Source organism: Cydia splendana, chromosome 14, assembly GCF_910591565.1.
Source record: "Cydia splendana chromosome 14, ilCydSple1.2, whole genome shotgun sequence".
NCBI classification, from domain to species: Eukaryota; Metazoa; Arthropoda; class Insecta; order Lepidoptera; family Tortricidae; genus Cydia; species Cydia splendana.
In genome coordinates this window covers 17,551,986-17,666,357 of record NC_085973.1, presented here as the reverse complement: position 1 = coordinate 17,666,357, position 114,372 = coordinate 17,551,986, and the positions used below count along the sequence as shown (strand labels likewise).

Below are 114,372 nucleotides of genomic sequence, written 5' to 3'. Positions count from 1 at the left end.
GCTCATTCCATTTTCACCACGCGATCAATCAAAGAAAAATCAAGCTGTCACTGTCACTTTAGCTTCAGATGAAAGGGACAGGCTTTGCGCCTGTGAACTTTGTGGCAACAACATAGGAAACAGGTGCCTTGAGTATTTTCCGTGTATATACGTCACTGGTTTGAGCGTGTGCGTGAAAGAGACGGTTGCAGTGGATGAGCGGGGGAGAAAGGGATGGGAGTTAAAGCCTTGACATAGATTAAGCGCGTGCAGAGTGTGCAGGTGAGGTAAGAATGTTTTTCTGTTGTGAAGGTGTTTTTGAAAAAACTAATATAAATTAAAAATTAAAAAACACGACTGCAGTTTAAAAGCTACTAAAAAGCTAAAAATATTGTTTAGTTATGTTAGTCACTCAACTTAATAAATGTAAATTAGAATATAACTGTTCAGTCAGGGTCATAAATAGCAAATGATTAAGATTTAGATTTAGATTTATTTATTTCATAATATGAAATTACAATATAAATTATTTTACACGTATAGATTTATACGAATTTATATTATGCAAAAGTAATGCAAAAGTTAAGTTAATTATTTTATAATGCAAAAGTTTATGCTCATTTAGGGTCGTGACTGTACTTACCTGTATATTTTATTTCAATTGATATGTCATCAAATTTTAACATAATAATCTTCATAGGCACTTAGCATACTTTTCGCTTCGTGCATTTCGCTCGTATTTATCCGTACAAGTATTGGCGCGAGCGAGACGCACGATAACTAAATAACATGATTCAAATATTATTCTGATGTAGTAGGTTCGAATTGGCCTGTGAGTTATATACTCGTAAATACGAATGATTTTCTAAAACAATAAAATTGCTAAAGAAACTGATAACTAGGTATAGTACAGCACATAACTTAAATTATTTTAAATGATATTTATATTTGAATTAAATTGTTTGTGATGACTAATAACTTTTCATTGCGAATTGATCTACAATAGCACAATTTCAAGGTAGTCACTAGGAATTATTAAAGCTTAACTTTTCACTGAAACACGGGTAAGTGTCGCGTCTGCGATTTTCCCGCCTGCCTACTCTTTGCCGTTATCATCGGAGCGGCCCAGTCTGCCTCGCTCGCCCGCCCGACGCGCGCGGACCTGCTAACGCAACGCACACCTAACGCTATACTAACGCAAACATAACGCGAGTGCCTGCGGTTTAGTGACTTGGATTGTATCGTTACTAGGTAAGGACCTGCTATGTTGATGTACATTAAAAATAATGTTTCGTTTTAGATGCCCTATAAGTGTGTGGTTCTGTAGGCTCTAATAAGTAGATGTACGCTTGCCTATGGGAACTTTTCAGGGCTGAATTTTAGAACCGTAATACGTAGGAATTGAAATTTTCACAAAACAATATACTTAATAATTAGATGCCCTACTGAAGTTAAGGTTTCGTAAGCTCTAATGAGTAGACCTACGCTTGTCGATCTTAACTTTTCAGGGCTGAATTTTAGAACCGTAATACGTAGGATTTGAAATTTTCACAAAACAATATACTTAATAATTAGATGCCCTACTGAAGTTAAGGTTCCGTAAGCTCTAATGAGCAGACCTACGCTTGTCGATCTTAACTTTTCAGGGCTGAATTTTAGAACCGTAATACGTAGGATTTGAAATTTTCACAAAACAATATACTTAATAATTTAGATGCCCTACTGAAGTTAAGGTTTCGTAAGCTCTAATAAGTAGACCTACGCTTGTCGATCGTAACTTTTCAGGGCTGAATTTTTGAACCGTAATACGTAGGATTTGAAATTTTCACAAAACAATATACTTAATAATTTAGATGCCCTACTGAAGTTAAGGTTTCGTAAGCTCTAATGAGTAGACCTACGCTTGTCGATCTTAACTTTTCAGGGCTGAATTTTAGAACCGTAATACGTAGGATTTGAAATTTTCACAAAACAATATACTTAATAATTAGATGCCCTACTGAAGTTAAGGTTTCGTAAGCTCTAATGAGTAGACCTACGCTTGTCGATCGTAACTTTTCAGGGCTGAATTTTAGAACCGTAAAATACGTAGGATTTGAAATTTTCACAAAACAATATACTTAATAATTAGATGCCCTACTGAAGTTAAGGTTTCGTAAGCTCTAATGAGTAGACCTACGCTTGTCGATCGTAACTTTTCAGGGCTGAATTTTAGAACCGTAAAATACGTAGGATTTGAAATTTTCACAAAACAATATAATAATTAGATGCCCTACTGAAGTTAAGGTTCCGTAAGCTCTAATGAGCAGACCTACGCTTGTCGATCTTAACTTTTCAGGGCTGAATTTTAGAACCGTAATACGTAGGATTTGAAATTTTCACAAAACAACATACTTAATAATTTAGATGCCCTACTGAAGTTAAGGTTCCATAAGTTCTAATGAGTAGACCTATGCTTGTCTATAGGAACTTTTCAGGGCTGAAATTTTGAACCGTAATGCGTACGATTTGGAATTTTCACAAAACACAATCATATTGTAATAAATTGGAATTTTGTAACAAGCAATTTAATTAAACATTGTACAAGGTAATTGGTCCGTGCAGATTTGAATGAGAAACTTTGAGCTTTACAAGAATTTTTGTCACGTTTTGAACTTTTGTTCAATAATAATTATGTAAGCAGTCCATTTCGTATACAGTGTGGAAAGATAAGTCGGGCCCTGGAGGGAAACTACCTTAAATTCTTAAGCTTGCTCATTTTACTTAAAGGAGACATTCCTTCCTTTATTTTTAAAAAGAAACAAAATTGCATTCAAAGATTTTTCCTTTTTTCTTCAATTTGGCTTGTCTAAAAAAATCTTGAGTACTAAATATTGGATTTCATGGATATTTTGTACGACAGACGAGTGTAAGACCTAATGTTTCTTGGAGAAATGTTATCATTAACATTAACTGTATCGACTAGAAGAATAAAATTGCGAGTGTTTATTTTTTGGAATTTTTAGTCGGTTCGAGTCCCGGGCGAGGCAAGCGAGTTTTAGAAAATCTTTGAATGCAGTTTTGTTTCTTTTTAAAAATAAAGGAATGTCTCCTTTAAGTGAAATAAGCCAGGTTAAGGATTTAAGGTAGTTTCCCTCCAGGGCCCGACTTATATTTCCAATACTGTATAGGTAAATAAATATAAATTTATCCGGGAGATAGGTACCTACGTGAAAATATAAATTCCTGTTCAAAATGCCTTCTCATGGATCTCTATTGTTTCCCATAAAGTTTTAAGTCATAATGTATCGTTTGTCCGCATTTTCGTTAGTCATAATTTGGTTTTTCTCAGAAACGCGTGTGTTTTCAGGATTGCCATAAACAAACCTAACCTAACCTATCTATAGGATAACCTTACGAAAATCCTGAAATGTTAACGGTTTCAGAATAATCAGAATTATGACTAATGATAATCTGACTACCATAACATTATGAATTTCAATAATTATGTCAAACAAAGGGGGATCTTCCCTCATATAAAGGTGTTCGCGGATTGAATATCCAATTTCAAGAAATATTAATATCTGAAGAAATATTAAGAGGATAAGGGGAGGTAACATTAAAATATTTTAGGTGAATATATCCGTCTCGCTAACAGAAGCGGCTCCTAAAACTAGTACGATAAGGACAACGCCACAGGTTAGGCCAAAAATCCTACGTAAAAAATATCAAATAACGAGGCTCTAAAACTTAACCAAATGTAACGAAATTTTGAGATCTAAATGGTAATAAAATAATCTGTGTCGGACTGTTTTGCGTTTTAGGATAATTGTTGTCAGTTTTGAATACCATGCTTCTCTTTGTGGCCTAGTAAATTAGGCCGTTTTTGCGAATATTTATATAAGTTCTCTAGCGCCTTAAAAAAACAAGAATACCAAAAAAATAAAACAGTTCGACACAGATATTAATAATAATCTGTGTTGAAAAAATCATTGTTGTAGCTTCAAAAACCACGGAGGAAACAGTCGAGTACGTTTGTATGGAGTAATGACCACTCATGTTGCCTCTTAACAGAGATTCTACATTGGGAAACATTAATTGATACTGTACGAGCCGACATGGCTCGATTCGGAAAATGAATTGGATTTCTACTAGACTTCAACAGGTTACGATACGGATAATTAAAAGATATTCGTAAGATAGATATGTCAAATTTGACGTTTCCGCGATTCTGGAGCTCCTCTTGAACGATTTCGACATGTTATGACTTAGATATCCAAGTCACATCTAGTCGATATCTAATGTAGATCTAGTTGATCTCTAAATCGTCTCAAGATCTTGTGATTATCTCGAAATCCGAATAGGCCTGTGTAATTAGGTTGAAAATCCCTTTCAGAATCAAACCATTCATACATTCAGTATAATCAGCTTCAAAAGTAGCCTACGAAACTGCACGTCAAAAGTAATGTAGAAGCTAGAAACAGCTTTACATAAAGAGATATGGCCAGACATCGGATTTTAGGGGACAAGTAGGGGTTCCTATATCGATAAACTCAGTTATCGATGCTTTTTCATCGAAGGTTGGCTAGGCCCTCTGTAGGTACAAAACGCCTGTAGAATTTAAATTGAATCTCGAATTTTGGAGCAAAGTAGGCACGGGTGTCTATTATTGTTTCCCAAAAAGTCTTAAGTCATAATGTATACCGCATTTTCGTTAGTCATAATTTGTTTTTCTCAGAAACGCGTAACTTTTCAGGATTGCCATAAAACAAACCAAACCTAACCTAACCTAGCTCTCTATAGGATTAACCTTACGAAAATCGTGAAAAATTAACGGTTTTGAGAATTATGACTAATGATAATATGACAAACAATACATTATGACTTAAAACTTTATGTCAAATAAAGGGTCCCTAACAGGGGTACATATTTTTACGGTACTTCTGTTGTATTATGAAAAAGCTAGTGGTAGAAAACATTCGTTAAATACTCCAAATCCGACTTCCAGCCATATTCGAACTTTCCTCCTCCTTGTGTCGTATTCCTCATTGCTGAGGGTCGTGGCCTCCACGAATTATTTTGTGGACTAACTCCTTCCACTTGTTGCGATCTTCAGCAGTGTGCAGTGCATCGTGGATTTTAGATTTAGTGGCTTCGCGGATCTGATCTGTCCATCGCATTGGGCTTCTTCCACGTGGTCGCCTTCCTTGGACTTTCCCTTTTGGAACTTTAAGATACGTCAAATAATAGATATGGAAACGATATAGATTGGATATGTCAGTGTCAAACAAGTGTCAAAAGTGACGTTTTTGTTTGTAGAAACCTCACTTTTGACACTTGCTTGACACTGACATATCCGATCCATATCGTTTCCATATCTATTATTTGACGTATCTTAAAGTTCGAATATGGCTGTTTGTCCTTCAAGATGTCCGAGTTAGGAAATTCAGAAGGTTTCAGTCCCAATCCGCAAAAGGCCGCAAATGGCAACAATGTGACATCTCACCCGCGGGATGACCTACGTTTGCTCCCAAATTAAAGAAAAGTGTCAGTCAACAAACGCTTTTGTGTTGACTTGACTTTTTGCCTCTTTGACTTGACTTTTTGACTTGAAAAAAAAAATCAGCGCGTTTGTTCTTGTGGTATTTTCTTTTTCACCTTGAGTTACACACTTATGGATAGGTTACCTACATATTTAAAGCTTGACCAGTAACCAGCCTGAACATTGTCATGAGGGCGCTGTTATTCTCGTAAACATATAGGGCGACGGCCACAGGTCAGTATAGTATGGAAAAAATTGTTCCAGTAAAATACCGCAGCATGGCTGGTGATTTGGCTTGGCTTGGCTTTACTTAATTAATTACTTCCGTATAAGTAATGGTTTCTTACAAAATAAGATGTCACGTGCGCATTGTAGAGCCTTGAAATATCTGAAGGCATCTGTTTTAAAGAAACCTAGTAAAAATAAAAATATCTATCATTGAAACAATACCCAATATAAGATTGCGGTCGCATTCATAGTCACAAAATATGTGCCTTCACCACCTTCACCAAGGAGGAGTTTTGGCTGAAAAGTGTCGCGGCGGTTCCGCGGCCGGCTCCCTGACACTGCGGGGTTGCGAACTGCATCGCAGCCATAATTGTGTGTTTTTAGTTTTAAGATATATTTTATAATAATATGTATGCTAGTTTTAAGGTATTTATTTATCTATGGGCCAAATAAATATTTTTTCATTTAACTGAAGCTTAAAGGTGCTAAAGATCTGAAAATTTTAAGGTTAACCTATTGTCGTAATGGTACCTTCTGCAGTCAAAACATTTAATTTCCGACTCATTTCGCACCTTGTCACAGTATTAATGAATATGAAAGTCGCTAGAGACCTATTGTCATTGTCACTGTGACAAGGTACAAAATGGGTCGGAAATTAAATTATTTGACTGTACAATGGTTACAAAGTCAAAGTCAAAAATACTTTATTCATGTAGGCCTAGTAACAAGCACTTATGAACGTTTTAGATAATAATAATTATATGATCTTAAGCTAATTATCAGAGCAATTTATTGAAGTTAATATTATTCCATAGTAATATTGGATTATTATACAGATCAAATTTAATACTATTAAGAATTTCACAAAAAGATCGTCAAACATAAAAAATTGTATAAAATATACTAGTCTAGAATGTTTCTAGAATAAAATCTAAATGTCAATAAAACATAACAAAGAAGTACATACATTGAATTATCCATTTCGAGTCACAATTAATCCCACGTTGTTTTATCACTCATGTAGTCTTGTGTGGTATACTAAGCTTTAGAAATAAGTTTACGATTTACGTAATTCTTAAATTTATTAATTGATAATTCAGTAATATGGTTTGGAAGTTTATTATAAAATCTTACACAATTACCCATGAATGATTTTTTAATTTTATGGAGCCGTGTGAAGGGCACTGCGAGCTTATCTTTATTTCTAGTATTAATATTATGAATGTCTCAGTTTTTCCTAAAATTAACAATATTTTTATGTACATACAGAATATTCTCATAAATATATTGACAGTGCACTGTCATTATGTCAATTTCCTTGAATTTATCTCTAAGTGAGTCTCTATGGTTCAATTTATATATTGCTCGAATAGCCCGCTTCTGCAGAACAAAAATGGTATTTATCTCTGAAGCACCACCCCACAGTAAAATACCATATGACATAATGCTATGGAAGTAACTAAAATATACTAATCGAGCTGTTTTCACATCAGTTAACTGACGGATTTTGCTCACTGCAAAAGCTGCAGAACTCAGTCTATTCGAAAGAGTAGCAATTACAACGTCTTAAAGCAATCAGTTTCAAATAAAACAAGGTTTGCTAAACTGGAATATTTTCTACCTTCAATTTTCTGGGTAAAAAGTCCCGTCTCATTACTTTAGCGCCTAGGGACTGGCTCCGGGCATTGTATTCTCAAATTTTAGAACACCAATATAAGTGAGACCTCCGGACCCTTTCTATCCACACGTAATGAGAGACCATACTATACTGGAACACCTATGGTAAACGCGAAAGATTTGCCAATTTAAGCGTAACCTATTAGATCCATAACATTTGTTCGTAATGAAAGATCATACTATGCTGGTTCAGGGTAAACGCGTAATCCTAAAAGAGTCTGGAAAGCTGCGATAAAAACCTAAATCACATGACTGGGTCCTAATGGCTTCTATTGTTTAGCTAAATGTATTGTTTTATCTTATCTTTTCTTGTTTTAATGGTTTATAATTTATAAGGGAAGCATTTTTAGACATTAATTACTCACACTTTTTGTGAAAGTTTGATAAGCCCATTTTCCATCAAACTTTCTTGAGCTACCTACCCTTATACTCTTAGTATACAGGTAGGTACTGTTCAGATGCCATGCATTTGCCAGAATGACCTCAAACTAGGGGGTGCTCCCGGTACTGGTTTTCTATACCGGGAATTCCCGGTTCTCACCATAAAAACTCGGTACCGGGAGCATTCACTACCTCCAACCGCGGAAAATGGCGAGAAAACGTACGGCAAGCAACATCTGTGCCTGATGTCAGCAGTTGACCACGACATTCTGCAAAGAGTATAACGACTAAGAAGAAGAAGAAGAGAGACTGTTCAGATTGAGACAACACCAGCATTTCTGATGCACTGCACTAATGCGGCGCGACATTGCTGCTGCAAATGTCAAAGACCCGGGCTGCAACATCGATCTTGACATTTGCTGCAGCAATTCAATTTGTTGATTCCATTAAGATAACATTGATCTCATTATCAATGCAATGCAATTTTGACGACCGGTCTCGCTTAGTGGGTAGTGACCGTGCCTATGAAGTCGATGGTCCCGGGTTCGGATCCCGGTAAGGGCATTTATCTGTGCGATTAGTTGATGACACAGATATTTGTTCTTGAGCCATGGTTGTTTTCTATGTATTTAAGTACATATTATATATTATATATATCGTTGTCTAAGTACCCACAACACAAGCCTTCATGAGCTTACCGTGGGGCTTAGTCAATTCGTGTAAAAATGTCCTATAAAAAAAATACAACCGCCTAATAGAAAAAGTGTAGTGTAGGCTACCTACAACTTTAAATAAAATGGTCCCAAAGTTAAACCTTTAGGTACCTATATAATCCTACATTCGTCCACATTACGGCACAAAAACTAAAAGCTTGACGGAGGGGAAGTGTTTAACGGGGTGAATAAAAGATGACCGTACTTCGAAACTAGGTCCGCGGAGGTCAACGCTATCCTCTAGTCTATTAGGTCGCTATAAGGTATGCCTACCCGGGTAAGACCGGACTATTTTTTGGCGAGTTGGAAGGACGTCACAAAGATAACTATATTTTTAGTATAACTCAAAAACTGTGCCACACATATAATAGGGTAGGTATGCACATTAACGCAGATGGTTGTTCGTTTTCTTCTTCTTTTCATCCTGTTACCCTCTGCTGGGGTGTAGGGCTCGAATCGTATTCTTCCACTGACTCCGGTCCTGGGCAGCTTGGGTAACCTCCTCCCACTCCATCCCCAATACACCCAGCTCGTGCTCCACAGAATGGCGCCAAGTAGATTTAGGGCGACCAGCATGTTTCCGTTTGCCGGGCATCTTCCAGGTCAGGGCCACTTTAGTTAGGTGGGTATCAGGTTGATAATTAAGTAATGCCGAAAACTCGATCCCTCGAAAAATTGCGATGGGTCACGCGTGTAATTTAGATCCAATTTTGCTGGACTCGTATCGATCTAATGCGAGGATCCCCGACAATATACTTGCAGTAAAAGCCCATCGGTGATATGTCGAATGAAAAGCACGAAAAGGAATATTTTCGTGAGTGACTCATTAAGTGTACTAGTGGCTGTGTATCTCTTAGATCACGCAAACCCCCACGATGTTTTCGTCTTTTTGGAAAAAAACTAAATCGGCAAAAATATTTATGATTATCAAACCAGCAGGCCTTACCCACATGACAAAACAAAATATCCGCCACTTTCAAAAAGTTTACCATTTTATCACGCTGTCACGTAGACAAGAATACGACCATCATATCCGTACTGCATTATGGTTTTATCCAGGACGTGATCAAATGAGTGTTTTTAACATCTTCTTCTTCGTGGTCGTGACCTCATGTCTGAGGGACGTGACTCCTATGGGTTATTCTTCCTACCACTGCTCTCCAGGCCTCTCGATCTTCGGCCATCTGCATCGTTGCCTGGAGCGAAGTCTGGGTAATATTCTGGACCACATCTGACCATCTCCTTCGTCCGTCGACACTCCCGGTAATAATGCGCCTTTCTAGCGTGTCCGTTTGTAACATCACGCGATTGAAATTTTGAAGATAGAAAGAGACATACACTGTCTTTATTCCATACCCTGTCATGAACCTAGACCAATTCGATCATCATATCCGTACTGCTGACACGAGAATCTGTTTAGCGGTGTCGAGGAAAACATCCGGACAGACACGTGAAAGCATTTTTCGACAAGCTAAAACGAAAACCTTCGGTTTGCCCGGTCAAAACCGAAAATAATAATAATCTTTTTTTTATTTTGGTTGACAATGGTTGATTCAAGTTTTGTCCGTAGGGATATATACCTATCTACTTACAAAAATAAATATAGGTACCTAATGGTGACATTCCATTTCTAACCGCAGCTGCACTACCGGTACTGAACGCATCGCTGTCATTGTCAAATTCCATAGTAAAATTGACAGTATTGCAGCTGCAGATAGAAAAGGAATGTCACCATAAGTAGTAACTACCTAAGTAGTTGCTTCAACTAGTCAGTGTTGCTCAAACTCTATTTTACACATACTCAGTGAATGTCGTACTCTGCCCCAGTTTGCCACTTTAAAAGCGCTGCCTATTTTATGTAAACATTCCCAGTCGGTTCAGCTTTTACCCCCATTTTACTATTGTCAGGTACAGACGCTTTGTCAGACCGTTTTGCAGGTATTTGCAGGTACTGTGTTTGATTTTCGTCACATGCAAATCCTTATAAGCGTTTGTGTTGTCGAAAGAAATTTCACACAATAGAGCGTATTATTGGGGTAACGGGGTGTTTTGGAAATGTTGGTGATACATAAGTGTAGTAAATGCATAATCTAACAAAGCAATACAGTTTTCTTTTTAAGGTTTTACGTTTTATAAGTATTTCGTCTTTTAACTTATTTTATCCTGTGTTTTTTCTATGGCGGTAACAAAAAGGAAAGTTTGAAAAATGTATGGAAATTTTAGGACACTTTTTTCTCCTATAAGGACGAAAAGGGCTCGCTATCCTGACTACAAATAACACAAAAGTGGCAAAAAGGTCACAATGTATAAAAATGGCAAAAAATAAAAGAAACGCTTATTTACATTAAATATTCCAGGAAAAATGCTTTTTCCTTGTATGACAACTACCTTGACAAAATGTGTAAACCCCGAGAATATAATGCCAATTTTATAGTCATCTTATGAAATATTTCCAGACCAAATATCACTTTCTCAGCATTTTCTTTTCAGAACTATTAGAAAAATGGCATTGCGTAAAAGACATTTTCGTGGAATGCTCCATAATCTTATTTTATATTAAAACCATATTGCCCTAATCTAATAAGGATAGTAGCAATATTACTCCGTATAATTTAGATGCAATGCACCGTACATTAATTCAATAACGCCAAGGCGCTCTTCGCATTGGATACGGCTATCCGTACCCCATGGTGACACCATGGCAACTCCACAGTAATTGGCCACTCTATAGTAATTGGTCACTCTTAACAATAAGACATATATTATTGCCTTGTTTCTTCCTGATTTGTTAAGAGTGGCCAATTACTATGGAGGGGCCAATAACTACATGGCCCCTCCATGGCTTCCGCCATCCCGGTACGCAAGCGGGACGTAGATTATATACGTGCATAGCGCTATCTCGTTCACACACTGTGGCCAATTCGAACGTATACTTTGACATATAAAGGATATCTAAGTTATGTACTTAATTTAGTTATCATTCGCGCTCGTATTTTCCTCGTACTTGTCCGCGAGTGAGACGCACGGGCGATTGAGAACAAAATTACACCAGTTAGATATCATTTTGATGTCAAATGTACGTTAGAATTGGCCTCTAACGGAGTACGGAACCGCATAAGTGCGGTAACCGAGTAACGTTAAACGCGAGGTACGAGTATTTGCATAAAATAACACCAGGTGAAGATAAATTTGGCGCTGTAGCAAATTTTGCGTTACAATTTAGCTTACAGAATTTGATGCTTGAATTTATTAATAACTTAATGAGATATTTATGAGTTCAGATTCTGTTCAAGGATAAATTTCAATATATAATACGACAGAATACTTACAATGTTTAATTGTTTAGGTCAGCATTTTCCAAAGCGGCCCTGACGACAATCCGACCGATCGGGCGATCTGAGCGTTAGATATCAATAATATTTGTAACCTGTAGGTAATCTTGTTTGTGGAGGGTCTGTGTTGGGGCACGTTATCCACGATACGCCAAAAGGCATCGGCCTCCAAAGCAAAGGGCTAAATTATTTTTTCCGAAAGGCTCTGAGCACTGTGTATCGCAGCCAAGAAAGCAGGTAGCTCCACGCTAGAAATTGTGCTGATGCCCAAGCTAACCTTTTAGAAGATTTGAATTTGTAGGATTATACCCATGAGCAACATAGAAAAACACCTAACTCATAATTTTTAACCTTCCAGAACGTAGTTTTATGCAGAAAACGACCAACTTAATTTTTTTATCAATGCAGAAAGCGACCAAAGACTGAGTTAGGATGTAAGTCACTTAGGATGTAAATAAAAAATTGGTCGCTTTCTACAGAGCTACCGTAAAACGGGGTGAGTAGGTTTCGCGGGGAGAGTTGGGTTATGAATGGGAGAGAAGGGTTGAGAGGGGGGTGAGAAGGGATTTTAAGGCTACTGCTACAAAAATAATGTATTACAATTTAAAATGGAGCTATAGTAAAACGCATAATAAAAAAAAATCCATCCAACAATCTTCCAAAATCACCTTTGTATGAAAACCCCTCTCACCCCAAATACGAGGAACTACGGGGTGAGGTGGGTTTTCCTCTTTATCGTCAAAGTTATGAAATGGAACTACCCAAAATAAAATAAAAACTAAAATACAAACGTCCGGAACACTTATTATATACACCATTCAGTTTTCATATGTAACAATAAAATGTTATCGAGGTTTGGAATTTAGGGATGTTGCGGATATTCGCATCCGCATCCGCATCCGTGGAACATCCGCATGAATTTCAACATCCGCATCTGCATCCGCATCCGCATGAAATCGATGCGGAGCATCCGCATAATGCGGATGTCGACCAGGAACGTATTAGCGGCGGCGCCGGCGGCTTAAGTGCTAAGTAATTTCGTCATTATATATAACGAAATCGTCTAGATCCCGAAAAGTCGGCCAAGTTACTGTTTATTAAATAAAACGCACCTATATTCTTGCTCAAATACTAAACGTTTCGTTTTTTTTTTAATAAAAATTGCTAAAAATGTAATATTTGACGTTGTTTAAGTACCAAATCTTGACATCCGCATCCGCGGATGTGAGACTTTATATATCCGCATCCGCATCCGCGGATGTCAAAAAATCTGCATCTGCAACATCCCTAGTTTGAATTTCAGTTTTGACCCTACTCACCCCATTTTACGGTACGGTCTGTAGTCAGACAGGTGAATATCTTGCTTAAAAGATGTATTTTTTTCTTAAAGATTTGGGATGATAATACTCACATAGTTAATAAACATGAGTGTCAAATGGAGGTCGTCTACAGGCCTTGACCGCATTGCTACAACGTACGACGATATACTTGAGAAGTTTTGGGATCACTTTGAAACTAATAGGTACTAGAATGAGTGATGTTTTACCTATTAAAGTATTCACTTAGAATACAGTACGGTCGCCATCAGATATATTGGAGCGGCAAAGGTGCTGAAAATATCTGAACACGCACTGAAACGTATTGATCTATAATAGAGGATTTGTTAAGATATTTGTGAACACCTTGGCCGCTCCGATGTATCTGATAGTGACTGCAATACCAACTCTCCAGGAGTAAAAGTACAATAATTGTAGTTTTTGGTACTCATGTTTTTATTATAACCAGACATTGGTAAATTTTATAGCATTCTCGGTGCAGCGGAGTGGTGTTAACGGAATTGGTAGAAACAAATTCAACCCTAATGATTAATGAGCGTTAATTACGTTAATATTAACCTTAATTTACCATTTCAGTTGGAATTATAAGAGTTAGTTGGAGTTAGTTAATTTACCAATTCCGTTAACACCACTCCGCTGCACCAAAAATGCTATAAAATTTACGATGTCTGATTATAACTGAATAAGGTAAAATAAAACACTACCAATAGTAAATTATGTATTTACAGGCGTTTCTGCATATACAGTCACCACACGGGATTATTATGCCATTTAGGGTTCTTGCTAAATTGGAAGTTCTATAGCGTAAGTATTGAACAACCAATTTAGCTAGGACCCTAAATGGCGCGGGCGATGGCGCAACAACCGCGGAGCGTGATGTGATGAATTGATGATACATCATTAATACACAAAACATAGAACTTCTCTTTTTAGGGTTCCGTACCCTAGGGTAAAACGGGACCCTATTACTAAGACTTCGCTGTCCGTCCGTCTGTCCGTCTGTCACCAGGCTGTATCTCACGAACCGTGATAGCTAGACAGTTGAAATTTTCACAGATGATGTATTTCTGTTGCCGCTATAACAACAAATACTAAAAACAGAATAAAATAAAGATTTAAGTGGGGCTCCCATACAACAAACGTGATTTTTGACCGAAGTTAAGCAACGTCGGGCGGGGTCAGTACTTGGATGGGTGACCGTTTATTTTTTGTCGTTTTTTGCATTATGGTACGGAACCCTTCGTGCGCGAGTCCGACTCGCACTTGCCCGGTTTTTTTGAAAACTATAAAAATATGAATTTCGTCCTTTAGTTTATGTAGTCAAACACGCTTAAGCGCTTAAGCTTTATTTAACGTTGGTCATGTAATAAAACCCTATAACTCATAAAAAAGCTAAAATTATTAATGAGAAAACAAAGGCGCAAGTTCCCTACTTCACCTAAATTCTAATAATAACGGGCTCCGGAAGATTTTCATATTAAACGAGGTTAATTGCGTTAATGTGTTTTCTGTTGATGCTGGTCTTACATTTGATGGAAAGCAATAATAACAGTCATTTCAGCTTGTAAAAAGAAATAAGCAATGTATGAAATATCGACCATTCATTTTAAAATAATGGGCCAGTCAAGTTATATTTTTCAGGAAGTAATTCCCTGCAGATTAGTATAATCCGAGTTTTCTCTATTCCAGGAGTGGTGGATTTTTGTTTGGCTCTTTGTCAGTTTGCTTGTATTGTAAAATTTGCTCTTATCATGATAAAAATTGACATCTGAGGATCCGAAAAGTACCTTAATATGAATTAGTAGTCAAAGATTGTGAAAAATGGCCGCCAATTTGAATATCTTTTTTTTTGTATACCTAATCGTGTTTAAATCCGGATATATTTTTTTTCACCAGTGTCTGATCCACAACGACCTTGCTGGTGGTGACATTTTAATGGATGGTGGGTTGGGAATGGTTTTGCCAATACAAAGTAAAATGTAACTCCCAAGGCTCCCAAAATTTATCCACACCTCCTGGGGTGGAGCAAACTTGGATTATACACATTTAGGACCAAATGAAGGTATTACAATTATTTCCAGCTTGCTGGAAATTAATTCCTCAAAACGCTTTTTTTGGATCTAATTTGACTGATCTATATGGCTTATTTTATTGCAGCATAGTTTATAAACACGTTTTTAATGATAATTAAAACATCTTTATGTCAAAGTTAATACCCGGAAAGCACCTCTTTCATCTCCGTGAAAGATTAAATGAATTGAAAAAGCCGCGTTGAAAACAAGCACATCAGCGGGCAATGGAATGCATAATTTTCTCTAACACACAACTTGGAAAACGTGTACAGGTAACTTAGCTATAACACCTCTACATGTACGAGTACAATCCAATTTCCTGCATCAACTGAATATGTTTGGAGTAGATTCTAACATTCTCCGAGGAAACTTGCATTCCGTTCCATTTAATTTGCCGACGAGGTATGCCTTAAGATGTAGCTTAGGATTAGCCTAGTATAGCCACACCTGTAGCTTGGTAATTTGTTAATGGCAATTCATAACAGTTAGCTCTTTGATCTTTGGTTTTAATCAACCAATTGTAATGTGACACTTAATTAATAGAACACAAAAAGAGGCCCGAAACATCAGTTGATAATTTGCAGGAAAAATATAGTGAAGAAGCTTGCCTGTTTCAAGTAGGTGTGGGAAACCCATTTGGTTTATTAACTAAGTATCATAAATACGTAGTTGATTTCGATGCTTTTTCTAGTTGTGAAGTAGAAGTTCAAATCTTCAAATCTGTGCCAAATAACAGGAAATATGAAGTTCACGACTTAAGCGACGAATAGACTCGACGATGAGTACCTACCTGGTTCGAATAATGGCTAAATCCCTCTCGTGGAAAGGTTTTTGCCTAGCAAAGGGACGGATTTACATTTACACAGGTTGATATGTTTTGTGCCCTTTCATCTTCGTTTTCATGGTAGAAAGATAATCTTTATATCTTTTCGCAGCATTTACGTGTTTCCCGAAATTTGAGACGAAGAATTTTATGAATGTATTGGAGATTGAATGTAAAATAAACTTTTCCTACCTTTGTCATCATCATAATTTAAGAGCACGGCTCTTGTCGGTGGAGTATATGCGCCAGTTTTCGCGGTCCTCGGTCAGGTTCTTTAGGTCCCTGTAAGACACGACATTTGCTTTTGCTTTTAGTTGTTGTGTATAGCTTGCTGGTGGTTTTCCTCTTCCTCTCCTAGCTTTGATCCTGCCTTCCAATAATAGTTTTAAAGAAAGTGTCGTATTTTATCAAGTGACCTATAATTTTGCCTCGTCTATTCTCTATGGTCTTCGGTAGGTTTCTCTTCTTTCCAACAATTTGCAGCACTTCCTCGTTCGTTTTTTTCTCCGTCCAACTTATTTTCTCCATTCTTCTCCACAACCATATATCAAAAGCCTCTAATCGTTTCCTATCTTTCTGCCGCATTGTCCACGTCTCACAATCATACAAAGCGATGCTCCAGATGTATATCTTAATAATTAGGCGTTTTCTTCCTACCTTTGTACACCCGTTAAATATGTCCCTCCTGCAGGACAATTCTCTTGAAATCAACAATTAAGGTATTCTATCAATTTTTGAAAATACTTATCATGCAACTTTGAAGAGAATCACCAAAAAAAAGGTACAAAACAATTGCGCGTTGTCATTCAAGGTCCCACCAGCGGTGTTAATGTCTGCAAATGCAATGAGTATTTCGACTCGATCAACTATTTTTTTTGTTATTCTGTTCCATCAGCCAGGTGACTATAGTAGCATAAATTCTTAGAAGAGCTACTGTACCATGTTCTACAAACGTGCTTAGTAGATGTCCCATTATGGAAAGGCCTTATAACTACCAAAAGTCAAGTTTGGTTCATTTAAATACGAAATAACTTGTATTTTAAGAGTGACCCAGGAGACCGTAACCATGGCAACTTATATTGTTGTAGATAATGTTATCCCACCAAAAACATTTCATGTAAAGTGTTGCCAAGACTAGGCGCATAAAGCTTTTACACTAAAAAGTTATCAGATCCCGTAGTAGGTACCAAGACTTTTACTCTGTAAGTCCTAACTTTATAAGCTCTAAATGTATAAAGCCAACATCTTGGTCAAACAGTACGGCTTGGCCGTTTCGTTGCTGCCATATTTATGAACACTTTCAGAATTTGTAAGACCTGTGTTACTACTTTGTGCAAAAAGTCCACCCAGGGAGTGTTTATGTGACTGCAACGAAACGGCCAAGCCGTACTGTTTGACCAAGATGTTGGCTTTATACATTTAGAGCTTATAAAGTTAGGACTTACAGAGTAAAAGTCTTGGTACCTACTACGGGATCTGATAACTTTTTAGTGTAAAAGCTTTATGCGCCTAGTCTTGGCAACACTTTACATGAAATGTTTTTGGTGGGATTTCATTCATTTTTGTAAGAGGTGATATACCAGTTAGAAATGACATATTCGTTTATAGAACCTACGGACAGGGTCATATAAACGGGAATAATTTTAAAAGATTTTAACATTCAGGTTTTTATAAAAGTTACGTATTGCTAGCGCCCTCTATGTAGGGCCTATATAAATTATACAGTTGAGTACTACTACACATCGCGAAACATGTCGGCCGAGTGACTTAAAACAAGTGAGTCTAAACCGTAAAATTATTCAATGTTAGTAAATGTCTCACAACAGTTTAAATTCGACTTTATTACCAACTAAATTAAACTTCAATACAAATCCCACATTTTAATAAAATAATACATCTCCACATAATACGAGTAGGTACTTGACGTTGGTTTGGTACCTGTCTAAAGTGCTCGAGAAACCTTTCCTCAACTTGCACTGGCACGGTCCCGTGCATGGCCCTTTCAGGCTGACCAGGGGCGATTGGCCTATTCTCACTGAAAAGCCGGTGGATGTCGTCAATTTGGGAAGTGTTTCCGATAAAGCCTTAAGCCTTGAGCTGCAGTTCCACGTAACCCATTTTAAAGAAAATCTAATACCAGTTTTGCAAATTTTTTGGTTTGTTTTGACAACCCGACGTGTTGATGACTTTTGAAATTGTCATGTCACAGTTTACAAAAAACTCTTTAATTACTGTATTAGAACCTCCATACATGAACGCAATGATAAGGACGACAATAATTTTGTGATAGTTGTCTCAGTTTTTTAGCTCGTCCCCGTACCACGGCATGCCTCGTACCTTGCTCGTACCGCGTGCTTTAGCGATATGAGAAACGATAATAGGGAATATTACGCAAAACTCTGCGTCACTAACTGAATCACATGGCCTACCATGAAACACGGCAGTTGAAAATTCGGTTTGTCAGTCAGTCTTGCTTATTCGATTGATAGAGAGGCATATATAACGAAATTTCACGGTAGGCCACCTGTAAACAAACCGCCTTGATGCATCAATGTCATAGTGAAAACTTGTAAAAAACTGTTTAAGGCCTAGTATGTATAAGTTACTTTATGGTTTAGTAGGTGCACTAGTGCTGCACTCTGGCGGCAGAACATTGCAGCAATACTCCCTATTGTATGTATTACAAATTGTATGTTACTAGAAATTTAAAAAAATGATTCACGATGATTTTTGTGTTCTCGTGTTTTTTGATTCAGTTTATGGAAAATTTACAAAATGACGGAGTCATTGTATTTAGATCAGCGCCTAAAGAAGTAGCGGTTTCGATATCATTAGACATTTTCAGGGTTCCGTACCCAAAGAGTAAAAACGGGACCCCTCTAACTAAGACTCCGCTGTCCGTCTGTCCGTCTGTCCGTCTGTCCGTCTGTCTGTCCGTCCGTCCGTCCGTCTGTCCATCCGTCCGTCCGTCTGTCTGTCACCAGGCTGTATTTCATGAACCGTGATAACAGTTGAAATTTTCAATTTTTTCACAGATGATGTATTTCTGTTGCCGCTATAACAACAAATAGGTACTAAAACAGAATATAATAAATATTTAAGTGGGGCTCCCATACAACAAACGTATTTTTTTATTTTTTTTTGCGTAATGGTACGGAACCCTTCGAGCGCGGCGAGTCCGACTTGCACTTGGCCGGTTATTTTTAAAATTAAAATTTGTACTATTCTGTATCGACCAAGCGAGTGCGAAGTGCGAGCTAAGCGTAACCGTTTCAGTTCGGCAAAAATATTTTCTTGTCTCCGGCTGTTCTCCTGTACAAGGTATTATTTTCGAGCGATCATCATCTTGGTGACACTTTTTGATATTTAACAAATTTAACACATACCAGTGAAAAAACAAGGATCAAAGTTAAATGGCGTTCTAAAAGTTTTAAACATCTGTCGAAAGATGGCAGTAAATTCACTATGACAATCCGCCTCTATTTCAAATTCGCTTTGTAGAGGAAGTAAGGTTTTGAAAAGTTTACGACAAGAAACAGTGCCAATATAGAGGGCGCTACTTGGCTGGTTTACGTGAAGCTGGTTCAAATCTGAACTTCGAAAACTTTTTGGTTTTTTTTATTGTGTTTTCTTTATTAGCACTCCGATCACTGCTCCCACACAAAATTTCACGATTCTAGTACTTCAGGAACCAATGTTTTCAGGTTTACGGCAAATTTTAGGTACCCCCATTTCAAGGGGTTGCAGGGCGAAAGTTACAGATTTCTCATCACCATATGTGTTAGCATACAGACCTATCATTACATGCCAAATTTCAGCCTTCTAGGTCTTCAGGAAGTAGTCTGTATTTTCTATGACACGAATTTCATAGGGTTCGGACGGTGAAAATTAAAGAATCTATAAAATTTTAAGTATAATAGGTAGCCTAATAAAACTTGGTGTTTTTGATAAGTTTACTAACGCCATGGTATACTAAAAATTTCAGCCCTCTAGCACCATCCAATCCGAAACTACGAGGGTTCGAAAATACGACGAAACGTGCCGAGAAAAGATATGCACTGCCTTTTGCCCTTTGTCTCGTCTTGGCGGGGGCACGGCCGTGCCCCCAGATAATGTTACATGCGTTAGTGGTTGTTGTATCCGTATCATGCACTTGATTACCCTAATGCGCCGTCTTGCGTTAATGTGTTTGCGGTGATTGCAGGGGCATGCGGTCAGAATAGCTTCCGTTACTCGGTTAATCTAGCTTGTAATATATTTTAAACATAGAATGCACTAATGGTTTGAGTCAGACCAAGATAAGTCTGCAACGATTTTGATAGCACACGCAGTGCAAGTGTTATTTTAAAAGACAAACTTCTATTAAAATTACGACGTATAAATAACACTTACATTGGGTGTGCTATCAAAATCGTTGCAGACTTATTTTAGTCTGACTCTACGTACGTAGTGGCTGGCAGTCATACAATATAATATATCACAATATTTCCGTCCGTCCCGAATTCGGGTCACCCCCGTTCCGGACAATACACTTCACCCAAATCTAAAGATACATAAGTCATAGCTGTCATAAATGGATGTGGCAAATCCTGGGATAAAATCTGTATAAACAGGAGCTCGGTTCGACTTGTTCAATGTGACCAAAAGGCAATTTGTTTTAAAAAAAAGTAAGTAGTATCATCTATTAACGACTATGATACGCTAAAATGCACATAAGGCGATATCATGACCTTATGATGAATTCTTCCTTTATAAGTTTTATTGATACAATCATCTTTTTGACAAGCGCAATCTAGGCAATATTCACCAGTCACCCCGCTATAGCTCCTTACCTTATTCAATAAGGTGTTGGTACTGGTGCTCGACGCGGTCCCAGTACATATCATCTTGAAACTTAAGTCATTGTCAATATAGGTGACAGCAAGGTGTCATCTATTGGGCATTAGCATGTCGAGCACTAGTACCACCACCTTAATCAATGTATTTTTGATAATAAGGAAAGATCCATGCAGTTAAGTAGTGGATACACAGTATCAAATCAAATCAGACATTTCAAACTCACATTTAAACAAAACAAAAACAAAACATGTCGTAAGAAAATTAGACAAAATGACAAAAACATAGATAAAAAATTACACAAAATGGAGCATACTTAATTTACCGACTTTAACATTTTTTTCCGAGATTTCTTGAGGACATTTCTGTGGTCCTAGTGAATAAGGATACAAGTCTAGGGCAGCGCAGGTGTAAAAGGGTGTAAGTTCCACGTAACACATAAGGGCATAAAGGGCCCTTTTACACCTAAGCTGCGCGAGACTCGTACCTTTTTTCACTAGGTCTACAGATTTTTACCCGAGAGCAAAATAAAACGACTCACAACGAAACAATTTCGAATAGCGTCCAACCAACGTATCTATGAGGATTACATTGTCTTGCATTATTTACGACGTATTCACTCTCGGAAGAGCAAAGTCCTACATGAATACAGAATTCTTAGGCGCCCAACCTTTTGGACGATGTTGATATGAGCAATTGAGCATACCACGTACGAAAGGATTTTATTAAATCTATCCGTGGAGATATGTCAGACGTTTTGCCGTGGAACGTCTGGGTGACTTATGTGTTTAGTTTAGAAAAAATCGGTATTTCATGTCATGACATAAAAATACATACGGGTTAATAAAAACTTAAGTTATGTTTGTGTAAATATGAAACTTTCCTGTGGACATCATAAAATAGCCGGACTTTAGGGCCAAATTTTATTGGTTTATGTTAATACCTTCCAGTTCTAAAATGATGTATGGTAGAAAAGTGTACCGTAAAACCACTCGGCTATAGTCCAGTACTACAATTAGGTACTATGATGGCCAGTAAAGCAATTTCAATATTGAGTCCAACTTTATTTAAAATTATCATTAAAATAATACTGTTTGTGCACCAGAATCATCAATGCACAATTATGCTAATTTGGCATAAACTCGCTTGTGATAGGATAATTTTCATAACCCATCTCGTACTAAAACCACATTAATGGCCAGTAATTTAAAAGTCTGTGGAACATAAATTCTGGCTGAGCGCTCCATTTTGAATTTTCACACAAACAGCGAGGAGGGTGGCATTCTGGTGTTAAAGCACAGAATAAATAATATTTAGTACTAGGTACAGAAGACTCACTCTCTAACAAAACACGTCTGTTACGATAAGGACAGATATGGCCGCTAGGTGGCGACAGCGCCACGCGCGGCTTATGGCCAGCCACCAAAATTGGTGTGGAACCGATGTACTTGTAGCTACCAGTTGCAAAGCGACGAAATCGCGGAGTGAGCCACGCCTGGTTAAAGTTTAAGAGTTTTGACACTGATAGGTATGATATCATACTATCGCTCGGGCTGACATTGGTGCGCGCGAAATGCCCTTCAACACAATATCTTCAGCGTCTCGCTCGTAATAATTTTACTATAATATGTGATATTCAAATGACAACTGCAGCAGCATTACTGTTGCGACATAACTGCTGCCGCGTCGACGCGCTGACATCTTTGTTACGCGATAGGGTAACATTACATTTCTGACCGCAGCTGCACTACCTACACCTTAAAACTGCGAGTCATGTCAATATATTATCATAACAAGACCAAAACTTTAACAACTTGTAAATTCTGAACACCGCTTCAGTTTGGCGTGAAGTTTCTTGCAGTGGCAGCACAACTGAGATATATACGTCGAAGTTTAATTGTGGTTCGAGGATATGGTTTGGAACGAACATTTAAATTGGGTAAGTTAAGTTTGTGCATGAATCTTAGCCGAATGACGAAGAAGGAACGACAGTGATTTATGTTTATTTGTATTGTTCTATTCGGGAATTTCGCCTTGGTGTTACGCGGGACCAGTTTTATGGTAATGAAAAAACTTGGTAGCTAACATCTGTTTTTTGCTGTGCATTTAAGAAGCTTATAGTATTTTCGTAGGTACTGTTTTTTGCAACTTAATATTTTGTTTTGTATCTACATTTTTAAACAACTAAAGGTGATCATGCAAGTCACATAAAAGAATGCTTCTTATATATTTTAGTTTCTTCTCTGAACATTTTGGTTGAGGTTTACGTTAGTACTTAATGCTCTCTGGCGCCCTTGGGACAAATGATGACAGTTAATATTGGAGAGCTCTTAACTTAAGTCATATTATTGTTATAAAAGTAAGGCTCACAATGTTTTGACTTTCCCCACTAGCTAACTAAATTACTTATAATTAGTTTGTTAAATATGAAAATTTTATTCATGTACAGTCAGCTGCAGACAAATTTCTATGAAGGGGGATCAGTAATCTCTGCAGCTGACTGTACATTCGCTAACTACAGCATAATTAAACTACTTCAATTTATTTGCTAAACATATTTTTGTTCAATCTCCAATAAAATAAAGGTACAAATCTAAAAATACTCGGTAAAGGGGATGGACATAACTTCGCGCAAAATCAATACATACCAGACAGTTTACTGAACTCTTTAATACTTTGGAATTTAATTTGCTGAAAAGGTTTTCCGAGTAGCTATAAATAAACTTCATTAAAACATAGCCACAACCGAATACAGAACCTCCTCCTAGTATGAAATTCTATGAAGTCGGTTAAAAATGGGATTTCACCGATTTCTATTCCATGTGTTATGCATCCACTCCTGAACCGGGTATAACTATAATATCGGCTTATTATTTTATATTCTCTATTTATAAATGTTAATATTCTGTGAATTAATTAAATTTTAACTTTGGGTAACCAATTTTGTTGAAATAATTAATTAAAAGGACAGTGTAGGGGCATTCCACGAGAATGACGACCGGTCTGGCCTAGTGGGTAGTGACCCTGCCTACGAAGCCGATGGTCCCGGGTTCGAATCCCGGTAAGGGCATTTATTTGTATGATGATACAGATATTTGTTCCTGAGTCATGGTTGTTTTCTATGTATTTAAGTATTTATATATTATATATATCGTTGTCTGAGTACCCACAACACAAGCCTTCTTGAGCTTACCGTGGGGCTTCAGTCGATTTGTGTAAAAAATGTCCTATAATATTTATTTATTTATTTATTCCACGAGAATGTCGCTTACGTAACGCTTTCGCCTTGTATGGCAGCTAACTTAATCAAATCCGTAAAGCTCTAGAGTATCCTGGAAATTTCTTAGCCAAGTCATGAAATATTACTAGACCCAATATCGCTTACGTGGCATTTTCAGAAGTATTAGAAGAATGGCGTTACGTAAGCGACATTCTCGTGGAATGCCCCTGTAGGCAAATCAAATAAAGTGACAGTGAACTTTAGTGACCACAACTACTACATTTGGAACACTCGATAAAAACCCTAGAGTTGGATCAATCTAACTCTACATGGCATTTGCAACGGCAAATTATGGCAATGTCATCATTATGACGTACATAATGACACTCCCACACTTTGTTTTACTCGTGTTGATGCAAAATTGGCTTAGACGAACCATATATCAACGTTTTGATTTTCCTTTTATCATACAAATAGATCTTTTATCATGGTAATTAGGGACGTATTTCTCTCACACATTCAAGATAATTCAATTCCAACAATGCTATCTATAAATAGAGTTATAATAAGCCGATATTATGCCCGCTTCAGAAGTGGATGTATAACACATGGAATGGAAATCGGTGGCCTAGTTCGAACAAAGCGGGTATATGCCGATAATCTTCTTGTTTACGCTATCCAGTTGTGGGACTTGTAGAACTAAGTAAAATGAATTCCCTAGGCCTATTTTCATCATTAGTGCTAATAAGGTATCATTATAGTCACAGAGATCTTATAAAAGCCTAAATTTTGTCCGCGATTTCGTCGCGTGGTATGATAATGATGATTTATAAAAACCATCCTGTGTGTCGGGCATCAAACTATCTCAATACCAAATCTCATCCGAATCAATACTTAATTATTTATTACATCAAGCAAATATCCAATATAACCTCTAACTTTTCGTATTTACGAATCATACGAAAATAAACATAAATTCACGTTTCATTTATGCCGACGAATTCGATAAGTAATCAAAACAAACCAACAAACTAAGTAAAGAGAAATATACCTAATAAATTATTCCCAAGCACTTTCATCAAAACAACTTAGATGAAGATTTATCCAAATAGGAGACTTTTCTTATATGTATAGGTACAAACTTGTACAAACCTAAACTTTAAGGCACGGACTCCGATTATTGAACTCTCAACGCCCAATATAGCCGACGATAGCAGTTGGAGAAGGTAACTGGTCTACTGGCGCCTCGCTCGAAACCGCAGTCGCCCCAGCCTACTAGATGCCCATGTGCGAAGCCCTCGACGAATATCTTCAACCGCCTCGCGATAAAGAATAAACTACACGATTTAAAAAACTGACTTTTATTACGCGGTACAAATATAAAAATACTCCTACAACGATTCGGCGGTACAGCTTCGGATCCCTCAGGTCTTCCTTGGTTTTCTTCCTTTGGTTTTCTTCCTTTTGGTTTTTCCTTTTCGGCTGCTCCTGGTGTACTGTACGATCCGAAGCGGTTCCGTCTTACTTTTATACGAAAAATCAAGAAAGAGAGTCACCTACGATAGGGAGATAAAATCATGTCTTAATTCGCGGAATTAATCGGCCTGTGATTGGTCGCTTACGTCATACGGTCATTTTCGGGTGAATTTTCATTATCCCGCTATCGTTCTGCGACTCATATTACATACATCCGATTAATTACTGACTTAAAACTATTACAAATAGTTAACTACGTTCATTAGTTATAAAAACAAACGATAACAAGTTCACTAGTCCTTACGACTTGGCTTACAATAGATAGGAAAGCGGCCGAAATGAATACAATGGATGGTTTATGGCCCTTTTGCCGACTCGCAGGCCTTTGTCTACCTGTGACTGCCTTATGATTCTTATCTAACTAGGTGACTAGGCTAACGACCTATAATATCTACAAATATTGTTATGATGTAACTTTAACAGGTTACGAATTAATTAATGAAACGTGTATGTTTCTAAGTGAAAATTACGCTGTATCGGAGCGCTGAGCTCGAATTTGGCCGACCAATGAGAAGCGGTCATTCTGTCCCTTTCATATTGAGACTTCCTTGTCTTGATCCGCCTTTCTTTGGTTAACCAATGACAGAGCCTACATTATTTTACTAAGTTTATAGTGATTACTTGGGAATTGGGAAATAGGTTTAACCATGTTTTTTCCTAACTTACTGGGTGACCTAAAACTTATTACGAACCTACGAGTTAAATAACGGATATTTTGAATACTTATGACTACTGACAATCTAATCGCGGTTTTCCCTACCTATCAAATAAATCTTTATTGAGAATACAGTCTTAATCGAATTTGATCTTAATCTAACTTATAATTATCCGCGTCTTGTCGTAGCGTCGCTAACATTTTGTCCCCGCAGTCGAAGACTCCTGGTGCATGGGTTGCGACGCGATGACCGCCAGCTTGCAGCTCGGCCTGCGTAGCGTCCCGTGCCTCGTTCTGACGTCTGCGGAGCGAACCCTCCCGTCGGGTCCATGATAGACGGTCTCGACGACTCCTTTAGGCCACACGCTGCGTGGTCCGTTGGGTTCAGAAATGATGACAACATCTCCCGGCTGGATCTGTCGCCCTCCGTCGTCGGATGATTTGCGTGGTGCCAGCAGTGGAAAGTACTCCTTGGTCCAGCGCCGCCAGAAGTGGTCTGCTAGCGCCTGGGCAGCCCTCCATTGTCGCTTGTCGTTTTCCTCGTAAGCGCCAATCATAGGTAAGTTAGCGTTATGAAGTAGAAGAAAGTGCGCAGGTGTGAGACTTTCTTCGCTCTCTGGGTCGACGTTCACGTGTGTTAACGGCCTTCTGTTAACGATATTCTCGATCTCTGCCAGTAGAGTCTCGAACACTTCGGTTTTCGGTGCTCTAGTGTTGAAGGTATAGAGCATCGCTGTCTTCACGGTGCGTACCATTCGCTCCCAAGCTCCGCCTGCAGATGGGTTGCCGGGGGGAATGAATTTCCAATCCATTCGTCGCTGCACGCCGTAGTGTTGCAATTGCGGAAGCCATTGCCTGTAGGCCTCGCGCAGCTCGTTCGATGCCGCCTTGAAGCAGGTTGCGTTATCGCTATACATAACGCTCGGCCATCCTCTTCGTGCGGCGAAGCGCCTTAGCGCCAGTAGAGCGCTATCCGTAGACAGGCTATGTACAGTTTCGAGGTGAATAGCCCGAGTTACTAGGCATGTGTACAGACACACCCAGCGTTTCTCTCGTCGTCGTCCTATGGTCACGTACATAGGCCCGAGGTAGTCTTGCGCGGTGTAGGTGAATGGCCTCTGGTAAGCCTGTAGCCGCTCGGGTGGTAGATCGCCAAGGGGCTGCGCTCGCGGTGAAGCTCGACGTAGCTTACACAGCGCGCAGTCTCGCGCTACAGCTTTCACAGTAGGTCGCAGTTGTAATATCCAGTAATGTTGTCGTAGCTGATTTACCACTGCCTCGTTATGAATGTGCGCCATTCGCCTGTGTGCGCGTTGGACCATTAGTCTGGTAAATGAGTCCTTGCCGTCCAATATTACGGGTCGTACCGATGTGTACAACACTGGAGCGTTTCCTAACCTCGTCTTCATTCGCAGCACGCCGTCGTCGCACAGCTCGGGTGCTAGATTGTATATTCGCGATTTCTTGTCCAAATCGCGTCCTGCGCTTAGAGTGCGCAGCTCGTCCGGGAAACTTCTTCGTTGGCTATTCTGTAGCCACATATGCTCGGCTCGCTTTATGTGGTTCACTTGCAGCTGCAGCGTCTTGTTCTTATTTTTCATCTTATCTATGAAAAGTAGAACGTAGGCCGTCGAATTCATTAGCCTATCGTAATTACTGAAGCGTCGTATGTCAGGTAGCACGCTCGACGGATCTGACTTTGACGTAGTAGTAGATAACGTAGTCTCTACTGTGACTCCGCTTTTCCTTTCAGGAAGGTCTTCAGTCGGTCTGCCTATTTCTTGACTCGGCCACTCCACTTCTGGTCGGTGAAGAAATGACGGTCCTTTGTACCATTCGTCGTGAGCGGTGATTTTCCTCGCCGGCTTCCCTCTCGTAGCGTGGTCTGCGGGGTTCACGTCGGTTGGCACGTACATCCACGCCCGCCGGTCCGATTTTTCAGCTATTTCAGCCAAACGGTGTGACACGAACGGCTTGTAGTTTCTTGCGTCGTCTTTGATCCATCCTAGCAATACTCGAGAGTCCGTCCAGTAGATAATTTTCTTGACGTTGTATCGTTGCTCCTTTTTAATCGTCTCGGCCAATCGAACTCCGATTACTGCGGCTGTAAGCTCTAGTCGTGGTACTGACAATACTTTCAGGGGGCAAACTCTGCTTTTGCCCGCTGCTAGGCTGACTCGTACATCTTCTTTGTTCTCGATACGCCAATACGCCACGGCGCAATAGGCTTCAGTTGACGCGTCGGTAAAAACGTGTAACGTGTATCTCGTAGCTCCGCCCGGTGACTCATACCTTCTAGGTATGCGTAGCGCCGCTACGTGTTTCAGTGCGTTCTGCCACTGAAAAAAGTCTTCAGCTTCTTTATCTGGTAGCGGTGCGTCCCACGTAGTGCCTTTTGTCCAAACTCGCTGAAATATCATTTTAGCGCTGATGACGTAGTGAGCGATAAGTCCCATGGGGTCGTATATGGACATTATCGCGCTGAGAAGTTCCCTTTTTGTCGGCGGCCGTTCTTGCGTCTTCACAGCCTCGGGAACTCGCAGCATTTTCGTGTTGTAGCCCAGAGTGTCCGTCCTAGGGTCCCACGTCATGCCTAGAACTGTGGGTTGACCTTCGCCCAGATGCGTCGGTCCTTGCGCTGCGTGTAGTTCGTGCTCGACGCTTGCCAGCATTCGCGTACTGTTGCTCGCGTAGCCTCGTAGATGAAAACTGCCCTCCGCGTGCGAGTCTCGCACTTGTTGTGATACTCGTAGCAGCTCATCCTCGGTCTCGTACGATGCCACGTAATCGTCCATATAATGATTATTGTGGATGTCGTAGACCGCGTCCGGATATTTGTCCTGGTTGTCGAGCGCGTTCCTATTACGCACCGAATGCGCGAGGAAAGGCGATGACACGTTGCCAAAACAAACTCTGTTTAGTTTGTACACCTGGGGCTCCATATCTCTTCTAGTGCCGCGCCACAGGAAGAGTTGGCTCTGTTGATCTTCTTCTCGCATTTGAATTTGCAGGAACATTTCTTGTATGTCCGCGACCACCGCGAAATTCCATTCGCGGAATCGTAGCAAAATTCCTAATAGGCTTCGTAGTAGGTCTGGCCCCGATAAAATATAGTCATTCAGACTATTTCCTTGACTTTTTGCCGCGCAGTCAAAAACGGCTCTTCCTTTGCCTTTATTTAAATTAAATACATTAAAGTGCGGCAAAAACCAGGTTCGGTCGGTCTGCGGCGGCTCCATGATACGTTCCGCGTATCCTTTCTGTAGTAACTTCTGAATTTGGGCTTCGTAGTCTTCAGCGAAGTCCTTGTTGCGCCGCATTTTCATCTCCAAGTTGTGTAGCCTCGACCGCGCCATTACGTAACTCGGTGGTAGCTTCACGTTGTCCGACGCCCACAGTTGACCGACCTCGTACCGGCCCCCTGCAGTCTTGCGTACCGTAGCGTTGAAAATGTCGATGGCTCGCTGATCGCTCGGACTGACGTTTTCTTTATTCGTTACTCCTAACGCTTCGATCGACCAATGCTTCTTAACTTGATCGATTAATTCGTCGTCCTCTGTGCGGCAATGAAGTACGGTTTGCTCGATCGTGCGAATGATGCGCGGCATTCGCCCAAAAAATACCCAACCCAAGGGTGTCTTCATTGCGCAAGGCTCGTCCTCTCCGCCCTGCCTGATCTCGATGGGAGTCTTCAGGTGGCAGAAATCGCCTCCAATCAGCATCTGCGGTACTCCTGTACCCACGTAGCATTCGTCGCCCAAATCTTCTAAGTGTTTGTGCTTCATCAATTCGGCCTTGTTGAGTGATTGCGATCGTATGCCAAGTCCTTCTACGGTCTTCATGACGATCTCGTGCACGGTGCCTCCTCGCAGCGGTCCCACTTGCGCCTTTACAGTTTGCGTGATAGATGTGTGCTTCAGGTTTCTTATCCCACGTAGACAGAGAGGTTCGTCTTCGCCTACTGCTCCGATTTCATCTGCGACGTCTTGATCTATCATGGAAAGCGTTGACCCGTCGTCGAGGAAAGCGAATATTTGAGCCGTACCCTTCGGCCCCGTGACTGTTACAGGCAGCACCTTCAGTAGCACGTTGAAGTTTGGGGTTGACGACACGTAGACGCGCGGATCGTTGTCCTCTCGTTCTGTAGGCCGCGACTCCGTTTCGGCCGCTGCCGCAAACGATGACGTCACTCTCGGAGAGGCGACCGCTCGATGCGTCGACTGAGCTACCGCTATTGTAGCCCCACTGCTGTTGTTCGCCTGTGTAGGCTCGGTGTGCAGCAAACGGTGATGCGTGTGCGGGCAGCCTGTCACGCCGCACCCTTTCGCGTTGCATTGCGACTTCAAATGTTTCGCGTCCATACATCTGAAGCATATACGATTGAGTCTTGCCCATTCCCATCTAGCGCCTATACTCTGTGCGGCCAGCTTGCGACAATCTGTAGTAATGTGATTGCCACCGCAGTACAAACACGTGCTCTTCGCTGTGATTTGTCGAGCCGCATACGTCGCCTTCTGCCCTCCGCTGCATCGATTTGCGGCCGGAGCTGGAGTGGGGATGGGATAGCGCGGCGCGGGCGCGTTCTCACGGATACACAGCCGTCCCCAAAATGACGAGCGACCGACCGCCCCACAAGGTGGGGCGCGACCCGAGACAGCCTCCGCAGCCGGAAGGCGGAAGAGGCCACTCGCACCCCTTAAAAAGGGTGCCGAAGGATTTCACAGCAGCGGGCGCGTTCAGTCTAGCGCCAGGCGCGCGCGCGTACGGTGCTGTCATCGGTCCCTGCGCGCGCTTCGCTGGTGCGCGCGCGTGACAGAATGACATCTCTAGCTCGCTCTCTTCCATCAGAAAATCAGCCAACTGCAGGATCTCGGGGTCATCAGTATCGCGATGTCTGTTGGCGTAGTCGCACCATCTGCTTCGTAGATGAGGCGATAATCGATCGGTTACTTCCCGTATCAGCATCGGGTTGTCGGCGTAGTGTCTTCTATCTATGTCCATGATAGTAGATACGACGTTCATAATCTTGATCGCAAACGTATTGAGGTCGTTCGCGCTCGGCCCCAACGGTGGCAGTCTTCGTAGGTCCTCGATTGCTTTATCCAAAAGCACCTCGCTTCGGCCAAACTGCTTCTTCAAAATACGTATAACCATGTCTGGACGAGTAGCTGTAGACAGGACATGTGACACGCACATCTTAGCGTCCCCGCGTAACGCCATACGCAGTCTTGCAACGTTCTCGTAGTCGGTGAACTTGTAGCGCTTCGATGTCTCGATGTAGGTATTGTAAAAGCTTCGCCATTCGCTCACATCTCCATAGAAGTGAGGTAGCTCGAAGATATCTTTAGGTGCCGGACGAGCCGCCATCTGCATCTTCTCGAACAAATGCAGCATAGACTCCGCAACTGTGCCTTCTTGCGTGTGTTGCGTACGCGCCGTGTGCGGCGTACGGGGCTCCTCCGGTGGCGATTCCGATCGCCGTTGACGTTCCACGCGGCTCGGTGAGCGGCGTCGCATATGTCGCTCGTCCCGCAGAGGCCGTCTAGGAGTCTCGTAGTCCGGTGGTGGCTCGTTGGCTAACCTCTTCTTAACTGGCTCGGTTATAGTCTTGTCATCCTGAGAGTCGTCCATCCACTTCAGGATTCGTTTCTGTTGTGGCTCGATGTCACCCGCATCTGAGACTGCGCCCGTGCTTCCTTCCGCTATAATCTGTGATTTCTGCGCCTCTAGCCTCTTCTTTATTAAGTCGGCTTCGATCCGCAACTCTTTTCGCTGAATTTCTGCTAGACGTTCGCTCGCCTCAAGCTCCACTTGAGATAGCCTTGCCTCGATGACCGTACTAGCGCATGAGTGCACGGACTGAGTAGGGGCAGGTGCATACGGAGTGCTCGACTCCATAGTGCCTCCCTGCTGCGTAGCTGCGACGTCCTTAAGTTTCGTTCTCGCCCGTCGCAGTGGTAACGGTGTGGGCCTCGCAAGTCGTCGTAACCGCTTGCGGAGCTCTCTGCTCCACAGCAGTGTATTTACTTGCGAGGGAGACCCCGGTGGCCTCGTGAAGTCGTCCGCCCTGAGGGAGTGCTGTGGTGCGGCCGCTACGCCAAACGGCTCGGCGCTAGCCGCGCGCGGACGCTCGCTGAGCGCGTCGGACGACGTTACAGGGGTGAGGAGGGGGCGCGCCGCCTCGGCGCCCTCTGACCTCTCGGCGTCCGCGCGGGCAGCCCTCTGAGCCGCTGCCGCGCCCTCCGCTAGGTAACGCCGCCTATCTTCGTCGCTCTGCATCGACGCAGCCTTTCGCGAACGCGTACCGACCATTTTATCGGTCATTTGTGACGTTTCTTCGCAGCAAGTGTAGACTTGAGCACGACGTCCCGGTGCGCTGACAGTAGATCCGGCTCGAAGGACCAGAAAATATTGAACTCTCAACGCCCAATATAGCCGACGATAGCAGTTGGAGAAGGTAACTGGTCTACTGGCGCCTCGCTCGAAACCGCAGTCGCCCCAGCCTACTAGATGCCCATGTGCGAAGCCCTCGACGAATATCTTCAACCGCCTCGCGATAAAGAATAAACTACACGATTTAAAAAACTGACTTTTATTACGCGGTACAAATATAAAAATACTCCTACAACGATTAGGCGGTACAGCTTCGGATCCCTCAGGTCTTCCTTGGTTTTCTTCCTTTGGTTTTCTTCCTTTTGGTTTTTCCTTTTCGGCTGCTCCTGGTGTACTGTACGATCCGAAGCGGTTCCGTCTTACTTTTATACGAAAAATCAAGAAAGAGAGTCACCTACGATAGGGAGATAAAATCATGTCTTAATTCGCGGAATTAATCGGCCTGTGATTGGTCGCTTACGTCATACGGTCATTTTCGGGTGAATTTTCATTATCCCGCTATCGTTCTGCGACTCATATTACATACATCCGATTAATTACTGACTTAAAACTATTACAAATAGTTAACTACGTTCATTAGTTATAAAAACAAACGATAACAAGTTCACTAGTCCTTACGACTTGGCTTACAATAGATAGGAAAGCGGCCGAAATGAATACAATGGATGGTTTATGGCCCTTTTGCCGACTCGCAGGCCTTTGTCTACCTGTGACTGCCTTATGATTCTTATCTAACTAGGTGACTAGGCTAACGACCTATAATATCTACAAATATTGTTATGATGTAACTTTAACAGGTTACGAATTAATTAATGAAACGTGTATGTTTCTAAGTGAAAATTACGCTGTATCGGAGCGCTGAGCTCGAATTTGGCCGACCAATGAGAAGCGGTCATTCTGTCCCTTTCATATTGAGACTTCCTTGTCTTGATCCGCCTTTCTTTGGTTAACCAATGACAGAGCCTACATTATTTTACTAAGTTTATAGTGATTACTTGGGAATTGGGAAATAGGTTTAACCATGTTTTTTCCTAACTTACTGGGTGACCTAAAACTTATTACGAACCTACGAGTTAAATAACGGATATTTTGAATACTTATGACTACTGACAATCTAATCGCGGTTTTCCCTACCTATCAAATAAATCTTTATTGAGAATACAGTCTTAATCGAATTTGATCTTAATCTAACTTATAATTATCCGCGTCTTGTCGTAGCGTCGCTAACACCGATAATCGAATCACTATTTATGTATATCGAAAATCGTCTTTCACTTTTATTTGATACATCTTTGAATATCTTTCTTTTTCATGAATTGAGTGAATATTTATGATATTTTGAGAGCCAGCAAAATAAAAATATTCCTCGGACCGATGACCTAAATAATAATTTAGGGCAAATATATTATTCAGTGGAGTGGTTTTATTCACTTTCCGCTTTCTTTCTTTGCACCTTTGGGTATCAATCATTTTTAATGATGATGATGACCTGAAACGATTAAAGATTATTTAATTTATAAGAAGAAAGACTTACACAGTTTGTGTAGGTACGTCTTAAAGCCATAACTTTCCGGTAGATGGCGTTGCGTTCCGTGCATTTTCTACAACGCGCTATCAAAGCGTTGAATGAATCGTAAAAAGTTCGTAAAACATAAGTCAATGCTTTGAATGTCAGACACCGAGCATTTATGTATACTGTCATTATGCAAAACATGCTTCCATAGCGTTCGTAGCATAATGACATATAATTTAAGCGACTAGGTCAATACATTACAGCAGAAGGCCATGTTTATGACTGTAGCCTAGTTTATATTATGTTTGTGTATCACTGTAATGCCTTGGTTTTAATGCCAAGTTTAATTCAAACGAGACGATTTTTGCAATTTTTTCGTGACTAAGTAACAGTTACAAAGTTTATAAAAATAATTACCGTAGGATTACTTATTTAGGATTTTTAACACTGTATATTTTACCTATCCGGTGATTCCGGCGTTATTCGTTTTCGTCTGTATTGTTTATTATTTATTCCATTCAATTTATAGGCCAAGCAATAAGAAGGTATAGAGGGAAATGCTAGGAACGCAATTTTTGACTCCGTAGCATTTGGACTAGTTAGAAGGTGAACATATCAAAAGTCCCCGGCCATAGCCCCGGTGCTGGGGGATAGAGAGGGTAAGAAGGTATCAGTTTTCGGTTTTTCACTTCACGGTTTTTCACAGTCACTGTCAAAAGTGACATTCCTTCAACCAAAAACGTCACATTTGACACTGACAGATCAGTATCATATCGGAAGCAGATCGAATAACTAAAACTTGAATGGCCTATCGATATCACTCGGCACTTCAGAAACCATTGGCGCACTGTTTTACGAGCTGTTAAATATATCGCCATTAATATAGTAATGGCCCTCGCGGCACTTATCTCAAGTATTATTATGACGGGTCTCGCTGTTGGGTAGTTTAGTACATTATTTGACGCAAATCCATTTAATGAATACCTGATTAATGGCGGAAACGCCATATGTTCATTAAAATCAGTATTTAAATTTGTTTATCTGCACTAATAAATAACATAAGAGAGGAATGGGAAGGCCGAGGATAAGCTACATAACACAAGTAAAAGAAAAGGTAGCTGTAATGTCGTATAAGGAAATCATAGAGGCGGCCCTGGATAGAGTCAAATGGAGAGAGCTACAGCGACAAGAGTCTAACTCTTAAATTTCCGGCGGCGGTACTAATAAAAAGAGGTTGGATTTACTTAATAACATAAAATATCACAATGTAAGTTTGAATCGGCCTCTTTATCTAAAACATATGTTACTCGTAGAACAGACTTACCAAAACGACTTTCATAAAGTTAATGTACTGAGATTATAACCTTAGCTGTGTTGTTGTCCTCCGTCGAAGAATATAATACCTACTCACTTCTCCGTACTAATAACAATGTCTGAAAACAGTTTTATCTACAAGTTTCAAAACCAGTACTTTGTACCGAAGTTTATTTACACGTTCCGGTTCAACGTCAAATATTTCATCATCATTGTCTTGTTTTCGTCCGGTTTATTTTCAGTGGTTACGGTTTATGTAATTTATTACTGTTTTAGTACAAACAATACGAAAGGGTTGTTTATACGTACTGGGACTTTAAGTAACCTTCTTCAGAAATGTAAGTATTTAGTGAGCATCAATAATAGCGTATGGAGCAACACGTTAGAAGGAATACTTTTCCAGATTATCCAATTCACGTTTAAAGGTTCAAACCTTCAAGAAAAGAGCGTACTCCCATCTTAAAGGCCGGCAACGCGCTTGCAACCCTTCTGGTGTTGCGGGTGTCCATGGGCGGCGGTAATCGCTTACCATCAGGTGATCCGTCTGCTCGTTTGCCTCCTATTTCATAAAAAAAAAAGGTTTTTTTTTGTCTATTTTAAAGTTGTGGGTCCTTGCTTCCAGTACGGGCCCACAAAGTTATTAATGTATTACAGTCTAATTGTTATATAGTTCGTATTTTTATAGCATAAGAAAACCTCCAAAAACATCTGCTGCTTCTTGTGTTTAAGTACGTGTGAAGGGTTTAGCGCTGACAATAATGTTTCGTGCAAGTCCGGAAGGTAGGCGGCTTGACACAGTTTCGCGTCTTCACCCGCCGCTTAAACTACACCCCTTAATGCTACCCTATGTTATCTAGAGCGAGATATAACAGTAAAGTTCGTAATGATAGTTTTCTTTCTATTTTCTTAATGAAAATAATTACCATTGTTTCTAGTAATTAACCACGTAGTTGATAGGGTATCCATTGAACTATATAGAACCGGCACAGGGAACCAGTATTTTGCGCCATGAGTTGTTTTGACAACAAGCCATGGAGCGTCAATTTCGGGACCTAAACGCGTAAGCGCTATAAATTTTATGACGCTTACGACGTTTTGATCGCGTGGTATAGGTTGCGTTTACGACAATTTTATTGATTTTTTCTATGGGGCAACCCAACCCTAAATACAAACACAAACAAAATCCCACACAAATAGTTTCCGTCAAAAAAAATGTTCTTCTACTTTTTCCTAATCAAGACATTTGATGCTGACTGTACGCTGGCTGCTTTGTAGAAAGATGACCCACTTTCGTTATGCGAGCACCGACATCTAAAGCCTGGTATGGCCATTGTTGTTTTTCATTACTCTGGATCGTGGTCAGCGTTCGAGGGTCCCTATTACTACATTGACCTTAATATCCGCTATACTCGTACGTTTTATTTATTCATGTGGAGGTTGAAGCAAAAGCATTATTAAAAAGAACAAGGTTGGATTGGCAGAGTTTAATAGTTATTTGTACAACAAGAGATCAAAGTTTGATATTTCTTCGAGTGCTTATTTTGAGTCCCGTGCAAGCGAAAGATTCTATAATAGATTCACGAGCGTAGCGAGTGAATCTAATTTAGAATCTTGAGCGTAGTAAGGGATTCAAAAGCGCACGAGATGTAAATAACTTTGATCTCGTGTAGTACACAAAATTTTTCACCCTAAGCAGTAAGAACATACCTAGAGGGACAGAGATAATAGAACCCAAGTATATCGAACTTGTATTAGACCCCGCATGTTGAAATGACATTTGACTATAAAGGTCACTTGAATTTCATTTTGTCTCACTCAGTGAGCAAAATCGCATTTTGCTCACTGAGTAAGACACACACAGTGAGCAAAATGCGATTTTGCTCACTGAGTGAGACAAAATGACTCAGTGAGCAAATTCGCATTTTGCTCACTGTTTTTAAGAAGCAAAGTACCCTTGTTCGAGCTGCTGAGGTGAAAACGAAATTGTTTATCACTAGGTACCAACTTCGATATGTTCCTGTTCCCAAAGTCTATGAAACGAAACAAATTAAAATTTTAAGATAGGTACCTACAACAGGTACGTATGTAAGTACATCATACATTTTTTTTCATCAAATTCCTTGTTATGTATTTCGCTCATAATTGAAATGATTTAAATAATGTGTTGAACTCAGAATTATTAATCTTAAAATAAAATATACATATTAATAGAAATTAGAAAATGTTACCTACAAATACAACCATTAATTTCAAACTATCAATGGCAATGGCATAAATAATTAGGTTTTTTTTTCAGCACAGCTATATCCAAGGCTAGGTGCTGCCTAATTAACTTACTTCATAATTAACTTACTGAATTAGGTACCTACTTGATGTTAATTAACTTTTTCTTAGTAGGTTCAAGTGGTTCAACTCGCTACTAAGAAAAAGTTAATTGAGAAAAAATGTGGATAGGAAAGTTTCTTCAATATCCAAATAAATAAATACAAATATACCTATATGTATTCTACATACAACAAGAGTTTACGTCCTATTAATAAGAAGATATTATGTTTTTCGGAAAATCTAATTAATGGGTCAATCAATCATGTTCAAAATAATTTATTAGGCTTTAATTTCATTTAAGTTGACTTTTTCTAACCTAACCTAGTTAATTATTTTATAAATTTCTTTTTTTAATTTATAAATTTCTAACCTAACCTATACCTTCTAGTTTTTGAGATATATAGCTGTGTCATACGGCCAGACAGACAGACATGACGAAACTGTAAGAGTTCAGTTTTTGCCATTTCGGCTACGGAACCCTAAAAATTGCATAACATTTGTTAAACAATCTGTTAAAGTGCCATGAAAATACGAGCTTGAAAATATCGACACACGACCATAATTCTTTATAAATTACCCCAGTTTGCCCCGTATGAAATATTTACGATGGTAAACACGAAACACTAACGTTCTTACAGCGTCTGTGTTTAGCTCTATTTAGTTTTAAGAGATCCGCTGATAAAGTAAACAGCCTGTATTTATAGAACGCACGCGATTCAGTCGCTAGGGCGGTATTCGGGCGTTTTCACTTAACTGTGTAGGTAGACTTGTACAGTCAAATAATTAAAATTTGAATACCCTTTCGTACCTTGGTGATGATGATATCCTGTTATCCCTCATCAGGGACATAGGACTCTCAGAAGGGATTTCCATTCTTCGCGGTCCAGCGCGGCCTCCTCCAGCTCCGCCCAGCCGAGGACAACTGATGCAGCATCTTTTTTTTCTTTCGTACCTTAACACAGTGATAATTAATATAAATTTAAAGTACTTATGTATTTGGTTAATACATTTGAAAGCTTCCACGCTTACACACACACATGTTACACATGTTCAACTTATAAAGTCAAACACACTTTCGAAAAAGGTCTCTTATTTGAGTCTCAAATAGGTAAAAACATATATCCCGCTTGTAAGGGCTTGTAAATTATATAGCTTATAAATTAGCTTTTAATTCTCTTAACTTTGCGATGTCTACAGAAAAGACGCGAACGAGTTAAACATGCAATTAAATGTGATCACCCATAGGTACTTACGTTGAAACATATGGTGAATCAATTCAAACAACAGTGTTTTATTTCCTAAAGAATACAGAAAATTAAAATGTTTTCCCGTCAGCGCGCTTGTACAAACAGCAATACTCCTAACTGTACAGGCATAAGGCATAAGGTCCACCGATGTACAGTTAATAGTGTGGACGATGGTACCTTTCAAAGATAACTCGAACACAGTCAAGCTTGATTTAATAACGAATTCCACAGACTCTTGGCGTTACTGACTGGAAAAGCGTCAGTATTCTATCTGTTTGTTTTTGAAGGCCTCCTAGCCTACTCGGTTGCAATAAAATGTAGTAGGTATTTCGTTTTTGTAATCTCAAATAGTTCATTAGATTATTTATATTGTTTTGTTTTTATTAAATGCATATTATGCATTATATACCTAATTTGTCCGGGTGTCGTCGTCGACGGATACGTCTGGGAGGACATCATCATCATAATAAATAAGTTAAGATAAGAGATAAGGTGCAGAGGGACAATTTCGACTGCGGGGTAATTTCAGCTAATCGAAATATCTTCCATGTTTTACATTACTAACTAGAGTGCCATATATGTCCAGATAGCGAAAAAGATGTGTGACTTGTGTGTGTTGTGGGTGACACTAGTTAATAATGTAAAACATGGAAGATATTTCGATTAGTTGAAATTACCACGCAGTCTTCAATTACTCTGCACCTTATTTTTATAAATATTGTAATGAGCATAATATAATGTCATTTTCTCAGCCAGCAGTCTAGGATATTCTTTCAGAAGCTCATAACACATGATACGAGTGCAATATATTTTCATTTTCTTTGTTATCGTCTTTTTGCATATTCTGTTTCCGCGAACGTCGTGAAATTCGCCATTTCGCCGAGTTTCGGATGCGTCGTATCAGGTGGCGTCTTATTACTTGTTAGCGAGTAATATATGTAGTGACATACCTATCTACCATACATGTCCTACAATATATACATGTACCTTACGCAGAAGTTAGGTGGCACAAAAATGATTTTATAATATGCCGCCCGTGCGTCTCGCCCGCGTAGTACATGTACGGACAAGTACGGATGTCATTCTGATGTCAGTGTACGTTCGAATCGGCATGTTAGTGTTATTTTATTGTTACACAAACCTACACAAATGCCTATACTCGTATAGGTACATAATTCCGTCGTCATGTTTGAGAGAGTACGGTTTGGATCGATACCTTCAACTTCTGAATAACGGTTTTTGACGTTAAACCATTCTGCTAAATTATACGAAAGTTTGCCGTTGTACAAACAGGGACAGTTTTAACTGTCCATAGGTAGACTTTATTACTGAAGGCATAAGGTCTACCGATGTAGAGTTATTGAGTGTGTGCGATGGTACGCCATGTCGACTTAACAAAGAGGACAAACGCGTTTAACAATTCATTAGTAAAGCGAAGTTAGCATATGTGGCTGATGCTTCAGTACGGCGTTTTGTTACCGTAAAATGTGCCTATTTTCCACTGCCTGTGCCTATTTTGCTCCAACACTGGTAAATTGTGCTCCAACAATTTATGGCACATTAAAATTTACGGTAGTACAGAATTTTACACGATAGTTCGTTTCATATTATGGAGTATTTTGAACCTCACAATTCATTGAATATCGCCACCATACATTCTAGAGACGCGGAAGCGTGTCCAGCCACGTTTAAAGAAAAAGGAACTGGCGACGCAGGAACCGTGTGTGAGTAATATTTATTATCTTACCTGACTACGGCAAATTAGCGTCTATGTATGTAGGTATGTAAGTCGGCATGTATGTGCCTTTAATGGATGTTTTTTTTATTCATATGAATCAGAAATCCATCCATTCTAGCATATCGTCGGCACCAGGAAAAAAGTAGCAGGGGTTCTACTAGATTTGAGCTCAGCTTTCGACAGTGTAAATCACGCCACACTATTAGGTAAGTTAGAACATTATGGAGTCAGAGGAAAAACATTAGCTATTTTTCAATCATACTTAATGAACAGGAAACAATTTGTAGAGATAACCTGGACACAAGATAATAAGGAAAAAAACCTACAGATCGAGTGTAGCCAGCATACATAAAGGAGTCCCACAGGGTTCAATACTGGGCCCAATTTTCTTCATCCTGTTCATTAATGACATGATTCCATTTTTGCACAACAATGTACCCGATAGTAAATTAGTGGTTTTTGCTGATGACACTAACGCTGTCATATCGGCAGACAACATTTCAGAGCTAAATGCTAAGGTAAATTATGCTCTTGAAACTTTTCAGTTCTGGTTAAAGATAAATAACCTCAAATTAAACTGCGAAAAAACCAATGCACTTCTCTTTAAATCGACAACAAGAGTTCGTGATTCTCTGCAGCTAAATCTTGAAGGTGAACCAGTTAAACAAGTCGTAACGGGAAGGGTTCTGGGCGTTAATGTCGATTGTTTGCTCAACTGGAAACCTGAGGTTTCGGCGATTGTTAATTCAATAAATTCATCGTGCTATGCTCTCAGAAGTCGTCGGAATGAACTGCGCTTAGCTGAATTGAAAATGGTATACTATGCACTGGTTGAATCCAAGTATCGTTACAGTATTAAATTTTGGGGCAACAGTTATAAGTATAATATCCAGGCTGCATTTGTTGTGCAAAAAAGAGCAATTCGTATTATTGCCAGAATTCCGCAACTAACATCTTGTAAACCCTACTTTATTCAATTCAAAATTCTAACCATTCCTTGTTTGTATACATTAGTAGTTCTGACAGATTTGGTTAAAAATATCAAGGATATTGAAACACAAGAACAGAAGGAGAGACGTCTTGCATCTAGGAGGAAAGATTTGCCACAACCTATTATGAGCAAGCTAACAGTGGTCAAACAATCTGCAAATTATCAAGCGATTACACTGTTCAATCAGTTACCCATTAGCATGAAGGCAATCTATAATAGTTTTCTGTTTAAAAAGAAGTTAAATGCTTTCTTGTTGGAAAAATGTTACTACTCTGTGGAGGAATATTTTAGTAAAAATTTAGATTAATGCAATTATTATGTCTACAAATATTTTAAGATTTTCAATTCATATATTTGACATGAATAATAAATATTAATTTTGGCTTTACATGTGAAATATTATTGCCTATATTGTTCTAATTATGTTTTTAATTTAAATTTTCCTTTTAATAACAGTTAATTTCAATATTTATTGTTCATGACATTAGAATTAGATTTTTTTTCATTATTTATTATTATTTTTTAAAGTGTATTTAATTTGGTGTTTTGTATGTCTTGTTATAAGTATCTTATAAGATTTGCTTGTGTATATAGATAAGAAAATGTATATGTATATAAATTAATTTCAAACACAATGAAAATTGTTTATGAATAAACTATGACTAATGACTACATACATTAATCACGGATGTAGGTATAGATTATCTGATGTTCCCCAGTTTCAGCAACCAAGTAAAGTGGGCAATCGATAAATAACCCATTTGTTGGTGTTATCCCGAAATAGAGGCGATATGGTTTACCTCAACTACTACGGAACACGATTCTGTTTTAGCAATTTGTATAGTCTTCTTTTATTTTGATACGACCTTGACCGTGATGACCAATCAGCGTTAGAGTTTTCACATTATCCGATCCGATGTTGGATGTCGGATAATCCTTAGAAAAAAAGCAGCTGCAAGAGAGTTTTGGTTTAAGGTTATCTTCTGAAATAAATGGTACAAACAATTAATAAATGGTCGTATTCGACATCCAATACCGCATCGGAAAATATGAAAACACTCTTAGCGGCTCGTGCTGATGAAGTGTAACCAGGAATCGTCTCATAAGACATTTCGCTCTCACTTATTGATGCGAGTGAGATGCCTAATAACACGACTCAAGGTGGTATTAAAATGAGAAAGGCCAATACTATTTTTTATGAGAAGTTTGGCATACATGTCTAGGCGCGAGCGAGATGCACGGGCGACTGATATCATTTAGCTATCTGATTGATGTCACAATGTAAGTTTGAATCTCGCACTGATGTATTGGTGCGATTGAGAGGAACTGCGATTGAGCTCACGCAGTCGTTAGCGTAAATGTCAAATGCCAACTCATGGTAGCCGTACATATCAAATTAATGATTCAGAATCAGCCTCAAGATAGAGCGGAACTCACTAATGGATCGGGTGTCCAGGATGTGAAATTTATTACATACTTGTACGTTCGGGAATTTGAAATGCTTCTAGAAATACTGTAGTTTGTGCCTTACCCACACATATAGAGTGTTAGAGTATATAAGGCTGCACATGTATCATTTGACGCGCATTATACCAATATCATATCAAGCAGTTGTTTGTATTTACGTCCCACCTCACATGGCGATCCTGCCAGGAATCGAACCTGGAATATTCTGATCCGCAGCCAGGGATTTGGAAATGATAGTGCAGCGTAGCCTTAAAAATTCTATTGCTATATTTATTATGTAACTTAAGTACCTATTCTTATTTTTTACACGACTGCCCAAACAAAAAGAGTGTATTGTTTTCAGCGTTCATGTTTGTATGTATGTGAGTTTCTTTATTCCACCATAACTTCTGAATGCCTTAACCGATTTGAACGTGTGAGGTATTGTTAGAATCCTCACGTCATTCCGAGTAACATAGGATATGTGACGTCATCATAAAAACAATATGGCGGGCTCTGCACTAGAAATTGCCCGAACTTAAGAAAAAAATGCCGTTTAAAGTTATCGAGTAGGGCATCAAAATAAAGGGTTTTGAAAGGCGATATCAAAAATATATAATTAATATATATTGAATGCATCCTCTGGTTAGACGAGATTTTGTAAAATGCAATCTAATCGGAAAGATGAACAAATTATCGAAACCTATTAAGTAGGGTATCAGCAGAAAGGGTTTTAAAAGCCGATTATACAAATATATATAAGTTATAAGTTTAATCGTACTGATGAAGAGAAAAAACGAAATGTTCTAAATCGCGCTATTGAAATTTTTCTTGGCAGCTATATAATGTCACTTGCTTTGACATGTCATGTTCGGTACTTACGATCTTTTCGGTTTGAATACTACTATAAGAACTTGCGACTAAATTTATTATTTATTGGGTTACTGACTATGGGACTTTAATATTTGAAATATATTTGGACGTCAAAGTACCCATTTATTTTCAAAGAAAATGGTTCTTTCAAAGAAAACTAAGAAAGCTCGTCAAACAGCAGATAAACTTAGTAATGAATCCCCGCGTTCCCGCGAACGGCGACTAAAAAATATGAGAGATAGAATGTCAGAATATTACTTTCATCTTTCTAATGAAGAAAGGCAGTCGCTTTCCAAAAGATCTGCCTTAAATAAGTCTTCTGCAATAAGGCGTGAAACAATACAAGAAAGAGAAGTAAGGCTCGCAAAGCATCGCTCACATATGACTCAAATACGCCAAGAGGAGTCCTTGTCTGCTCGTTCGGCGAGGCTGACTCAGATGCGTGAGCACGCGTCAATGATGCTTGATTCCGAGTCTCCTGCTGCACGTGAGATAAGACTCACTCAGATGCGCGAACATGCATCGCTAATTCGTGATCTCGAGTCTCCTACTGCACGTGATACTAGGTTGTCGCAAAGCCGTGAGTACTCGGCGTCAGCACGTACACAAGAGACACCATCCTCTCGTGAAGAAAGACTCTCAGACATGCGACGCTATTACCATGACTGCAGAAGGCAGCTCTTTTGTGACGATTCGAATTTTGAAAGACAAATTTTGCAAATCCCAGAGCACATATGCTACTGCTGTGAAAAGACATTTTATGAAAAGCAGACGCGCCGTATTTCTGCTGCTAGCACTACTATACCATTACCACATGATCACCCGGATATTCTTATGTGCTGCAACAGGTGCGCCAATAGTATATCAAAAAATAAAACACCACCAATGGCATTTTGGAACAACATGCGTGTGGCTCCTATCCCTCCTGAGCTAGAGTGCCTAAATGAAATGGAGGTGAGGCTTATTTCGCGTGTCCGCCCATTCTTAAAAGTAGTTTGATTAGGCGGTAGATTTGGCCAGCAAGGATTTAAGGGGCAGGCTACACTTTTCGCGCAGCAGGTGGAGGAGTTATCGGAGCAGCTTCCTATTTCATCCTCTGACGCGGGCCTTACCATCGTTGCCGAGTCTTTGGAAAATGTTAGTAGTTCCCGAAGATACCTTGTCGATACAAATAAAATAAAAAAAGCATTGGAATGGCTTATTTTGAATAATCATTTCTATGCTAACGTGCAGATATTTTTTACAATGGACGAGATAGGTATTAACCAACAAATAATGGAAGCTGTGTCCATTCCATCCACCCAAGTCACCCAGCCCAGCTCACAGCCTGTACCGAGAAATGAAACATACCACTTCAAAGCAATCAATTGTGATAAATCTATTTTGAGAGGGCACTTCCATCAGGGTAGTGACCGGTTTGGGATGGAGTCGCGAGGGCGGCAGTGTACTGCTAACGCGGCTACCGCCATCGCGTACTCGGCTGTGAAACCATTACGTGAGTGGACTCCCTCGGACGTAGATCGGGTGTTGTTGGCCGGCGATGGGTACTTTCTACAGTGCATGTCACGTTTACCAGATAGACCCAACTATCTGAATACAGAGGAGCTGTTACCCAATTTGACTATTGCTGGGTTAACCATAAATGTGCGCATTGAGCCGGATGTCGTAATTGGACTTATCAGACCTGCCGCTCCAGAAACTATGCCACCAGAAACGTTTACTAGTTTGGATGACGCCGTACAGCATTTCTTTAGGAGCTCGGAATCAGGAATTGTTACTTGTCAGACCGGTTATGCAGTAGCTATAATGAAACGGGGCGCAGAATACTATCTATTTGATTCACACTCACGCGGGCCTAAAGGTTTTGTAGCTGGCGATAGAGGAAGTGCAATTGTTATGCAGTTTGCATTAGAACAACCACTGTGTCGACATCTGTTGGTCGTATTGGATGTGCGCAGTGCAAGAAATTTGCAGTTTTCTATAACTGCAATACTTTCTCCTGAAAACACTGTAACTCCCACCGAAATATCTCTCGCGCCTGCGTCGGAGATTGCAGTTAATTGCGACCACAGTGAGAGTGTTCAGATAGATGTTGATATTCTGGAAAGTTTAAATGACGGAGAAATTATAACCACCAGCCTGATGCCCATTGATACAGACGTGCCGGAAATGACCACAGTCTTACCTGACGTTGACGTAGACCGCTGCGTTCCCGTACGAGAGTTGAGGCGCAAAATAGCTCCTCCTGTAAGTATTCTCCGGGAACAAAGAGCCGAAGAGTTAGCTTGGGTAAAACTATTTCCGGACGGTAAAAATGGATTTAGAGAACAGCGACAAGTACCTATAACGCCTCTAGACTATTTTCAGTCACGCGTTATGAGCCATGATAAGAGGTTTCAAGCGAATGAGTACCTGTTCTTCGCACTTTCAGTGGTTGAACTTTACAAAGCCCAGCAAAATGTCTCTGTATGCGGTAGATTGCGTCAAAATGGAGCAGAACCTGCTAACGTTGTTCAAAATGTTCACCTCGTAATGCGTAATATCCGTGGAACGCAATCTTACTGGCATAAGGCGTTTACAGACCTAATGGCCATGGTACGTAGGAGCTCCTCATTTTTACATAACTTTGTCGTGCAATGATCTGCACTGGCCAGACATATTGACGGCGCTTTTGGTGGCAGATGGACGTCCCGGCTTTCCAGTGTCAGAGCTTTCTTTCCCGGAGAAACTTCGTCTCGTTGAATCGTATCCGGTTACATTGTGCAGACAATTTATGCTTCGATTGAACACCTTTTTCACCCAAATGAAACGACGAGATGACCCCGTACTGGGTCGGCCCATTGTTGATTTTTGGTGGCGCATCGAGTTCCAGCTGCGTGGGAGTCCTCACGTGCACATGGTAGTGTGGTGTGCCGACATGCCGTCATTCGACACTGAGGAAGGGATTGCGCTTCTCGATCAAGTTGTATCTTGCGCCCTACCCGATAATAACACGGACCCAGAAATGCGCGAACTGGTACTGCGGGTGCAGACGCATAAACACACTCACACCTGCTACAAAAACGGGGCAAATTTCTGTCGGTTTGGGTTTTCGAGACCTACTGCACCTCGATCTCGAATATTAGACGAAGATGAGGCAATACGCAATGGCGGCCGTTTCTATGTACTTAAGAGAGAAGAAGGTGAAGAGGACATCAATAATTACAACCCACGTATGTTGCGCATGTGGAAGGGTAATATAGATATTCAACCTTGCGGCACCGCAACAGGAATAGCGTATTATATTACCAAGTACATATCGAAGTCCGAGCCAGCAGAAGTTTCGAAAAGTATTCGTGATGCCATGAAGAGAGTACAGGAGAAGGGCGGCAGTATGGCTAAGCAAGTGTTTGCTATGCAAAACGCTATATTGACACACAGGGAAGTTTCAGCATGTGAGGCAGCAGTGCGGTTATGTCACATAAAGATGCGTGATTCTTCACGAAAAGTCATTTTCGTAAATACCTGCGTCCCGGAAGAACGATATCGGATGTTGAGGGTGGATGACGGTGCCAATGAACCGTATCAACATATTTTCGACCGCTATATGTCTAGACCGCTTATATTGGAGCAACTAAGCTTAGGAGAGTTTGCAGTATGGTATGAGCCAGTAACGCGCAACAACTACACCGAGGACGACCAGGACGCTGACGCTTACGAGGATGCTGCTGAAGACAGCGCACCACAGCGAACAATCACACTGCTTGATAACCGGGGAAAGATGAGGAAGCGAATCCGGCCCGCTGTGTTGCGTACAAGGTACTATACACCAAATTCCGACCCTGAAGGCTATTACTACTCTCTTCTGGCGGCGCATGTCCCATTCCGTTCTGAAAGAGAACTAAACCACCACCACACAGAGAACCACTGTACCATGATGAGAGAGAGTTATAAGAACCACTGTACCATGTTTATTGCAAATAAATGAAATCTAAATCTAAATCTAAAAGAGGGACACATAACGGCCAAAGAGGCGTTTTTCGCAAAAAAGGAACTTCTACGACCTCTGCAAGAGGGTAGTAGTGCAGAAGACATGGCAAGATGGGAACAAGAAATTCAGCAAGCAATTTCACGCGTTGTTGCTGAAAATTTGGCGGCTGACGCAAACGCAGCTTCAGGTGATGCAAATGAGGGTGAAATTGTTGACTTGAATCAAATGCATGAAAATGAAGGGTTTGCATTAGAAGAGGTCGATGAGGCTGAGGTGCGTTCCATGCCTGACCTACAGTACGCAGCAGCTGTTAACTCCATGAACATACAACAACGAGAGTTGTTCAAGTTCAAAGTTTCCGATCAGCTGCTGCGTACAGAACACGACCGTGAGCCTTTACGGATCTTTATCACTGGTGGTGCAGGTACGGGGAAAACTTTCACACTCAAACTCATAGTAGAGCTGATTTATCGCCTCACCAACAACTCAATCAGCAAAACTGTGAAAGTTACAGCACCAACTGGGGTAGCTGCAAGACTAATTGGAGGCGCTACATTGCACTCCACATTTGCCCTTCCCATTGAAAGAGGCAGAAACGAAACGATGCGTCTTTTAACCGGTGAGCGCCTCCAACGGGAAAGGCAAAGATGGAGTGGAGTACAATGGCTCATCATTGATGAGATTTCTATGGTTCCGTACACTACACTACGTAATGTCCATCTCAGGTTACAGCAGCTGAAGATGAAATGAAATGAAATGAAATGAAATGAAATGAAATGAAATGAAATGAAATGAAATGAAAATGAAATGAAATGAAATGAAATGAAATTTATTATTAATAACAGAGTTACAAGTCAATACATTTTATCATACATTAATATCACAATATTAAATTATATTTATACATGATGAGTGATGATTTCTTCGGTGGTATGAACATCCTACTGTTTGGGGACCTTATGCAATTGCCTCCCGTGTCTAAATCAGCTGGCGGTGCGTACTGCTTCAACCAACCGCAGAATTTGGAATCCGAGGTGAATTTGTGGGCGATATTTAGTTTTTGCGAGCTACCTCAGAATATGAGGCAAGCCGATGACACATCTTTTGTGGACATCTTGAATAGTTTACGGGTCGGTCAACTTACAATGCAGCAACTGGAAGTGTTGGATCGTCGTCGAGTCCCACTTGTCGGTCAATTTGCAGATGGTGAATGCGTACGCATATTTCCCACGGCCCAACAGGTCAACGATTATAACAACATGATGACCAACAAGCTGGCTCAGTCATGCTTGATGTACGATATTGTTGCTGTAGACGTGTCTCTTGAGGCGAAGCGCTATGGAGAGACGCCGAAGGCGGAGTTTATATCTACCGACCCCAACAAAACCGGAGGATTTCCTAAAGCTCTAAAGATCGCCGTAGGCTCGAGAGTCATGCTGCGCAAGAATATAAATGTTGGCCACGGTTTAGTAAACGGAGCTATGGGAGTCATAAAGAAAATTGAATGGCCTGCACTGCGCCGTGACCAGCTCGAGCCCGGAGAGCTGCCTCAAGCTGTCTTCATAGAATTCGACGATAAAAGTAAATATATATTGTGGGTTTGGGGGTAAAAATTGAAGCAAGCACAACGGAGTTCGATGCATTGAGAGGCCAAGGTAAAGTAGAGCGGCGTATGCTGCCACTAATATTGTGCTGTGCTCGTAGATCTTGGCATCAAACTCTTTGCCAAGGGTCAGACGTACGTCGCACTAAGTCGCGTCAGGCACTTAGAAGGCCTGGCAATTAGCGTGTTAGATCCTAGGAAACTTATCAACGACCCACATGACAAAAAGTCTCTCGACGAGCTAAATCGCCTCAGGAATTTGCATAATTAGAGTCTGGCTACCCAAATTTTGTTCACAAACATTTCCTTGTTGTATCAACATTTGTATATGATTTAAAAAAAGTTTAAAGTCTGTTGTCAATTTATGTCATTTATTCAAATTGTTCGCGGTTTAAAAGATGTTTATTTTAAATAATATTAATAATGACTATACCGACTTACCGAGCGAGGTCCTCAAACTATTATATAAGCTCGTAAACAATTACGACAATGTGCGAAGTCTACGTGAAGCGTTGTATGTATAACAAAAAACTGCAATGTTTACAAATCGTAAAAAAATTAGTATCAAAACTATAATTTGTAGTACATAAAGTGTGACCAGCCCAAGATTTTTTCATTTCTCGCCAAAAATTTGTGTAATATTTCAGTATCTAGGCTCTAAATCCTAAATTTATTAAGGTACTTACCTAATTCACCTGTGTCACTAAAAGGTATTAAATAAATAAAATAATTAAAAAAATTAAAAAACACGACTGCTTCCTTAAAGTGAACTGAAAAGTAAAAAATAATTTTTAATAAACCCAACAAGACTTTGTGGGTTAATCATCTTAACTGTTCCTGCACACCCTCGTCTGCATTGTAAATATTTCAATTCAATCGCAGTCGGGGGACCTTGTCGTAGGTTGTTCTATTGCTTTAAAGGTCCCCCGACTGCGATTGAATTGAAATATTTACAATGCAGACGAGGGTGTGCAGGAACAGTTAAGATGATTAACCTACAAAGTCTTGTTGGGTTTATTAAAAATTATTTTTTACTTTTCAGTTCACTTTAAGGAAGCAGTCGTGTTTTTTAATTTTTTTAATTGTACAGAATAATGCCAGTTATTGGTAGCGTCCGGACCACGCCAATTCTTGGGATTAGTTGCCAAGCGGACCACAGGCACCCATGAGCAGTGGCAAAATGCCGGGACAACGCGAGGAAGACGATGATGATGATGAGTTGATTACTTCATCCTGAGAAATACAAGTTAAAATACAGCTAATTCAGCATTTTACAGACATTGTAAAATAAATATTCTTCTCTAATACCGAGTCACAAAATATTTGATTAAAACTGGAATAAATATTGAAATGTAAAAGCAGGGTAAGGTAAAAAAATATTAAAGCACCTTGTTACGAAAATAATTGAAAGCGGATACGATTTCCAAACAAACCTGTTTACCTTCGCAATAAAGATTAAAATGATAAAAAGCCGGTCATTTTCGTGCCCGTCACGTATCTGTTTGGAAAAAATATTGTAATTTTCCTGGTGGTATTGGATTACATTGTAGGAAACGAGAATTGGTGAATCGCGAATACGAGGTACATTCAATTTACAATTTTACGTCAAAATGAAAAATGATGTCATTTCTATAGCGTTATAATTCCAGAGAGGAAAATAGAAACTACGTTTGTATGAAGATACAGAAGTCCACTTTCCTCTTAATGCAGCTGCAGTTGCCATCCGAATGTCACCTTTACACTGCCGCAGTCACCATCCAAATATATATTTTTATATAAGTATTTTTTAATTGCATCTGTAGGATGAACTTGGACAGATGGGCCAAAGTAGCGAGCGAATGGACACCACAGATCACCCGAGGCAGAGGCAAGCCAAAAATGAGATGGCGAAATGACCTGAACTCATTTCGTGGCGACTGGCTCGAGCATGCACAAATCCGTGACGAGTGGCGGAAGATGGCCTTTGCCCAGCAGTGGGACTCAATACAGGCTATAAAAGACTGTATGTGAAAGAAAAGCTGCAAACTGTCGTGTGTGTTGACGGCATTATTGTGTTATTATTGTGTCATACATGCATTAATGTGCGAGCGCCGTGAGGTCCTGAGTGACGTGTATATTCTGTTAGGCCAATTTACATAACTTAGTTGAGATGCTAACACAGTTGGCCACGCTTAATCTAGGCATGACAATGTACAGTCACCTGCAATAATATGTTACGCAACGAAGGCCGCAAAAATATCTGACACGATCTTATTTTGCAGAGCCATAAGAGCGTGTCACATATTTTTGAGGCCTTCGAAGAGTAACATATTATTGCAGGTGACTGTACACTCGGATAATTTTCATTCCTAATTTGAGAATTTATATAATAACTTAGGTAAGTATCAACACTCGACTTGGCACTCGAAATTTTCATCAATCGACAAACACACGACGACAACATTCAAAGAACCGAGTTTTTGGCGATTTTGTGTAGGTTTGCATACGGTTAAAAATATAATGAAAAATATTAGTACCTTTTCACTACCTTTTAGCGCCACTTGCACCATCTCACTAGCCCGTGGTTAACCGGTTAAACCTGGACTTACCATGGTTACAAGTACAATTTGACATTGGGATAACGGATTAACCCCGGGTTAGTGGGATGGTGCAAGTGGCGCTTAGATATAAATAATAGGATGAAAATGGAATATGGATAACATAGATTGACAGTTGTTTAAAAATTGCTATCCCGTGATTTATGTATATCCCGTACAATGCAGTATGAGTGAGTGAATATTTTAAAAGAATAAAGAGACCCTTTCCAAGCGGATGTGGTAAAAAAGGCAATAACACTTTCCATCGCGGATGTTACGATAAAGTTAACAATGGATTAATCCATCAACGATGTTTTACATGGATATGCGTGTAAAAAAAACAATGCGTATACTCAACAATAAAATGGTGCTTTACTGACAAGTTTACTTTCATGTGGGGTTCTGTTAATTTTGTGTAAATTGTAATGGCATTATTCATAAACGCGTTACTGGCCTGAATTGGCTATGAGTCGTCTGTCATTTTGACTTATGTAGGTATTTGTGAGAAAGGGATAAAATATTATTTAATTTAACTAAATCAGAACCGGTATCATGGTCGCATTTTTATCACCTGTCATGCCTTGCGTGCACTTTCGCACTTACAGTCATATTTGTTAGAACTAGAACGTGACAGGCATGACATGACAAATGATAAAGAGCCGACCATCTTAGCCCTACAGACCCGTAAAGTTTTATGAAAAGGGAGTAAATTTACAAATCAACGCATCTCCCTCGCGGTGTCCCGGCATTTTTTCACGGCTCATGGAAGCGCGTCCAGTCCGCGGTCTTAAAGTGGTTATTTGATGTGACGTTATATGACATTATAGCTTTAAACTTATTATTATCAATTCAGAAATGTCTGCGAGCGAGACTACATTTTTTATTGCTAAGCACCTCCTTAAGGGTAACATTCCATTTCTGACCGCAGCTGCACTACTAGTACGAACGCGTCGGTGTTATTGTCAATTTCTATAGTAAAATGAATGGTAGTGTTGCTGTCGTTGGAAATGAACTGTCCCCTGACTTGATGGTAAGCATAAAGGAAGGATGGAAAGAATCACATGCTTCTGGTAAGCTTCCATAGCTCAGTTGGTAGTAGTAATTGGGCCGGTGTTCCAAAAGGTCGCAAATTAGAGTCTTGCCGAATGCGGTAAATTTTCCATTTATTTCTTTAAATAAAAACAAAATACCGCTGCCGGATCGAACATCAAAGCGGTATGTGAATCCGATGAGAAGACCGTCTAAATGTTTTGCATGCGACTGTATTTGTGTTAGCTAAACTTGGTTAGCACATGAACAGAGTGACGGTCAGTGGACGATGGCCTTTGTGCGCCGAATTAGCATATTTTAACGTTTGTCATGGATTTTGGCTCTCTAAAGGTGCTGAATACACTTGAACATTCACATGTTGAGAATTCTAGCGAATGTTACAAGCAAAGGTAAAAGCTGTTCGACAAATGTAAAAACGGCGATTGCTCGATGTTTTGTTACAAGTTAAAAGTTTGTAAGCATCTTTACTAAATTATAGGCTAAATAAATATTTCATAGGTTGTACTGTCAGCGTCATATAACTCATATAATAATAATAATATAGTGGACCGAACTATTTGAATACTTTGGATGCTACCTACTATACGACGATGATTGTACCGTAACAACCTGCAGTAGGTATATTAAGGATATAAAGGATACAAAATTGAATTAACACGAGGACTGGTCGTCATACTATATAACTACGGGAGCTCTTATGGGGCCCACAGATTATCAGCAGTGGGCCCACAGATTACCAGTTCGCCGAACGATATCAGCCTGTCAGTTATTCGCGATATACGATTAACTGACAAGCTGATATCGTCCGCCGAACTGGTAATCTGAGGGCCCACTGACCACTATTGTCTTACATGCTCCGTCTAGTAGTCGAGGGAGTCAGTGGTACATAGTCATCAACAGCAAATAACCCGTAATTAGCATGTTTGCAAACATTTTTACCCAATTGGCCACTTACATGGCTTACACACTTACGTCCATTGGTTCCGTCGGACACATTAATAATGGCTGTTGCCGACGACGTGGACCGACGTCCATCGTCGATCGATAGCCTATCGCCCTTACCATGAGCACAGAATAAATAATAGGTAGTACTACCGTACAGAAAGGAAACTTCCTACAAGACCGAAGTTTGACAGCGGTTCAGGGTCGTCTCATGCTGCCCCTTTCTAATATATGGCACTATCCATTTCGGCTATTTAGGGTTGTCAAAATTGAAGCCATTATCTTATCTGTTGTGGTCGTGCACGCAAAGGGACGTCAAGTTGTGTCAACCCTAATAATTACTCGGAGCAATGCTGAGCCGAGCTGAGCCGAGTTTGGCCGAAGTCAGGAGTTTCGCACCCCTGCCATGAGCTTGAGACGACTTACAAATCCACTTGGTTATTGGACACATCAATTGGAACGTAAACTGACATCAGTACGGATATGATATATGATGGTCGTTCTTGTCTACGTGACAGCTTGCTAAAACGGTATACGTCACTTTCATTCGCACTCTGTTAAAAAGTGAAGGATATTTTGTCACGTGGATAAATCCATCCATAATAGGCCTGCTGAATGACGTCTAAATTATGTCATTCACTTGTGCATTTCGCTTGCACCTTCTTTCGTTTCTTCTATTACATCTGAAACACCTACTGACATGCAATACATTTATTACACATTTATGATACATTTATTCATTTCCGCTACCTAAAGGTTGTCTGGAAAAGATCGCTTTTTATCAATAAGACCTGTTTTTTACTTCTAACTGAGTTGTTGTATTCTTTGTATTGTTTTCTATATTGAGGTATGAAATAAAGAGTATTACTTATCTAATAAAATAAAAATAAGCGAAATTGTAGTGAGTTCTAATGGTACTAACTAGCAACAGGAATCATCTATTACCTACGAGCGAATGATTACCGAATCGATGTCTGTACAATAACGATAAAAGAGTACCTAGTATCTTTCGACGTGTATGTATCTTTATAACACAAGTTATCGAACGAGCGAGCGAAGCGAACGAAGTTATTACATTCGACTTGAGACACGCGGCTGGCTAGGGGCACGTCCCGTCATTTCGATGTTTTTAAGCTGAACTATCCTATAAATTTTGTATGTATTTATATCCTTTGTCTTTCTGGTACCTTGATGTACATTTTGCTGCATTTGCCACCCTCTTTTCACTTTCTCCTCTCATCTACTCAAAGGTTAACTGGAAGAGATCCCTCAAAGGGATAAGTTCGCCTTTGTACTTCTTACTAATTGTATGTTATTTTTAATATGTCTTTTTGTACAATAAAGAGTTTACTGCTACTACTACTACTATCAGAGGATAGTTTTATACTCAAGAACTTAAGTAAATTTGTTCTAATTTAAATGCAATATTATATTTTAGTCATTAAATTATGAGCAGGCTCGATCAATGGGTTATTGAGCTAGAAGAGCTTAGAAGGCTAAAAAGCTATTTGTGAGGGGTCTTTGCTATTCTGGTCATCTCTTTGCAAGAAAATATGGTCGAGTTTGGTATTAAATGAAAGTGCTCGGCTTGCACTTTTATAATATTATTATCGTTTTTAAATTAACCATTTTGAAATAAATGGCAAAATAAAAAATAAAAATAATATAGGTATTTGACATTTGACAGGAAATATTTCGGCTTACCACAGATACAGTATCAGTTAAGGGCTCCACAGACCTTGTAATATATCCACGCGATTTTTGATCCATTGCCGCCTATAGTGGGATATAAAATAGTAGGAATAAAATAAAATGGAACTCTAAAATTTCCATACTATAGTCGGCCAAACAAGTTTGTCAGTAGAAAAAGGCGCGATATTCAAATTTTCTATGGGACGATAACCCTTCGCGCCTACATTTTTTAGCCGCTTTTTTCTACTGATGGAAATGGCTTGACAGACTATAAATTGTTGCCATGTGTAAGCATTTTACGTCAAAAATGTGACAGCTACGTAGAAAGTGGCGCCCTCATTTATTAACCGACTTCCAAATCTCAAAAGGAGGAGATTCGATTGTGATTTTTTTTTATCTTTGTTACTCCATATCTCCGTCATTACTGGACCGATTTTGAAAAATATTTTTTGATTGTATGTATATGCATACAGATTAGTCCCGTTTTTGTCAAACCCAGTTTTGATGAAGGGATCCATGAGGAATCGAGGGAACTCCTCAAATCTTAAAGGCATGCGTATAGAGATTTTTGTATTTTCATCAGAAAATTAAGCATTTTCATTAAAAACTGTCGCATTTGATGAAGTGGAACTGCTGATGATGATCAGAACGGAACTCTTCAACGACGCATAGTTCGCGTTTGGCGATTTGTCCTCTTCGTTGTTTGTTAAGCAAGTTAACTTTTTAAGCCACATTTTTGTCAAGCTCGAGTTTTGATGATGGGATCCACGAGGAATCGAGGGAACTCCTCAAATCTTAAAGGCATGCGTATAGAGATTTTTGTATTTTCATCAGAAAATCAAGCATTTTCATTCAAAAATTGTCGCATTTGATGAAGTGGAACTGCTGATGGCGATTAGAACGGAAGTCTTCAATGACTACACGTTTAGCGATTTCGAATTTCGATTTTGACGGAGCTGGCCCTGGAGCCAGACCTGACCCGGATCCGGGCTCTTATCTGGACCTGAACCCGGACCTGGACCCGGACTTGGACCTGGATTTGGACCTGGACCAAAACCTAGACCTGGACCTCGACCTGGACCTGGTTCTGGACCCGGAACTGGACCGGGACCCGGACTCGGACCTTGACCCGGAAAACCACTGATACCTAAGCTAAATAAACCACTATGATTACCTGGTTAGGTTAGAACTGCGAGCCTTATAGAAACGAAATGCTACTAGAAAAGTGGTTTTGGTTAGGTTCGAACTGCAATCCTCACAGAACCGAACTGCTATCAGAGAAGTGGGTTCGTGAGGCTAAAACTGCGACCCTTACAGTAACGAAATGCTACCTACTAGAAAAGTGGGTGGTTTTACCTCCTTTTCTACATAGTGCACCATCTATGTACAATAATCATTCACCGGCCCCCATAGAACTCGGTTTTTTTTTCTTGAAATTTATTTTCTACTATTTTCTGTCGAACTATACGAGTACGTAGGGGCAACAAAGTCTATCGCGCTATATAATTTTTGGCAAACCGCGAGTTCTCAGTTCGGGGCGAACTACTAGTTAAATTAAATTACACAATTACAATGCAATATTATGGTGCCATCGAGCTGATCTGATGATGGATAGTGGAGGTGGCCATAGGAGTTCTATGATAAAACAACGAAACCTCATTGTAGGTTTTGTGAGAATTGACTATCTACATTTGAGAGAAAAGTACTGACTGTAGTCAGCGATTAAACCTTGTATCAGTTATTGGGCAGTTATATATGGGCAGTTGTTGGCCAGACTATTACATTTATTACATATTATAATATCTTAACCTATGGGGTCTAAATTATATCTACAAATATCCCCTATGCCGCCTAACTAGGTACCTACTTGTTTCTGACAAAATAAAAAGATAATATCTATAAATGTCTAATAAAATATGATATTGCTTCAAATCAAGTCGATAAAGTCATAATTATCAAGTATATCAAAGGCATAGCTCACTCCACGATTTCGTCGCGTCGCTACAAGTACATGCGGCCCACACCAATTTCGGTGTCTAGCTAGCAGTAGTAGTAGTAGTTGCCGGGCACCGCTACGGAACGGACGGCACGGACGCCTGCTCGCGCTTGCGCCACCTGGCGGTCATATCTGTCGTCATATACGCGTTTTGTTAGAGAGTGAACCTTCTGTAGGCACCTAGTATTATTATTTATACTGTGGTAATATCAAGTATATCAAATGCTCCAGGGGTTTACAGTTACAAAACTTTGCAACCCAATATCTAAAAGGGCGCGTACTTTCCTTTGTCTTCGGTCTCAAAGATCTTTAGCTCGCAGGCTATATTGAACACTCGACTTCAATACTTGTAGACCTCAATAACACTTGATCCGAGCTCCAGAAAGGTTCAAGTGATGTAATTAATCGATTCGAAATACTGCTCTACGAATTTTGTGCAACTCATTTTAGTAGCTCTGTGCTTGACCTGTGGGCGCAGCACGGTTCCATTTTTATCGTCTATCACTATGCGCGTCCCTTTCGCACTTAATTAATCCTATTCTGAAATATCACTGTAAGGTCAATGCGGCTAATTCCGTCATAGGGGCTCTATGACGTCACGATGTAATGTTTCATATAAATTCCATATTAGCAAATCGTTTTGACAGTTCTAAAAAAGTAACTGATTTGACTAGTAGGAAAATACCCTATTGGCAAAATGCTCCAGTTCAAGCAATCCAGGCGGCTTAGCACGGTCGCATTTTTATCCCTTGTCACCATGCCTGTCACGTTCTAACAAGTGCCAAGTGCCAATAGGGTATTTTCCTACTAGTCAAATCAGTTACTTTTTTAGAACTGTCAAAACGATTTGCTAATATGGAATTTATATGAAACATTACATCGTGACGTCATAGAGCCCCTATGACGGAATTAGCCGCATTGACCTTACAGTGATATTTCAGAATAGGATTAAATTTACGTCTTGACCTATACCGGGATATTATTTTTCACCTCAGCAGCTCGAACAAGGGTACTTTGCCTCTTAAAAACAGTGAGCAAAATACGATTTTGCTCACTGAGTAATATTGAAGTGACATTCAAGTGACCTTTATAGTCAAATGTCATTTCAACATGCGGGGTCTAATACAAGTTCGATATACTTGGGTTCTATTATCTCTGTCCCTCTAGGTATGTTCTCACTGCTTAGGGTGAAAAATTTTGTGTACTACACCAGATCAAAGTTATTTACATCTCGTGCGCTTTTGAATCCCTTACTACGCTCAAGATTCTAAATTAGATTCACTCGCTACGCTCGTGAATCTATTATAGAATCTTTCACTTGCACGGGACTCAAAATAAGCACTCGAAGAAATATCAAACTTTGATCTCTTGTTGTACAAATAACTATTGTGATCCCCTCAAGGGTACTTTAATTAGGAAAATAGATAGTAATTTTTATTTTTACTTCATCATGGTATTATACTTTTAATAGTTTTTTTGTTATTTACGTACCTAATCATAGCTATTACAAACCTTCTGTTCACATACTTACCTTGCAGCGTCATTCGAACTACACAAATTGATCTCAATTCGTAAGTTTCTGAAACATGTTCTAATGTTCTTGTAGGTATAGGTACAGTCACCTGCAATAATATGTTACACAACGAAGGGCGCAAAAATATCTGACAAGATCTTATTTGTAGAGCTATAAGAGCATGTCACATATTTTTCCGGCCTTTGAGGTGTAACATATTATTGCAGGTGACTGGGTTGACACAAACTAAGCTGGGACATCAAGTTGCTCCAAATTGACCAAAGCGCGATGCAATCAGGGAACTAGTTAGGCGAAACCGCAAATCTCTGGTTACATACAGTTTGGGCAGGGACCATTTTGGGATATAGATTGGTAAAAGTCACCATACAAAGTTGAGTGTGTTGGCAAATCCACTTAGTTTATACAGGCGATGTGACGCCGCCAACCTTTAGATACCTACTCACGCTAGACCGGGCCGGGGCCGGGCCGTAGCGTTCGTTTTCTATGGAAAGCACCAGGTGATCACCGATTAGCCGTCATAGATAATGACATGTCGGACGCCTTCCTTAATGGTTTTTGTGGTGTTCAAAGTGCTATATAAATTACACTGGTTAAATTGTATTTTTCTTATTTACTCATAATGCATGTTAATTATAAGATGTAATAATGTTTTGAAAAGATGTGTCCCGCCGAGTTTGTTGCCGGTCCCATATTGGGATACCCTCCTCCAATTGAGGGGGGATTTAAATTTTCTCGAGGCAGAGGCGTAGGGTTGGAGCCGGTATAGCTTTATTTGACGTTCATAATAAGCGCACTGTAATATGCCTACTTGAATAAACTATTTTTTATCTTTATCTGGTTTGAGATCTTGTTAAGTAGCGTGTGGTGGTGTCTAAAATAATTAGGGGCGCACAAATTATTGCAGGGACAACTTTAGTTCAGCCTACCCCTATGTGGACATGATAAGTTGAGTCAAAAATAGTAATCGTATAAATCTCAAATTTGCTTTAATTACGATTTGTGAAAATTACGTAACAATGAAATTTAACTCAGCCAGGACGGGTAGGTAAGATTTTAAAAAACCCATTAAGTTTAAAGTGCTTATTTATTAACATTTTCTATAGAAAGGTGTTTTGATGAGTGATCGACAGTCTTAAACATTTAACTGTCTCCGGTTCGGGATAAGCTAGGGACCAACATGCTGATAAGATGCGACTTAGATTTAGTACCTACCGATTCAAATGGGACTGAAGCGAAGGATTATATTACTCAAGTCATGTTACGATTCTGACGTGCAGTGCTGAGATATAAGACTTTTCTATACAAGATGCACTTAACAAAAATATAGTGGGGATTCGTTTAAGGGTATATACGGTATCGTTGTTTTGATTAGGAACAAGTAGAAGAGAATATTTTTGACGCGAAAGAATTCTATATAATATCTCAGCAAACCTGTACCCTGTACCTATCTTGATTATATTCTGAGCTACCAAAGAAGTACTTAATGATGTCGCATACGTTATTTACGGATGGTTTTCATTTTCACAGATTGCTGCCTTCGGAATGCCAGATTAGATAACAGCGCGATAACGAAACCGTCGCCATGAATGAACGAAGACAACACAGATAGCAAAACGCTCTCGCACAAAACAAAATGATCGGAAACGTGGTCTTATTGTGAGTCCAGGAACAAAGAGGTGTTATAAATGCAGTGTTAACAGTGTTTACAGTGTTTTGGTTTTTCGGTGATGTGTCAGTGTTAGTGATGGGTTGCCAGTTGGGTAAATTGGCTGCCTCGGAGCGGAGGGGCGCGGGGGCAGCGGCGCCGGCCATCGCTGACGGGCCGCCGCCGGCGACCGACCCGCGGCTGCCGCTGACGGCGAAGCAGAAGTATTCCATGCTTGCCTCGTGGAAGGGCATATCGAGGGCTATGGAGAAGACCGGAATTTGCATGTTTATAAAGTAAGTGGGGTAGTAATGACCAAGCTAGTTGCATTTAAGGATCTAATGTTTTTTTTTTATCCTGGTCAACAAAGTGTTCAACTGAGGTTAGATAGAGTAAGAGAAACATTGGGGCTTAGAGAAGCATTTGCACAAAATCCTCATACCCGGTGCCTATCTCGTCGCATAATAATTGATTGTCCTAATGTAATGTTACGCACGAGACTCTTTTCGCATAGATAATTTTTCTCCAGCTGAAACAGAAAGTATTTTCGATAATATTTTGCATCAGGTTGTGTAGAATAGGGTAGGTTAGGTCAGTTTTATAATTTTTCAGAAAACTTCATAGTTTCAGCACAATAACAATTATGCATAACATTACATTAGGACAATACTGTCTCTCTTGTCCCGAGCAAAATCAACTATTACACCATATGACCTTATTGACAAAACTACACAATCAGCCGATTATATATATACATACATACATACACATACATCACTGGCTCAGTGACCCAAAGAGGATCTTGGCCTCTGACACAAGAGAGCGCCACTCTGCCCTATTCTGCGCCACTGGTATTCCGAGGGCGGACAGGTCTTTTTGGGCTTCGTCACTCCAGCGGTATCTGGGACGCCCCGACGGACGTTTTCCGCCCGGGTGCCCCACATACGCTCTTCTCACAGCACGATCCTCCCCCATCCTCTCCAGGTGACCGAGCCAGCGGAGTCGTGTGGCTTTGATCTCGCCAATTATATTGGGCATCGCAACAAGCTCCTCTAGCTCCCTATTTTTCCTTCGCCTCCAAGTCCCATCTTCCTCTCTGATAGGCCCCAGAATCTTCCGCCAGATTTTCCTCTCCGCCACTAAGAGCTTGCTCTCTTCTTTCTGAGTCAGCGTCCAAGCTTCACACCCATACATCAAAATTGGTCTAATTACAGTCTTGTAGACTCGAATCTTGATAGAATAATGTAATTGATATATAGAGAATGAAACTTGATTTCTGCATGGAACTACAATTTGTATTAAGTTAATTAATCATGGTTGGACGACAATTTAATAATCAATGTATAAATTTAATAATTATGTTATGCATGTTAATTAAGTACTTCATTATGGAAATAAAGAGGCTTTATTATTATTATTATTAGACTCGAATCTTGGTCGGTCTACTGATCAGCTTGGACACTAAGATACTATACGATTATATACGAGTACATATTTAATTACTCTAATAAATGACAATGGACATAGTTCAAGTTCCTACTTTTTTTCATATCAATAAGAAAAATGTAACAAAACTTTGAAATTGTAACTACATAACAACCCGATTTCGTCGGCCAGACCGAACTCATTTCACCTGTACGCTTTCTTATTACTACTTCATAAAAAAAACTTTCCTATCATATCAGTTTAATCAAAACGGTTATCAGAAACCAATAGAAGGCAAGTGGCAACACGTTCAATAAGTAGGTTACATAACAATCGTAGCAATCGGAACGTTAGAGGTTGATTCCATCTCCAACCAATCCCGCTAGAAGCCCTCCGGAAACTGAAGTGGAAAGGCTAGCCTTTCTATTCACAAAAGCTTTGTATTCGACTATGAATACAGCCGTGACCGAAAAAAATCGTTTTGCGACGTAAAAATTTATAACTAATGCTCCGGCGTAGAATGGTGGTTCTTTCGACAGACCATTTAATTTTATATAGAGTAGCTGTCACGTAACATTTTTGTAGACATTTTTTGAAGGAGGGCACATGAATGTATTTAGAAATGTAACATTTAAGTAATGAAATATGGTAAAAAACATACTTCTCCAATTATTTTTTAATTAAGCCCATGTTCGAATCCGGGCTCGGGCAGCGGAGGGCTTAATCTATGTGGAGGCCTTAATGAATAATAATCACTTTTTCTTTAATATGCTGAGGGCTTGATCACTTTTTGTTCATTACTTGTGCCATACTTCAGCTGACCCCGATATTTGGGAGTTATACAAATCGATATGTTACAAGTTCAGATGTAGTGCATAATTGGTTTCCATCGTATTTTCTCGTGCTAACTTTCAAAGCTATATCGGTCACCTTGGTTCTCTGGCGGATCACTTCGTTCCGAATTTTGTCCTTCAGAGAGACTCCGAGCATAGCTCTTTCCATAGCACGTTGAGCGACTTTAAGTTTATGGATTAGCCCCACAGGTGGGGCTGGCCACATATGTCGCAGAACCGATAATCGCTGGAGTAAGCGTGTTCTGGAGTGGAGACCGCGTCTGGGCAAACGTAGCGTGGGACGCCCTCTGACCAGATGGCGGGATGACTTGCACAGGAGGGCCGGCAGCGACTGGATGCATAAAAAGCGGCAGACCGGGCCACGTGGCGTACCTTGGGAGAGGCCTATGTCCAGCAGTGGACTGAAACGGGCTGATGATGATGATGATGATGGTATTTTCTCGGAAACGTTCGTATTTGTCATGATACTTCAGACAACCTCAGTACTTTTTGTACCAAGACTGACTGAAATAGCAAGACATGTTCGTACGTTTCCGTGAAAATACGATGGTAAATAATTATGCACCACATTTGCATTTATGACATGTATCTTAAAATAAGAAACCTGGATATTACAGAGCTATGCTCAAAGGCGCTCTTATACTGGTTTTATAGGGAAGTTCTAAACGCTTTGAACAGTTTGAACAGCCCAGCTCCATTCCCGTAAAGAGCTTACATTTTATAAAATTGTTTCAAACGACTGAGTATAGAAGGTTGCTGAGAAAACACAATAGTTGCAATGGCGATTCAGTTATCGATATAAAATATATAATGAAATAAAAACCGTTTGCTTTTAATATAATTTAGATTCGACATTTATATAAGTATAAAGTCAGCATCAAATAGTTAGTGACGGTCATAATAGCCAAATACCTATATCGGTACCTACATAATTTTACGACCAGCCTGGCCTAGTGGGTAGGGACCCTGCCTGTAAGGACATTTATTTTAGCTGGTTTGTTAGTGCACACCGTTGTATGGGGACCTTGCACTTTGAGACTATGCGCTGAAACTTGGCACAGTTGATTCTTAGCTGGTCTTGAGCAGATACAGACCGGGAGCCGTCGAGAGCCACCTCTCATTTAGTGGGGGGTGGGGGGGAAGTTCGACGCTGCCGCGCTTCACTTGGAGCAACATTCCTCTAAAACTATACCTATTAGGGCATGTGATATATCATTTTCCTATAAATTAAGGATGAGGAATCTGTTTTTAGAACAAAAACAATGCACTTTCTAACAAAAAAAAGAATAAAGTAGAAAAGACTAAAAAACGTATTTTTGATTTTTTTATAATTACCATTTTTTTTATAAAGTGTTGCAGGAATCTGAAAAAAAAAATATAGTCATAAAGCTACACTTATAACGTTTAAAAAAATATATAGTTTATTATAAAAATCTGTTGATAAATGGGAGATAAAAAATAATATTAAGCGTGGGTCAGAGTGATCTCATATGAAGGTGGGAAGGTTACTTATAATTTGTTCTACAATCGATAATTTTTTTTAGTTTTTCGTAAATAAATAACTCGTAAACGGTAGCCCATAGCAAAAAAATATATGTTACGTAAATAATCTATTTCAGATTTGTCATAAAATAAGTGCTACATTTTTTCGCTAGGATCAATATTAAAAAAAGATATTAAAGGAAGAAAATAAATACTAAGGTCCCCTTTTTTAGTCAAAAAATGTTTTTTACATGAATAATTTACATAAAATTTCCTACAAAAAAGGTAATTCAAATTTTTCGCTAGGATCATTTTGAAATTACTGAATACGTTTGTTTCTTTTTGAGTCTGTGCGGAAAGAGAAGAGTCGTAGAATGTATTGGGTCCCATACATTCCACGACTCTTCTCCGCACAGACTCTAGTAACAAAACTTTACAGCTAAGCAAAATATATCATTAGCTGGCAAGTGAGCTCCATAAAATAAAGTAGGTACAGAAAGGAAAACATTTTACGACCGTCCTATACAGGACAGGAGGAGGACAAATTTATCTTTGCCGTCCTTGAGGGCGCACGTACCTTCATAGTTCTCCTCGATTATACGCGAATTAGGTTAGTTCTATAGTTTGCCACCGGTAAAAGTAAAGTGGTAAGTAAACGTATGGAAGGCTAATATTTCAGGCATAAAATGGTGGTCGCTTTAAGATGGCGGTTTTACACCTAGATCTAAGAGGGTTTTTATTACACGGGACGGGACCCACAGTTTTAGGGTTAATAGTAGAGATGCCACGAATATTCGGCAACTATTCGGTATTCGGCCAATTCGGCCACTTTGCCGAATATTCGGTATTCGGCCGAATGTTGCCTACTATTCGGCCGAATACCGAATATCTGTTGCAACTACCTAAAAAGAAAAATTACACAAAAAATAACCAAAAACTAGGTATATTTAATATTTAAAATGTATTCTTGGAAAGTAGTTTAATACGAAGGCACGTGTTTGAGCATTTATTGATTACAATTTTTTTTTATCATGGGTCTGATTTGATTGACTCTAATTACATTCATTAGGTAATTCTGTTCAACATAAAAATATATCTTAGCAAACGTTGTGCGTTGATGGCGAACAGTTTTCATAAAAATTGTGACTCAAAATGTTCGCAAGTCATGCCGAATATTCGGTATTCGGCCGAGAGAGGGGCCGAATATTAGGTATTCGGTATTCGGCCAAATTCACTATTCGGGGCATCTCTAGTTAATAGTAGGGTGACAATACCTATTGCACTTTGTTGGTTAATTTATTTGTTTATGAAATAATACATCTATATAATTATGTTATTTATGTTATGATAACAGCAGTTTGCTGCCATGTGATACACAGTACATAAAATTGTAACCTATCTTTAAAACAAAAGTAGGTAAATAGTTTAAGTGTTCAAATATTATAAAATTGCTATTGCCGTCTGCGACTGGGTTCACAATCTTTTTTCCGGGGTAAGACAAGAAATTATGTTGTAGACAGGAAACTTAAGGCACTTTGTCACCCTATCATTAAAAATAATTGTTAAAATTCTTTTTTTAACGTCTTTGTTTTACTAGGAATATTTCTTTTCTTTACACTCAGGCCATTTTCGCAGCTCAGGCTAGTATACGGTAATTACGACTAGGCAAGTCGTAATTCCCAGCTAAGCCTACTACCCATATTTATCGTGAACACAAACCCCTACTTCGTTTATCTGTGCTTACACACGACGCACATATCATCCTTGAACTAAAGGGGCGTATGTCGCTATATAATTTTTGACACTTACGCCTTTCTGGTACTGAGGTTTAAGGATTAGCGTAACGCAAGGGACGGTGCTAGGGTATATAGTTGTTGCGTAATGAAACAGTGGTTACTAACAATGTTTTAAAGCACAATAAGGCAAAAGTTCTGTGGGATTTTCCGGCACTTATGCTGTTTTACAACACAAATACATATTGGCGCTATTTTTCCTTGTAAGTATATATGTTTTAGGTTCAGTTAATTGGTCCATTTGCTTACGTTTAGTACTACCTAATGAAAGCCTAATCTGAAGTAAATATGGGTTGTGGCATTCTGCTTCGCATGTGTCGTCATTATCGGGGTTTATGTCCTTTATTATAGAACAACCTTACTAAACAAACGTAAAATGGGGTGAGTAGGGTCAAAACTGAAATTCAAACCTCGATAACATTTTATTTTTACATAATATGAAAACTGAATGGTGTATATAATAAGTGTTCCGGACATTTGTATTTTAGTTTTCATTTTATTTTGGGTAGTTCCATTTCATAACTTTGACGATAAAGAGGAAAACCCACCTCACCCCGTAGTGCTTCGTATTTGGGGTGAGAGGGGTTTTTATACAAAGGTGATTTTGGAAGATTGTTGGATCGATTTTTTTTTATTATGCGTATTACTATAGCTCCATTTTAAATTGGAATACATTATTTTTGTAGCAATAGCCTTAAAATCCCTTCTCACCCCCCTCTCAAACTTTCTCTCCCCAATCATAACCCACCTCTCTCCGCGAAACCTACTCGCCCCGTTTTACGGTACGAGTATTAAAGCCGTAACTTAGGGTATAAACAAAGGAAGATTGCCATTAAATACCACTTGGATGATTGGCAGTCCTCAAATGTGCGTTTCTCCAGAAACTTCCTGCCTGTACTCCCATCAAAAAGGCCGGCAACGCACATACAACCGCTGTGCTGTTGCGGGTGTCCATGGGCGACGGTAATCGCTTACCGTCAGGCTATTAGTCTGCTTCTTTGTCTCCTAAATCTTAAAAAAATCAAAACGATCAATCAGTAGCGTCAATAAAAAATTCTGTGAATCGTCATCAATTTATCAAACGCCATAGCAAAAAGGCCATAGTCAATCCTTCGTGCCTGACAATCGTGATATCGTCAGGTGACAAGCAAAACTTACTAATTACCACCACAAGTTCGTAGCCATAGTGAACCATATTAGTACTAAAAGAAGGTCGATTATTGTTTAATTTTTTTTTGGTAATTGGCGACTTTTGCTTGACATCTGACGATATGTTGGTACTACAGTCTCATTACCAGTACCCCTAGTATGGCGTGATGTGTCGTACGCGTTTGCGTTAAATGACATTTTGTATCGGGATTTTGAGTTTCCAAAACGTCCCGCTTGGCGCGCTGCTCAAAATCCCATACAAAAATAGACATAACGCAAACGCGAACGCTCCTCACGCTATGGCATGAAATTTACATATAATAGGAGTGCAGAGGGCTTATTACAAAATTGTGTGACTAATTAATAGAGTTACGACCAAGAAGAATTAACGACACAAATTGGCTTCCAACTGCTAATAATTGTTCAGTCAATTGCCATTATAATTGCTCCGATTAACGCGTTGACGATCAATGGCGATATCAAATAAGCCTCTGATTGCTTGTAAAGATAAGCATGATCACACTGATAAAGTATTTTTAGAACGATGCTTAGGATCTACGTTTAGGTTTGACTGAAGATCGAGATATGAGAACTATTATATAGGCTATAACCGCGAAAATCGAAGTTCGCCAATTGCGGTCATCTTTCTCTGTTACTCTAATTACGCCTTCATTGGTGTAAAACAGAAAGGTCTCCGTAAGCGAATTTTGCTTTTTGCGGTAGACCCTCAGAGGTCACTTTATATGGAAATGCCCATTCACACGTTGCTTTAAGAATACGGGGGTAACTAATACATACGAAATGACAGATTCCTTGCCAAAATTATATTTACTAAAATATGCTACTGCACTACTACCTATTGCTACTACACTACCGCAAAAATCGTTGCTAATTTTATAAGTTTTAGGATTTTACAAAAAAGCATAATTTCAAAACTAAAACCAATGACATGTAACCCTTTAAACTCTCGCATTTTATACACATATTTAATTACAATAATTAGGTACACAAACGGGTTACCGCGATATACTTGCATTGTTTTTACCTTAAATTCCGCCGTATCAGCTGAGTTGCACCAGCTGCTAGCTGTGGTCACGGAAAGACTGACGTCCCAGCAAATGTCAACGGAGATATATTATAAATAAATAAATAAATAAAATAAATAAATAAATATTAGGGGACATCTTACACAGATCAAACCTAGCCCCAAACTAAGCAAAGCTTGTACTATGGGTACTAGGCGACGATATACATACTTGTATAGGTAAATACATACTTATATACATAGAAAACAACCATGACTCAGGAACAAATATTAGTGTTCATCACACAAATAAATGCCCTTACTGGGATTCGAACCCAGGACCATCGGCTTAGCAGACAGCACCACAACACCAACACCGAACAAATAAAACAACACCGAACTACCCGAAATTAGTTTATAAAAATGTTCGGGGTAGACAAGTAAATTGCAGCCATCTACCCGTCAAACATTTGCTGGGACGTCAGTCTTTCCGTGACCAGAACTGGTGCAACTTAGCTGAAACGACGGAATTTAAGGTAAAAACAATGAAAGTATATCGCGGTAGGTTTGTGTACTTAAATATGTGTATCCTTTTAGTAGTATATAATAGACCATAAACTTGATATATTTTATTTATCAACATATTTACGGGTGACATTTTTTACGCGATCGAACATCAACTTCGCTCGTACCCTGTATGTCGATAGATCCTCTCACATAATGAAAACAACGTCGCTTAAGTCATTTTAGAAGTAATGCTTGATTGACATTTGTTTTTTACGAGCCCCTTTGAGACCGGAAGCCCGTCAAGACCGGTCACATCACTTCCGGTAGGGTAGAGTTTATTTTTCATCATTTTGCTCGTAAATGGTGCACTTGTATTTATTACACGTAGGCGATGCGGTCCGTAAATCCTAAATTTCTACCTAGGGCTGTAATGTAGTTTTTATGACACTTGCTAGGCGATGCGGTCCATAAATCCTAAATTTCGACCTAGGTGTAATGTACGTCCGAAATAAGGCAGAAGGTTTTTTTTCGCTAGTTGTTTCATCCGCTAATATTGATGCTGGATGTTGTAGTAGGTATATACCTTGGTAGGTATGTGTATGTATAAGCGTATGTGTTGCTGTGACTACCTACGTGTGCAGTGTACACGTTTATCGCTTTATTGGAACTTGTCAACGCTCTTTCATTTACAAATGGAGCGTTCACGTGACACAGCTTATAACATCGCGGTCGCTTCATATTTACACATTTTTTACTTCGGGCCCCACTGATTACCAGTTCGCCGGACGATATCAGCCTGTCAGTTAAACGCAAAAATTGACACCTCCGAACAATTGACAGGCTGATATCGTCCGGCGAACTGGTAATCTGTGGGCCCCTTTAACGAGACCGAAAGTGAATAACATAGTGAATACACACTATGTGAATTTAATTCGATAGCGCAACGTGACGTACGCGTTCGCGTTAAGTGTCATTTTGTATGGTGATTTTGAGTTTCCAAAACAAAGCGAAAATTTCAAATGTGCACCATCTGTTAAAAATTATCTGTAATATACATGTCCAACGAAGCCTTTGTGTGCTTTGAGCCTCCGCCAGCCCTGTGCGGTGTGATTTCAATACCTAGGTGAACTAGAACTAGTCCAAAGCTGAGTCTAACCAGTTTAGCCTTACAGGGGTAATTCAGAGGGCTGCATGTAATAAAAAAACCGGCCAAGTGCGAGTCGGACTCACGCACAAAGGGTTCCGTACCATTTACGCAAAAAACGGCATAAAATCACTTTTATTTAGTGTCCGACCGAAACATGTTTTTTTGCCGAAACCGAAACCGAAACCGAATGTTCGGCTTTGGCTCTAGTTTCGGCCGAAACCGAAACCGAAACCGAACCTTTTGTAGACTTGTTAAAATCGTTGAAAAATTGTCATAAAACCGCTTTTACACACATATTATGGGGCTGTCAACACCCAATGCCCTTGAAATTGTTGTTACTTAAGCAGTTTTTTAAGAAAATTACTAGAGTTAGACCAAGATAATTCTGCAACGATTTTGATAACACACGCATTGCAAGTGTTATTTTAAACGCCAAAACTTCTATGAAATTATGACGTTTAAATAACATTTGCACTAGTTGCACTGCGTATGCTATCAAAATAATTGCAGAATTTTCTTGGTCTAACTCTATTCATTCACCAGTCAAGCCAACATGATTGCAGATACAGGTTGAAACAAAAACGCGAGCGCAGCGAGCGCAAATTTTTTGTTGACAATATCGCAAGGCCGGGTACCGATCTTCACCTGGGCCTAAACGTCCGAAGTGCCCCAGTGAGGCGAACTTTCATGCGAAGTCAAAGCCGTGCTTCAGGCTTCAGGATAAGTAGTTGAGCACAGACTCCAAGCAATGTCCATTGTATTAAAAAGCGAGCCCTGGTGCGACTTTCAATCCGAAGGTCGCAAGGTACAAACCCCGGCCACGTACTCTTGACGTACTCGTACCAATGAGTTTTTCGGAACTTTTATACTAAATATAATTTTGATATTTACCTACTATTTGCATTTCGGTGAAGGAAAAACATCGTGAGGAAGCCGGACTAGTCCCGATAAGGCCTAGTTTACTCTCTGGGTTCGAAGATCAGTCTGATGGCGGTCGCTTTCTTAAAAACTAGTGCCTACGACAATTCTTGGGATTAGTTGTCAATTGGACCCAAGGCTCCCATGAGCCGTGCCAAAAATTCCGGGACTACGCGAGGAAGATGATGAGTTTTCTTATTATTCCTTTGCCCAGGCCCAGTAACATGCGACAGTGCTAATCTCATTTACTCCGATACAATTAGACAGTGTGCGCGTTATAGGTATTAACAGCCTCTTAAGTCTGCGTCAACCGTCTAGTGGCGCCCTCATTAGTGGAATTGTGTTTTATAATAAACCAATTAATTTTTGTACCTATACATGAATCAGTATATGTAGGTACATCTTAATAAATATTGTTGTCCTACTTATTCCCCAACTTTTGGTCTTTGTCACATAGTTTAGTTTCATAGTACGAAGTACCATTTCGTAAGTTTCGGCCCGGCCGAAAGGTTCGGCCGTTTTTTGGCCGAAACCGAAACTACAGCCGAAACATGATTTTTTGGCCGAAACTGGCCGAAACCGAAACCGAAACCGAACCTTCGGTCGGACACTACTTTTATTGTATGGGAGCCCCGCTTAAATATTTATTACAGTGAAACCTGGTTAAGTGGGACCTGGATAAGTGAGAAACCTCTATAGCTGGGACTCATGGTGCGGTCCCGACACTTCAGCACTGAATTACCTCTGTTAGTGAGATAAAACGAACCTCTATAACTGGGATTAGTTGTTGTGATATTAGTTGTAGTCACATTTACCTCTATAATTGAGACAGAGAGTGTATTTTACCTCTTTTACTGAGACTATATTTATAAGATTACATTTTCTTATTTTTTTTTTAGAATTTTATACGAATTACCTCTGTATCTGAGAGAACGACAATCTATGACCTCTCTAACTTGGACTTTATTGATCTATTTCCGTATTCTTACTAACTCTTAGTCTATCCACAAATTCCGCATTTGCTTAATTGTGTCTAAACGACTTCAAGTTTCATTTAGTTACTTTATGTAGTTAAAACTATCGAAACGAAAGCTGAAATCTTGATAAGTAACAAGAATAAACAATTTTCATTTAATAAATTTCTAAGACGCAATGAAATCCGTATCAAATTTAATTGAAAAAATCTATCCTTTAGAAAATCATTCAAAATAAATTCAAAGAAATATTTATACAGACTTACAAAATAATTAGGGACAAGGATTACTTTACCTAAACATTTAAAGATAATTACAAAATACCTTATTAACCACCTCTATAACTGAGATATATCCTCTATTCTCACCTCTATTAATGGGACCCTCTATAAATGAGACAGAAATGTATTTGTACCTGGCTAACTGAGACCCTGGGTAAGTGGAATACCTCTTTAAGTGAGACAAATCTGCTCGTCCCTTGAAGTCTCACTTATCCAGGTTTCACTGTATATTCTGTTTTTAGTATTTGTTGTTATAGCGGGAACAGAAATAGGTCATCTGTGAAAATTTTAACTGCCTAGCTATCACGATTCATGAGACAGCCTTTAATAGCTGTCAATAGAGTTGAATATCATATCCGCTATATATGGCATTGTATGCGGTAAAGGGTTAAGCCGCCCATAAATCTAAACTTGCCAAGATAAATGCATTTTGATCTGATTTTATAAGCCTCTGGGCCTCTGCGGGTAAAAGTTCGTTTGGGTTATACAGGTTGACGTCTCTTCTTTGGTCATTACCTACCCAAGGCTATAAAGGGTTTTTAACCCTTATCCGCTTAAAGGGTTACTCCTTTTCTATTTACCTGCGTGAATTATGTAATTATTACTTAGATAAACACAAGATTACCCATAGGAGACACAACTTTGTTTCACATTACACACAAATAGAGTTAAGTAGTCAACTCATAAATTGCATGCTGCGAGTTTTTTGTACAATTTCCGTGAAAATCGGCAGATGATTATCGCTGAAAATTGTTGTTAAAATGCGTGGTGGGCAGGACGAATGTTAAGTAGTTCATAAATTGTTACGGATCTAGAAGTAACATTAAACTGATTAACCCGAAGACCCGTCTTACCCGCACTCACCCAACGAGAACTAGGCCAGTACGGTTACCATCAGTTTGTCACTGACATAAACGCCGTCGAGAACGTAATTTACTTTCTATACATCTCGCTCGCACTCGCATATTAGTGCAAACGGGATGTATAGAAAGTAAATTACGTTCTCGACGGCGTTTATATCAGTGACAAACTGATGGTAACCGTACTGTTGCCGTGTAGGAACTTTCGACAAGTCTGTTTAGTTTACCTATTGTTAGAAACACCGTTCTGAATAATAACAATGGCCTCTGACGCACGGGTAAGTTTATTTGGTGCCTAAATGTTAATTATTAGCCATTACCCGTTATGCTACAATGCCTTTATTTTGATAGCAGGTGTATTAAACCTATTAATACACCTGCTATCAAAATAAAGGCATTGTATCATAACGGGTAATGGCTAATAATTAACGGCTACAAATATAATGACCACCAAAAAATACTTTGGTACCCTAAATAAAAAAATCATGCTTACCAAAAAAAATTACTGAACACCAAAAAAATAAGACCTAAAAATACAAAAGTACCACCATTTTAATTACGACTGCACTTCAAATTGTATTCAAATACCAAATATATTGAATGATCACCAAAAATCATTAATGATCACCAAATCTTGAAGACCAAATTAATGCGATATTTTCACCTAAATAAACCACTATGATTACCAAAAAATTTATACATATTACCAAATAAAGTAAACTGATGCCATAATTACTAGCCCCTCCCGCTCAACCCCCCGTACCCCGCACCGCATACCTACCTTACCTAATCTACTTTTCTAGTAGCATTTCGTTATGCTACTAGAAAAGTAAGTCAAACTGCTATCAGTTAAGTGGGTTAGGTTAGCACTGCGACCCTTACAGAAACGAAATGGTACTTGAAAAGTAGGTCAGGTTAGGTTTGAACTGCGACCTTTACAGAAACGAAATGCTACTATAAAAGTGGGTTAGGTTAGGTTAGAACTACGATCCTCACAGAACCGAAATGCTACTAAAAATGTGGGCTAGGTTAAGTTTCAACTGCTACCCATACAGATACAAAATGCTACTAGTAAAGTGGGTTAGGTTAGGTTTGAACTGCGACCCATACAGAAACGAAATGCTACTAGAAAAGTGGGTTAGGTTGGCTATCCTATTATAGCAAATGACTCCAAAATAATCATTCTTCTAGAAACGAAATGCTACTAGAAAAGTGGGTTAGGTTAGGTTTGAACTGCGCCCCATACAGAACCAAACTGCTATCAGAAAAGTGGGTTAGGTTAGGTTTGAACTGCGACCCTTACAGAAACCAAATGCTACTAGAAAAATGGGTTAGGTTAGGTTTGAACTGCGACCCTTACAGAAAAGAAATGCTACTAGAAAAGTGGGTTAGGTTAGGTTTGAACTGCGACCCTTACAGAAAAGAAATGCTACTAGAAAAGTGGGATAGGTTAGGTTTGAAATGCGACCCTTACAGAAAAGAAATGCTACTAGAAAAGTGGGTTAGGTTAGGTTTGAACTGCGACCCCTGCAGAAAAGAAATGATTCGAGAAAAGTGGGTTAGGTTAGGTTTGAACTGCGACCCTTACAGAAAAAAAAACGCTACTAGAAAAGTGGGTTAGGTTAGGTTTGAACTGCGACCCTTACAGAAAAAAAATGCTATAAGAAAAGTGGGTTAGGTTAGGTTTGAACTGCGACCCATACAGAAACGAAAAGCTACTAGAAAAGTGGGTTAGGTTAGGTTTGAACTGCGAACCTTGCAGAAAAGAAATGCTACTAGAAAAGTGGGTTAGGTTGTTAGGTTTGAACTGCGACCCTTGCAGAAAAGAAATGCTACTAGAAAAGTGGGTTAGGTTAGGTTAGGTTTGAACTGCGACCCTTACAGAAACGAAATGCTACTAGAAAAGTGGGTTAGGTTAGGTTAGAACTGCGACTGTAACAGAAATAAAATGCTACTAGAAAAAGGTGACGAAGTGGATTAATTAATTTAATAGGATAACGATAATTATATTAAATATTTGCACATTTTTAATTAAAATTTGGTTACAATTGTGGTGGTCATTTACTATTTTTGGGTTTACAATGATTATTTTAGAGTCATTTGCTTTAATATGATATCAAGATTTAAAAATTTAGTTATAATTTTACATTAAAATGGAGTTCTAATTTTGGTGGTCATTTACTATTTTTGGGTTTACAATGATTATTTTGGTGTCATTTTCTTTAATAGGATAGCAAGATGTAAAAATTTGGTTATCATTTCACATTAAAATGGGGTTTGAAATTTGGTAATCATTTAGTATTTTTGGGTTAATAATGATTAGTTTGGTGTCATTTCCTTTAAAAGGATAGTAAAGTGTAATAAAATTGGTAATCATTTCACATTAAAATGGTGTTATAATTTTGGTGATATTCATTATTTTAGGGTGGTAAAATAGATTTTTTTGGTATTAAATTTTACTAAATCTGGTGATCAGTTAAATAGCAGCCATAATTAACAGGTAGGTAGGTAGGTCGGGATATAGGGAGTTAACGGCCGAACTTGTTTTAAAAGGGCGAGACAAGCAAAAGGCCGTATAGTAACATGAGTCTCGCAATTCGTATTTCGATAGAAGTATGTATTTACCTATTATTTGTATGTCTTTCCCATCACGGAACAATGGTGTTCCGGACCTTTGGGAGGCGTGCGCGGAGCCGAAGCCAACACGTAGAGGCCCTTTTGACACTTTAATGAAATGTAAGGGGTACACCGAGCGGAGGCTGCCCTTGCCCGTGTCATGGGACGCACGCAGAGGCAGCACCCGCCAGGGTGTAAGGACTATTGAGAGTTGATGGAATCTAAAATGAACTAGGTTATTGGGTGAAAGCGATGGACTAAGAACTGAGCTATGGGGTAAAAAACCGGACGCCTGCCTAATAAAACGGTATGCAATTTTATTTCCGGCAGACGGTGACTCGCCCTCACAAGATGGGCCCCCACAAAAAGCGACATCTAGGATGGCTCAAGGGCAACACCGGTGTGAGCGGCTCAGGGGTGTCGAGAGGTGTGCGCCGCTTTCTACCCAGTGGCTGTTAACAGCCACTGTGCCAACTCGCGTCTTATGCATATTTCACTTCCACCCCTGGAGCTTATAGCTCTAACGACTCCACTCTGGCCGGCCGGCTAAGGCAAGCCAGAGGCAGAGAATCCTGTCCCACCCACCCTCCTTGCGGGTAACGGAACTCTCCAGGAGCACTCGGGTACGTGAGGTCGCTAATCCCCAACAGCTCGCCACAAGCTGCCCTGCGTTGACTGATTGCACTGGTAAAACCAGCGGGCGATGGGGTCGTCACATCCCTACGCCTTATTACCTTACCTATTATTATTATTATTATTTATGAGATTTTATTTTTTAAATAATGCCTGGGAATGCCTAACATAAAAGGGAATAATTCATTTTAAATGGTAATGCATGGCGCGGTAAGAATCCATTGGAGATGCGTCTCATTAAAGCGCTCGCTAATTTATTTTATCACGAGGTCTATAAAAGATAATTTTTGTTTATTTGAGAAAAACTAGAGTTTTAGTCAAAGTAGTAGATACATGCCTGCACCAAATAAGGCCCATAGTTTTTTTATTTTTCTCATGGTTAACATGAACTTACAATTTTGTCTGTGGTACCTAATAGACACACAATTTTAATCCATTCAAACTTATAGAACTATGAAATTTTGAAAGTAGGCAGGCTTAAAAACCGGGGCATCCTTGGTGCAGGTACAGTGAGCTGCGAAAGTGCATGGATAAATTATGAATGAATTCATTGATAACGTTTCCAAGCACTTTTGCAGCTGATGATACCTTATGCTCACCAATCAGCGTAAGCAATCAAGGTTCTATCACAGAATAAATAATAGTACTAGGTACAGAAGCTTCACTCTCCAACAAAACGCGTCTATTACGACAGATATGACCGCAAGGTGGCGCAAGCACGAGCAGGCGTCCGTTCCATAGCGGTGAGCGGCAACTACTACTGCTAGACACCAAAACTGGTGTGGGCTGCATCTACTTGTAGCGACGCGACGAAATCGCAGAGTGAGCCACGCCTGGTTCTATTAAAATGAGATTTAAGTACCCGTACCCGTAACAAATAGGTTAGGTTAGGTGAATCTGAATCGGATTCCTAGTTACCTAAGTATTGATCTTCCTACTAGTGCGCTTAATCAAATTACAGTGCATGCTTAGTGTAGAACTTATCGGTATCTCTAGCATGCATATTGCAATTATCAGCCACATATAATTGTGTTTCACTTAAGTGGAATTGAAACGGGTCACGAGTGAGTTAAATTAATTTTATAACGTTTCGTAAGGTACATGAGGGTTATTACGGGAGTGTAATAACATAAGTGTATCAAGTAATGACATATATTTTATTACATGTTGTAGGTAGGTACCCAAAAAAATAAGGTTACATTAAACTTTGACGCCCCGTGAAATAATAAGTTAAGAAAGAGAGGGATAACTGATATAATTAATATTATTTTCCTTACATATTTAAGTTAAGATTCTAAAAGTTAGGCCAGTCAAAAAATGAAGTTTATGCAATGTTTTCAGTCAATTCTTTTTACGCTCCATTTGAGTTTTTTACAGAATTCAACCTAAATCGTATAACCTTGAAATTTTTATATTTCATTGTTGTTTATGTCCATGGGCGACGATGACCGCTTCCCACCAGGCGGTTCGTTTGCTCGTTTGCTATCACATTTAATAATATAATATATCCAAAGAGGTCAAAATGGGTTAGAATTTCTACGCAGAAGAAGAGGCCAATTCGAACTTACATTTTGATGTCAAAATGACGTCGTTTACAAACTGTATGAGCACGCGCGAATGATAACCAAATTACATCATATTGATATCAAATGCACATTTGAATTGGCCTCAAAATCGCAAGCCGCTAGTATAATATAAAATAGCACAATCTAAGATTTACGTAATCTAATGTCCCGGGAACGGGATGAAATAAGAATATTTCCCTGATAGAAAACCCTTGTGAGCTTTTAAATTGCGCGACCGGCGATACTAAACGAATATAGCTTTCCGAGTCTATCTGCTTATGGAAATTGATTTACAACGGTAAGGAAGATAATTTCATGATCATGTTAAAATTAAGTTAGTGTAGGTAGACGGATTGTTGAAGTATTACGTGAAATGAGTATCCCGAGTCTCTCTTTCTTCCTAGCTATCTATCCTACATGGTGGTGAGGTCAGCTTTCCTGCTTAACCTTCTCCACTTCGCCCTGTCCACGACATCGTCCTCGGATTGCATTCACTCATGTCCTTTAGCACTACATCCTTCCATCTTGTTCTGGGTCTTCCCCTAGATCTTCGACCGGGAATGGAAAGTTGTATGGCCAAATTTCCTACGTAGTCAGAAGGCCTTATTTTTTAAATGAGTATCCTGAGTATTCACTAAAATGTATGTACGTCTGATTTTTGCCACACACAAATATAGACTCAGGGCTAAGACTGATCGCAAATACCGCCCTCTCCAAACAGTTCTCCAAGCCGTGTTATTATAGGAAAGAGGGTAAGTTACCCTCAAGTGTCCCACCTGCCCGGCCGGGGTAAAAATAGGCACACGGACTTTATCGATCGCCGCTTAGGGCGCATGTATCGATCCTTGCCCTTATTTCACGCGCGGAGTGCAAGTGTGCCTTCATTATACCCATAATATATACAATGTGTAAATCCAATACGGGTAATAAATGAAACCAGATATAGAATTTATCCGGGAAGATAATTTGGAAGTTTTTTTTAAGTTACCTACACTTACTTATGAGTATTATGACCACGTAATGATTTTTTTTTATATTTACCGAGCACCAATGTACTGCAAACATTACGAGACATAACATGACATGACATTACGAGCTTTTTATGGTTACTGCCAACAAGCGTTAACAGTTACTTTAAAAAGCTCGTGTCTGGTAACTTCTGTCGTGCATTACCTACATTGCAAGCCGAATTATTTTGTATGGTTAATATTTTCATTGCATTTCTAAGCAAAATTTATCTCAATATACTTCTTCGGTTCTATGCTAACCACCGTTTTAAGTATTCGCCCGTATTGGATTTACACACTGTACTATTTTATTATATACTATACAGGATGATCCAAAAATTACGAATATTTACCCCATCGAACCGTAATGAAAGTCGAAAAGGTTCTAGAGTATTTAATAAACTGACTACATAAATTAAGTGTCCACTTTAATTGCTCTCGACTGTATTATTATATTTAATGCAATCACAATATTAACTTTGCTATTTCACTTCTCCACACAACAATTTGTTTTAATTAACTCACAATGCAGACTACCTATTCCATAAAACTTTTTTATGCCACTCGTAAACACAAGACACAAACACGTACAAAAAGACATTATGTTACTGTTATGTTTTAGCTACTTACGCCTTTTTGATGCACACAATACAACAGATGCGCATTTTAATCCACCCGTCTTTATAACGATCTATTATAAACTCTAGCTCTAGAGAATAGGGTTCAAAAAGGAATAGCAGGACGAAAGGCTTTTATTGGACGGGTGTAAGTGGCACTTGACGTTTGTGTAAAATAATCATGTGCTATTATGTATGCTGAGAAAAGTTCCCACCGACTGACCAGATTGACCAGTATGACGTGACCTCAAGGTCAGTAATAGCTACATGTGATGTGAGGTCTAATTTATAATGATTTTGTGAGGCAACGTTCGAAATGAGAAAGGGTTCGGAATGGTTTCAATAAAATGAAAATTTTATACTTTAGTTGGATTTTTAGTAATTTTCAGATTTAAGTAAGGGTTGAATTATTTAATATTTTCCCAAATTAGATTTACATACATATAGATGGTCAAGCAAATCTTGTCAGTAGAAAAAGGCGCGAAATTCAAATTTTCTATGAGACGATATCCCTTCGCGCCTACATTTTTCAAATTTGCCGCCTTTTTCTACTGACAAGATCTGCTTGACCAACTTTAATAGCCAAACTTTTACTATTTACTTGACTATGAACTCTGACAAGGTCAACGGATATTACCCAGCACTTCTATTGTCAATTAAATTACTACGGCGCGAGGGGCGTGGTGGTGCTTGTCTACACGGTGGCCAAAAACTAAGTGCATTCCCGTTGCCAGGGAGGTTTTGGGACTACACTGAGCAATTTTTACTATGGGACCAATGTATGAGACAGCCAAATTTTTTTTCGCGACGACGGGGTTGGTCCCATGGTAAAAGTTGCTCAGTATAATCCCAAAACCTCCCTAGTAACGAGAATTGAATGCACTTAGTATTTGGCCACCCTGTACATAATCATCATATTCATCATACAACTACTTAACAGTCATATTATGAATATTCATACAATATAAGAGTAATTCGCAAAAAACTGTCACCGACATAATACGCCTTAAAGAAAAATTCGCACACATTCTCAAGTTACAGAAGTCAATATCATGTGAAATATCATCGTTTCATATATCCATTACAATCTAACATAGAACTAATACAATATTGCCTTCTGTGTTGTTTGTTTGGTTATTATTAACCCAAAAACCATTAGACCCTCAGTAAATAACCTAAGGCGTATGATTGCATGCTCTATTAATTGAGTAGTGTACTTCAATCAATATTGGATATGTATATATATATTATTGCTTGGTTAACCCCTCGTATGCTGCTTGTCAAATATGATCATTGAAAAAACAGGCCAAGTGCGAGTCGGACTCGCGAACGAAGGGGTCATTACCATTACGCAAAAAACGGCAAAAAATCACGTTTGTTGTATGGGAGCCCCACTTAAATATTCATTTTATTCTGTTTTTAGTATTTGTCATTTCACATATACTTATTTACATCATCTGTGAAAATTTCAACTGTCACAGCCACAGACTGGTGACAGACAGGCAGACGAACAGACGAACAGACAGACAGACAGACAGACGGATAGACAGACAGACAGACAAACAGATAGACAGACGGATAGAGGAGTTTTCCTGTATTATATAACACGAGAGTGGAGGACCCTCGCGAATCGCCATTTCATACAAACTTAGTCTTCATTTTCCTCTGTGGATACTGACATTATGGAAAATAATATTATACCTTTTACCATAACTATGCCCATGCCCCTACGTTTGACTTTTTAAAATTTATTGATTATTGTAAAAATTAGGAGCGAAAAATATATTCCATAAAAAAATTTAAATGCTCCTAACTCTTATAATAAAAATCAAAAAAATCTGAATGACGCCAACCGTCACACTTCATCAAAATTTAATTAGTCAAGGAAACGAAGTAACGATGTAAAACTTCGTTGTCTTAACGCAGTTGTACATCCTTAATGAATGAAATATGAATAATGTATGGATTGGGACCCGTGTAAAGTGAGTTTACCCTGAATTTATCATAAACTTACCTAAATTGAGGATTAGATTATGGGGTTCACGGTTTTCTGGGTTCGATTAGAGCCTAGAGGGTTTTCGAAAAAAAGGTAGACTTACGAGGATGATTTGTAGTATTATTGAATGTTAATTGATTTTATTTATTTCTTTCTTTCGGTGTGTAATATTGTGACCCTTCCAGGCCTTCTAGAATAGTTAGTAGTGACCGTGCCTACGATGCAGGAGGTTTCAATTAAATACCTTTTAAGGGCATTTCTTTGTTTGTTGTGTTTATGAATATTATCTATGAATTTAACTAACAATGTACCTATTTATATATAAAAGTATGTATATCGTCGCCTAGTACCCACCTACATAGACTGATAAATACTTTACCTTTCTTTGGTTTTGCGCTCTCGGGTAAAAACGTCCATAACTACTTCAAAACTGCATATTTTGGAATTAAAATGATACCCATAAAAGAAATCCATTCATCAGGAGATTATAGCAACGAATGAAAGGAAAGAGCTGATTCACCCTTTTAACTCCAATGACTGCCTTAATGCCTTTCAAAAGGAAATGTACCTAATAATCATTCAATTTTACAGTACAGTAGTACAGTACATATCCTTATCACAGCTCGCTAGATACTTCACTTTAGACACTTGGCCTAGAAAAAAGCTATAACTTCCTATTTATCCCTGAGAGCTCCGTAAAAATAAAATGTCTCATTTTATTGTATAATAAAAGTGATCTTTGCCGAGCAGCGAATTCCTTTATTTGTATTTTTTTTGTCAATCCGCCCTAGCCCCTAAAAGTGTATTGAATTAGGCACCTTTGTTATTTTTATAGTGAAATATGTACCTAAAAATATATTTATTAAAAAGATTTCATACTATATGGTTCTCATATATAATATATTATACTACTCTTTGTATATGGTCCAATTCTTTGACTCCTAATTATAATTATGTCAGTAAAGGATGCAATCAGAAATGTCGCAAAAGGAAACCAATACTATGTAATAATGAAATACGATCGATACATTTCAAATTGATGATAATCAAAAAACTTTAACCCGACTATGGGTCTTTAAAAGTCTGTCAAAATCTGTGTGTGTGTCCTTATAGCGGGCGTCATAGAAATGAATCCATTGACACCTCACTTACCAAAATCGGCTCAGTAGTAGTTACGCTACAGTAAAACCCACATAATTATGTACATTACCTACTTGCACACTCAACTACACATACACAACAAAAATCACTGTGTAATCAACTCCATAACTTTTCAAATACCTTTAATACAACCAGACAGGTCCTTAACATCATACGCTGCTGAACTTCATTATCCATTCCCTTTTTAAAGCGTAATAAAATGAGATTTCTGGATGTGTACATTCTATAGCTTCATTCAGAGTAAAAGCCGTATTTTCCCGAAAATTACGAAGGAAACATTAAAGCAAGAACAGTCAGCAGCAGAAGTTGCTAAGCGGGCGAGGTGTTCAAAATTACCTTGACACGCTCTTATTTTGTTAACAATAAAGTCGCGTCAAGATCATTTTGAATACCTGGCCCGCTCAGCAACTTTGCTGCTGACTGCATAGCGGAGAATGCGAAATTCTCTTATCAATGGAGTGGGGTATTGGGAAAAATATAACATGTTTGCGAATATTTTATCGACGGTGAAGAGTGTGGCGCTGCGATAAAAAGGCGTGACGAAGGGTAAATGTGACGTTCGAATTCCGACCGCAGTTGCACTAAGGTGGTGGCTGGTGGTACTAGTGCTCGACATGCTAATGCCCAATAGATGACACCTTGCTGTCACCTCTATTGACAATGACTTAAGTTTCAAGATGACATGTACTGGGACCGCGTCGAGCACCAGTACTACCACCTTACTGCGGCAGAATTATAGCGCTGCAATGCTGCAGGAAACGTCAAATTTCATATAAATTGACATTTTCTCGATAAATTCACATTACGTCATTTCCTGCAGTAATGCAATCGACTGCCGAAAATGTCAAAAACGATGTCGCTATACATGAAAATGAAAAATGAAAAATCGTTTATTGGTCACAATCATTGTGTTACAAATTGAGAAAGGGTTGGGACCTCCTAGTAAGTATATCAATACTTGTGACAGGAGACCCCGCTCTTCCAGCAGCAAGTTAAGGGTATACAAACCAATACAATACTCGTTAATTATGTAGGTACAGAAAGTAATACTTTAAAATATAAAATTAGACTAAAGTTACTAAAGTAACAACAGTTGTTAAGTTAACAATTCAATGTAATGTAATAATCTGGAGTACTTATAGGGGAAATAGGGGAAATAATAATTTTAGTATAAAACATGAAAGTTTTGTTTTAACATTAGGAAAACAATAGGCTATGCTATGTTATGTGTTATGTTAAATTACCTATATTAATAATGTGTATGACATTGAGTGTGTGTGGGTGTGGGTATTTGGTGTTTGTTCGTGTTTACGCGCGCGCGCGTGTGTGTGTGTGTGTGTGTGCGTTTGTGTGCGAGACCGTATGTTAATGATAGGTATAAGTATGTTGATTATCTATCTAAATCTAATAAAATTATATGATGAATTAAATTTATATCTATTACCGAGTATTAGAATGTAATAATAACTCTGTTTGCTCATAGTTTAAATTATTTAACCAATCCCGGACTACTTTTTTACATTTATATGTCTGGAGTGGATAGATGGATAGTGTGGCATCAACTGAATTATACAAGTGGGCTGCTTGTGAAACATATTGCCGCTTCGCGAACACAGACTTTAGCTTGGGAATGGGGGCAGCTTTAGGTTTTCTCCTACGTGTGGTATTTGGTTCTGCATATTTGAGAGATTTGTGTAATCTTAATATAGTATTTAAAATATATAGTTTCCGCATTGAGAGAAGATTAGATATTTGGTACAGCTCAGTTGTAGGGAATCTGTAAGGTTTCGAGTTCATGAGTTTTAATAGGCACCTTTGGCCTCGTTCGACATCAATAAACTTGGTTTTGCTTGATCCTCCCCAGATGGTAATGCAGTATGTCATAATGGATTCGGCCAAAGCAGTATAAATTTGTTTTAATAAATCAAGAGACGCGATTTGTTTTAATTTCTTAAATAACCAGGTTAACTTTCTTATTCTGCCATTTACATATTCTATATGCCCATACCAGGAGAGACGCTGATCGAGAATAACGCCAAGGTATCTAATGGATTCAACCTTGTCAATGCTATTACACTGACAAAGCCGAGTGTTTGTTAGGTTACATCCGTGAATTTTTAGTGATAGGGTGTTAGGTGGTTGCGAGTTATTGTATTTAGTGAAGCACATGTATTTCGTTTTGGACTCGTTTAGTGTAAGTAGGTTGGATCTTAGCCAAGCAGATATTTTATGTAGTCCTTTTTCTGCCTTTGTATACACTTTGTCCCAAGTGACTTCACTAAAAACAACAACAGTATCATCTGCATATGAAATGATGCTACCTCCGTCAATTTCAAGATTTGTCAGGTCATTGATGTAAGCTAAAAATAAGGTGGGACCAAGGACACTTCCTTGAGGTACTCCAAAAGAAATAGACTTCTCATCACTACTATAAGGACCAATTCTAACTTTCTGGGTTCGACTATGAAGATAGCTATTCAATAGGTCGAGTGGTTTTCCCCTGATTCCCATAATCTCAAGTTTGTGAACGAGAGTGGGGAGAGAGACGGTGTCAAATACATATTATAACATTTTAAACTTTCGCATTTAAACACCACGACCAGTGAAACCTGTGTCAAAACGTTGGTAAATAAAGGCAACGAAATAAATTCGCGATAGACTCGATTGTAAATGTGATTTAACGATATCGCTGCCCGGATTTGCGGCAGTAGAGGTGACAGTCCATTTCCAACGACAGCAGCACTACCATTCATTTTACTATGGAAATTAACAATAACACCGACGCGTTCGTGCTAGTAGTGCAGCTGCGGTCAGAAATGGAATGTCACCCTAATGCAGTCGGCAATGATGTCGCGCTGCAATACTGCCGCAGTAGAACCCGAACATCACATTTAGGGTAACGGTAAAAGGTTTACTTTTCAAGGGCCCTGGAGTTTCGAACTGTACAAATTGATCTCAATTGGAGAATATTAGATCAATGTACGGGATTCTCAATATATCTGAGTCTGGAGTTCCGTTTCCGTAATTAAATTACATTATAGGGCGTTTTCCTGTGACTGTAAATTTCAAAAACTAACTCCGTGTTTTTTCATTGCAGTTTTTATTTATATATGTGTTTGCATACCAGTAACAAATATTAATATTTATGTTACTTTACACCAAAATCGGGACTTGCGAACGGTAAACGTACCTGTTACAAAATCAATTTATTTCTTTCATAGTTCAGTTATATTTTAAGAGTTACTCAATGAGTTCGGCTATTTTTTTTCAGTGTATCACCGAAAAGCGACTGGTAAATAGGTCAGATACATTTCATAAAAAGTTCACTTCTGCGGACAAAACTTTAAAGTTCATGACTCGGGATATATACCATGGTATTCTTATTTGAGACTCGGGTACTGAAAAAATGTATCCCGCCTGTAACTTTACAAGTACAGTCAAGTTCGTAAAAAAAAAGAAAACAATTTTTTTTCCCGATCCGTCATTTCCTCGGTTCCGCGAAGGAAGCGCTTACTCACGACACTTCTTCATGTCAATCGTTATTGATGACCTGGGTGCGTAGCCAATAACGATTGCAATCGTTAAAGGTGGCCACTGACGAGCCTTCCAACAGTCCAAATAGCGTGGCTGCAATCCAAAATCGGTCCGTGAATGTCAAAAACGTACAATGTTTAATATTAGGATGCCGTCCATTTGGATGAATCCATTGTAACGGCATCCATTTGGAAGGCTCGTCAGTGGCATGCTTAAGAGGAAAGGGGGCGGCCGTTTCTCCATCCAAACGTAGTCCCCATTTTCCTCTCTGGATATTGACATTATGGGAAATATGTTTACATAATTGGATGTAACATATTAACCATAGCTACGCATGCTCCTACGTTTGACTTTTTTAGATTTTTTTGATTATGGTAAAAATTAGGAGCGAAAAACAGATTTCATAATTCAATTCAATTTCTTTATTCATAACGTAAGTTACATTTCAATTATATACATACAAATTTTAAATGCTCCTAACTCTTAAAATAATTAAAAATTTGAAAAAATCAAATGTAGGGGCATAGCTTTGGTTGATATAGAACAAATTGTGTCAAAATATTTTCAATAAAGTTAAGTAATATCCAGAGAGGAAAATGAGGACTACGTTTGTATGAAAAGGCGATTTCGCGCGGGTCCTCCACTATCGTCTTAACGCTCCGTAGCGAACGATACGCAACTGTCACTGTCGCACTAGTTTTGAAGAGTGATAAGAGAGATAGAGACTACGATACGCTACGGAACAACGATTACGGCATTCAGCTTACGGTGAAAGATCGATACATCGTCCTTTATACCTATCGCGTCGAATGATGGTCCTTATGACAGTTCCTTCAAATCTCTTTTTATCGGGCTTAGTTTAACCCTTAAATGCATAGTGTTGTCAAATGTCTACAAAGCATTAGACAGCTCACAGATTAAAAAAAAAGGCTTACGTTCTTGAACGCACCTTTATACCAAACATCAAGTAGTAGGGTGATGATTTAAAGGTTAAATTTACGCAATATTTTTAATTTATAAAAATTACATTCGTTTTAAGACGAAAAGTCGGAAAGCTTGGAAAAATCCTGAAGTTGATAATTTTTAGTATGTGACTTTGAACGGTGTTTTCGGGGTTTGTAATTATTTTATATTTAAAAACTTTATCATAGGTATATCACAAATAGTGTACCTTTCTAATGGTAGTAAAAAATCCCATATATCTATTACTGAAAATTACATATTTACATAAATATCATTTAGCCAATTCAACTTCTAACACTGATTTCGCTGTGAAAATCGAAGTTATATTTGTTTTTACTGTTTTTCCTAGAATCGGCAAACAATTATGTGATACATATATTAATTTCGGGCAATAAGAAAAAGTCATGCATTTAAGGGTTAAAAAAATATTGAAGAAATATATTCCAAAAACTTCTAAAAAATATAAAAAAAAAATTACGTGACAGCTAGTCCTTATAAAAATTAACTCTCATGGGGACTATCATTCCACGCGAGAGGTATACGCGACGGGTTTTTGAAGCATATACGAATGAATAATTGTAGTGTACTATGACAGTCAAATATAGTACACATTCGTTATTACTAAATAGGTAATTAGACTACTTACTAGAGTTAGACCAAGAAAAGTCTGCAGAGATTTTAACAGCACACGCAGTGTGTTATTTTAAACGTCAAACTTCTATGAAATTGTAACGTTATAAATAACACTGGCACTGCGTGTGCTGTCAAAATATCTGCAGACTTTTCTTGGTCTAACTCTAATAGGTATTAGCCTTCTGAGACTCAGAAGCAGTTAGTTTAGTGTGCTCAGAGCATAAAAAGGTCAACCACGGCGTTGCATGAACAAGAGATTTCCTTTGGCAGGATTGGTCCTTAGGACCCAAGGATGGATTTAAGAAGTGGAGCCACCCAGATTTTTGATGCAGGTGGGGGGGTGGGGGGGGGGGGTTTTAAGCGTCAGCGACGTCTGATGTTAATAATTGTTTAAGTTTAGGTTCTATGTCAAGTTTAGTATCATTTTCAAGTAAATCAAAGATGGAGACATAGATTTCATCTAAATCGGTTCAGCCGTTATTGATTCCCCATACAATCTTACACCTTCCTTTTCACTTTTAAGAGATTTTTTTTTGAATAAAAACTATCCTATGTTCTTCCTCGGGACTCCAAATATCTCTATACCAAATTTTATCTAAATCGGTTCAGCGGTTATTGAATCCCCATACAAATTTCCACCTCCCTTTTCACACCCTTAAAGGATGATTTTTGAGATTTAAAGTAGGCTATGTTATTCCCTGGAACTCAAACTATCTCTGTACCAAATATTAACTAAATTGGTTTAGCGGTTTAAGCGTGAAGAGGAATTTAAAAAAAAGTATTTTTCTTTTATTATATGTGTTTTTACTTCGGAATGGTGTCATTATGATATCAGGAATGAATTCGGCATCCCCGATTTATACGAAAACGATACCAAACTTGGCCTAGTAGCTTAAATGATATAGATATCAAGATCAAGTTGAGAGCCCCCCTCCCCTAAATATTTACATCAAAAATCGCGGTTGCTCCACTTCTTAAATCCATCCTTGGGTCCTAAGGACCAATCCTGCCAAATGAAATCTCTTGTTCATGCAACGCCGTATTTTAGGCCCAGCACCATCCGCTAAGTTGATTTGTTTTTGAATATGGAACCCTTACTTACCTATTCAATAAAAGTTCAAACTAGATTGTGGAATATGTACAAAAAATTGAACGGGAGGATCCGTACTGGTTGGTGCTCGACGCGGTCCCAGTAGATGTCATCTTAAAACTTAAGTCATTGTCAATAGAGGTGACAGGTGTCATCTATGTATTTTGCATTAGCATGTCAGGCACTAGTACGTTTATCTTACCTGTATCTGTATCAATGGCTCAGAAAAAAATCGCTTTAGAAGTCCCACATTTCCGCTCGGCTCCGTGACGGAAGCTCACAACGTCAATCACTATTGACGGGACGAGCCGTTGAGTCGGCTTACGGTGAAAATGACACGTTGTTATGACAGTTTTCTAAACCCACGTTTTTAATGGATTTTCCATACAGGATGTTCGTAAAATCCGCGCATCAATAATACGCACATTAAATTTTTCTGATAAGTATATATGTCACTGTAAAAGCCCGAAGTTCGGGAAAACCTAGGATTTACCGGTAAAACCTAGGTTTTACCGATGCCGATCGGTAAAAGCCCGAAATGTTAAATCTTACTAGTTTACTTCGGGCTTTTACCAACACCGATATGGTAAATCCTAGGTCTTACCACGGCGACCGGTAAAGTTTGAATCATGCACTGATTCTCAACCCCTCCCGCTCAAACCCCCGTACACCGCACCGCATGCGTCGTTAAGTGGGTTAGGTTAGGTTTGAACTGCGATCCTCACAGAACGGAACAAAAGTGGGTTAGGTTAGGTTAGAACTGCGAGCCTTACAGAAACGAAATACTACTAGAAAAGTGGGTGGTTTTACCTCCTTTTCTACATAGTGCACCATCTACCATAATCTTTCATCGGGCCCCATAGAAGTCGGTTTTATTTTCTTTAAAATTATCATCTAATAATCTCAAAAATCAGTGCATGATTCAAACTTTACCGGTCGCCGTGGTAAGACCTAGGATTTACCATATTGGTGTTGGTAAAAGCCCGAAGTAAACTAGTAAGATTTAACATTTCGGGCTTTTACCGATCGGCATCGGTAAAAACTAGGATTTACCGGTAAAACCTAGGTTTTGCCGTACTTCGGGCTTTTACAGTAACATATACACAAACACAAGTGCTTAAAAGATTACAGGCATTCAAAATAAAAATATGTAACTAATGGGTACATGGATTGGAGCGAGCGAAATGCACGGGCGAATAATAACAAAATGACATAATTTAGATATCATTCTGATGTCAAAATATATGTTTGAATTGACCTCCAAGTCAAATTCCTCTTTTCAGGATTTACACAGATTAGTACGGTCACCTGCAATAATATGTTACACTTTGAAGACCGCAAAAATATGTGACACGCGCTTATGGCTCTACAAATAAAATCATGTCAGATATTTTTGGAGTCTTAGTTGAATAACATATTATTGCAGGTGACTACGTATTCAACACGCGCCCAAAATTCACGCGGTCAAAGTTATCACGTCATCAGTCTGGATTTATACAGCAATTTGCAATGAAAATGCATGGCAATGTCATAATTAATGTCCAATTTCTATGAAAATATGACGTTAATACTGACACTACCTCACTTTGTTATGTCCATGCCGGTGCAGAGTTAGCATAGACAGACTCTATGGATGGTGCTCCTCTACACGATGGGCCAGCGCCGGCCACTCCAATAAGGGACGCATTTATGCGTTCAGGGAGCAAGTGTCTCAATCTCATTCTACCGCATGGCTGCGTCCCTTGGAGTGGCCGGCGCAGGCCCATCGTGTAGAGGAGCCATTAGACAGACTCTAGATTTAGCGCGCCATCGCCAGTTTCACGCGGGCTAAGCCAATATTGACCCGCGGTGTTGACGCTGCCTATTGTTTTAGGGTGCTGGAATTAATGGAGCCATTTTCGAATAACGCAGGTTGAAACTGACTAACTGCCCGATTCGAACTTTAAGATACGTCAATTAATAGATCTAGAAACGATATGGATTAGACGTGTCAGTGTCAAAAGTTACGTTTATGTTTAAAGAAACGTCACATTTGACGGTGACATATCTAATCCATATCGTTTCTAGATCTGTTTATTGACGTATCAAAGTTCGAATCGGGCCGTAAATCGGCTGTGCTTTTGGGATGCTTGGAGAATGGCATCTGGCAACCCTATATAAAGTAAAGTAAAGACGCTAAGCGCGAAGAATTTCGTACATGGACTCGCTTGTTGTTATCTCTATCGCACATGTATAATTATATGTATTGCTGTCGCCGATGATGACAGCGATCAATGACACTGTGCGAGCGGGAACTTTAATATAGTTGGTCAAAACAATTTGTCAGTCAGTAAGAACCAGGAAAACTATACTCATACTTTTCTTTTGGTTGCTAGTACTAGTGTAAGACAAAGATAGTATGACTCTCTCTGTCTATGATTGTAATGAGACAGTCCTTTGACAAACTATAACAATGAACGTGGTTTAAAAAGTAATTGCCAGTCTTTACCATCATTTCATCACCGATAAAAGCCAATAATAATGGACGAAGGTTAAAAACTTTACGAACTCAAGCGCCTATTTAAATCAATTTAGCAGTTTTCGCATTCCATGATAATGGCTTCCACGAATGTTTAATTTTGTTGGAATGTTTGGAGAGGCCCGTGCTAGACCTAAACTAACAGTGGGAGGCCGATCATGTTATAACGAGTTAATAAGGTTTTGATATTATTTTGATACGTCCTTGAGTCGTATCATCTGGCTGATCTGGCATCTCACGTGCACCAATAAGTGCGAGCGAAATGCCTGATGAAACGACTGTATCTACTATTGAATACCTCTCGATTGCATTAAGGTGCCGTGTGAATTCAGACTGCACCGCAGTATTGCAGCGCGACATTACTGCCGACTTATATTTTTAATTTATTTTATATTTGATAAGCTTAGCACCTATGTAGTGGTAGTAAATTAATAATTCTATTTAGTACCTTAAGAGTAGTTAAGTGTAGTATATTTCTGTTATACACGTAGGCCTTCACCCGATGAGGGGTTCTTGTCCACCACAGATAATTCTTTGTACATATATTTATAATATGTAAAAAATTACTTCACAATAACTAGTTCAAAATGACATTATACTTACCTAAAATAAATGCTGACTTATTTTATTGTAATGTAATTGAATGAAATGTAACGAAATGGACTTGAATAAAAGGCTTTTTTATTTATACACATGTTTTAGTGAGAGGCTGAGAGCTGTTAAGAAAATAAGTGAATGTCCTTATTGATAAGATAAGATAATGATTTATTTGCTTAAACATGCCACATTCTGTTGACATAATTGGTATAAGTAGGCATTATCACATGTTTAGCCAAGGGCAGCATGCAAATATTGATCTTGAAATTAAACTATTTACATTATGTACATTAACAATCTATTGATTACATTAAGTACATCCATTTTCCATTACAACTAGAAATTAAATTGAATATACATTTTACTATCATTTTACATAAATTATAAATATTTAAATGTCCGAATTCAATAATCAATGAATACCTACTTACATCATTCGTCCAAAAAATCTTTAATTGTATAAAAAATATAAAATTGTACCAGCCAATTCTTTAATTTTGTCACAATTAATGTGTCTTCCAGTTTACGCAATTCTTCTGGTAACTTATAATATTATATACAGTGATGCTCATGCCGTAACAGTTATTTTCAAATAAACCAGTTGAGCATGATGGCATTAGCAATTTACTCTCGTCTTTTTGCCTAAGTTTTTGCCTCATTCAAGGCTGCTGTCACAAAATCGTATAAAAAAAAAAGTAAACAATAAGATAGATAATTATAGATCGTAACTTTCATAACGTTATGTTTAACTGTAAATTGTACTTTTACGTTATGTTTAATTGTAATTGTAACTGTAAGTTGTACTTTTAGTAGTTGTAGTTAAAATAGTTAAGTGTTCGCATGTTACTAGGTTTACATTTTAATACCACTTATGTTCTCGCTGAGATATGTTTAAGGAAACGGCGCTATACGTATCGCGCCTGCATGTTTCCGCCACGGCAGACGATGTGGTGGAATATCTTCGCAAGAAGACCCGTTACGAGTTGAAAGTGTTCCAGCTGCGATCGCGACATTACGTGCACTTCAGCTCGTTTGTGGTGCGCGTGCCGCGGCCGCTGCTGGTAGCCATCGCGAGCACGGACTTCTGGCCGAAGGGTGTGATATTTCGGCGGTTCCGTGGGAATCTGCCGAATCCTACACCAGAGCAAGTGACGCCGCAACAGAAAACTGCGTCACGAAAATGATTTTTTAGTATTTAAGTTTTTTATTATTGTATATATATGTTAGTTTGTAAGGTATGTATCTATGGGCCTTAGTAGCCTGAAAATAAATGCTTTGATTGATTGATTGATTGATAATCTATATTTTACTAGTTACGTATATTCTATCTATATTGTTCTTCACTTGCATGCTTCTGTTTTAAGGGGCTGATTAACAGTCCGCCGGACGGTATCGGCCTGTCAGTTAGAACAAAATTTTGACAGTTCCGAACAACTAACAGGCCGATACCGTCCGGCGGACTGTTAATCAGTGGACCCTATCTCCTTGTAATAAAACGAAAAAAATTAAATAAGTCGTTGATTGCGATTGAGTGTTGTATATATATGATGAGAGGTCTTTCCGTACATAACATGCTAATTCAAAAATGTATAGGCCAGTTAGTGTTAAGCAGTCCTTTATTTGTCCAGCATTGTGTCTCTGTAATCTTATCTCCAGCTCACTTATTTCTGTTTGCTTTCCAAATAAATAATATCAGTAATATCAGGCTGCAATACTGCTGCAGTCATAACCGATATTGCTGCCCGGAATTTTGTTATTTGTTACTGGCCTGAATTAGCTATGAATCGTTTGTCATTATCTATCATTTTGAGTAATGTATTTGTAAGAAAGGGGAACATAATTTAACTAATCAGGCAGGTTTTATAAATAAGGGGGTAAATCTTAGGGTAACATTCCATTTCAGACCGCAGCTGCACTACTAGTAGGTACGAACGCGTCGGTGTTATTGTCAATTTCCTGAGTAAAGGTAAAATGAATGGTAGTGCTGCTGTCGTTGGAAATGGACTGTCACTGTCACCTTTAACGTCACCGTTACGTTAGCAGTTCACGCTGCTGCAGCGGTGCACTCTGACTCAATATCCTATCAAAACAATAACCTAGCCGCCCATACGTCAAACCTTGCCAAGCAAAATGAAATTTTATTTTGTCAACACAAAGTTCAAATTAGAATGGAACAGGAGAACTTTTTATAAGTCTCTGGGCGGCTAGAGGATATGAAAAGCTTACAAGTCTTTGAGACACAATCGACCTCCGGGTAGTTAGAGTTGACCTACTTTGTGCTTTGAATTTTCGTCGCGTGGGTTAAAATGGAAGTGCTTTACCTGGTTCGTGTTCGTTCATTTAGGATAAGGACAAGTCTTTTATTTTACTACTGGACTCTAGACCCTAGAACCTAGACTAGGGTGGTTCAAAAAACATTTTTTTTTTATTTTCCTTCGGGGCAAACCCTTATTTTGTTACACTCATTATGCTGATAAAATACACCAAGTTTCGTAATTTTATCTCAACTACAAGGGGGTGCTCAACCACTTTGAAATTTTTCAAAGTTGTATGAAATCCAAAAAAAAAAAGTATTTATTATTCAGAATTTTATTTAAGTATCTGGTTTCACACTGTTTTCACATGTGATTTATAAGTTTTGAAGTAGAAAAACATTTTTATTTCTATTTTTTATATTTTTTCAAAAGTAAGATTTTTTGAATTTCACCTAAAAAATCATAAAAACTAGAAATAAAATTTTATTTTTACTTAATAACTTTTAAATCACACTTTCAAATAATCTGAAAACTACTACTTGCATAAAAATCTAAAAAATAATAACTTGATTTTTTTGGATTTCATACAACTTTGAAAATTTTCAAAGTGTTTGAGCACCCCCTTGTAGTTGAGATAAGATTACAAAATTTGGGGTATTTTGTCAACATAACAAGTGTAACAAAATGAGGGGGTGCCGCTTCTTCTAGCTTGAGTTTGAATTTTTCCCATACAAACGTGAACCACCCTAACCTAGACCCTATCTAAACTCGACTCAACTCAACTTTTTTAAAGTGTCTTTATTTTACCGTTCATTTTTTATAGTTTTTATTTTACCGTTCTGTCGCAATGCATGATTTATGTATCCATGCCAAATTGCAGCTTTCTAGTATTAACGATCACGGAGCAAAGCCTCGGACAGACAGACAGACATGGCGAAACTATAAGGGTTTCTAGGTGACTACGAAACCCTAAAAAGCGCTACGACTTTTTAAAAACTCCTATTTCTGAACCTTAAACCAAATGTTCAATCTTGATACGTCAATTTGTTATTTCAAAATAGACGTGTTCGTTGCGATTCTCCAACATTGGATTATTTATTTACTGCGAAAGCTGGAGCGGCCGCCATTTTTGTTGCGAACTAACGAACTGAAAACTAAACTCGATGTGATTTCCGGTTCCGACGAGGGGAAATACAGTTTCGAGCGAGTTACTTGGTTACGATCGGCACAGACTTCACGTTCTAAACACGTTGCGACCTACAAAGATTTAGGGTTCTTTTTTAAATTTATGACTTTTATGAGTTAAGAGGAAACATTAGTAGTATTTTTTCCATAAAAACGTTCGGTATAGGGTATTTTACTGCATTGAAAATAAATTATTTTACACCATGCATGAAATAAAGCGCCAGAAGATTAATAGAGAAACGTAGACAGCAGTTAGTTTTAGACACAATTTATATTTTAAAACCCGTATAAGACTATAAAGAGTAGGTAATTTGATTGTGACGTCACATGCTAGTGTTTCTTATAAATTCCATACTCCATAGTAGCAAAATCGTTTTGTCAGTTCGAAAAAAGAAACTGATTTGACTAGTAGTCAAATACCCTATTAAATAGGGTTGATTTGTGTAAGACTGTCCCACAGTCACACTGTCTGTTTATAATTTTACATGTCAATCACAGTATTTTTTAATAATAATTTTCATCATCATCTTCCTCGCGTTGTCCCGGCATTATACCACGACTCATGGGATCCTGGGGTCCGCTTGACAACTAATCCCAAGAATTGGCATAGGCACTAGTTTTTGCGAAGTTATTTTATAATAATAATTAAAAAAAAAGTAAATAAAATACAATTTGATGATATAGCCTCAAACCTTGAATCATCTCTGAAATTCCAGAGTTAAAATGTGATACTTTTTAACAACCAATAAAAAGTTGAAAGATACGGCGGAACTTTCTCGGCAGAAGTTACAGTACGGGAAATATGCTTAAAGTTTTCACAACTTGAACTTAAAGGCTCAAGTTAATGAATAAATTACTGAAGAGTAATTACACTCAAACATTTCCAAACAAATGAAGACAATTTCGGAAGCTATTATTTTTAACTACAACAAGCAGTTTGACTTTGATCTTCAAGATTCTTTGATCTTTGATGAAAATGAAAATGAAAAATTATTTAAGTCGTATTTTTTAACAAAATACAGGTTGTTGCCCCTTTTTAAGTATATTATTTAACCTGTGTTAAGGAACACCGCTTTTTCTTAGTGATACCTACAAGCTAAAAGCAAACCTAGCAAACCTAGAATTTTTCTGAAATTAAACATAGGATTGCTATGTATAATGTAGATATTTAATACATTAATTTCCTTATGTCGTCTTATCACTTCTTATTAAAGTCCTAAACTTGCATTTCATTTCTCGTCTATACGACATACAGTGTTATTCAGTGTTTATTTTATTTAATATTTATTCAATTCGATATAGGTATTTTTTATGTTTGTCCGAAATGGAAATATCAGATCCCCTAGTGTGACGAGCGTTCACGTTTGCGTTATGTCTATTTTTGTATGGGGTTTTGAACAGCGCACCAAGCGGGACGTTTTGGAAACTCAAAATCCCATACAAAATGACACTTAACGCAGATGCGTACGTCACATCACGCTATCGAATGAAATTTCCACTAGGGATACAGAGCCTATCAATGTTCTGCATTAAGGTGACAGTCTATTTCCAACGACAGCAGCACTACGTTCATTTTACTGTGGAAATTGACCATAACACCAACGTTCAGTACCAGGTGTGCAGCTGCGGTCAGAAATGGAATGTTACCATTACTCACTCAATTGAATACTACCCTAAGATCCTAACGCGACCATTGACTACATAGCTATTTATACCTATCTTAATTCTCTCGCGTCGACTGATGGTCCATATGCAAGTTAATTTTATAAGTATATGGACTGACTGTCACTTAAAATGTATGTAGACATTTTCTGGAAGTTTAGTATAAAATGTATTTAGAAAATTATTCAATTTTTTTATTATTAAGTATTAAGATCAAACAAAAGAGACTTGAAAGAACTGTCATAAGGACCATCATTCCACGCGAGAGGTATAGAAATGAATTAGAAATTAACTAGGTATGAAATACTAAAGATATGTGACGTTCCACGGCAAAAGGTACCTTATGGCGGCTGGCGCTTACGTCGCATAGCGCCGCAATAATATTGGAACGGCGTTAAATAGCGTAAGCGCCAACCGCCAAAAGATACCTTTACCCGTGGGACGTCACATATCTTTACTATTTCATATCTAGTGAATCTCTAATTCATTTCCCGAATCGCGCCGATGGTGAGGTCAAGACACTCGAGTTTTCACAAATTTCGGTGTCCCGTAACTCAATCCGTCCGTCGTAAGTGGTTCAAAGGTAACGCATGGAATACAATTATCGGCGCGTTATTTCATTACCAGCGACGAGTGAAACAAGGTAATTGATTGAATTGAAAACTTTGGGTTTCATATACAGTTCAATGTTTTCATGTGAGCATCCTTCACACAGAATCATGAGTTCATGGCTTAGGGCCCGATTCGGATTTTGAAATAGACATCTATTAGATATCTTTTAGACATCACCAAGACACGATAACGATATGTTTAAGATCTAACCTGTCAAATATGACATTTGCGGGATTCTGGAGATACTCTTGAACGATTTTCTCAGGATATGACTTATAGATCCAATTCACATGTAATAGATATCTTACGCTATCTAACGTAAAAGTGACATTGGCTGCCCGAATTGCGATGCAAAAGAGAACTAGTTGATATCTAAACTATAACGTATCTAGAATGGATCTAGTACGTGTCGTCTCTTGTGAATATCTTGAATTTCGAATACGGCAGTTAGATGTTATTTGTTTGTAAGCAGTTAAAATAATGTCATCTGGCTTGTATGTACCTATAACAAGCTTGAACAAATTGTATGGCATTTTATTTTTCATTAGCAGAGACAAATTCAAACGTACATTGTGACATCAAATTAACCAGTCGCGTGTATATTTCGCTCGTACTTGACCGTACGTGTATTGGCGCGAGTGAGACGCACATAATTTAGATATAATTTTTATGTCACAGTGTAAATTTGAATTGGCCTCAAGATATTGTCACTCAACATACGTCCAAGTCGTCAGAAAACCCCTAAACAAGTTACAGATTTCTATTAAACATTGCACTTCAATTCTTAGAATAGTGCACTCCTGCCCGTAGCGGTTTGCAATATAATATTTAAAACTTTCGCGTTTTGAACACATATTAACTCACATTTACAGGGGTCTAACGCGAAATTTATTCAATTACCTTGATTTACCGACGTTTCGACACAGGTTTCACTGGTCGTGGTGGATAGTGGTTTCACGACCAGTGAAACCTGTGTCGAAACGTCGGTAAATAAAGGTAATTGAATAAATTTCGCATTAGACCCGTCTATAAATGTGAGTTAATATGTAGTCCACTCCGTTTTTAAAAATCCCATGTTTATATACTATTCAGTTCAACTGCCATCTCAAACTCAATGACACCAAAGCACCCTTGTTTATACGCAGAACATATCTCATCCAAATTGGTTTAAAGTGCGCCGAGAGGAAATCTGCACCTTAAGCATACTCAAGGAGTATTCGCTGGGGAGCACTTTAGATGTTCAAATGGAGGTTGCATACTCGTATGTTTTCGGGAAGATTGTCACTCGTTTGAGATAAATCTGTTGTGTCTTTTGATCTACAAGTTGGAGCAAAAAACGCGGAGAACTTTTTTTTTCTTACGTAATTTAATCTACAATCGTTTAAGTGAAATAAAACGTATTTGTATTATGTTCATAATATTTTATTTTGGCTTTGACACAAAAACGCAAACATCTAATAAAAGTTATCAATATAGTTACCTACACAATAAAAAAATCTTTATCAACGTATTTTTGGGCAAACTTGCTTAAAAATATCCTAACATGCACTCGAACGGCTTGACAATAACAATAGAGATGTGTTCAAATATTTGTGAGCACCCTGGCTGCTCCGATATATCTGATGGTAACTGTACCTAATTGAGACCTAAACGCGAATTAATAGTACAGTTACTGTATCCGAAAACGTCGTTAGATTTATTTGAATCATTTTACACTGGAGTTCCAATCATAAAATTTATTTTTTTCCAATTCCTTGCCCACAGACTATTCGAAGAGAACCAAGACCTGCTGAACATGTTCGAGAAATTCCGCCAATGCCGGACGAAGGAGGAGCAGATCAACTCCATGGAGCTGGCGGAACACGCCAACAACGTGATGAACACGCTGGACGAGGGGATCAAGGGGCTGGACGACCTGGACAACTTCTTTGAATACATACACCAGATAGGCGCCAGCCATAGGCGGATACCGGGATTCAAAGTGGAATATTTTTGGGTGAGTTACATCCGTCTATACAGATCAGCAGATCAACTTCATGGCGCTGGCGGAACACGCCAACAACGTGATGAACACGCTGGACGAGGGGATCAAGGGGCTGGACGACCTGCACAGCTTCTTTGAATACATACACCAGATAGGCGCTAGCCATAGGCGGATACCGGGATTCAAAGTGGAATATTTTTGGGTGATAACTCACCCAAAAATATTCCATAAATCCGTCTATACAGATCAACAACGTGATGAACACGCTGGTCGAGGGGATCAAGGGGCTGGACGATCTGGATAACTTATTTGAATACATACACCAGATTTGCGCCAGCCATAGGCGGATACCGGGATTCAAAGTGGAATATTTTTGGGTGAGTTGAAGCCATAGTATAGTTCGTTAGCGTAAAGAATGCAGCACAGAAATAGGGGTTGGTCTATGGAATGCAGTAACGTCATCATAGTCTGCCGGCCTAGCTACGCCAGTAACCAATCAAATCGTTCCTAATTAGGAAGTATGTAATAATTGTGTCACTGTGAACTTAAGAGAAGGTTTTTTGTTTTCATTTAGCATCTGCTATGCTATTTCCTATGTTTGACTTGTAAAGTAGCAAAGCTAAATTCAGTTTCAGCAATTTTACGAACAACAATAAAATACTTTATAAAATTCAGGCTTGGTAATCGGTCCAACTATTCTAGTTACTAGTTTCATCAAAAGGCGATATGAAATTCCAAATTAGCCCAAATCGCCAGAGTGGAAATTGAGCACGAATTGAAATGAAACATTCCTCGAAAACTAATATCATAAGCGCATTCAATGTTACAATTTTCTTGCGGTATTAAAATCGGCAATATAAATGATTTATTGTATATGTTGTTTTTGATTTATTTATTTATTGTTATTCTTGTAACGTTTCGATGAGTCACAACACCATTATAATTTTCTTTTTACACGACTGCTCAAAAAAGGAGTTCTATGCCCCCCCTTTATTATTTATTTTATTTTGTTTTTAGTATTTGTTAACTGTAGCTATCACGGTTCATGAGATACAGCCTGGTGACAGACAAACGGACAGTGGAGTCTTAGTAATAGGGTCCCGTTTTTACCTTTTGGGTACGGAAAATTAACACCCTCGGGAAACATCGATCACTATCTAATACATCATCTTCGCGAGACTTACCATAAAATTCAATGTTACGCCCAAATATTTGGCTTTCTTTTGTTGGCTTTGTATACTTACCGAGTCCTTGGCAATGTTTCAAGAGTAAAGTTATCTATCATCTAAAGGTCATTGACATCTTAGTACAGTCAGTAGAAGTAGCTATAGCTTGCTAATCGTCGAAAATGAGATGGACGACAGTACTTTATTATTTTGAAAGTAAGAGTCACATATTGCAAATAAAGTACGTTATTCACACTGTTAACTGACAATTCTTAAACCTTTTTTAGGGTTCCGTACCCAAAGGGTAAAAACGGGACCATATTACTAGAATAGAATAGAAAAACGTTTATTGCAAAAACCATCTACATACAGCACCACACATATAAATTTAAAAAAGAGGATCTTATACACTAAACAGTTTAAACTATTATTAGCTTAACTAACATGCAATAATAATCGTAGTATTGATGCTGCTATAGAGGCTACAAATGGACACCACTCAGCATATGCTCTAACATAATATATATGCTATAGCGCTGGTCTTCCGTGGAGCCCAGGGCAAGAAGATAGCTCAGAACAGTAAAGGCAGTGTCAAAATGTGATTCGGTACTTAATATTTAACACAAATTAGAAACTTATACATGAAGAAAAAGGAAAAGAAAAAAAATTGAAATTTGATATGGAAGTGAGTGGGTTGGGAATATGTAAATATATATAGAAGAAGTCAGGAAAGGCATGTATTTAGTATAATATTAAATATAGTGGATCATATATACATAAAAAAGGGAACTCGAATAAATAAAGAATTAAAATAATATAAAATTTGTGAGTTGGTAGTTGTAAATCGGTTTATAGAAAAGGCAACGATCGACGGTTTTAACCAACAAAAAATATCCATTATGCACAATATCACGCCGGAAGTGAGTAAAATATACCTATGAAATGATTTAAATAAGATGCATGGAACGCTAAGAACACGGCAGTTGCAAGCTGAAAAGATATTGTTTAAATTTAAGTTTAAAAGTGTGTAATGTTTTTGAGTTACGTATTGGAGGGGGTATGTTGTTCCAGCATTTCGTGGCAGAATAGCGAAAACTGCCACGAAACGCTGCACAACCGCCGTGTCTCGGACAGAGAAGTCGAATGGCATCTCTCATTGGGCGGGAGGAGAACGACAAGTTGTTAAAAAGGTATTGGGGCTGCTGAAATTTTACTACACCGAAAAGTAGGGTCGCAAAATGCAACGATCGACGTGCTTCCATTTTCAAAATCTTACCACTGTTAAGATAAGGGGTGAGATGAGTACGTGGAGGGATGGGGAAACAGAAACGGGCACAAGCATTCTGGATGCGTTGAAGGAGTGCCTTCGAACGAGCCAGTAAGCAACCATTAATCACAGTATCGACATAGTTGAGTTTGGATAATATTAAAGTGTCGCATAGTTTTATTCTAAGGTCGACACTGAGATATTGACGAACCTGGTATAGTACTTTCAATCTATAGTAGCAGTTTTTAGCGACATCGAGTACATTTTGTTCAAAACGCAAGCCCTCGTCTAAGAGTAGGCCAAGGTTACGTGCTGCAGAGACTCGTTCGAGGCGTTCCCTCCCGAGCATAACATTAATATCAAAGCTGGTGACTTTGTCAACTTGGCCTTTAGTGCCAAGCACTAGAAACTTTGACTTGTTGGGGTTAAGGACTAAGTCACACTGTCCAGACCAAATGTCGATACGATCAAGATCCTGATTCAACAGCTCCACAGAAGTTTGTGTCTCCCGGGGATGGAACGTTTTATAAATCTGTAGGTCATCTGCATACATGTGATAGTGACAGTTCTTTATACAGCTCGCAATGTCTGCCACGTACAAAATAAACAAAACGGGACCCAGGATCGACCCCTGAGGGACTCCGCAATTTACAGATTCATTTAAAGAGTAGTCTGTTAGTCCAGAATAATTACGAAGCCCAACTTTCTGCGAACGACCAGAGAGATAGCTATCAAATTATTTTATGGTTCCGACGTCGAAACCATAGTAAGCAAGTTTAGACAGCAATAGCGAAATATTTATAGTGTCGAAGGCACGAGAAAAGTCTAGGAGGACTAGGATAGATGCCTCTCCTTTATCCTGCGCTGTTAGTATGTCATCGATCACGTCCAGGAGTGCCGTGGCAGTGCTGCGCCCTTTCCGAAATCCAGACTGCTTATTTGGTAATATGTTATTTGCTTCTAAAAAATCTGTTAATTGCCGACATACCACTTTTTCTAGAATTTTCGACACGAAACACAGAATGCTAATAGGCCTGAGGTCCTTTAAGTTATTAGGTTGAGGTGTTTTGGGTATAGGCCTAACTATCGCCGATTTCCAGTCATCTGGGAAAACACCAGTACAGATGGATTGGTTGATGATGCTTGTGATGATAAATAGGGTTCTAGGCAAGGTAAGTTCAACCATATCCAGCGTGATGTTCTCAGTACCTACTGCATTGCTTGTAAAGGATTTAATGATCCTCAAAACGGTGCTTTCATCTACTGGTTTTAACATGAACTTCGCAGAACCAAATCTATGGAACTCATAATACATTAAACTGGTTAGGGTGACACCTCTTCTCGTAGGTAAATTAAGAAAGTGGCTGTTAATCTGATCTGGATTATTAAAGTTAGGAGGCAATTCATTACGTTTTTTAAAATCGGCGATGTTACTTTTGATATTTTGCCACAGAACTTTGGGATTATTTTGATTACATACTTGTAATATATGTTTGATAAAAGGCTGATTTTTCGGTAAAAATGGCTGTGTTAACTATGTTTTCTAAATCTTTGTAGTATTTTTTATGAGAGTCAAGCCCAGTACGGCGAAATCTTGCATGCGCTACATCACGGAGCCGCATCATCTCCCTGACTGTAGGAGTGATCCAAGGATGAAGTCTCTTTTTTATTAGATTTTTTTTAAAAGGCGCGTGGAGTTCAAAAAGCTGTAAAATGGACATATTGAAATGGAAAAGGGTATCGCCGACGTTGTCACACACCATGCATTCCTAGTTTATAGATTCAAGGTCAGCGTTAAACCTTTGCATATCAATATCCTTAAGCGGTCTGTACACTAACCACCTTGGAACCGGCTTATTTTTTCTAATGTTAAGCTCACAGGTGATAAACGCATAGTGACTGAGGTCGGGAATATAGTTGACCGCTACATGTCCTATTTTTACCCGACTACGGCAACGCAAAAGGAGGGTTATGATTTTGACCGGTATGTTTGTATTTGAACATATTAGATCTATCTGCGTTTCTGAGTGATCAGTAAAATGGGTAGGTCCATTAACAAATTGTGATAGTTGTAGTGTGCGTAAGAAATCTGATAACTTGATTGTGTTCGGATCATGAGCGCGTAAGGTATTAATGTTGAAATCGCCTAGCAATACGACATGATCATATGTTGATAGTGAACATATTGACTCAGTTAGTGCATCAAGAAAAACATCAACACTCTGCCATGGGGGCCGATACGCGGTCCCTATAGCAATCTTGCTGCCAAGATTAAGGCCAAGCCACATTTGCTCAACGCAGGGAGCCGACGACGGCGTCGTAAGTACGCGCGGGCGTATATGTTCACTTATATAAAATCCAACACCACTACTAAAATCCAACAACACACACTAAGACTCCGCCTGTCCGTCTGTCTATCACCAGACTGTAACCGTGATAGCTAGGCAGTTGAAATTTTCACAGATGATGTAGGTATTTCTAAAAACAGAATAAGTATAATAAATATTTAAGTAGGACTCCCACTCAACAAAAGTGTTTTTTTTTTTCGTTTTTTGCGTAGGTGGTACGGAACCCTTCGTGCGCGAGTCCGACTCGCACTTGGCCGGTTTTTTATTAAGATACGTCAAAAAAGAAAGGATTAGGCAAAATTCACACGCTTCTGGTAAGCTTCTGTTGGTTAATATTCCTTTTGAAGAGGCTATGGATATAATTTCTATCGGTAACACAGTTGTGAGTTGACACTTGAGAATAATGATGTCTGCTACGTTTCAAGAGTATTACAAATATAAAATATTGTGTAACGCCGGACTCATGGGCGGGATAACAATATGATAAAATTATACGCGTGCGATAGAGATAGGGACAGACGGATCAATGTACGAAATTCTCCGTTCTTTAGCTTCCTTATACTTTACAACAAAAATAAATACATCCTCTCTCGCTTAAAAGGCATAAATATTATTGGATAAACCTACCCTTAACGCATTCTCACACTCGTCCTTGTCCTAACTAAACATAATATTTATTTCCTATTCCAGAAAATCGAGGCTCCCTTCCTTGCGGCCGTCGAGTCCACATTAGGCGACCGCTACACACCGAATGTCGAAAACATCTACAAAATAACCATAAAGTTCATCCTAGAAACGCTCGTCGAAGGCTTCGAGAAGGCTGGCAACAAAACGTGAGCTGCCATAAACTAGAAAAAAAAAAGAATAAACTTCAAGAACGCTGGCACCCAGTTCAAAGTTTGAAAATCGAACGCAAGATTCGAAAGTTTTCCAATTTTTATACGCGTCTATGAGACCGAGTAACATTCCAACATTTGGAATCGTCGTTTGGCAAGTCAATTTATGAACAGTGACTAACAAAATTATTTATATAAATGTGTATATTGTGAATATTTTAATGCGTCTTAAAAGTAAATTGTGACAACTTTACTGTTAACGATGGAAGTTTTTAAGAGTTGAGAGTTATGAGTGTGTGGACTGAGACGTTCATTAGTAAGCAGGGAACATTATATGAACGCTTTGCGAAAGTGTTTATTTTTAAGAAATAGCATGAAATGTAGATAAATACATATATTCGATATGTGAGTGTGTTACGTAAGTCATGGCGATTAGTTATTTAATTTTAAATGAATGTCACAAAATGCTTATTAATAAATATTTACAAATTGTCAGTTTACTAAAATGCGGTGGTAGCCGAGTGGATATGACGTCCGACTTTCAATCCGGAGGTCGCGGGTTCAAATCCTGGCTCGTACCAATGAGTTTTTCGGAACTTATGTACGAAATATCATTTGATATTTACCACTAGCTTTTCGGTGAAGGAAAACATCGTGAGGAAACCTGCATACATCTGCGAAGAAATTCAAAGGTGTATGCGAAGTCCCCAATCCGCATTGGGCTAGCGTGGGGACTATAGTCCAAGCCCTCTCGCGCATGAGAGGAGGCCTGTGCCCAGCAGTGGGACGTATATAGGCTGAAATGATGATGATGATGTCAGTTTACAATCAAAACTCACTAGCATATCGGGCACTACACTTATGAACCTTTGTATCTTTATACAGTCAGCAGCAATAGTTGCTAAGAGGGCGAGGTGTTCACAATGATCTTGGCGCGACTTTATTGTTAAGAGAATAAGAACGCGTCAAGGTAATTTTGAATACCTCGCCCGTTTAGCAACTTCTGCTGCTGACTGTACCATAGATACGGTTTATTTTAACTAATGGTGCTTTGCGGTAATTTCGGAAATTGAGTAGGTAATAATTTCAGTAATTTTATCGTGGTAAATGTTACCAGAGTTCAAAGAATTTCTAGTTATGTAGATCTATCTAAACGATTTTCAAATTACACCTTGTCCAAATTGATCACAATGCTACTAAGGTCTGTCAAACAACTTTGTCAGTAGAAAAAGGCGTTAAATTCAAATTATCTATGGAACGATATTAACGCCTACATTTTTTAAATTTGGCACTTTTTTCTACTGACAGTAAAGGCTTCACAGACTACAACAATGTTACTAAGTAACAATGTAACAAATGTACTAAGTAACAATGTAACAAATGTTACTAAGTAACAATGTAACAAATGTTACTAAGTAACAATGTCACAAATGTTACTATGTAACAATGTAACAAATGTTACTAAGTAACAATGTAACAAATGTTACTAAGTAACAATATAACAAATGTTACTAAGTAACAATGTAACAAATGTTACTAAGTAACAATGTAACAAGTGTTACTAAGTGAGTTTTGGTAGTGAACTGACGAAAAGACTACGTTTGTTGTTACCTACAATATCATGGCTGGTCCATGAATTTTGTTTTAAATATTTTTGCGCTTAAATTAATGTTTTATTGTTATGAATTGCGTCTTCCGTGTATGAGTGTGGATGATTTGCTAATGAAACTAATTTAAAATAATTATTTGTGTCAATAAACAAGTCAATTTTGTTAAAATATTCCTTTATCTTGTTTGTTTTCTGAAATGTACAGTCGCGTTCAAAAGTCGCAGTACATTGTAGTCAATTTATGCAACTATCGTCAAAAGGTGTAATATTATTCAACACAAGTCGACTGTCAAATTGGGACATGTATGTTCAATAGCCCCTTTTGAATGTGACTGTACAGTTTTCTGTGTCTGCTACAAAAAAATACGCACATACAATCTGGCACAACATATTTTTAAAAATGCACATTTAGCTTTACTAACCAAGTCTATCAGTCAGTTTGAGAATTTAAATCAAATACAATTGTTTTCTATATTCGTATCTAACATAGAGTCCTGAAATAACTCGCCAATTATACAAAAAAAAATAGAAAACTGTAATTTAGACTTTATAATATACAACATGTACAACCCGGTGATTGTAACGTTTCTAAATGTTTTAACTAAAAATACAAGTATGTGTACAACTCGAATCATTTTCGTTTTACATAATAGACATAGACACCCATATTTTAAGATTTGGAATTGACTTTTTTAACTGTATTTTTTACCTGAAATCTAATACTGATTTATTTTTCAAGGAACTAAGGTAAGGTTATCCTTTCTTTACCCGCCTGTATTGTTTTGTATAATTATTTATCTGCCGAATTTGTTTAGGTACTAGGGTACAGTCAGCAACAGAAGTTGCTAAGCGGGCGAGGTGTTCTAAATTACCTTGACACGTTCTTATTCTCTTAACAATAAAGTCGCGTCAAGGTCATTTTCGACACCTGACCCGCTTAGCAAATTCTGCTGCTGACTGTACTAAGTACATTGTTCTTGTAATACAAACGGAAGGGTTTTTTAAACTTCTTTTGATAAAAAGAGACTCCTTTTATTACATGTTTACTATATTTCATATATTAAAAGGGCTTTGGGATAACTTCGAGAATGGGGTGATTTCGAAAATAACTTACTCTAAGTATTGAAATACCTGTTAATATCGTTCCAAGACCGGTTCCTTAAAAACCGGTTAATTGATGGAACACGAACTAAAAAAAATATGTTCTCTCTCCCAACCCAACTGGTCGTCGACCATCCAGACGGCCCGAGTACGCTCTCCAAACCGCTCGATCTTCACCCATACGGACCAGTTGGGCGTCCTAGGTATCGCTGGAGCGATGAGGTCGTGAAAGATCTGTACGGTTACCATCAGTTTGTCACTGACATAAACGCCGTCGAGAACGTAATTTACTTTCTATCCATCCCGTTTGCACTAATATGCGAGTGCGAGCGAGATGTATAGAAAGTAAATTACGTTCTCGACGGCGTTTATGTCAGTGACAAACTTATGGTAACCGTACTGAACGAGCTCGGTGCCGTCGATTGGACAGAAACGGCGCTAGACAGAGAAGCATGGCGTTCCTTAGTGTCAGAGGCCAGGATCCACTTCGGGTCGCTGCGCCACGGCAGTAAGTAAGTCTCTCTCCCAACCTGTAAGTCCGGTAAGAAGAGGGAACGGAATTTTATTGTACGCAGGGAAACAGGAACAGAAAATGCTTCTAGTTTAGAATTTATTTTTCGAAGTTACCCTAATGCACCTTATTTTGCCTTACAACTTTATGTTGTCTATCTGAAACTCTCTCAGGTGGTTCAAATGAGTGCACATGAATCACCTGTAATACTGTTAACGCAACAGAATTGCTCCGTTACCACCATGAGATAAACTCATACTATAAATGAACTTAATCCCCACCGGCAAAGCCTAAGCCTTACAATAACTCGTCCAGTGCAAACTGAGCTGTCCTGCTTAATTATTTCAACTAAATAAAGGTCCAATTTACATTGGACAGTATCTAAACCGGTGTACATCACTTAAGACGAGCTTAATCCGCTTCTGAACTTCAAAGACCTTTATAGAATCGTGGGTAATGTCGTAACAAGGATGGAAACTAGTAAATGTCGGAGAATGGCTGAAATGTGCCATCTATCGCCTTCAAGAGGCGTTTTGTCATGCAAACCTTGACAAATAGAGCAAACTAGGGTGTTACGTACACTTGAGTGGCGTTCGACGCAGTTCCGCCAAGACGTCATAGAGTGCGCTCTTAAAACAATTGAAGTCCAGAACAATTGAAGTTATGCTGTCAATCAATCAATCTTCAGAAGGAGCACGATGAGAACGAACGGGAGAAGATGACGTCTGTGGCGGCTCCTGGGTCTAATCCACTGGTTTGCTTAAGATAAGAAACGTAACGCGTGCTGTGATTTGTAATGAGTATTGTGCAGTAAAGATTGTGAGTTGAACATCGTATTTCATTGAAGGCCCTCGTCATCCACGATTGAAGGTTCTGATGTGCTGCCGATAGTATGATACGCCCACAATTCCCGACATCAGAAGTGTGGCCGAACACAGGGAATTCGCTACGGAATTCCTCTTGAAAGCTCAAATTTGCCAAATGAAGGTGGACTGAAGGTCCCAAAAATCTACCCTGATTTTGAAAATCCCTGGCATTCCTTAAGCCTTAATTCAAGAGTTTTAAAGGCCTTAGAAAATGAAGAAATCTCATGCTATCGCTGGTGGAAAATAAAGAAGTATCGTGATGGAAAATATTTGAAGTGAAATGACAGTTGACATATTTGATATTTTATAAATTGTGATCCAGTTTTTGCATTTCTTTTTATGTTATGTTGTGTGAAATTTTCGTGAATGTTGTTAATGTTGTAACTCTAAGTAATACGTTTAGAGTCCTTTGCACCATGAAGAATGAAGATAGTTGCTGCGAGATCTCCCGTCTCGCACGGGTTGGAGCTGCGGTTGCAGAAACGGAGCTGCGGTTGCCTTAGTTTGTTTACAGAAGCTGAGAGGAGCTGCATATTTACTGGTTGCCAGACTGTCGCTGGAAGTTGGAAATCGCGTGAGTTGCGTCCATTGTTTTATGATTTGTAACTATGTTGAGTGTACCTCACAAAGCCGGCGTGATGGGTTCTAGTTAGGAAAATATGAGAACAGATACCTACCTACGAGATATCTACTCTAGCCTTTAATGGTCAGAATCAGAATGTATGTAAAAAAACTTTTGGTACGTGGACTTGTAATCTGATGTTAAGACGATGTAAGGCTGTTTAACGATTTTCTGAGCACTATGGCATGTAATACCGTCACAACTTGAATAGCTTCTAGCAAAATGCACCTTAATTTTTTTGTGTGGAGACGTACTATTTCAAATTGTGTCGTGGACCAAATAATATTATCGTGAGAAGCGTCACGAGTGGTTGATGCCATTATTCGATCACACTGTGAATATAAAATTCTCACCTTTAAGTATGATTTCTATTTTGCTAGCTTGTGCCTATGATGGTGGTAAGTATGTGCGTGATATTTTTTTTTGATATGAAAAGTAAACCGAGAACTTAGTGGTAAAGTTCATGACCGTTGACGGATAGTTCTGACTTAGTTTTAATCATGTGCAATTGTGCATTCCTTTGATTACTTAAAATGACTTCACATCCAAAATTAACTAGTCAAAACGAAACGTAAACGTAATGAGTGAAAATTGTGTGTTCCTATTTGAAGAACCTAAATGGTGATTATTTTAACCGCATCGAAGCCGAAGGAATCCTTTTGTGGTCATTTTTGCAGTCAGATTTTAGAGTTTACAGTACCTACAGAACAATTTTTAGACCCGACATTTAACTTTCAATAATTCTGTGATTCAGTGATATGTTGTTTGCGATGTGTATCTGTCAAAGGGCCATTATGATTATCAAATTGAATTTGATGAACAATGATAAAATAATTTAAAATTAATTGATTAACTTTGGATTCGATTTGACACTTGATTTGACTTACTTATCACTCAATGGGTTAAGATAATTTTGCATATTGCATGAATAATAATAGCTGAGTAAGCAGTTTGAGAAGGATATTATTCATTGATTTATTAAAACACTACCTATTTAAAGGGACACATTTTGGGATTAGATTTCTCTACGTAGGTATACCACTTTCCGCGTTGGTTTTATGACATTGTCGTAAGAAACGAAACGTGAAGTTCATGCCTCTTTGAGGATAGTTTATTTGAGAGGTTCATCACTTGAGTTGGCGGTCGCAACCGGAACCTGAGTTGTCCAGAGGGCGTTTGAGGGCTGGGTGCTGGAGGGCACAGTCCTATTCGTAACTGCAATTCATGGGGGTTTCGGACCGGGCGATGAGGCTAGCTGTGTGTTGGAACCAAGCTGTTGTAAAGCCAAGGTGTTGGCACTGTTATTTGGAAGTTGGTGTTGACTTGTAGGCATTGGTTGATGTATGTGAAAAGAAAGTATTAATGATTAATTATGTGTGTATGCCAAAGAAAAAAAAAACGTGTCAATGATTATGTGCAGATAGACACATTTTTAGTTTTTCGCTCGACACTCAAAGCTGTGCGCGCGTGCGTCCATTAGGGACAAAACACACGCAACGTGATTTAAAACAAATTTTAAAATTCCTCATATTATGGTTAAAATTATTGTTCCCCTTAAATGTGAAGGCAAATGACAGAACGGTTTTGGCATGCTATTTTAGTATTTTTCGGTAGAAGGCAGCAAAAATGAGACTTGAAAAAAAAAAAGGGAAAATAACGCTTTGTCTATTACACTTATTATCCAAAATTATTAAAGTATGTTACTACGTACGCTATTACGCACGTTATGGAACTAGTACAAAAAGTTGTTCGTACTCCTTACAGTAATTATAATGTTCCTTATGATCTTTTACGAAACTCGTTGTCGATGTTTAGCGAATAGAGTCGAACGCATTTATTTTCTGTTTGATCGATAAAGAAGTTAGCAAAATTTGAGTACCTACAGCGCTTTGATTTAGAATAGAAATTCTGCCACTAATACCTGTTACGCTAGATCGTTCGTTGTAAAACGAGTTGTGAACTTCTTTATTAATTTCATGCATGTTCAACCTTTTTGAACCTCTTTGAGAGCTATTTGGTTTTTGAAGTATTGTGTCAGTCAGCTAAAGACAAGTCGTGTCAGAGTGTAAATATCACATAATGATCAAGTTTTCTTGCCTTTTTCTTAATAAAAAATATGAAAGCGATAAAAAAAATACAATTTGGTTTTCGTAGAAAGTATAATACTGGACTTACCTGATAATATATCAAGTTTTGAAAATTTCTCAAGCTGTCTTGTAAATGTGTTGTCCGTACAGAAGGAATAAAATAGAGAAGTCGGTTTTAACTGAACTGAACGCAATTTTGGTACGTGTTTAAACTATTTAATATGAGAATCGAATAAGTAAACTGTCGTAGTCCTATTCCGAAACTTAAAATTACGTGTCGATTAATTACAATATGCTTCTTTTTGTTTATGGAATTAATGATTGTGTCGAGGAATACACAAATAATTAATGTTGCCAAAATGTAATCAAAATATTCAGGGTATGGTAGAAAGCTGGTTTGAAATCAATTGACCTGGCTCAATCTTTTTATACTTAGGCGGGTGATCGAACGAGCGAGCGAAGCGAAGTGAAGTTCTTACATTCAACTTGGAACACACGGCTGGCTAGGGGCACGTCCCGGCATTTCGATGTTTTTAAGCTGAGCTATCAGAGGATAGTTTGATACACAATAACTTAAGTAAATTTGTTCTAATTTAAATGAAATTGGGTAAACGTGTAGTTGAGGGCATTGTATTTTAGTCATTAAATTATGAGCAGGCTCGATCAAGGTGTTATTGAGTTAGAAGAGCTCAAAAGGCTAGAAAGCTATTTGTGAGGGGTCTTGCTTTTCTGGTCATCTTATTTGCAAGAAAGTATGGTCGAGTTTGGTATCAAATGAAAGTGCTCGGCTTTTATAATATTGTTTTTAAGTTTACCATTTTTAAATAATTAAAAAGATAAAAATAAACATAATATAGGTATTTGACATTTGACAAGAAAGATAACGGCTTACCACAGATACAGTTTATTTTAATCTCTATGGTGTTGTGATGGGCTCCGCAGACCTTGCAATAAATCACATGCGGTTTTCGATCCTTTGCCGACTAAGTAATAGGTTCATTAAATTGATCTAACTTTTTGGCGAACCGCGAGTTCTCAGTTCGGGGCGAACTACTAGTTTAAATCAAACTTACTAAACATTTTAACCATGAGATAACGGAGATGATACACGCGTCTTGGGTGAGAGGCCATTGTGTGCGTGCGGCCAAGTATCTTTCAAACGGATAAACTAATTTCATCGCTGTTTTCTGTGATCCTAGCTAACATTTTGCGGTAATGATTAAAATGGCAAATAGATCTAGATCAAGGTATCAATGAAATCAAGTAAAGAATAGGTGCGCAGTTAATGTTCATAAAATCAGTTAAATATGGAAAACCATTTATTTTCGAGAACTCAATACAAGATGTGTTTCAACTGAGGGGAATCTCTGTGGTGAGGTTCATTTAAAAGCTAGTTTGTATTGTATGTTTTAAATTTAAATTAAAAAACTGGTTAATTGAAAATGTATTTTACAATTTAAATGAGTTTTTTCTGGAATCACCAGTTTGTTAAGTATAAGTTAGTCAGTAAGCTAGTATAGTTAATAGTTTTAAGATCATATTGTATGCTTGAAATGGGCAACTGTTGATTCGTTATCTCCTGTATATGTCATCTTATGTACACAGTTTACAATAAATAAATACTTTACTTTACTTTACTTTATCTTTATGGTGATATTATTTTCACGCGGTTTGGATTATGGTGATATTATTTTCACGCTGTTGCATTTTAAGTCTCTTAATGAATTGTTCGAAATGTATCTCTACCCCATTTCCGTTG

General features: G+C 38.7%; 2 protein-coding genes across 2 annotated transcripts; both read left to right on the top strand.

Moving 5' to 3' along the window:
• Nucleotides 1–1,084: 1,084 nt before the first annotated feature.
• On the top strand, nucleotides 1,085–105,846 carry LOC134796774 (neuroglobin-like). Its single transcript, XM_063768993.1, has 4 exons — nucleotides 1,085–1,230; nucleotides 61,041–61,454; nucleotides 99,981–100,212; nucleotides 105,672–105,846. Exons 2-4 carry the CDS (start codon nucleotides 61,258–61,260, stop codon nucleotides 105,816–105,818), a joined length of 576 nt encoding a protein of 191 aa, XP_063625063.1. The 5' UTR covers nucleotides 1,085–1,230; nucleotides 61,041–61,257; the 3' UTR covers nucleotides 105,819–105,846.
• On the top strand, nucleotides 49,029–49,730 carry LOC134797001 (ATP-dependent DNA helicase PIF1-like). The gene has a single exon (XM_063769195.1). It carries the CDS (start codon nucleotides 49,029–49,031, stop codon nucleotides 49,728–49,730), a length of 702 nt encoding a protein of 233 aa, XP_063625265.1.
• Nucleotides 105,847–114,372: the final 8,526 nt, after the last annotated feature.

Bases quoted from the DNA above. Each gene is read 5' to 3' on its own strand.
- LOC134797001 (XM_063769195.1), top strand. From the start codon at position 49,029: ATGAGTGATGATTTCTTCGGTGGTATGAACATCCTACTGTTTGGGGAC.
- LOC134796774 (XM_063768993.1), top strand. From the start codon at position 61,258: ATGGGTTGCCAGTTGGGTAAATTGGCTGCCTCGGAGCGGAGGGGCGCG. The intron at 61,455-99,980 runs GTAAGTGGGGTA...CCTTGCCCACAG, and splicing joins GGAATTTGCATGTTTATAAA to ACTATTCGAAGAGAACCAAG. The intron at 100,213-105,671 runs GTGAGTTACATC...TTCCTATTCCAG, and splicing joins TCAAAGTGGAATATTTTTGG to AAAATCGAGGCTCCCTTCCT.